A 121,896-nucleotide genomic window follows, 5' to 3' on the forward strand; every position below is an offset into this window, starting at 1 on the left:
TATGCATTCATATTTGTTTTGTTATACGGTTTTTAATAAGACTTTTATTTTATTTCGTGTGAACTGTGATAATGTGTTTGATGGATTGACCTTATATAGATAACTTAACGTTAGATAAGTATGTGTATCAATACAAAGTAAATGTGTGTTAGGTTAATATGATTTTTTTTGATTGTTTTGTTAGGTTAATATGACTACCTTGTAATCGCATTAATTGTGGGAGTATTTATTAGCAAGTTAGAATAATAAGACAAAATTCTCAATATGACACATGTGGAGGCCAATATATACTTGGTATTCCACTATGAAATGTGGCTTATTATAAGTGAATCGCAAGTTGACTAAGTACATATATAATGGCTGATTCTGAAAAAGTCTGACATAGTTGTCATATCCTTTTTAGCATGGTTGTACCTGCTTAACTGATTACAAATTCATTTTACTTTCAAACAAAAGTAAAATTGATAATTAACACACTATCTACAACATTTATACCCATCCTAAACTACGATCTGAGTTGATACTAAGTACACATGATCTTCTTAGGATCGATAATTGTCCCTATTAAGCAACGCATGTCTTTAAAAGATTTTATTTCCTCACTCATGCATATTATAGATAACTTTATAGGATGCTACCTATTAAAAGTCTACTATACTCTTAGCCAAGCACACGTCTATCTGAATAGTAACTTATCATATAAACTCCTAAAAAATTAAGTAAGGTGTTTTTGTTGATATAAGTAGTACATCAAATCCTTTTAAGCAATCACGAGTTTCTATTACAATGTTTTATCACCATATACCCCTGACAAATTTATGTTGCACCGTATACCATCGCAAGTTTCCAAATTCACCATATACGAACCCTCCACTTTTCAAAGAATACATCAAATTACCATTTTGACTAACGATGTTAGGCTTTCATTAGCCATTAACCCCTAATACTCTTAATCCTAATTAACTAACTTAAACCTAAGCCAAACCTTAATCCTAACCCCCTAATCTAAAACCCTAACCCTAACAACCCTCCCCCCACCCCTTACCCCACCACCCTAGCCCCTACTGCCCACCACCCCAGCCCCCCACTACCCTACCATCCCCTACCCCACCAGCTTCCAGCCTCCACTGCCCCCACCCGCAACCCCTTACTGGCCCCCACTACCCCACCAGCCTGCAAACCCCTCCCCCTTCATACCTGCAACCTTCCCCTGCTACCCCCAGCGGCCCCCAATGCTCCTCCTTCCTTCGCGCCTCCCTTCCCTACCTCGTCGTGCTTGCTGCTACTCCCACTACTATATTCATGCCGAAGCTCTAAGGACCGATGAACTAAAGCCACCAGTTGCCAAAGTACGTCGAACTTCGACCCTTGAAAATCGACACCCCGACCACCAAATTCGTTCCCAGAAAATCGCCCGGGGGGGCGGGGGAGAAATTCGACGGGGGAGGGGAAATCAAGTCGGGGGATGCGAGGGGGTGGGGGGGGTTGTAGGGGAGTGGGCTGGGTTAGGGTGGAGGGGTAGGGGTTGTAGGGGAGTGGGCTGGGTTAGGGTGGAGGGGTAGGGGTTGTAGGGGAGTGGGCTGGGTTAGGGTGGACTGTGGAGGGGTAGGGGTGGGGGCTGGGCTGGTAGGGGATTAGAGTTAGGGGTGGGTTATGGTTAGGATTAGGGTTAGTGTTACTGTTAGGATTAGAGTATTATAATTTAAGGATTAGGGGTTAATGGTGGTAAAATCGTAAATAAAGCTAAGACTGAGTTAACGGTAGGGATGGGAAAGGGTCGGGTCTGGGTCCCTCCAACATGGTCCATGTAGGGTCCTGGACTCATGCCTATCTCTAGTTAACGGCAAGTAGGAAAGGGTATATGGTGCACTGTTTTCGAAAGTCATGGGTATATGGTGCATTTATGAAACATTGAGGGTATATGATGAATTTGTCGGGGACATTTGGTGAAAAAATCATAAGAAAAATATAAGTTTAGATAATGACTAATAAGTCTATATAAGTTCGGTTCAAGAATAATAAGGTATGACACTCTCACAAAATGAGGTTTTTTTTACAGGAAAAAAACCAAACATATTATTAACTGCTCAAGCCTTACAAATCGGTCATAACAGCACCAGCAACATCAGGATGATACTCCTCCAACCAGACACGAAAATCAGCAAACTTGCTACTCAACTTTGCTAAACTATGATAAGGTCTGACACTCTCACAAAATGAGGTTTAACAAGTTCAAATAAGGTTTATTAAGCATTGATATGTTCGGAGAAGTTCAGATAATCAAAAACAAGCTGAATAGAATAGACCCATAATTAGAAACACAAGGATAACATGTTTATTACTATTACTCCCTCCGTCCTCTATTAGTTTACCCCTTTTGACTTTTGACACTATTCACATACATGACTTTGACTATCTCTTGTAATTTGTATTTAAGGAAAAATATAGTCATGTGAGATCTTGTTGGATTCGTCTCAATGTGTATTATCCAAATATCAGCTTTTTGTAATTTTTGCTTATCGAAATTAGAGATAATTAAGGTTCAAATTAGTATCTCGGCAAATGTGCCCCAAAGAAAGGGGTAAACTAATAGAGGACGGAGGGAGTATTTGATAAAGGAAGGCCTTAAAACACTATTTATTTCCAACAGGAGTAAGCATAGAATTAAGAAGAAAAAGTTGTCTCCCTTAATAATTTTCTTTTTTACAACTTTTGTTTTTGGCTAAGGCTATGTTTAGTTCACCTGAAATTTTCTGATCTGAACTTATCTGATCTGATCTGAACTTATTTTTTCTGATCTGATCTGAACTTATTTTTTCTGAACTGATCTGATTACAAGATCTTATCTTTTAGATTTCTCTCAATATATAAGAAAAAATATAGTCATGTGGGGTCTTGTTTGATTCGTCTCAATGAGTACTTTATTAATATTCAATTATTATAATTTTTACTAATATGTAATGAAAGATATTTAATAGTAAAAATGAGTTTTTAAAACTGACAGATCTGATCTGATCTGATCTGAACTTATTTTTTCTGATCTGATCTGATTAGATCTGATTAGATCTGAAATAAGCAAAAATAAGGTGAACTGAACATAGCCTAAGTAAGCTTGGATGACAAGCAAATGTTATATAATCTAGTATTTGCTAAGTATATTAAAAAGAAGTTTACAAGTGGATAATCCAAAAAGGAACATTACCAAAAAAGGAGCTTAACCTTTTTCTCCCCCAAAAAGTTGCCAGAAATCAGGTTTTAGAGGGAGAAAGAAGGCAATAAATTGTTCTATCTGAATGTCTTAAAGACTTCACTCAACTACTGATATTTATTACTACAACTGCTTCACTAATAACATCTTTGTTTTAAATCATTGTCTTTTTTTTTTTTTTACTCTTTTATTGTTTATCATAATATTCAATACTTTACCTACAAACAGTGTCAACTTTATTCAGAATGGTGCCATACAATTCTCTTTCTTCTCTTTTCAATTAATGTGCTTGCTACTATTGTCTTCTACTCCCATATTTTTTTTCTTTTCCTATTTTAATTTCATTGTTGTGATCAGCAATTTAGCACGATTTAGTTTTTTCATAAGAAGAATTGCAAAAGAAAAGAGAGACAAAGAGAAATTGCACCATTCCCCCTACATAATTGAAATTTGCATTTTAAAGGCCTTTGATGATTTTTGTGTCTTCCAATATGTTTATGGGTAAGTAGCTGCATGTTCTGTTTTGTAGAAACGGTAAAGAGTTGCATAACTTACGCAGAATCAGTAATATTAGACCTGGTCATGGGCCAGCCCCTGTTTACGGGCTCGGAGCATCGGCGAGCCTGTGACTTGAAGGCTGAGCCTGAAATTTCTAGTGCAGCCCGTCCGAGCCCATGGGCCTGTTGATCGGGCTCGTGCCTCCTGTGGGCTTAGCTCGTGTTTTTTTTTTTTTTGAATTTTTAGTAATTAGACGAAAAATAAAGAGAAGGGGTGTTCGGCCCACGTGCCATATAGGCGGGCTGGTGCCGAATTGGGCGTGAAATAATTTTTTTTGACTGTGGTAGGCCCATGACCCACACAATTGGTCGTGTCAGGCCTCAAGCGAACTCAAGCCGAGCCAGGCCCAAACCGTGCCACCCGCCCATACCCACCTCTACCGGCGATGCATCCTACACTCCCCCCAATAAACAAATTCTAAGTTTCACACTGTGCAAAACAAAGAGTGTTGAGTATGATGACAAAATTGTAAATAAATTAAGGAAGGTTTTCTAAATCAAAGTTAAGCATAGGCACAATGGATATAATACTTCTAAAATATGAATAAATGGATATAATAATAATATAAATTGATGAAAAAATATTAATTCGACATAAAAGTATACATACATTGACAAAAAATTAAGCTTAAACTGATGAAAAATATGTATAAATTGAAATTGAAATTATATATAAACAAATATGGATATAAACTGATTTTTTTAAAAAAAATGAAGATGAAATAGTTAAAAGTTGATAAAAAAAAATATATGTACAAACTGATGAAATATATGTAAATATAATTTTTTTTAAACGGATATGAATCATATTTAAACTGATATGAAATATGTATATACTCATATGAAATATGTATATATTGTCTATTGAAATGAAATAATAATGTATAATTGAGATGATTGTTTATAAACCAATGAACAATTATGTATAAATTGATGAAATATATGTAAAAGCTGATATAAATATGTGTATGTATATTTTACGAGTTGTACGTATAATCTAGCTTTTAAATAACAATACTACCCCATGCAGCCATGCTAAACAACTGTCATGTGCTAAAATTTATTTGTATAGTCCATGTCTTAAATTGGATGGAGCTATCCTCCCCCATCCAAAAATCAAATAAAAGAGTACTCCCTCTGTTTTTTTTAATCTTTCTCACTTTCCTGTGCACATCTCCCAATACACATCTTTGAACTTAAATATCTTTCATTATATATTAGTAAAAATTATAACAATTGAATATTAATAATGTACTAATTGAGACGAATCAAACAAGATCCCACATGACTATATTTTTTCTTATAAATTGAAAAAAATTGAGAAGATTCTCTCTAAATATGAATAGTGTCAAGATTGTAAGTGAGAACAAAAAAAAAAAAAAAACAGAGGAAGTATTATATTAGGATACTATGTTGTAGATTGTCCCTCACTTTACAATCAAGCCTTTTCTTCTCCTTTGATGCATTTCTAACGGGCGAACAAAATGAGTCTTTGTGGTATTCGGATTCTGATGTCTCTACTCACATGTCTTCCAACGAAGGTATTTTAGCTTCTAAATCCTCTTACTCTGGCCCTATTCATGTGAGCATGTTGCTCATGGTGATTTGATTGTTTGTTTTTGTGCCTACTCAGTTACAGTTAGCTAACACATTTACTAATAAGGGTCTCTCTAGTTAGCAGTTTGAGTTTTTGAGGTTCAATTTGCACGTGGTTTATCCAACACAAATTGAGGGGGTGTAATAGATTACTAAGTGTACTTATGTTGTATTAGGTGTAACCTTAATTTATTATGTGTATATATATTGTGCCACACATCCTAAAAGGGTAAGCCGTTATTATCTTTCATATAAATTAACAACATAAACAAGAGTGCGTCTTGGATGTAACATGTTACACCATTAACTTATTGTATAACAGAACCTCACACGTACATAATGACATAAACTCCAACACAAAAGCATGGACTATACAAATAATGAAATGAATATGATGTCATTTTGTCTTTTATTTCATGCCATTTAAGTATTTTATAAAAAAAAAACGGCGGTTTTTGTAAATTAAGATGTAACATACTAGTAGTTACACCCAAAAATACCCGTATAAACAAAATTTCTTGAGCATTATACCTATTGTATTTCCTCTTTGCCACAAAGTTTCCTTGTTTTCTTTCAAAAAAAAAAAAAGTTTCCTTGTTTTAGTAGGCTTAGCTTGAAAATTTTAAGGAAAACTCTATTATAAGTTGATATAATGAATAACTTATATTATATTAAAATCAAATAATTTTTCATTTAAAATTCTTTAGTACAAATACTTGACATTTAAAAACGAAGTCAAGTGTCAAAACCCTTGGAAATTTGTTTATTAATACTTTTTTTCTCTATAATGCTTAGTCAATCATGAATATCATTACCTTTGCTTTTCTTTCAAAATATGAATTTCATTTGGGTGCGATTGTGTATGTGATACTAAATTAATATTATCAATCCAATAATAATCAACCACACGTATGTACTAATTTTACAAACTACGTCTATGAAATTGTTAAGCCATACATCTAGCAAATTTTTTTTTTGAGCCAAAGTAAAATCTAATCATTATTATTATGTACACATAATGGGGTGTAAAATTAGAATGATACTAATTGATTTCACATTCACCTTGAACGTGAAGATTTTTCACATGAAAGTCTACTAGTACTAGAAGTTATAATTGCAATTTTCCAACAAGAAAATTAGTAATGGCACTAAAAAGACTTAAAATGGTAGGGCCATATTAGAAGTGGATTTTAGTAAAGATTGTGCACCATGGGCCGGGTCGGTGATTTTCTTGAGATAAATGATGGTGTTTATGTTTACTTTTTCTTAATGCCTCTAAAAGGAAAGATGGAAGACTATATGTGTATCTTACTGTAACAAAGTCCTTGGGACATTCTGACCCACTAAATTTTCTCACCTTAAAGGCTTAAAAACACAAATAAATGATTAATTACATAATAACATTTTATTTGTTTCTTAATGATTTAACACGTACTATATGAAAATTGAAATATGACCATTTTAAGATTAATTCATTTTCTAGCTTATTCAAATTTGTCTTATTGATTTATTTCTTCTACCACATGTGTCCACTTCTTTACACTTATTTTGTTAGTTAAGATTTTTATAAAATTAAAGGTCGGCATAGGCCGAGCCAGCACGCGGCCCGACCCGTTGTTTGCTACGTGGGCCTCACGGCCAAGAAATAATATTTCATGCCCTGCCCGGCACGAGCCTGCCTATGTGGCTCGTGGACCGCACACCTCTTCTTTTTTTTTTTAGTCTAACACAGCCAATCATCCAAATAAACAACATAAAACACGAGCCAGACCCGCAGGATGCACGAGCCCGACTCGTAAGCCTGGGCCGCGGACAAAATCTGAAAATTCTAGGCCCAGCTGCCATTGCAAGCTCGTTGTTCGAGCCCGTGAATAGGCCCTACCCATGCCCAATTTGATATGAAATAGAGGAAATAATAATGATTATAAAGATAATATCATACCTGATTCATTAAATTTTATCAGATCAGTTGAGGTTCAGGCAATGTATGTGCGTACCAAATTGGTTGTGTTCTTGTGGATAATGAAACCAGGTTCTTTTTTATTGATGGTTTTGTAAAAGCATATTCTCTAGTCTCTACTAGCTAGTCGTATAGTACCACCTTATAGTATGCGGTATGCCTTTAAACAGTAAACAGGATGGAAATCATGGAACAATATAGGAAGTCTACCTCTTACTATGGAAACAATGTTGAAGTGCTTTAACGCCTTTTTATAGTAATGGAACTTGTATAAAGATGAATGGCTTTAATGTTTTGGCCAGAAACTCTTTCCTACCCACATTCACCTAATTTTGCCTCAATATTAAGCCTCATTAGATGGTTCAACAAAAAATCCACCAGGGATTGTGCTGATCATGGACTTGGCTAGAGGGAAAAAAAACTAGCATTTTATTTCAAGCATCGAGCTTTTTTGTGCATTTTGGGTTAAGAATCCTCAGCAAACCCGAAATAATTGGGACTTTTACGAAGATCAAATGGTTTGAAAATTTACTTCGAGTAGATTAGGTACGAATTTAGGATTGAATTGTCATACTTAATCAACTCTTTAAAACTTATATGAGTCATATAGATTAGAAACTATCTTATAACCCCTAAAAAAAAAAAAACTATCTTATAAAGAAAATTTAAAAATTAGCCTAGCTTCCTATATTTGCGCGAACACAAAAAAAGATTGTGAATGTATAAGATTGCTTCAAACATTAGTAAGACTCAACTTAAAATCTTGAGTAATAAATAAAATAATTCATGGTTTTGTATCAACAATGAGGGGCATGATTGAGCAAATTAATGCATGCCAATGGTCATGTGCAAAACCAGCAAGCCTAATCTCGATTGTCCAACCAAGAAATCCCCCTTCAATACTTAAGTCAGCAAATGTGCTATTTTTAGAGAATAACTAGGGTTTTAAGATTGCATAACTCTTAATTAATAACGATTAAGGGGTAATTATAGGGATGGAACCCTAAAGAATTTCCTTGAGTAACACATAATTAAACCCCAGTGAGGTTTTAGTTGCGGTCAGCCATCGCACAGGGAGTGCAAGATTATGAGAGGGGGCAAGTATAACGAACATTCTAGGACTTAATTAGGTTGTGCACCAGCCCAACAAGCTTATAATTGTGGGGCTGCTTACCATGCGTCCATGCTTACGTGTCACATGTTCCCAATCAAGTCCAATCAAGTTTTAGAGATAAATAGAGATTAGGGAATAAGATCACTAATTTTCCCAAATTTAATGCTTATTAAAAGCTTAAATATCCTCCAAGAACTAGCGATGATTATATAATGATCTTAAAACCATCTATTTTTACTTTTGTTTTCGGTCTAAATTGAAATGGAAGAATTCCAAGGATATATAGAACTAGATAGGTCTTGGCAACATAACTTTTTCTATGCACATATTTTCAGGAATATATCTTATCCTACAAGAAGACACATCCGCAAGATCATGAGTCAAATATTATAAAATTCTTGGGACGAGTAATATGAGAGTAATTTAGAAGATTAACAACGTGAAAGCATATATGAGATATGACAGCTTGAGTTATAGGTGATTTATCTAACTATTTTTCTTAGGGTTTATGAAAAAACGCACATAGATCGTCATTTATGAGTATACGATCCTGAAATATCTAATCAATCTCGATCCTACATAGAATCTTAATTTTGCAAGATCTTTCGATCCTACCCAACTACAAATATTCACATAGTAGGATCTTAATATGATTTTATGATCCTATGATTCAATAATCCAATCCTATCATAAAAAAGTCATAATAAAGCAATTTCACATATTATCTTTCTCCAACTAGATTTTGGTTGCATGTTGCTTCAATCTTACAGTATTGAACTACTGGCACCATTTGCAAATGAAGAGGCCATTATTAATGTTTGTATATTTTAAACATGAGTATTACCATATTGTAGCATAATTATCAATATTTTACACAATTTTATAAAATCTTAATTATGATCGATCTTACGATCAGATCCTGTTTATTCTACCCTAGTAATTAGTAACTATTACGATCCAAAATAGGATTCAGATCCTGATATATAACATTAGGATGAAACGCTAACCGCATCAATCGTATGTATTTTGTCCTCCATCATCGACGAGCTATTAAATCTAGTGATTAGCAAGATGTCAAGATGTTAAGACATATATATGACTAGTCAGCCAAAAGATTTGAGAATATTATAGTTGTGTCAGTGACAAAATGGATGACGAATCGGGTAAATACTTCACTAGTTCACTCGAATCAAGTTTTATTGGGTAACAAATGTTCTTGCCAGTTTAGAAATGACTATGGAAACGTATCCATATTGCTTGGACAATTGGAAATAATGGTCATATATATGTTCTACTTTTGGTGTGTGTGCACCTATCAGCAACCATATTAAATTAATTTCTCTTCTCAACTCTTTCTAAAAAGTTGGAAGTTATTCTGACCATGATACTTCCATAACACTCGTATGCTTAGCTACACAATATGTGTAACTCTGTTAGGAAAAAGAAGAAGAAGAAACTGACATGTTTGCATGCATGCATGCATATGGTTGGCCATGGCATATATTAACAAAAACATCGCAATAATTAACTTTTTTTTTTTTGGTGAACACGATATCATAACTTAAATAACAACATTAAATAGTCTTTTACAATCATTCGCTAGTAAAGTTTGACAATAATCAGGAGGAGAGGGGTACATCCTAATTAAGTTCAAAGGGGTTGTCTCTCTCCTTTCACCATGAGTCATTGCGTCTACCGGCCGATTATCCGCTCGTTTGACAAATGAGAGGCTCGTCTCTTGGAAATACAGCAACAGCTCCCTGCATTGCAAGATTAAATCACTGTAAAAATCTTCTTCGAAACGTTCACTTTGGAGGATCATGTTTATTGCTTGAGAACAGTCCGAATGGAGCGCTACATGAGTGTAACCTTCTTCGCTGGCTATATGGAGCCCCTGCCGAATAGCTATTAATTCTGCATGAAGTGGGTTAGCAGTATATGACAAACAACAAAAACCAAGTTTCCACCGCCCATAGTTATTTCTTATGATACCCGCAATGCATGATTCAGTTTCGATGTCGACATAAGACGCATCCACATTAACATGGACCCAATTGACGGTGAAGTGGTTCCTATTTATGAACGATTCTACTGAATATTGGACAGGGATAGGAGAGAGATCCTGAGTTGACAAGGAGGCTGCTAGGAAATATTTCGCCTGCTGTACAGAACGAGCCAAAGTGGCGTGTGGTGTTGCGGGTTGGACACCCTCAAAAACGAACTTATTCCTACCCACCCAGATTTCATAGCACAGGAAGGGAATTAAAATGGACCAACTCACACCCTGAGTCTCCCTATCTATACTCACGCTTTCCTTAATCCACAATCCAACCTGCCCTTGATGCCAAAATGTAACAGGGGGGCTTAAGAGGTCCCAAACTTTCTCCGCTCTCACGCAATCACGGAGAACATGAAGCGTGTTTTCACTCTCATCTTTACAGCAAGGGCACTCATTATCCTGCACAATATTCCTAAGGTGAAGGAGATTTTTCGTCGGTAAGCGGTCCCACCAAACAAGCCATAAAAAGAGATGTAACTTAGGAGTAACCTTGAGCTTCCACAACCATTGCATTGCTGAATTAATGCAGAAGCGTCCAATGTCTTCCTTATATTCATGCGACTATATTGTCTAAGACTCCCTTTAATGTATAAAATAAAACTATATTGTCCATAATCCACATTAAAACCTAATTCTTTTCTCAGCGTTCATATATATAATAGGTTATCTAATTGAGAGAATTTTTATCATATATTCGGGGTGTATTATAAACATGGTACACCGAAAACTATTTTTTTTGCTCATTGCTCATTTGAAACCTCCAAATGATCATAATCATATACGTAATATCCGGGTGTATCATGAACATGGTCCACCCAAAACTATTTTTTTTGCTCATTGCTCATTTGAAACCTCCAAATGAGCATAATCACATAATAGATATAGCTCTAAATGAGCCAAGAATAACTTGGGTGCACCATGCATATGATACAGCCAGGTGTATGATGGATGCACTCATCTGATTGGAGATTATCTTTTAAGAAGTTGAGTAACAATATCGCAGAACATAACTATCTTCTACGGTGTATGCAAATTTTTACATCTTCACATACCAATATCTTCTTCCATCAAATTTGTCTATAATTGGTATCATCAAGATTATAGGGTACATAATATAGGAACAATCAACATGATTTAGCTCACTATATCTAAAAAATGACCTATATTGTGTGGAAATAGAATAGAAATGTGACCTATTATTTATAGGCAAATGAATTGCTAATTTCATTAAATAAAAACTAAGGACACATACTATAAATAATAATGTTATAATGCAAACTCGGTTCCTATATATTACTCCCTTCATTTCTTTTTAATCTGCTATACATTTTTCTTTTTAGTCCGTTTTTTTTAATCTGCACAATGTTGCTTTTTCTATATTTGATAACATATCACATCTACTTTCTCCTCTTTTTCCACCCATATCATTCACTTTTTAATATTTTAACCTATTATTTTGTTCCGATCCTCTCACTTTTCAGTTTCTCTCTCATACTTTTGAACTTCCTCTTTGATTCTCTCCCAAAGTGAACTGAGTAAATTAAAAAGAAACAGAGAAAGTAATAGATTAGACCTAATGATCTTATGATAAATTAAGCAAGGAGAAATTAGTAAAAAGTACATGTCAAAAATAATTATTGAAGGTCAGCATATTATGAATAGATGACCTACCACCAGTCTCTCATTTTTCATAAGTTGAATGACAACAACAATTCTGAATTTCTGATAATATAAGCTGCAACAGAAACAAAAAGAAATCAAATCTACACAGATGTGAATTGTCGCAATGAGTACATGCTACATCATTAGTCATGAAGAAATTATATAGTTTTGCCCTGCAAGCAATTACCTTTTTGGACCCCTCCCTCTTTTTTTTTATCTTTCAATAATTTTACAATCTTTTTTGAACCTTCTTTTTCTTGCAAAAATTCTACTTTTTTCACATTTTCTGGTCAAACTCATGGGGCTCAACATCATTAGAACATCAACTACTACTACTATAACATAAATTTCCTCATTCTAATGAAATCACTAGGCTATATATCTATGGCTGACCTCATGAAATGGTAATCATTTATACACATATCCCTATTTATGACTCTCAATAAACAGTAGTTTCTAAACCATTAAAGTGGTTTATTGTCACATATTTCAACCAGCATATATGTGCCAATTCTTTAGTCAATATTCTATATAGTGTATACCATGGAAATTGAATTGGAAGACAAGTAATGAGTTTAAGGATAAGATGAATAATTATGGTTTTTGAGACTATTTTCTTAGACCACCCAACTTGTAAACAATGGAAGTTGAAACTACACCAGCTTTTTCCTTCTCTAGAGAGATTGTGAGATGTTATTGGAATGAAGACTTTTTAACATTCCCTTTCAGAATAGAAGTATGTACGCCTGCAGCGTAGGTTCTATAAGGATCATGGCAATCTCAATTGCACAAATAGTAAACAATAGTAACGCAACAATCACAAGAAGGGAATAAAGAAATTATATGGAGACACAAGAAGGGTACTATTGGTAGAATATAAAATCAATCTTAGAGTTTCAACCATTAGCCTAAATTTTTGGTTAAGTTGAGCATTTGTCATGGTATATATCAAAGTCAACATGACAAGAAAGTTATGGATTCGAATCTGCCCCTCTTTTTCAAAGTGAAATATTTAGCGATGGGTACAGGGGGACCTTTCTGGGTGTAAGGGGACCTATCTTAGAAGTGATCGATTTCGCCCTAACACAGGCGTCAGGTGCAATTGGATGCTATCATCGCCCCAAGATGAAAAAATGATTGTAAAATTTTATGAAGAAAGAAGTAGAGTTCCTTAAGGTTTAATAACCCTGTTGAAAACAAAACAATAATAGCACTAGGGGCAAGAAATTCGGAGATTAGTTGTTACATACAAAACCTCAATTGTAGTTGAAAATATATTGAGCAAAATGTAACTGACGCATTTAATACTTTACTCTCAGGGGGTATTTAGTTCATGAAGGGGAAAGAGTTTAAGAAAGAGAAATAAGGAGAATGGAAAGTCAAACCCTTTGATTAAAAATGTTGTTTGATTAGATCAAATATCTCTTTCTCCTCTCAACATCACTCCACCATATATTCTCCTCCTCTCCCCCCAAAAACAACCACCATAACCTCGCCACCGCCACCTCCTCGTCAATTTGCTGCCTTCTTCCCTTGCTGCTCCCGCCATCCGTTCTCTCCTTAGCCGCTACTGCCGCCTCCCATCTTGCCACCTCCCTTCTTTCTTTTCCTTCTCCATCATAATAAAAGCACAAATTTGAGGTTTTAAAGTTCAAATTCGACCATCAAAATTCCAGATCTGAAGTTTTCAGTTGAGTTTAACTCAACTCCATTAAGTTTAATTTAGTTTAGTTCAACAGCTTTCAGCTCAAAATAATAAGGCCTTATTAATATACTTTGACATGGTAGCTAGCTTACCATTCACAAAATAGCCACTTTTTACAACATAATATCTCATTACTACTCCATTTGTTTATGTTCTTTTTGGTTTTTCTATTGAAGTGTTTCAAAAGTTCTTGCTAGAAAGAATATTTCGTAATGTGGCAACAAAAAGTGAGAGAGAAGTACCAACAAGAAAGACTGTATTTGAAAGTAAGAAAAAAGCTTTTCAAGTAAGAACAGAGCTCCATAAAGTAATATTTCGAAAAGTGAGTTTCTCTTTGTTTTTTTTTATATTCTCTATAGGAAGAACTTTAAAAAATGGAGGAAGTAACGATAAAATAACATCAAAAATAATATGGAAGGATTTGATATACTAGACTAGCATGTTGACTTTATCTTAGGTATTTTAGGATAGAGTTTTGTTAATCATATTTTGTGTCACGCACGCTAACTATTTCATGGCAAGTTGGAGATTTTTCGAAGATTATATAATTATTCTGATATCATATAAATCTTACTAGACTTTACACATTAATTTCATTACTAAGCTGAAACTGCAAGATTGGAGCGAGTTGTAGATACGTACTTCATCTCTTGTACCAAAGGTCCTCAAATATCTTACATTGCATAAATTAACGTTGGACTTCATTTGTTCCTGCACAACTGAATATAATGCAACTTTAATTTATGAAAATGGCTACTATACGATTCTATGATAAAATAAATGGGTCTTCTAATAGTATAGTTTCTTATAGTGAATCCATTGGTATAAACTTATATCTATATGAATTTTGTCGTAAAAGTGACTGATACTTGATTTTGTTTATACAATGCACAATTACTACTCAAACTCCAATTAATGTGGTCGTTCGATTTGGCTTAACCAAAATCTTAAGCTGATTGTTGAGGCCACAGAAATAGATTTATACTCTATCACGTCCCCTTATGCAAGACCCCTTGGGCTTGAAGTGTGGATACAACACAGGCTTCTCTCATACATGGTGCTAAATATTCCATTGAGAAAGAAGGGGTGAATGAGATTCGAACCCGTGACCTTTTTTGTCACGCTGGCTCTTGATATCATGTCGAAGGACCAACTCAACCAAAGTCTAAAACTGATGGTTGAGGCTCCAGGAATAGATTTATACTCTATCAAACATATAAGGTGATGCAAATTGGTTATCGAACATCTTAGGGGAGTATAATACTTGGTGTTTGATAAGACCACCAAATTTCATGACCTCATATACTGATTTATGATTTTTGTTTTTAAGTATATGATATAATCAGATGATTTTCCTTTTTTGGAAACCCGTTACTATTGGACTGATATCACATACTTCCTCCGTTTCAAATTAAATGCGACATTTTACTTCTTTCTATTCTTGGAAAAGATGTTGAGTGTGAAATTATGAATATACACTCACTGAAACTAATCAAGCCTTATTAAAAGTCACATGCTCTTAATTTTTTTATGTGGTCCCACTTCCTCTCTCTTTATTAACTTAGGACCTGTTTTCTTCGGCATAAAACATCTGAACTGAATCGAGCTGAACTGAACTGAGCTGAACTAAACTGAACTGAATTGAATTAAACTGAATTGAATTAGATTGAATGTAATAAATATATAATTAATATTTAAACAATAATGATATGAACATTAAATAACTATTATAATGATAAGTAATAATAATGAATAATTAATAATGAATAATAATAGTAGTATTTTTTGGATATTTTTAAATGATAGTTATAAATAAATAATATTAATAATCATAAATTATTAATAATAATAATCATAAATTATTAATAATAATAATCATAATTAATGATAATAATCATAATTAATAATAATTATTTTATATTATTTGTATTAATATATTAATATTTGATGATGATAATTAATACTTGATGATGATTATATAATAACAATAATATCTAAGAAGTAAATTAATATTACTATTTTAGTAATTAGATTTAATAATATAATAATATTTTGTAATAAAAATAATGAATGGGACGGACCGCGCAAAATTGCATCATAACCCGTTTTGACGCGATTTGATTGGTTTATGGGCTAAAAACGTGAGTTTATTTGTGCTTTTGACCTAAACCATATTCCTCCTAATAATAATAGTAATAATAATGAGTAAAGCTATAATAAACAAACTAATATATAGAAATAATAATACTTAATAATTATGATATAAAAATAAATAATAACAATAATAATAAGAAGAAGAAGAATTAGTAAAATAAATTAGACCAACATAATAATAATATTTAACAAAATGGTTATAAAAGAATGGAGCTAAGCTGAACTGAACTGAACTGAACTGAGCTGAAATGGACTGAACTTAAAATAAGCTAGGGAGAACAGGCCCTTAGTCATATGCCCTTACTTTTTCTTAATCTCACCCTAAGAAATTTTGCCTAGGGGAATATGTATTCGAAAATGTTGCATTTAATTTGGAACAGAGGAATTATACAAAGAGCTGCCCGTGCCCAATATGTAGAGGTGTTCACTAAAAATCGAAACCGAAAAACAGTATCGAAATACCAAAATATCGGTCTAAATGGGTGCTTACTGTAACGATAAAAAAAAGTTTCAACGACACGGTTACCGAACGATCAAATTAACGGTTACGATTATGATTTTTGAGTAAATGGTTAACCGGAATACCGATTTTTTTCTCTATTTAATTGTTGTGAAACATTTTCAAACAATTACATTAATTCTAATATTTGTTGCTAAGTTACAACAACTAGAGTAAGTATTTAATTACTTGAAAACTCCAGTACTAATATAAACACTATAATTAGAAAATGAGGTGAATTATTAGTGTTAGTTATATTTTCCAACGGAATTATTATCCACTTTATAATACAATTTATATTATAGTATATATAATATTAAAATATCTGCATAAAAATATTGAAAATATATAGTACATTAAATAAAACATAATAGTATAAATTAAATAACGGTTAATGGTTGACCGCTTAAGCGGTAACTGATCTAAACGGATACGGTTATGGTTCGCAAAAAGAGCAAACTGAAATTTCCGTTTACCGAACCAAAATGTTATTTCCGGACAATTAACCATTCATGAACATCCCTACCAATATGCCATTCAGAAAATTAAATTCTGGTTTCAGATGCACCCACACTTGGCTAAGAATGGCCAACATGATGTGCATATATGACAAAATGGAGCTTAAGTTGTTTGGTCCTTAGATAATCCCTCGAGTAATTTGCTCTGAGGCATTTGAGTTTTGATTTTTGAATAGCGACAGTTTTATTCAACATAGTATGCTTTTGTGCACAGTATGGTCCGTAACCATTGGACCTGCCCTATGAAACTGTAGTAGTTGGGTCCAAAGAATTGAGGCCCTACAATGTAATTGTTGTGCATCTAAATATCAAATAAGATATTTCATGCTTATGAGTGGCAAATCTTAATGGACTCATGTCTGATAAGTAACCAAAAAAAAAAAAAAAAAAGTAGGAATGATTTTTTTTTTTTTTTATCAAAACAAGTTACTTATTGAGAACGAGCAACTTATTTGTTTACATTAAACCCCCAATTTCTTTATATACATTTAACCTTTATTTAGTGCAACTTAAAAAAATAATACTACTATTTTCTATTAGATGTAACATTTGAATATTTTAATCTATTCATCAAAAAAGCAAATGTTACATTTAAAAAACAAACAGAGGTAATATTGAATAAAATCAATTTTGATAACCAAAAATCATTTTCAATCAATAAAATGTAAAAGAGAAACATATCAGAAATTAGTTTTAATTAGCAACAATCAATCTCAATTAGTCTAAGTCAATCTCAATTAGTAATATATTTTCAATTCAATGAACATTTTTTTGTACCCCATGGTAAGATGAAGGGCCGTGTTAAACCGAAAACTTTTGCAGGTTAACCCGACATGAGTTTGCGGGCAGACACTTTGAGAAATTGAGAGTGAGATGGATGGTAAGGGGAAAACCTCTCTCAAAGTGTCCCTAATGAAGATATTAAACTCCTAACTTTGAGATTTGAATATTCTTTCCTTATCACTAGGTGAAGTTTAGTTTGATCAATTCAATGAACATGGCTTGATATATAAACTTATAAAATACTTTGACCAATATGGATGGTGTGTCCAATCTCATTCCAAGAAATGTGCTACTAATTTAAGTCAAAATCCTGAACAATAGTAATAATGGGTTAGATCGACTTAGATTTTCTGAAGTCAAAGTCCACCTTTATTTGGATTGAAATTTCATTCTTAGGACTTAAATCGATTTTTCTTCTCCCCGAATTAAGATGGAATTAAGTCGAATTCAAACTATTTCTTCTTTTTTATTCTAAAGAGAAGAGGCCCAAAAACAAAATAAGTCGTATTCACACTATGTTATTACTCAATATCACTTTGATGGGATTAAGGGCCTGTTCTCTTCGGCATAAAATAGCTGAATTGAACTGATCTGAACTGAACTGACCTGAACTGATCTGAACTAAACCGATCTGAACTGAATTGAATTGAACTGAACTGAATTGAACTGAACTGAAATGAATAGTGATATGTGAGAGTAAAAGTATTGTCAAGAGCTGAACTGAACTGAAATGGTCTGAACTGAACTGATCTGAACTGAACTGAACTGGTCTGAACTGAACTGATCTGAACTGAACTGAATTGAATTGAATTGAGCTGAACTGAACTGAACTGAAAATAAGATGGGGAGAACATGCCCTAAATTCAAACTGACTTGACATCTTTGGACGACATCCCTCGTTACAACTCAATAGAACAACCGAAACAGTAATACATATAGAGTTAGAAAACTTTGTTCAATGTGCTAATTATTCATAATCCAACTTTATTGAAATAGAATGATGTTGCTTTATTTTTTTCTACTACAAGACCACAATCTTTTTGCATTAAAGATAACTTAATGATTAAGATGAGATTCCAAAAGTTGGAAAATACTGAATTCGTGTAATGCGGTTTGTTTGTAGTCAGATCAAGTGAACTGGCCCCTAAAATAGTTTGTAACACTATATAAGGTTATGTCTATAATTATCAGCAGGTGATGATTTTTATTCTCTGGGTGGGTTTGTGAATTGATGGCAACTGGCAACCCATGGGGTCATAATTTTTAGAACCAATAACTCAAACATATAATTAGAACATTGACAATTAAACGAGGATTTTCATGGAGGAAATGTAACCTAGAAGCTGATCGAGTTACGTTCATTTTCCCTTTTTATATCGTTCTATATATAGCCTTGATTGACTATCCCCTCGAATGTTTCTGGGTCAAAATTATAATGATATGTCATTGCTTGAAACAACATTGTTTTGTATGAAGAGTAATTACTAATCACTTATCACTAATCACTTGGTTGTATAACAAAGTTAATGGGAGTTTTTTTGACATGTAGAACCGTTACGTCACGTGGATATACAACCCTCTTTGCGATTCTGAAAAAATATGGGTAATTTGAAGATTAATGAAAAATAAAATTAACTTTTAAATATTCTGATTGCTTGAATTGAGAAGGATTTGGTTGTACCGCGTAAGATTTACAACGATATATGTAGGGGATATTTTCTGCAAAGATGATAACCCACATGTGATGTGACATGCATGTGTCATGAGTAGGTGTCATTACGTTCAAGTTCATGAGTATAATTTATATATCGTGTTGTGTAACTGTAAACACCCTTCTCTTATTTATCGTTTCTTCAATAAAAATTATATATTTTTCTATGGGGTGTTATTGTCTTTTTTAAATCTTACCAATGTGTACCTTCACCTATTTCAAAATCTTTTTTTTTTTTTGACATCGAAGAAATTTGCATTAATGAAAAAACGAAATTACAACCTAATGCTAAAAACAACCAAATAAACACAAAACCTAAAGTGAGCTGAACTTGCTCTTACACAACAACCGCCAAAACATAAATAACATAAACTAAAACAAAGTGGCTCGATCTGGTGGATGACGCTGCTTCTGGTGGATGACGATCGCCATAATTCGGCTAAACGTAATAGGAGGAGAGAGCTGATTTCACGAGCGGGGGAACTAAGTACCAGCGAGATTATGAACTCACGACTAGACCAATGCCAGGGACCTGCTGTCACCTGGAATCCGATGGTCGAGTTTGTTGAGAAAATCACATTCTTGTGTGACTTCATACCCTTTTGGAAGGGTATTGCAGGCTTCTCCTGTGAGGAGAAGCGCAAAGAAGTGGACGCGTTGTAACCCTAATTGATAAATTGGGGGGCCGCCTTTAGATTTCGTTTTGTCAAGGCAATGATAAATGAAATCATTACCGAGTGAGAATGAAATCTAACCAAGGTTAGATTTCGAAGAACCATCCGATTATTGAAATCGGGGAATCCAAACCCCAAACATGAATCGATTGCCACTCAAACCTTAACCAACGACATAGACAGATTGAAGTAACAATTACCACCATCATAATAAACAACACCATACTAAGCCAACCAAAAAAACCTCGACAACGAAAGCAGTTAAGTAGACTTAACGTGGGTAAGGGGACGGACTACTAAGAGCCAGAGAAACTCCAGGGGAAGGGGGATAACGACACCACCACCGTGAGAAACTACGACCAGAACACTAAGGGGGAAGGGGAAGCCAACCACTGACAACAACACTAAGGGGGGAAAGGGGAGGGGAAACCCTGTAATTTTGCTTTACCAGTGCGATAACACTAAGGGGGGAAAGGGGAGGGGAAGACCTGTAACTTTACGTTGGTTTTGAAACAACACTAAGGGGGAAAGGGGAGGGGGAGGCCCAAACAAACCGGACAAAGGGGAGGGGAGGGGAGGCCCAAAACTGATAACTAAGGAGAGGGGGAGACACCTAACCACGAAAACCAGGGGGAGGGGGAGGGAGAACCAAACCTAAACGAAGTCACGATGGTCGGGATACGGCGGAGATGGCGTGAGTGAGAAGATGCGACTGGAAAGTTGGCAACGAGCGACGGAAAAGCACGAGAGAACGTGCAGGTTGTGAATATGGAGCTTCATGGTTCTAAAAATGCTTCAGCATTATCCTTTATCCCCACTATTAACTTTCATGAAATAAACTTCCATAATCTCATTTTGCTAATATAAACAAATATTATAAATAGCTAAAAATCTGCTCAAAGCGGGAGAAATTAGATATATAATCCCCATTTAAACCTAGTCAATACACTTTATACCAAAAGGTTTAATCTAACTTAACGAGCTCCAAATCCAAAATGAGGTTTAAATTGTGCAAATCACCTCAATAATATAATACATTCACAATCTTAAAATAAGGATATGAGTTTGCTCAAGTGGGTAGGGCGCTCCCCCTTGGCCCCTGAAGTCAGGGGTTTGATCCTTACCCCCAGCATTATGTTGGGTATTTCCTTAGCATGCTATGCATGCCTTACCAGCCAATGTGTTGGTGTTTGGCAATAATATCAAGATACATTTTAAAATATAGAGTTTTTGCTGACATTATAAAAAAGATGATAGCTCAATATACATCTTTTTCAATCTAAAACACAAACTTTCTATAATTATTGACCCTATCTGACAATTAGCAGATAAACAATACTCCAAATTTCCATTTCCACTTTGAAACTTTGCCTCTCATACTTCTTTTACAAAACACCCCCATATCAAAAAGACAAAAACTAGTTCATGTACACAAATACACTACAAGAAGTAGCCCATAAAAAACACCAAACCAAACCCTAAAATGTGCTCAATCAAATAGCCCAATTCAATCTTCCTAACCTCACTAGAGAATACTAGAACCTTCCATCTATCTTTTCATAAGGGCATTTCTGCAATTATCACTCAAATCAACATAAACCCCTTTTTTCCCAAAATCACTTAAACCCTAGTTTGAACTCAATTAGGGTTTTTCACTCTTCTAATTTTCTCTCTCCTCATCCTTCCCGTTTTCGTGCTTAGATTTTTCTCGCAAAAATGGCGAAACGATTGATGCCATTATTGAACAGAGTTTTAGTCGAGAAAATTGTCCCACCTTCTAAAACTACTGCTGGAATTTTACTACCTGAAACCAGCTCTAAGGTATAATTTCTTCCATTTTTCTGATTTTGTTTGCTAAATTTTTTCGCTTGTTGTTTGCATCATTTCTTAAATATGTCTAATTTTTGTGGGTAATTCTTGTAAAATAGTTTTTTCCTCCAATTTTTGTTGGTTTATCTGTTGATTTTGTAATGAGTTTTATGCAAGTTGGTAGATTTGTTCCCGTTTTGATTAATGTTACAGGAAATGCGAAATATAATAATGGGTTTATCTTCTTTTAGTTGAAATGAATGTTACATTGTTGGATTTGATTAAATTTTGGTTTTGGCATTTTGTTGATGATAATGTTGGTATGATCTGTTAGTTATTTCATTTCTTGCGAAATTTGAGGAATACTATTTGAAGTAATTGTTTGCTTCTTCATAAAGAAGTTGAGTTATATTTTCAGCTTATACTGTACTATATACATTTTTCTAATATTTATGAAAGGGCTATGGCTGAGATTTATTGCTTGGCTTGGTTATGTAGCTCAATTCAGGAAAAGTTCTTGCTGTTGGACCTGGTCTTCGCGACAAGCAGGGAAATCATGTTCCTGTATCTGTGAAAGAAGGGGACACCGTGCTGCTGCCAGAATATGGAGGAACGACGGTGAAGCTCGGCGAGAAAGAGTAAGATTTTCGGTCTCCATGTGCTTATGATTGGGGTAGTTGATTTCTGTGTTAACCTACTATACTTTGAGTGCTTTAATGGTGGTTCGTTGAAATAACTCGCTGAATGATTCGAACGTTCGATTTTTCATGCTATATGTTAGCATGCTAGGGCTATATAAACTAGCAAGATGAGAATTAAATCTGGATAAAAGTTGTAGCTTTAATAGATTTTCATGGACAAGTCATAATGATATGGTTTCCTTTTGTCATTTTGATTTTTTGCTTGGTGTTTGGGGGGGGGGGAGAGGAGGTCACTGCAGGGAGTGTATGTGTTATCAGTTCTTTTTCACTGAATGTATGGGGGTTCCTCCTTGCCTCCTTGGTGCATTGTTGAGTATATGAACGTATGTGAAAAAAGCCAAATGGTAAAAGTAAAACAAGTACTGAAGGAAATGTATCTCCTGCTGAATTTGATCTTGATCTATGGATAATATAATGTAACCTCTAGATTTGCTGATAGAAAATTCCGATCATAAGTTCATAACTTTGACTAATTTGAGACACAGATCATGCTTTTCATTTTTGTTGATTTGTAGAATCCATTGGAATCCTAAAGCAAGAATCCCTTTGGAACTTTGGTGGAAAGGAGTTTACTAGTACTCTGTAGCATATACATAATTGACTAGCATTTTGATTGAGTAGGCCCATATGCTAATCTCGAGTATTTTTTTGTAGAAGTAAACTAACTAGCGTATCTCCCCAATGTGCTCATTTCATCTATTTACCATATATAAATGTGAAAAATTGAAAACCTTTCATGTGCAAAGGGAATTTTGACATGTAGATTTAAAGGATGGATCATTGTTTGGTGGGCTGAGATTTGTGGGTGGGGATTGGATTCAGCATAAGATGGATCCTCTGATTATGTAATGGGTTCTCTATATTTGTTTTTGTAGACTATTAATAAATTGTATGATTGAAACAACCTTGCTGCTTGGTTTCTGCGGAAGGCTTAGTTCCTGAGCATCTCTTTAAGTGCTTGCATAAATTATATGGCATGGGTAACAAGGAGGGGCGGCAAAGGTCCATATGAATAATATGATGTATAAGATTTCTTGTTGTATGTTATGTAACATTGTCTCCCCCATCAAAGCTCAACATGTGAAAGGAAGGAAGAGAATGTTTGGATTTCTTTCTGAGTTTTGGCTTAATGGATACTTTTACAGTAAATAAGGGGGCTTTCAAACCTAGTACTTCTATCAATTACTTCTTCCTTTCTTTGATTTAACAAGTTTTACTTTTGCACTAATCATATAATACTTTTTATTATTATTATTATTATTCATATAAGAACAAATCTTAGTATGTACCTATATATAAGACGATGTTGTTGGATATATATATATAAACATATATATAAAAATATCATTTTGTATACTAATAATAGTCAGTTAAAGATGTTACTTATTGGAGAGTATGATAGTCCAAAATGTTGCAATGAAAAAGAAATGAAGTATATAGAGAGAGAAACAATTGCTGGTTAGGTAACTCTTCTTTAAAATGCAGGTATTATCTAGTGCAATGTAGTACTCCAAAATGTAATGAAGTTAATCAATTATGCTTATTTACTTCTCAGAACTTGAAAATATGCTGTTGGATTGTATTGCGATCTAATGATCTGCTATGGAATGCAGGTATCACTTGTACCGGGATGACGATATAATGGGAACTCTCCATGACTGATATCATGGTGTCATTATCCTGCCTTGATCATCAAGTATATCTTATTCTAGGATTGTCTTACTTAGCACATTGTTCATGGTTTAGCTATCTTAAATTCAAGATTCGAGGTGGTAAATTTTGAAAGAACATGTTCTTATCGTGTCGCAGACACCTGAGTTTTTCTACTTGAATGAAGAAACACTCTCTTGGATCAAATATATCATATTTTAGTACGGTCTACAATCATGTTAAAAGTTTGTAGAATAACTAGCAAACTAAGAAATGACAGAAAACTCAACAAAAAAACTGTAGCTGTATTGTTCTTTATCAATGGCAATGAGTGGCTCTGTTCGATTGATTGTCATCGAAGAACCAGTAACAGGTGCTTTGGAGGGAGTAGGATTCCGAGTAGGTTCAGATTCATTAACAGTCCTCCTGAAAGTAGGTTCAGATTCATTAACCTTTCCTGGCAATTAGGATTTAGGAAGACATCCATCTGCAACTGCAAGTTCTTTTTGAGACGGCCTGCCTATTGAAATATTAGCCCAACCACTGGCATAAATTGAAGTCTATCTTGAAAGAAAACTGGTAAAAAAAATTACATTCTTCAAAGAAATAAAGAGTAGTATTACTGTGTAATTTTTGAATTAACAAAGATCATAAGTCTAGTTATTATTGAATAAGAAATAGAAGCTATTTTGACTGATGATATTTCATGGTAAACTGTGAACATTGTAATGCTAAGTGATCTATTTACTTCTGATGAAGTAATGAATGCAAAATATATCTAGTATCACACTTGGTTTCATAGTCTAATATCATTAGGTCTAAACTGAAAGTCTGGTTCTTATTGGTTCTGTCTGATTTATATGATTTGATTATACATGCAAGCGTAATGTATTATCTTGATCGGAGTTTTTTTTTGCATTGTAGCACTTGTAGAAACTAAATCTATACTAATAGACTCAGGCTTCTAATACATGTTTATGATTTCATTAAAAGATATTAACAATGTGAAGCTAGTTTTGAATACATTCCTTTCAAATAAAATGTAAGAGATTAACCAGCAATCCACTATGATTTCAATATTTAATATTTCAAAGTAAAACATAATAAAATCTTGTAATTATATGTAACTATTGAGACATAGGTGAAGCTTTTTGATCTCTAATACTTTTTATTAAGGTAATAAGTGGTGGGAATGAGCCAAGCCTGCTCGCGAACTATTCGAGTTCGACTCGGTTAAAGCTTGGCTCGAGTGGGCTTGACTCAAGTTCGGGAAAGCGAGCCAAGTCCGAATCGTCTATGGCTTGACTCAAAAGCTTGTGAGCATGCTCGAAACTTCCTACTTAGGTGATATTTATGTAAATTATTAAGTGTCTCACATCGAGCTCGAGCTGAGCTTTGTAATAACATTCTCTTATTCCAATTTCATTGACATTGTTATTTTTATCCCAATTTTTTGGAAATTTTTTAAAAATAATTTATCATGTCGTAATGCCATTATTTCAATTTCACACTAGAAATTATGAAAAACTAATAAAATCAATTATAAAACTTATGAGTAGTAATATATTTTGCTATTGTAACTATTCGGGGTATCACCTGCGCTAAAAATACTAGTTATATCTCTATTCTATAAGGCAACACATGGGGGACACCAAAAAATCTCTATTCTATCTCTATTATATAAAGCAACACATGGGGGACACCAAAAAATAGAAAAATGAAAAAAAAAAAGTAAAAAGAAAGAAAGATGATAACTAACTGTTTCATTTGAACGAAAAAAAAGGGGGAAAGTAGAACACTTAAACTCAACATCAGTTTTTTTAGAAAATTAAATGTAAAGATAGTTTTTCTATCCAATTAATTTTATTTTTTCTACTTTACGTGCATGTAAGACTAGTAATTAGATGAGGAAGCTGGCAGGAGAAAGTAAGAGAAACTAATTCACTGTATTACAGAATAACTTGCGCTTACTGATATCCACTAACAACACAACAACAACCCACCAACTTGGGGTTATTCCAAACATCCTAAGTTACTCTGATAATAACTTCCTAAACGTACAAAACCACTAGCTCCGAAGCATATTTTCCCAACAGTACTCCTATATCATCATGTAGATAGTAAGTAAAACAGTAGTTTAATTTCTGATGGAAATTCTGTCTTTGGAAGAATCTATGAAATCATCGAGCAATTGACATCACATCTGGATGTGTAACCGTTCAAGAAAGAGCGAAAAAGCACGAGAGAACGTGCAGGTTGTGAATATGGAGCTTCATGGGCTGCTCCTCTTATAGTTGCAAATGCAAGTATGTCACCATATACCTGTGTCCATCCACCAACCTGTCCATATTAAGATGTTAGGTTCTTACATGTCACCATATCGGCATATGTTTAGAGTTGACAAACGGGTCATTACGATTCAGATTAAGTCGAGATATGTTCGAGCGATGAGTCAATTAAATCCAATTTCGGATTTACAGCATACTATATGTTTTTGAATCTTGCTAGACTAGAATAATCTAACACCTCGAACTTCATTAGTGCATAATGATGTAATATTAAAACTTTCCATTGGTTAGGGAATGAATGAAGAATTAGGAAACTAAGCTGTTTATCAGACAACCAGGTTCTGTACGACATACAGGTCTTGAGTCCCAGTTCCTTGGCTAGACCATCTACCATCCTCCTACTTCCGGTTAGGGGTATTGCTGAATCTTGGTCACCGCTGTATAAAGATAAAATTTCTTAGTAATAAAAAAAGAAATGTTTTTTCAAGTCCGTTAAAGTGAATTATTCCCCGCATTCTATAATATAGTGCTCGCTTTTCATTTTCTATAGGAAATTAAGGAAGATGGCAAGAGTTGTAGGATTTCTCAATAACATATATTCAATTAAGTGTTTTTTTGGGTACTTTCTCTCGAAACTAGTTTTTATTTTATTTTTCCTTTGAAATAAAACAAAAAGGCAATAGTTGTTCCTTGAAATGGCGTAAAACAATATACAGGGGTGTTCATATATGTTTGATTTGGTCGATCCAACCCGAAAATCGGATATCCGATCCATTTCTTTAGTTTCCAGATCGAATATTCGAAAATTTTGGAATCAGTAATTTTCATTTTCAGATATCTAAAAATGACTGAAACATTGGAATCTTTGTTTATTTTCGGATATATGATCCGAAATATCTGTTTCCGAGACCGGATATATGAAATATTCGATTCGATCCAGAACTTATTTTAAGAACTTTTCCTTTGAAATATGTAATTTTTCGTTTTCGGATATCCGATCTTTTCATATCGAATTCGGATCACATTTTCCGGATCCAAAATGATCACCCCTAATCAAAGCTATGAACTAAATGGAAAATGTCCTCAGAAAAAAAGGGAAAATTCCTCAGGTGTACTTGAGGCTCCCCACATTTGGGGAATTCCTCAGATACCCCTAAGGTTTGTGTTTGGCTCAAAATACCCTTACTATCGACGGAATCCTAACGCCGTTAGGTTTTCCCTCTCTCTCCCCAATTTTCTCTCTCCTCCCATTCCCCCACCCACTGCCAACCCCCTCCCCCAGCCGGCGACCACCGCCCACTTCGACACTGGCGACCATACCCTCTTTCCTTCGCCTGCTAGAACACAGCACCCCCGGCGCTCCACCCTCTTCCCTTCGCCGGCCAGAACAGCAACACCCCTGGAGACCCCACCCTCTCCCTTTCCCCCACCCTCGACGCCCCACCTTAGCCTTCCCTTTCCCCATTCTCGATTCCCCCACCCCACCCACCCTGATACCACCCCCTCCCCATTTCCCCCAATCGGAAATGGCCCCCCTTCCAGTCTCCCAACGTGAGTCAACACCCTCCCCACCCAGATACGCCGCCCCCAAACCCTTAAACCCGCCCTCGAAACTACCATAGGCTGCTGTTCTGCTATTTTGGCCGGCGCCAACGTCGAGGGTAAGGGAATCGGGAATGGGGTAGGGTTGTCGGCTCCGGAGTGAGGGAGGAAGGGTTTGGTAGTACGTGGCGGAATGGAAGGAGAGAGAAAATTGGGGAGAGAGAAAAGGAAAACCAAACAGCGTTAGGGTTCCATCCATAGTAAGGGTATTTTGAGGCCAAACACAAACCTCAAGGGTATCTGAGGAATTCCCCAAATGTGGGGGATAATTTAGGAATTACGCCAAACTTCAGGGGTACCTGAAGAATTTTCCAAAAAAAAATACTCATTCTCGTAGCTGCCTTCTTTAGTGCATTTACCACATCCATGTTGTCGCTCTCCACCACAAGATTTTGTATCTCCCTTGACTTTGCGGTAATCATCCCCCGCCATGCCACAGCCAACGCGTCAGCTAACTTGACATCACTCTCCTGCTCCCAGTGCTTCGACCCACACCACACAAGCTCTCCCTGCTCATCTCTCCCAACAACTTCAATTCTGTACTCTAGCCCTCCTTGACACCCACGTCAACATTAAGCTTGACCTAGCTCTCCCCTCACAATTTTTCTCCTAGCACATGGGGTTCCGTTTTTTATCTTTATCTATTGCGCTCCTCAATTTTAACCCTTGTGCAAAAAAAAAAACTATGCAAGTAGTAAAAAAAATAAAGTAAGTAGTAACATTACCTAATACCTATAAACCAGAACTCGAACGCCACTTTTTACGAAGGTGCCAAGTAATGGAAGAGTAGGAATCTCCACATCGTCTTTGCGATAGTTCAACACGCTATACAAAAAAAAAGAAATAGTCACAAGAATATTCTATAGGCCCTCCCTTTGGAAATAGTTAAACCACTTTGATTATCACGTTTAATTACCGATTGATATCATCAATTATATGCCATATCTTAACTAGAGAAATTGTCAGTCTCGAATCTCGATCATAGAGTGTCATTTTAGATCCAACTAATTAGTTCTTATTGTCCCTACTTTATTCCATATAGTATTTGGTAATGTGTTATTTTATTAATCTTCTATCACATATGTCCCCCGTTTTGTATATTTATATCTCTTTACTCTACGTAACCTTTTTCATAAATGTGTAATCCTGATATGAAGCGGGAGAAGTATTATTTGGTCTATCTAACAAAAGAAAACAAAATTTGCAAAAATAACATTGTCAATTTCAAATGTGACAATTTGAAATGTGATCGTCACAGGTCAAAAACACATTTAGCAATTAGGGTGCGTTTTGTTCAACTTAAAAAATTAGGTTTCAGGTCCAATAAGTTCAGATAAGTTCAGATAAGTTGCAATAAGGTCTAATAAGTGCAATAAGTTCCAATAAGGTCTAATAAGGTCCAATAAGTTCCAATCAGGTGCAATAAGTTCCAATCAGGTGCAATAAGTTTCAATCAGATCTAATAAGGTCCAATAAGTTTCAATCAGGTCTAATAAGGTCCAATAAGGTTCAAATAGTCAATGTTCAATAAACATTTGTATCATTGTCCATTATTTTGTTATTCATAATTTCATATCACTACTATTAGCGGATTATGTTATTATTAGAATTTTAATTAAAGTACCACAATGATTATATAGTATTGTACTTGTATTAGTGTCTATTATTTTATTATTTATTTGTATATATTATGTCTATTATTTTATTATTTATTTGTATTATGTCTATTATTTTATTATTCATATTACTATTAGTTGATTATGTTATTATTAGAATTTTTTTATTAAAGTACCACAATGTATAGTATTATACTTGTTAGCAATAAATGTTAATGCTATCTACTTACCTTCACATTAATGAAAGTGAAGTGAGAATTTTTTATATGTGCCAATTTTAACTTGTTAGCAATAAATGTTAATCAATTTTTGATTTTCAACTAGTGTTTTATAAAAGTAAAACAAGACTATTAGATATGTTAGTGATGAAAGTTATATAAAGGCAAATATATTAATAGTAAATATTTTTGTTAAATTAATTAGGAAAATTTGTCAGAAACCACCTTTTATAATCACTTTTTTGTGAGAAACCACCTTTTATAATTACTTTTTTGTGAGAAATCACCTTTTAAAAAAATTTGGTTAATTAGCCACCTTTTTGGTTCCTTTTTTTTTTTTGTTGGAAGTCACCACTTGCCGGAATCCGGCGTTGACCTTGATTTTCCGGCGTTGACCATCAGATTTTCGACATTTTTTTTCCAGATTTTCGCCATTTCTTCCACCTGAGATGTCGGCAGATGCGAGGGAGGAGATGGGCTTAGGGATGGGAGGGTGGGGATGGTCGTGGGGGTGTTTGCCGGCGGGTTGCGAGGGAGGAGGGGGGTTGCCGGGGGATGCGAGAGAGAAGGGGGGGTTGCCGGGGATGCGAGGGGGAGGGTGGGTTGCCGGGGATGCGAGGGGGGAGAAAGATAAAGGGGAAGAATGGCGAAAAATTGATGGTCAATGCCGAAAAATCGAGATCAATACCAGATTCCGGCAAGTGGTGGCTTCCAACAAAAAAAAAGAACCAAAAAGGTGGTTAATTAACCAATTTTTTTTTAAAAGGTGGTTTCTCACAAAAAAAGTGATTATAAAAGGTGGTTTATGACAAATTTTCCAATTAATTATCATAATAATTAATAATCATTATTTTTTAAAGGATGAATTATAATATACTCCATAAAAAATTTTGAGGGGTAGTATTTACGTTAGTGGTAATATTTATGTTTTTCATGGTCAATGTTTTTGTCTAATAAGGTCAAATAAGTTTCAATCAGGTCCAATAAGGTCTAATAAGTTTCAATCAGGTCCAATAAGGTCTAATAAGTTTCAATAAGGTCAATAAGTTCCAATAAGGTTCAATAAGTTCCAATCAGGTTCAATCAGGTCCAATAAGTTGAATTAGGTCCAATCAAGTTTAATAATTTCCAATAAGTTCAGTTCATGTTCAATAAGTTCAGTTCAGATAAGGTCCAATAAGTTCAAGGCCAATAAGGGCCTGTTCTCCCCAGCTTATTTTCAGTTCAGTTCAGTTCAGTTCAGCTCTAATAAGTTCAGTTCAGTTCAGTTCAGCTCCAATAAGTTCAGTTCAGTTCAGTTCAGATCAATTCAGTTCAGATCAGTTCAGTTCAGTTCAGCTCCATTCTTTTATAATTATTTTGTTAAATATTATTATTATGTTGGTATAATTTATTTTACTAATTACTCTTATTATTATTATTATTATTATTATTATTATTATTTATTATTATTATGATTATTATTATGATTATTATTATTATTATTTAAATATATATCATTACTATTAAGTATTATAATTATTATTATTATTGTTGTTTCTATATATTATTTTGTTTATTATAGCTTTACTCATTATTATTAATATTATTATTAGGAGGAACATGATTTAGGTCAAAGCACAAATAAACCCACGTTTTTTAGCCCATAAACCAATCAAATCGCGCCAAGACGGTTTATGATATAATTTTTGCGGTCCAACCCAATCATTATTTTTATTACTAAATATTTTTATATTATTAAAATAGTAATATTAATTTACTTCTTAGATATTATTGTTATTATATATCATCATCAAGTATTAATATATTAATACAAATAATATAAAAATTATTATTAATTATCATTATTATCATTAATTATTATTATTATTAATATTATTTATTTATAACTATCATTTAAAAATATCCAAAATACTATTATTATTATTATTATTATTATTCATTATTATTATTTATTTTTATAATTATTATTTAATATTCATATTATTCTTGTTTAAAATATTATTTATATATTTATTACATTCAGTTTATTTCAATTCAATTCAATTCAGTTCAGTTCAGTTCAGTTCAGCTCTGATAAGTTCAGTTCAGTTCAGTTCAGCTCCAATAAGTTCAGTTCAGTTCAGTTCAGTTCAGCTGTTTTATGCCGAAGAGAACAGGCCCTAAGTTGAATAGAACGCACCCTTAATGATGACTCCTACGGGTGTAAATCAGACGAGACAACTCGTGAGCTATTCGAGATCGACTCGGTCAAAACTCGAATGGAGTGAGCTCGAAGTGAACTTGAGCTCGACTTAAGATGTTGGCGAGCCGAGTCAAACAACTTAGTACTCGACTAGAAAACTCGTGACAAACTCGATTAACCAATTATTAATAGCAAAATACCTAAATTCAACAATTTTCTAACTCATGGTTGCTTTTAATATGAGACAATCACAAGTTACTCGGAATATACTCCCTCTGTATTCTTTTATCTTTCCTACTTGGTATCTTTCACCAAAAATAAGGAAAGGAGAGATTCACCCCACATGGGAGGAATTCGATTTTACAAAATAAAGAGAAAAAGAAAAAAGGTAGAAGTAAGTACAATGTCCTGATTATTTTACCATTTTGTATATATATAAAGCATGAAAGTGACATTTGATTTTATTTTAATAAACAAGGATGCAAAGTACAATTGCATTTATACACCAGCCAACTAAAAATAAGGAGGGAAAGTAACATTTTCATTTCCCTCTTTAATTTCATACAGTACGTAGGTTTCTACTAAAATTTCCTCCTAATAAAAATTCAAACTAATTCATTTCCCTCTTTAATTTCATACTACTCCTAAAAAATTCAAACTAATTACAAATCTGACTTCAGTATATAAAAGCCTCCATACAGTAATCCACACCACTAAATGACTTAAAAGAGAAGAAAAAGAGTAAAATATTTGGGCATCATTGCCATCAGCCAGGCAGAAAACAAAGATGAAGCATCTGTTCGGTAGCATCTGTATCTCAGCACCATGGCCTAGGCTCAGCAATGAACACGACAAAAAGTAGCAGAGTGGCTTTTAAGTCACACAGTGGTGGGAATCTCCATGGGGAGCCAAGAAGCTATGTGCTGAAAAGTTCAACATCAGCACAAGGACAGTCTACACCATATGGAAGAAGGCGAAGAAGCAACACGATGACGGGCTACCCATAAACGTCAAAACCAACAAGCACAAGTGTGGAAGAAAGAGAGCCAAAATCACTCTTGAACAGGTTTCATTTGTACCTTTATGTCAAAGAACAAGTTTGAGGTCATTAGCAACATCACTTAACTTGCATTTCACAACACTAGGAAGGATAGTTAAAAGGGGGGGATTAAGGCCACATACAAACCCATTAAAGCCAGATTTGAATATGAAAAAACAGTTGAGAAGATGTATGTGGATACTAAGTTTAATACAAAGAAACACACTTTACACAAATTCAACATACATAGACATGAGAAATGTTGTCCATATAGATGAAAAATGGTTCTATATGACTCAGAAAAGGGTAAGAGCATATCTCCATCCAAGGGAAAAAACACCATGGAGGAAGATAAAAAACAAGAATTTCATACCTAAAGCCATGTTTATAGCTGCTGTTGCAAGACCAAGGTGGAACCAGAATGGTTCTTGTGCATTTAATGGCAAGATTGGCATATGGGCTTTCACCAAACAAGTTCCAGCACAAAGAAGATCAAACAACAGACCTAGGGTACTTTAGAAACCAAACCCATTGAAGCAATTACAAAGGATGTTATTAGGGACATGTTGGTTCATAAGATTATGCCTGCTATCAGGGAGAAATGGCCAGATGACCTAAGTAAGGTCATTTACATTCAGCAAGACAATGCACCATCACACATAACAAATGATGATCCAATTTTTCAACAACATAGACTACTAGATGGATTCGATTTTAGGTTGATACAACAGCCTCCTAACAGCCCAGACATGAATTGTTTGGATCTTGGTTACTTTGATCACTTCAAACATTGCAATATAAGAAATCTCCAAGGACAATTGACCAACTAGTAACTGCTGTGAATGAATCGTGGGGAAGAACTACACCCTAAAACTCTAAGTAATGTGTGGATGTCACTTCAATTTTACTTAAATGAAGTTCTCAAGGTATGTGGAAGTAATGAATATGATGAGCCTCATGCAAAGAAAAAACAGTTGGAAGACTTAGGATTACTCCCAGAAGAAGTTGGTCCAAGTATTGAAGATGTTCAAAAGGCTATTCAGTTTGTTGATGATCATTTGAATGGCAACTAAAACATCCAACAACAACAAGACAAGTTTCTGTGAAGATTTTATTTTGTTGAAGAAACACACATTTTGGGTACATAGAAAAAAAAAACACATTTTGTAAACATTGTGGATGTTAGGCTGTTTTTAGGCTATTTTTAGGGTTGTAACTTACCTAAATTTACAAGTCCATCATGCAAATCTATTTATTGAATTGAGTCTCATCATGTTGGGTACATATATCTTGCATATTAGAATATTTAACCTCTCAATTTATCATAGAGGTAATTAACTGAGGTGGCAATTACAAAGAATTTATTAAATGTTGTCATGCATTAAGCACATATGGTGGCTACTGTGAGCCTCATCACATAGCTAACATGATCATATCTATGTATCTATGTAAGCCTCACAAACAGTTAACTAACCAACTGGCCATATTCATCCATTCATCATCACAGGACTTATCAACAACAAAAATTCGACACACAATCAACATCAAATTTGATAAGTCCAATTCCGCAGCAAATTCGACACTCTTAACATAGTCCCTTAGCAAATTCGAATTACAGGAGCATAACCGAACAAGAATCAATGATTTTATTTTCAGTTTTTGTAAAGCATGGAAAATTTCAAGAAGGAACCTGTTATTTCTTGAAACAAAACAAACACATGCAACAAAACAAAAACACCAGATAAACATGTTCATGAATAATCCAACAATATAAAAACAAATCCCAACAATCTTATCTTTGACAAACTATAGAAAATTCCACAAATACAACTAATCTTCTCATTAACGATAGAAAATTCCACATTCATCCAAATTCCACACATACATCTTCTGCCCACACAAATTCCACACAAATTCCACAACAAATTCCACACAAATTCCACGCAAATTTAACAACACACAATAATTAAACAGAAATTGAAAGAGTTAGCGGAACTCCCTTGAAGGCTGACAATGCTCAAGTTTTATAGCTGGGAAATATATTCTCAAATTCTCGTAAATTTCCTCAGGAGATGGCAAAGGGAACTCATCAATTTCAGGCTCAGATCTGGGAACTTCCCTGTCTGGTGTGTCTGGAACAACAAGTTCCTCTTCTTCCTCGGTGTTGCATAGCTCATTCGTAACACTTTCAGAGTCTGGAACAACCTCACATTCTTTAGAAATCTCAGAAGTAACTTTTTCAGCCATTGTTGAAATTAAACAGAGTGAAAATATAGATCAAACAGAGTAATCGCAAGATAATTGATGTAGATCAGGAAAAACGAAGAATTAAAGGCAGTAAAAATTATTGATGTAGATCTAGGGTTTTCAAGATAACTGATGTTGTAGAAAAAACGAAGAGCCCAAAATAAAAAGACTCTATGAAGAGAGAAGATGAAGAGACTGAAAAACGCAGAAAAAATGAAGAGAAAGAGGGAGATGGTGTAGATCTAGGGTTTTTTTTAACATTGATGTTTCAGAGGGTTGATGTGAAGATTTATAGCCCAAGGTGAGAGAAAAAAAAGACGTTGGAACATTTAATGGAAGGGATTTAATGGGGAGTGGTTGAGAGTTTTCCATAAAGATGAAGAACAGAGAGATGAGAGAGTCAATGGAAAACTCTGGAGAATTTAAGAAGGAAGACAAAGAGGAAGGAGAGAGGAGAGAGAGACAGAGATAGAGATAGGGGAGAAATCTGGAGGAGATATAACGTCAGACTCAAGTACAATAAATATACTTTGTTTATTATTTTAGCTAGGTATTGGGTGTAAATATGCAAACAAATAAGGGGTATTGTTGTCCGAAAATAGAACTTAAAATGGATAGATTCAAAGTGAGAAGATTAAAAAAATACACCCTAAAACAGAAAGTGAGAAAGATAAAAGAATACAGAGGGAGTACTCGGTTAAGGCTTAACTCATTTGGTCAAAACTCGACTCGAGTGAGCTCGACTCAACTCGAGTTCGACTCAACTCGAGTTCGACTCAAAATGCTAATGAGTCGAGTCGAGCTAGCTCAAACTTGAACTCGATTTTCATCATTTACACCACTAATGACTCCATTCCTCCACTCTGCTCGCTAATAAAAGTTTTTGGTTTCATTCAAAAAAGTCTTGGTTTCACAATATAACTATTATTTGCGCCCGAATGTTGCCCCGGGTCGTATATTTTCCGAATTTGATATTTATTTTTTTCCATTCGCATTAGAATAATAAAGAAAACTAAACATTTAAAAGGTACAAATATAATAAGGTGGACATTTAAAGCATGATTAAAAGTTTGTTGAGATGATAACTACACTTTATTTAATAATAAGATGTCATGGGTTCAAATCTTGTTACAAGCTAATTTAGTTTTGTTAGTTGACATGACATATGTACATATTGAACAATTCTAGTTAAAGCAAAACAAACCTCCTAAATGAGTAGGAATAACCAAAACAATTTGAGTTGATTTGAATGAGGCATATTAATGAGTCATGCATGCATATGATATCGGCTATGTTCCAAATTTGTTTGTCAAAACAAAATCTTTGTTGCGAAAAAGGAACATTAGAACACTATACAACTAATTGTTGTTTGAATTGGTTGAGAAAGAATCTTACTCGTTACAAACAGCCCATTGAGTAACCCCAACAAGGTGTGCATTCATAGCCTTTTGTACATCTTTTCTGTTCAGGTATATGGTTGCTTCATCATCTATACAAACATCAATTTTCTGCACATCCTGTCATTTCAATTGACAAATGAATCAATCTTAACTAGAACAACTGATAAGAAATGCAAATTCTTATACGTTGACGCTACACGCCTACACACTATTAATTGATGGTTTAACGTGGGTTACATGTATTCGCGACAAGAATATGAGCATAAGTTAGCAATGTATTAAAATCAATTGCAAGTAATAATAAAACAAAACATGAACATGACATATAACATACAATTGCCAAACTCGCTTGGAAAATGCATTTAGAAGGAAGAATATGAAATTTTGAGTTGCTAAAAAGAGCAATGCCATTACAAGTATGTGTACCATTTGGTTAAGATTATTAAGAACATGAGCTTGCTTCACAACTGAATGATAACAAACGTCGAGTGTAACATCGTAGAAGTCGATAAACTTGCCAATCTCATTAGACATATGCGAATTCACTAGCGCACAAGGAGAGGAGAGCAATCCTTTTAGTGATTGTCTTTGAATTTGTGAAACATTGCAGATTTTTTGGGAGAGTTCATAAGTTGCATCTGATATTAGTCCATGAGACCAAAGATAATCTGTTCTTGAATTGAAGTCAGTGTTGAACTCCAGCAGTGGATTTCCTACCTGCATTATAAATTAAACTGTACAAGTTTAGGAAATAATTGTGTTAACCTGATGTAGGTTAACCCTGACATTCAATATATGTAGTGTTTACAATACAGACCTATGACTTAGTAAATTACCATTCTACCCTTTACATATAATATTATCCAATATAAACCAATGCACTTGAAAGAATAAAAACTTAATTAACTGGTTTTATGACTAATCACTTACAGCAACTCCCTTCAAATTTGTCTTGAGACTTGATTTTAGTATGAGATTAGCAAGTTGTGGTACATAATGCCCTGTTTTTAAACAAAGGAAAAGTGATTTAAGGTGCTAATTTTTTTGTCTAACGAACAAATCAATCTCATCATAATTAAAAAGTATATTGAATAAAACTGTAACCTCCATAACTCTCTCCAGTAACGAAAAGATCCCTATTCTTGTATTCTGGAAATTTTGCAAGCCAATTCTGAAGAAATACCAGATTTTCTCTTGCTGAAAAGAGCAAAACAAATTGATCCATTAATATATTCCAGCATTTACTTTATGCTCCCTCCGTTTTCTTTTAATTGTTTCACTTAGAGACAAATCTAACAAGATCTCACGTGACATTTGTGAATAGTGGAAAATATCAAATTGTAACAATTAAAATAAAATGGGGATACAAAAACGGCTAAAGTCATATGAAGTATAGGATCAATTCTATTAGTTGTCCGCCCACAGTAAAAAAAAATTAAGTAAATTTAATTAAAAATTATTCCTTTTTAATTTATCGAGTGTAATATTGAATGCAGACTCATTAACGTCTCTCTCTATTCACCAAAAACTTTCTATCCTTCTAATTAATTTAGCATAGGGTCCCAAATTAACTAAAGAATAAACAAAGTGAGATTTTGTTACTTTTTATTGAATAAAATAGCTTAAATTTCCAAAAACGGACTGAAATACCATTAATTACTCATAATTAATACAAGAAAAAACCTGTAATCTCATCATTGACACCATCATAAAATGATGTATTAACAGAATAAGAAAACCCAACTCCTGCTGGTGATTCAAGATATAACATGTTTGCTTCTGCAAAACCATTAACAACAAAATTTACCCATTAATCAAACAGTAATTTTACATTATTAGCTAAAATTTTCAAAAGTAAAAATAAAAAAAATGACCTTTATTCCAGCTATAATCATTTTTCACAAGTACATTTCCATTTTCACTTGGTCGAAAAGGTCCATGTTCACTGAAGGCTCCTGCTCCAAGAGATGAACAACCAGGCCCTGAAAATCACATCATATAAATAATAAAAAATAGGTCAAAAAAATGAAATAAAAATACCCATTTCAAAAATAAAAGTATAAAACAAATGAAGAACCTCCATTGAGCCAAAGAACAAGGGGTTTAGAAGAAGGGTTAATTTCAGCTTCAACAAAATAGTAAAAAAGATATCTTTTTTGAATTTCATCAATAGTAATATAACCAGCAAATTGCTGGAAATTAACATGAGGTTGGCCAGGTAAACGTGTGATTTTATGAGTTCCAGATGAAGGTGATGTTAATTCTGCTAAATTGTTGCATAAAAGAGTTGCAGAGAATATAACAATAAGCCACGTCAAAGGCACCATTTTGCTACACATGATAAAAGAAGTGGGGAGCTCAGACTCAGAGCTAACTACGTCTAGTAGTGTTTCTGACACTTAACTGATGAACATATACAAGTATATAGTATACTCCCACCGTCACTCAGACCAAATTACAAGAGGGAGTGGCACACGGAACAAGGAGGGAGTGGGGCCAGTGTGCTAATCACCGTAATTACAATTGCAGTTCACCAAAATCTGGAAAATATTCTTCACCTAATAGATTTTTTATGGTTTCTCCATGGGTTTTTTTGGTGAATTTTTTTTTTTTTTAACAATCAAGGTATCCACCGCCGATAGCAGTGACTAATCCTCTCGCCTCTAATGCTCCATTTAAGGATAAAAGGCTGGCCAAGAATCTCTTTTCATTCTCCATGGGTTTTCATGGAAGCAAAATATGTCTCAAGAGTTTCATCTTGGCTATTCCGCACTATAATATGAGCAGGGAGCAACTCGTCTTGTGTGTGGCTGGCCATATTTATAAATGTAGGTATGGCCACATGCATGCATATGTCAGTCAATTAACTTGTTTTTAGAAAAGGTTGTGGGGGTGTTTGGCAATTAGAGTTTTGGAGCAAAACGAGAAGTTTGGACCATTTTTAGAGTTTTGACTAGTCAAAAACTCTAAAAGGGGTGTTTGGTAAAAAAGAGAGTTTTGGAATAAAAACTCTCAAAATGAAAAAGCTCCTATTATGAGCATTTTCTTTAGAGGATTAGGTAGAAATGTTTAATGACTTTTTTGCCTTTAATAATAATACAACATATATGTATTAAAATGTCTATAAATGTCATTTTACACAAACAAATGGAAATAAACTTTTAGTAATCAGTTAATTTTTACCAAATATATTTATAAAAAAAGATGTCAAATTTGCTGAACAAAAAGTTAAAACTCTAACATCAAACTCTAAACTCTAACCACTAAACTCTAAACTCTGTTTGCCAAACAGGACTTGTATTTGACTCACTTTTCATTGGAATCGAGTGTTTAATCGGGCATTGGAGAGATATCGAGCTAAATTTTGATCTCCAACTTCAATTTTTCAAAAATATTGAGTGTGATGTGAGATATGGACTTTTGAAGTTTACCCTTGTGCACAAACGTTTATGAACAAATGGAGTTACTCTTATGAGCAAATGAAGTTACATACTCTTAACAATAAAATGGTGTCAAACCTAAAAATAAATACGGTTAATTTTATAATAAAAGGGAATACTAATCAGTTGACTCTCATGAACAAATGAGGTTACTCGTATGATTAAAAAGGATTGTCATGTGATTAAACAAAGTTACTCATCATGTGAATGAATGAGGTTACATCATGTGAATGAATGAGGTTAGTCATATGAATAAAGAAGGTTACTTTTGTCAATGTTTAGGGTTGCCTATATGATAAAATAGGATTATCATATGATTAAGTGAGAATACTTATATGAAGAAATAGGATTACTCTTATGAACGAATGAGGTTACTCATATAAATAAATGAGGTTAATTAAATTGTGTGAACAAACGGGGTTACTTGTATGATTAAATAGGACTGTCGTTTCATTAATTGAGGTTGGTCGAATGATTTAAACAGGTTACTTTTGTAAAGGTTGGGGTTACTCTTTTGATTAAATAATGTTATTGTATGATTAAATGAGGTTACTCTTATGAAGAATTAAAGTAACCTCATTCGCTTAAATAAATGAGGTTACTGATAAGAAGAAATGGGGTTACTTTTGTAAACGATTGGGGTTACTCGTGTGGTTAAATGAGGTTAGTCCTGTAAGTAAATGAGGTTACTAGTACAAAAAAATTGGGTTAGTTACTTGTAAGATTAAACGAGATTACTCATAGATTAAACGACATTACTTGTATGACTACACGAGATAATAAGAAACTAATCAATTTACTCTTATAAATGAAACGGATTACTCGTTTGGTATAATAGGGGTTACTCAAATAATAAAATGAGGTTACTTGTACAAATAAGTAAAGTTATACTAGTATGAATAAATGGAGTTACTCATAAGACTAAACGAGGTTACTTGTAGCTTAAACGACATTACTCGTATGACGAAATGATAAAATGAGAAACTACTCAATATATCTCTATTACATAAGGGAAGGGGGGAACAACGGTGTCCTCTTTTGAACTGACTATTTTGCCCCCCTTCTCTTTCTAAATTACAAAAGGAATCTCAATACCAAAATGGGGGTCAAACAAAGCCACCGAAAATTAATTTCTACAATTCTGTGGAAACTTTACAAATCACTCATAGAATTGAGAAAATCACGTTGTAAAAATCACGCAAATCACTGAAATGATCAGGAAACTTTACAAAAACTAAAAATTAACTTGCAAACTAAAACCAAAGTGTGAACATTTAGAAAAAGGAGAAAAATTAAAATGATGAAAATTTTTAAATATCAATTTGTGAAATCAGAATTAGAAGTTAGACAAGGAAAAAAAAACTGAAATTCTCTTATACTTTTCGGTTACAATTTTGGGATCATAGAGAAATTACTGAAATCCATATCAAAAACTATTATAAATTACAAAAATGAATAAAACCAAAAAAAAGAACATGACGATATTTAGTAAAGATCATTATATTGATTATAAAAGAACATGCGCGTATAAGACTTGAGAAACAAAAAACTATTCAAAATCACAAAAATGAATAACAACATAAAAAAAACATGAAAGAATCTTATTCACAAAATGGAGGTGGACTTAAATACTAACTTGCATTTTCAGTTTGTTTACTACTTAGTATTAGGCCTAAAATATCATCGCACGCATCGCGTGCACAAAAGGCTAGTCTCTATTATATAAGCCAGGGGGGAGCAACTGTATCCCCCTTTGAATTTATATATTCACGACCTCCATACTTAACAAAAAAAATTCAACCAAATCTCTATTAACCCAACCAACTCATATAATTGTCAATCACATAAACTTGCCAATAAAAAAGATTTAATCAAATTAAATTTAGATCCAATCAACTAAAAAAATTCGTAATCGAGAATTCACCAAAAATTAATACCACAGACAATAAAAAAAATATTGCATTCTCATTACAAAGACAACTCATATACAAAATTAATCACAAATACAAACTCCAAAAAAATTTGAGTTTTTTCATTACTTAAATATGCAATTTTATCACTTAGGGCCTGTTCTCCCCAGCTTATTTTCAGTTCAGTTCAATTCAATTCAGTTCAGTTCAGCTCCAATCAGTTCAGTTCAGTTCAGCTCCATTCTTTTATAACCATTTTGTTAAATATTATTATTATGTTGGTATAATTTATTTTACTAATTACTCTTATTATTATTATTATTATTATTATTATTATTATTATATTATTATTATTATTATTTATTTTTATATTATTACTATTAAGTATTATTATGTGTATATCTACTAAGTCTACTCACTGCATAAGCTATGTCAGGTCGAGTACAGTTCATGATGTACATCAAACTACCTATGATTTTCGCATATTCACTTTGAGAGACACTTTCACCTAAGTTCTTGGTCAAATGAATACTAGAATCATAGGGAGAACTCACTGGAACAACATCAAAGGAATTAAACTTTTTAAGCACCTTTTCCACATAATGAGACTGGCTAAGGAAAATGCGACTGAAGACTCTCTTAAGTCTGACTCCTAAAATCACATCAGCTTCCCCTAAATCTTTCATCTCAAATTTTAAAGACAGAAAAAGTTTAGTATCATTAACCACCTTTAAGTTGTTACCAAAAATCAGCATGTCATCCACATAAAGACATATAATCACACAATCTGATCCTATCAATTTTGAATAAACACAAGAATCAGAGTTGTTTACAATGAAACCATTTGACACAACAGTACTATCAAATTTTTTACCATTGTTTTGGTGCTTGTTTGAGACCATATAAGGACTTCCTCAACTTGCACACTTTATCTTCTTGACCTAGCACCAGAAACCCTCAGGTTGAGACATGTAAATCTCCTCCTCTAAGTCACCATTCAGGAAAGCAGTCTTAACATCCATCTGATGTATAACTAAGTCATGAATAGCAGCAAGAGCAACAGGGTCCTAATGGTGGCTATCTTAGTCAAGGAGAATAAGTGTCAAAGTAATCTAGTCCTTTCCTCTGAGTGAAGCCCCTGATGACAAGCCTAGCTTTAAACCTCTCAATAGTTCCATCAGGTCTCAACTTCTTTTTAAAGATCCATTTACTATCTATGGTCTTTGATCCCTTAGGTAAGTCAGTTAACTCCCAAGTAGAGTTAGACACTATGGAATCTAACTCGCTCTTAATGGCCTCTTTTCAAAAAACTGGCATCCACAGATTCATTGCCTCATCAAAGGTCTTTGGTCCTCTTCTATCATGAAAGCATAAACTAGTTCATCACTCAACAAGTCAACACAAGAACTTTCAGATAGAAAAGCAGTACCAAATCCGAATCGAAGTCTTTTGCTACTCTAGGTCTCTTACTTCTCCTAGGCTCATCTACGACAGAAGAACTACTAGCATGCATGTCAACTGAACTACTACTCAAAGTCAAATCAACAGGAGTATCACTAGTAGGTAGAACAACATCATGCGTAGAACAAGTAGATAAATCAACAGCAGGAGAAGAACAAGAAGGCACAGATGCAACATCACCTTTTTTCAAAGGAAAAACATGTTCAAAAAACTCAGCATCTCTGTACTCACAGTAGACCTATCACTCAAAGACATGAATCTATATGCAGCATGAGCATAACCAATGAATCAAAAGTCTTAGGTCCTATGTTTGACTTTTTATAGTCAGGAAGCCCAACTTTGGCTAGACACCCCACACTCTCAGAAAATCAAGTTTGGAGGATAACCCTTCCATAGCTCATAAGGGGTCTTATCTAATTTTTTGAGGAACTCGGTTAAGAACATGACAAGCTGAAAGAACAGCTTCCCCCACATTTCATCAGGCAACCCAGAACTTACAAGCATAGCATTCATCATATTTTTCAAGGACCTATTTTTCCTTTCAGCTATACCATTTTGTTGGGGTACATAAGGAGCACTAAGTTCATGAATGATTCCCAATTTCTCACAATGGTCATTCCAAGAGAAGTTCTCATATTCTCTACCCCTATCAGACCTAACCCTCTTGATTTTCCTATCAAGTTGGTTTTCTACCTCGGCCTTATACTTCATAAAAGCTTCCCCTGCCTCACTTTTGGTCTTAAGAAGGTATAACTTAGTGAACCTCGAGTAATCATCAACAAAGGAAATATACCAGAATTTTCCTCCTCTACTTCTAGTGTTCTGAAAAGTAGCTAAGTCTGTATGAACCAATTCTAGAAGTTGGGTGGTCCTTTGAGTCACGGTTTTGCAAGGTTTCTTGGTAAATTTTGCTTCAACACAAACAGGACACTTAGAAAACTCGTTGAGGACAGATTAGGAATCAATCTAAGGTCCTTAGTCTCTTAATAGAAGCAACATTCACATGTCCTAATCTACCATGCCATAAATTTAAAGACTCGGCAATATAAGCAGAACCACAAACAGTTTTATTAATAGCAGGTACAGAAGAAGCAACATTTAAAATAAACAAACCCCCACTCAGATACCCTTTCCCCACAAATTCCCCACCACGAGTCATTACAACCTTGTCAGCCTCAAAAACAATTTTCAAACCAGCTTTGTTTAACAAGGCACCAGACACTAGGTTACGACGCATAGTAGGAACATACAAGACATTTGAAAGGGAGAGGGTTTTTCCAGAGGTAAGTTTTAGAGTGACCTTTCCATGTCCAAGCACTCCAGCAGTTGCTGCATTCCCCATGTAGACGCACTCACCTTCTGTTGCATCCTGGAAGTCATGGAGCAGCTCCTTGTTCGAACAGAAATGCCTTGAAGCCCCGGTGTCCAGAATCCAGTCAGAACATTTTCGACCAGATTTGCTTCAACAACCACAGCAGCAATAACATCATCCGAAACAGCAAGGTTAGCTAGGAGTTTCTTTTTGGACAGAACCTTGGCGTTGAGGACATTGGTAAGCCTTATGATCAGGCTTGCCACATACACAGCACACAAAGGTCTTCTTTTGAATCTTACCACTTGGTTTGTTCACTTTTCCTTGCTTCTTACCCTTGTTGAATACCTTCTCGCCCTTACCCTTGAACTTATCAGAACCTGGCGCAGCAACAGATTCCACCAGATTAGCTTTGGAAACATTGACAAGAGCCGAGTCCTGATTATCTTTGATTCGGTTGGCCTCTTCAATCCTCATATGGCTGATCAGTTCCTGAAGAGACATGAACTCTTTCCTATGCTTCAGATTGTTACGGAACTCCCTCCAGGAAGGAGGAAACTTTTCCAGCAGAACATTAGCCTGGAAAACCTCACAGATTTTCATGTCCTCATTTAGAACATCAGCACATAAATTCTCATAGACATGAACTTGGTCCATGACAGGCTTGTCATCAACCATTTGGAAAGACAGCCACTTTCCTACAACATATTTCTGTTTCCCAGCATCATCAGCCCCATATTTTTTTCTCAAGGGCCTCCCAAATCAGTTTAGATGACTTATGAACCATAAATAAATCAAACAAATTATTAGTCATCAGATTAAGGAGATGGAAACGAACTGTTTTATTATCTTTTTCATATTTTAAAATCTGATCCTCATTCTGCTTAATAACAGCAGCAGAAGGAGAAGATGAATCAGCAGAAGCTGTAATGGCAGTGGGACAGTCATTGAACAAGACATAGTCAATATCCAATTGCTCGAAAAACATAAGAAGTTTCTGAGCCCAGCATCCATCAAGGGACTCAAGTTTGGACAGATGAGCCATTGATTTGGTTGAACTTTCTGCCATTGCAAATAATAGTAATTGCTTTCAAATTGTTGGAACCAGAGATTCACAAAGGCAGAAATAGAGCTTTCAAAACTGTGCGTGGTAGGAGACCACTGACTTGAAAGCAATTATAGGGAAAAATCAAGCCAAAAACGGACAACAATCAAGACAGAAATCAATGGGCGGATAATTAGGGATTGCCATGAATACTGTAACGGTCAAACAAAACTTTAGTTAAGTTTATTCCCCAAAGCCCAAAGCCCAAGGCCCTAGCCCGGGCCCAGGCGGGCGGCGTGCGTGATAGCAAGCCAAAACCAAACATATCATCCAACTACAAAAACATCTCTAGAACCAACTCAATAGATGGAAGGAGGGAGAGAGGGAATATAAAAACATGAAGAGATTCCCTCCCACAAGCAATGTGGGACGAACAACAAAATGAGCCAAGGCTTTTCCAAGCCTTAACTCCAACAACGCACTTGGTTTCGTAGTGTTATATCATTTGGTCTAAACTCAAATTCTGCTTCAAATGAATTTTGTTTGATTCATATGATTTGCTTGTATATGACAACATGCAAGTGTTATGTATAATTTTGATTCGAGTTTCTTGCATTGTAGCATTCCTACATCATGATATAGATTGTAAGTAAATCAATAGTTTAATTTATGAAATTTGTCTATGGAAGAATCCATGAAATTAAATCATCGAGCAAGCGACGTCACATCTGGAAGTGGGCTGCCGTTCAAGAAAGAGCGAAAAAGCACGAGAGAACGAGCAGGTTGCGAAAATGGAGCTTCATGGGCTGCCCCTCTTATAGTTGCATATGCAAGTATGTCACCATATACTTGTGTCCATCCACCAACCTGTCCATATTAAGATGTTAGTTCTTTACTTCTTTATATGTCACCGTATAGGCATATATTGAAAGTTGGCAAACGAGCCATTAAAATTCAGATTAATTTGAGATATGTTCGGGCAATGAGTCAATTAGATCCAATTTCAGATTTAGTTGATCACATTCGAAATTCCGAATCTATATGTATCAATTTAGTCAATTATTACTTTCCATTTGGCTTAGTAAGAAATTTAAGGAGTGAGTTTGGTAAAACTATTAAATTGCCATAGCATCAGAAACCACTAATTAGATAGTTTAAGATACTACAATGGGAGATGGGTGAAGTAATTGTGATACTAATACTATGGGTCGAGTCGATTTTTCGATTAGGACTAAATTTTGGGTAGGCCTTAATTTTTCGTGTACGAATAAGTTACAACGTACTATATGTTTTTAAATATGTGCTAGACTAGAATAATCTAACACCTCGAACTTCAATAGTAAAGAATGATGTACTTTTATAACTTTTCATAGTTGATTAGGAAACAGATAAAGAAGGAAAAATTAACATAGAGGTTTGAACTTTGAGCGATAATTTTTAAAAGGTTTGAATTATTGATTAACCTGTGTAGGTCTCAACTTTATGGCGGTCTTAACTTTTAGCGGGCCTTATGACTTAAAACTGACGATTATTTTAAAAATCTCACCTAGTTCCTACTTCCCTCCCTCAATTAACCCTTCTGGTGTGACCCAAGTTTTACAAGTTATGATCTATTAAGCCAGTTTTAAGTCACTAAGGCCCGTTAAAAGTTAATATCCTCTAAAGTTGGGACCTACACAGGTTAATCAATAGTTTAGACCTTTTAAAAATTATCACCTAAAGTTGGACCTCTATCGTCGATTTTTCTAATAAAGAATTAGGAAACTCACCTGTTTATCAGATAACCAAGTCCTGTAAGACACAGTGGTCTTGAGTCCCAGCTCCTTTGCTAGGCTATCTACCAACATCCTACTTCCGGTTAGGGGTAGTACTGAATCTTGGTCACCACTGTATGAAAGAAAATTTCTTAGTAATAGATAAGAATAAGTTTACAATGACTACAATAAAATAATAATCATGATAACTTATGTAATTTAGGCACATCTATTTTTAATCTAATAGTTACACCCATTTATCTAATTGACTTTTATAGTTAAACTAGAATTAAAATTAACAGTTTTACATTAATAAATTTACAATTAACAATTCACCTAATTTACAACATTTTTAAAATATTCTGAAGGTCACAAAATAAATGGACATAAAGAGTCAATAAAAACAAATGGCTAGGATTGAGGTTATGTTTAGTTCACCTAAAATTTTCTGATCTGAACTTATTTTTTCTGATCTGATCTGATCTACAAGATCTTATCTTTTATAAAATATATTATGCTATTATATTATTACTTTGTAATTCATTATTATGCAATACATTATAAGAACTTATTTATAGTATTACTATTATTATCATTATATTTCTATCACAATTTTTACACAACTTTTATTAATAATAATAATTATTATTATTATCATTATTATAATAACAACAATAATAATTATAATCATAATAATAATTATTATTACTAAAAATAATTATATAACCCAAGTCATTAATTTATAAGAGCACTTATAAAATATTTCATACCCTTTCCCTTGAAAAAAAAAATGTTTCACACTTGAGAAGTCGGCAGACTCAATTCTTTTTTTACATATAAAATAAAATAAGATATACAAATAACTATGACTTGCGCAAGAAAGAAATGGATAGCGTGCAACTTCAAATAGCTAAAGAGATTTGGAATTCGATAGGAAGAGGTATACCGGATCTAAATTTATAATTTGTATCTCGCACTTATCTTATTTTGAAATATAATATGAATTTAGTAGTTTTGTTGTCATGAATTTGAGCTATCATATTTTATATAATTCTTATTTTTGCGCCAATCTTATGTTCTTAACATGTGGCTTTCAATTTTCTATTACTAATAACAACAAAATAACTTAAAATAATGATAACAATGACATTTATAATGATAATAACAAGATTAATAATAATTACCAATATTAATAATTAATAAGTACAACAACAATAATAATAATCCTTTTGAACAAATGTACAAGTAAATAATAGTATTAATAGTAATAATGAGTTTTAAATATAAGCATGATCTGCTTATTTTTTTTATCTGATCTGATCTAATTAAATCTTAAATAAGCAAAAATAAGGTGAACTAAACATAGGCTATGTTCAGTTCACCTTATTTTTGCTTATTTCAGATCTAATCAGATCAGATCAGATCAGAAAAATAAGTTCAGATCAGATCAGTTCAGATCATGCTTATATTTAAAAATCATTATATCTTTCATTACATATTAGTAAAAATTACAATAAATTGAATATTAATAAAGTACTCATTGAGACGAATCAAACAAGACCCCACATGACTATATTTTTTCTAATATATTGAGAAATATCTAAAAGATAAGATCTTGTAATCAGAAAAAATAAGTTCAGATCAGATCAGATCAGAAAAAATAAGTTCAGATCAGATCAGATAAGTTCAGATCAGAAAATTTCAGGTGAACTAAACATAGCCATAGTCTCAGGAGTATATACCATTTTATTATAACCACTCAAAAACCTTCCAATAAAATAAAGGGAATGATATTTTAAGTCTGCTAAATTAGTGGCCACATGCGAAAAAGCATACTGATTCTGGTATATTTTGTCAAAATCAATGTAATTTGATTGTGGAATGACTAAATGAATGGTAGTGGAGTAGTAATTAGTACTATAGTACTCGTGAATTGTAATATATTCCTTCCTTTCTTAAAGGTTGCCACTAATTTTATGTGCACTTTTTAAAAGTGTCCATTTTTATACTTTATGTAAAGCCTTTTTTTTGGCATTACCACATTATTTATTGCTCTACAATTTACATTGTGGGGGGGAGTGTTAAGAATATCTCAATTGATTAAAGTTTTTCTCCTAATTTTAGGAGATTCTAGCATCAATCTCTTGTTCTTATAGCCTCTCTAAACATTAAAAAAAAAAAAAAACAATGTACACCGTGGAGTTTGTTTATTTCCAAAACATTCAAGTAATGTCTTTACTTCTTTATTATTATTTTTTTTGACATAAAGGGATTCACAAATGTTAGAAGGTTTGGACCATATATTCATATGTTCTAAACTGCATTTCATTTGGTGTTCCTTTTTTTAAGTAAACTAAAAAAAATTGTTCACTAGTAATAGTAGTTTTTTTTTTTGACGAGAACTAGTAATAGTAGTTAATTGTACTCCAAAAGTAATTGATTAGATGTTACATAATCAAATGATGGTAAGACATTATGAGTAAATCATATATATATTATCAGTAACGAGTGTCGATTAACTATAAGTACTAATTGAAGTTTTGTGTTCATTGGTGACTTCATATATTATATATCTTCTTCACACCATAATTCATACGACATTTGTAATTTCATTGTCTTTATAAAAGCGAGAAATTATGCATTAATAACAACTCCATATAACCTTATAGGCTTATAATAATACTTGTTAGTAACTCCATAATCCATATAACCTTATAATACTTGTTAGTAACTCCATATATGCATTGTAAATGTGAATAGTGATACACATACTTTGTCCCTTTTTTAATGCTTGCATCATTTTTCATTTTTGATAATTTTTTATTGCATCATTTATATTTTTGGTAATATATTATCTATTTTTCTCTACTAGCACACAGGTTTCCTTTTTTATCACCCTCTATCTCCCTCTTCACCTTGATCCTTGTACAAAAGAAAACGATACAAATAATAAAAAACGGAGGAAGTAAATAGTAACAATACCTATAAACCAATACTCGAACGCCACTTTTTGCGAAGGTGCCAAGTAATGGAAGAGTAGGAACCTCCAAATCGTCCATGTGATAGTTCACCACGCTATACAAAAAAGAAGGAAATAATCACAAGAAGGTTAGAAATTTAGAATGCTAGTATTATCCTTACTCTATTTTACATGCTCCCTCCGTTTGAAATAGCTACACTTTAACTATCATGTTTTAATTACCAACTAGTTATTAGGTCCGGGCTATACCTCGAGTAAGAAAAAATTTCATTTATTAATATTGTACTTTGATATAATAACACTAAATACAATTTGGTCTAGTGGTTAAAACTTTAGTACATGAACTTGAGGTCACGGGATCAAAATAAACCTATATTATGCAATTTCTAATTTTTTTTTATTGTACATGGATTACATGGACTAAAACTCCTTAGGGAGAGCGCCACGTGACACCATTGGTTTATGCACGCCTTTTAATATATTAGTATAGCTTCATGCCATCAAATTTTATTTTATTTTTGATAACATATTCATGCCATCAATTATCTCTATTATATAAGGGAAGGGTGGAGCAATGGTGTCCTCTTTTAAAACGCATATTTTATCCCCCTTCTCTTTCTAAATTACAAAAGGAATGTCAAAATTAAAATACCGAAAATAAATTTACAACACTCACTCACAAATCACTTAAAAGAAGAAACCTTACAAATCACCCATACAATTGAGAAAATCACGTTATAAAAATCACGCAAATCACTCAAATAATCAGGAAATTTTATTAAAACTTAAAATTAATATACAAACTAAAACTAATAACCTAGAACGTCAATACATACAAAAACATTTAAAAAATTTACTTAAAAATCACTATTCTCAACAACCATTCACAATTTATGGTGGGTCATGATAAAATATAGAGGTTATTTGTAGTGAAATCAGAATTTAGAAATCAGACAAGGAAAAAAATTATTTACTTTTTTATAGTGTTCCTATATATAATGAAACTTTTACATATATTTGGACGTATTTTTTTCTATTATATAATAGCGAAAAATTATCAAGGTAAAAAGGTTTATATAAAATATCATTCAAGAATTAAAGTACAACATATCTCTATTATATAAGGGAAGGGGGGAGCTATGGTGTCCCTGAATGAAGAGACTATATTACCCCCTTCCCATTCTAAATTACAAATTCAATAAAAAATCAAAGGGGACTTCAAACAAAAATATCAAAAATATAATTATTATAATCACTCACAAGTCAACTAAAATCATAAAATTGCATAATTTACGTTATGCAAACCACTAAAATGAGAAAACTTTACAAAAACTTAAAAATTCACTTACAAACTACAAATGAAAAAATTTACTTGAAATCGAAGTGTCTACTTTTTTTACAATTTATGAAGTACTGTACTTAATTCAAAAATCAACTAAAAAATTATAATATTAGCAATCATAAATAAATTCAAAAAATTTTCTATTTTATTCATAGAATTTAACTTTGAAAAGTAAAAAAAAAACAAAAATAATGGTGAGAGACTTAAGTGACGGAAACTAAACCAATCAAATTTTGCAACTAAAAATAATTATACTTCGTATGTCTAATGTTCAAATTTTGACTTTTATGCCGAAGAAAATTGAGTTTCTATTCGGAAATAATTCAAGCACGCATCGCGTGCAAAAAATTCTAGTATGTCATATCTTAACTAGAGAAATTGTCAGCCCGATCATACGATGTCATGGCTGATCCAACTAATTTGTTCTTATTATCCTTACTCTTATGAATAGCAACCCAATTTGGATCCGATTCTAGTCCGTTTCAATTCAAAGGAAAAAAAATCCGAGTCGACTCCGACAAAAAAGTAATCTGACTCCGATTCCATTTAAAAAGTACGACTCTGAGTTGGAGGAGGGTCCGAGTACGTAGGATCTCATAAAATAATCCGACTCCGACTTTAAGTCAATCAATCCTTTTTTTCTTATTTATGTTAATGTATTATTTATGTATAACCTAACTTCGCCTTTCAGCCACTTGCATTATATATGATTTTCCCATTGAAGAAATGATTGTAAAGAAGTAGTAATATTTAGAATATATATACTATATAAGATTTTCATATGATTATTAGAATAAATTGTAATGATTAGATTATTGTATTATAAAAGACTATTCTATTATAAAAAATGGCCTACGAAAAATAAGTCGGATCGGGGTCGGATTCGGATGTTCGGATTTTAAATCGATACTCGAATTTTAAGTCGGGTCGGATTCGGAGTTGGATGTCTGGATTCTAAGTCAGGTCGGATTCTGATTTTCAGAGTCGGTGTCGGATTTAAAATCCGACTTTTGGTAGGGTCGGAGTCGAATTATGCATAATCCGATCCAAGTCCGATCCGTTGTCATTCCTACTTGCTCTTTTCCATATAGTATTCAGTAATTTGCTATGTATTAATCCTTTTTTTTTAGGGGAGGCTATGTATTAATCCTCTATCACATATGTCCATCGTTTTATATATCTATCCCTCTCTTTATTTGTTAAATTTTTTTTTTATAAATGCATAATTTTAATATGAAATAGAGGAAGTAAAAAGTAGAAAACAGAGTTTGCAAAAATTGGTGTCAATTTCAAATGTGATGGTCACGGGTCAAAAAACGCATCCACCAACTGATGATGACTCCATTCCCACGCTGCTCGTTGATAAAAGTTTTTGGTTTCATTCCAAAAAGCCCTAGTTTCACAATATAATAGTCCATATTGGTTGGTCCAGAAGATTAATCAAAGGTATAAATATTTGTTGGATGTTTTCTGTGCATGGAAACAAAAAACACCAATGTATGCAAACCCCATAACAAATTAACAATAACAATATCTCCGAAGAGATAAACTGATAAAGAGACATATTTTGGATGATATACTAAAGTTTTCTGGCATTCCTTTTTTTAGAACTCAACTTATTCCTATAAATTAAAATGACTTTATTCACTAGTATATTTTGTAATATATGCAATAGCTAATTTTTGCCCATATAAATTGATTTTTGTTGAAATCAGTTAAACTGTACTTATTTTGTTGCTAAAAAAATTCATACGTAATTTATTAAAAACAAAGTTTCAGAGTAAGTTTAAATAAATTTGGACACGAAATTTTTTTCTCTAAGGTAAGATAAAGTCCTTTGTAAGGAGAAAGAGATTGGAAATTCCTCCTTGTAAGGGGTGAGACTCGATCCCAAAATCTCTGGAATCGAAGGTGATGCAAACACCACTAGGCTATCACTTGCTATTCACAAATTTTTATGAAGTGCAACTTTGTTTTTTAGTATAAGATTAGATATTTGAATACTCCTATCTCCTACGTTAATTAAACTTATTGTCTCTTTGCCAGAAAATATCATCACTTGAAAATTCCACTCCACTATCAAGACAAATCTCCTAATTGAGTACTAATAACCAAAACAACTTGAGTTGATTTGAATGAGGGAAGTTAATGAGTTATGCATATGATATCGGCTAATATGTTTTCTAAATTTGTTTGTACAAGATATTTGTTTGCGAAAAAGGAATATTAGAGGTACACTAAAGTCTAAACCACTAATTGATTTAATATTGTTGAGCAAGAATCTTACCCGCTACACATAGACCATTGAGTGACCCCAACCAGTTGTGCATTCATAACCTTTTGTACATCTTTCCTGTTTATGTATTGGGTTGTTTCATCATCTAAACAAACATCAATTTGCTGCTCATCCTGTCATTTCAATTGACAAATGAATCAAGCTTAACTAGAACAACTGATAAGAAATGCAAAGTTTTATACGTTGACGCTACACACTATTAATTGATGGTGTAACGTGGGTTACATGTATTCGCGACAAAAATATGAGCATAAATTAGCAATGTATTATAATCAATTGTAAGTAATAATAAAACAAAACATGAGCATGACATATGAAAATTTGAGTTGCTAAGAAGAGCAATGGCATTACAAATATGCTTACCATTTGGTTAAGATCAAGAACATGAGCTTGCTTAGCAATTGAATGATAACAGACGTCGAGGGTAACATCGTACGAGTCGATAAACTTGCCAATCTCACTTGACATATGAGAATTCACTAGGGCACAAGAAGGGGAGAGGAATCCTTTTTGTGCTTGTCTTCTAATTTGTGAAAAATTGCACACTTTTTGCGAGAGTTCATAAGTTGCATCTGATATTAGTCCATGAGACCAGAGATATTCTGGTCTTGAATTGAAGTCAGTGTTGAACTCTAACAGTGGATTACCTAACTGCATTATTAAACCAATGCCCATCACATAAAATCTTAAAAAATAAAACTTAGGCCCCGTTCGTTATCGTTTTTGGTTTTCAGTTTTCAGTTTTTTTTAAAACCAAAAACAGAAAACCAGAAAAAGTGATTTTCACTTTTTAGTTGTCAGTTTTCAAAATCATCATATTCCCAATAAATTTGACTAATCTTTTATTCATTATAACCTTATATGATATGTATCATATGACTTTAAAAATCGAAAAACGAAAAACCACAGTAATAACGAACGGACCCTAACTAATTAATTAACTGGTTTAATGACTAATTACTTACAGCAATTCCCTTCAAATTTGACTTGAGGCTTGATTTTAGTATGAGATTAGCAAGTTGTGGTACATAATGCCCTGTTTTCAAACAAGGGAAAAGTGATTAAAGGTGCTAATTTTTTTATAACAAATCAATCTTCATCATAAATTAAAACTATAATGAAATTTATTGAATAAAAATGTAACCTCCATAACTCTCTCCAGTAATGAAAAAATCCCTATTCTTGTATTCTGGAAATATTTCGAGCCAATTCTGAAGAAACACCAGATTGTCTTTTGCTGAACAGAACAAAACAGATTCATCCATTAATACATTCCAGCATTTATTACATACTATAACAAAAGAATAAACAAACTGAGATTTTGTTACTCTTTATAGAAAAAAATAGCTCAACTTTCCACAAACAGAATGAAATATAAATAATTTACTCATAATTAATACAAGAAAAAACCTGTAATCTCATCATTAACACCATCATAAAATGATGTATTAACAGAATAAGAAAACCCAACTCCTGCTGGTGATTCAAGATATAACATGTTTGCTTCTGCAAAACCATTAACAACAAAATTTACCCATTAATCAAACAGTCATTTTAATTTTTACATTATAGCTAAAATTTGAAAACTAAATAAAAAAAATGACCTTTATTCCAGCTATAATCATTTTTCACTAGTACATTTCCACTTGGATGAAAAGGTCCATGTTCACTGAAGGCTCCTGCTCCAATAGATGAACAACCAGGTCCTAAAAATCACATCATATAATAAAAAAAAATAGGTCAAAAAAATGGAAAAAAAATACCCATTTCAAAAATAAATAAAGTGGAGAAAATAAAAGGATAAAAAAAGAAGAACCTCCATTGAGCCAAAGAACAAGAGGTTTGGAAGAAGGGTTAGTTTCAGCTTCAACAAAATAGTAAAAAAGGTATCTTTTTTGAGTTTCATCAACAGTAATATAACCAGCAAATTGCTGGAAGTTAACATGAGGTTGGCCAGGTAAACTTGTGATTTTATGAGCTTCAGATGAAGGAAATTCTTCTGCTAAGTTGTTGCACAAAAGGGTTGCAGAGAATAATATAATAAGCCATGTAAAAGGCAGCATTTTGCTACACATGTGAGAGAAAGGACTAAGGAGGGAGAGCTACTAATGATTTTATAATAAGCCATGTAAAAGGCAGTGTTTTTGGCACTTGTAATTGATAAACATACTTCCTCAATTTTTTTTAAATGACGGGTTCGACTTTTGATACTATTTATATACTTCCTCTGTTTCAAAATAAGTGCAACACTTCTTGTTTTCACGTTTGCCAATGCATTATTTTAATCATTAATATCTTCAATTATCAATAAGTAAAAATTATAAAAAGTTGATATTAAAAAAATTCACATTCAGACGAATCTAACAAGATCACACATGACTATGTTTTTCCTAAAATGTAAATCACCAAAGCTAATTAAAGTTTAAACTATGAATAGTAAACACTATGCAAATGTTGCACTTATTTAGAAACGGAGGAAGTATATAATTTTGATTATCTTTTGTAATTTATACTTTAAAAAATATATAATCATGTAAGATTCTATTAGATTCGTCTCAATGTATATTTTCATAATATTAATTTTTTGTAATTTTTGCTTATTGATAATTAGAGATATAAAAGTTTAATATAGTGCATTAGCATGTGTGTCCAAGAGAAACGATCAACTAAAAAAATAGTAGTATATTATAATTGACTAATATAATAGGTCGTTTGGTTCACCTCAAATTCTACTGGAATTTGGATTTCCTAGGAAGTATAAAATAGAATAGTTGTTTGATAGGTAGGAAATAGTGAATTCATGTGAAAAAGAATTTTCAAGGAAATGGAAATTCCTATGAAGTGTAGAAAATTAATCATCAACCCCTCTTGGTGATTAGAAATTCTTGTGTGAATTACAAATTCCTAGGGGTGGCAATGAGATGAGACAACTCGTGAGCTACTCGAGATCGACTCAGTCAAAACTTGGTCAAAGCTCGAATCGAACTCAAGCTCGAATCGAGATGTTGGTGAGTCGAGTTGAGCAACTCGATACACGACTTGAAAACTCGTGAGAAGCTTAAATACCTAATTATCAATAAAGCAAAATATTTTCTACCTTATTGTTGCTTGTAACAAGAGACACTTGCAAGCTACTCGAAACCTACTCGGTCAAAGCTCGACTTGGTCAATGCTTGGTCAAAACTCGGTCAAAATTTAAGTCGAGTGAGCTCGACTCAACTCAAACTCGACTCCAAATGCTAACGAGTTGAGTCGAGCTAGCTCAAACTCGAACTCGACTCGCATCATTGCCACTTATAGAATTTGTGGCCCACACGAAAGTTTAGACGGGCCCGAATAGTATCATGAAATTGTATTTTCATTGATAATTTATTGTACAAGTGTGTTTGTGAGAGCTTGATAGCTCATGTCTTTCATTCACCTTGGTGGAACCCTTTGTTTATACCTTTCCTAATATCTTGTGTGGAGCTCACTTGTTTTGCTCCCCCTCATTTGAGCTCATCTTTCATCTCATACAAATATTACATATTTATACTAGTTACATATACTTAACTCTAGAATTTTCTATAATAATCTAATGCTAGATACTTCTACCTACAAATATCTCTAGATATAACTACAATTTGATATCTCTAGACTTTTCCACATCATTCTTCTAACTTAGAATTTTAACAAGATATATCTAGATACATCACTTAATTTTTCCACTTAATACAAAATTTCTCTAGAATACATTAGATATTTTCTTAGAATTTACATCACTCACCTAGAATTTTCTAGATTAATCTTCAACAGCCACCCCTACAAATTCCTATACTCAACCAAACACCCAAAACTACGTCTTATGAAATAGACACGAGAATTTACTTCCCATAAAATAAGACTTCCCATAAAAATTAAGTTACAACGGTTACGTAAGTATTGTAGCAGTGTTATTAAGGTATAAACATGACTTCTTGGAAAGAAAGAATTCTCTACTTTGATATGTATCATAATGTATGATTAGGAAATGGGGTTTTGGTTAATTTTATATTTTATAATGGTCTCCTAGAAGGCTGTCTAGTTTATGAGTTCAATAGGCAAATAATCAAGTATTTGTCCATTTTGGGTGTGCGAATACTTCCAATAAAGACTTAAGTTCACTACTTGGAAAAATGATAATTTGTATCTCTTTATTTGCGTCGAATATAAAAAAATTTGAAGCAGATGTTCAGGAATAGACAATTTGCATCCGATCTTAATTTGATCTAAACAAAATTTGAATTTTGAATTTTTAATCCAAATCTAAACCAATTAGAGTTTGAGTCCAAACCAATCCAAATCTAATCCGAACATAGTTTAAGTCCAATTCGAACTATTAATTCGATTTGAATTGAATTTGATTTAAATTCTTATCCAAATAACTTTCGGTCTTTCACCCCTGCAGGTTCCTAACATAGTGCACTACAAGTCTACAAGACAAAATAACACATTTTTGGTGATACTATTATTAGTATACGAGTGTGGGTGGAAGTCGCTTTTATTTTTATTTTATTTTTTTTTGAGGGGAAAGAGAAGTGCATTAATCAAAGGGACAAAGTGTCCATAAATACATAAGGTGTGACAACACTAGGGCAATGACGCTCCCAACACTGCTCAACACCAAACGGCACTACTCTAGCAAGGTTATGGGCAACAGAATTCCCATCCCTTCTAACATGAGAAAAAGAAACAGAAGAAAAGGCATTACACATAGAAAGAATGTCCCCAAGTATTGCATCCAAGTCTGATAAGAAAATTGCTGCTTTTGTCAATCTTTTCGTAGCTACTAGAGAGTCGGACTCGAAAATCACATCCCTATACCCATGAGCTTTGGCCAAGCGGGTTGCCATATAAATGGCCTTACATTCAGCTACCTCGGGAGGCCAGAAGGCGCGCACACGTCTAGCTGCAGCAAAGCACACCTTACCTTCCGAATCGCGGGCTACCACGCCAAGTCCCACCCAACCTTCATCGGCCAAGCTGGCATCTGTGTTCAATTTGATAGCTCCAGCAGGAGGGGCATACCATCGGGATGGGCTCGGAGTCGTGATGGATCGCATTCCACCGTAAATCTTCACAGCATAGCAATTAAATTCATCTACTTGTCTCATGATTCTCTGGCACACAACAGTAGCGGGGTGGCTAGTATTCTCAAACACTTTCTTGTTTCTTTCACCCAAACATTCCAAAGGATATAACAGCCCTTTTGAACCACATTTGCATCCATCTCACTCCATCTGACGAGCGTATCACACATGGCTTCATCTTCCACCCCTTGCAATAACATATAACAACCCAGCTCTTCCCACAACTTCAGCGACATCGAGCAGCTATAAAATAGATGTGATTGCGTCTCATCCTCTCTAGCACAACAGGGGCAAATAGCTTCTTCGACGAGGTGACGTCGCTTAAGCACTTCCCTTACCGGGAGTGAGCTTGTGCAAGCGCGCCACATGAAATGACGAACCTTAGGCGACACATTTAAGTTCCACAAAATGTTCCACACTCTGTGAAAATCATCCAGGTTCCCACCTTTACCCAACATGTAAGCGGTTTTCACCGAATAAGTACCATCCTTAGAGTACGCCCAAGTTAATTCGTCTTGTAACCATCTAGCGCTTAGAGGGATCGCCATAATACAATGTTGGTCACGTTCATTGAAATATCTGTCAATAAGTTCCGTATTCCACTCCCTTCTTTCGACATCCAGTAAATCTCCTACCACTTCTAGTCCCTCCACTCGAGCACTCTTTATAAATCTACCTTCTTCGTCGCCCACCCATGGTGCACTCCATATGTCAATTTTCATACCATCTCCCACCCTCCAAATCAGACCCTCCATTACCAAGCTCTTCGCACCCCAAATACTCCGCCACGAATAGCTAGAAGAATATCCTAACCTTGCTTGACAAACATCACCATGAGGATAATACTTGGCACTCATCACCCTGCTCAAAAGGGACTTCTTGTAATGTAATAAACGCCAAACTTGTTTACCCAACAAAGCATCATTGAAAACCGCAAGGTCCTTGAATCCCAAACCTCCCATACATTTAGGTTTACACATTTTCTCCCAACTTAGCCAATGCATTTTCCGTTCATCCCCTCGCCCTCCCCACCAAAATCGAGCCATAGCAGAATGGATTTCTTGTATAACAGCAACAGGAAGCTTGTAGACTCCCATCAGATATGTAGGCAAGGCTTGGATAACAGCCTTGATAAGAACCTCTTTCCCAGCTCGGGACAACAACTTTTCTTTCCAACCCCTCAATTTCTTCCACATTCTATCTAAAAGTTCCCGAAAAAGCACTTTCTTAGATCTCCCACAGAGAGACGGAATACCAAGATACTTCTGGTGTCTGTCAACATGCCTCATATGGAGAAGATTAATCAATTCTTCTTTTTTTCCGCAGCTTACGCCTTTACTGAAGGATACTTCCGACTTTTCATAATTAATTTTCTGCCCGGATGCCGCTTCATATTTGTTGAGAATATCAACTATTGTCAAGCATTCCTGTCGGGTAGCCCTTGTAAAGAGAAGACTGTCATCTGCAAAAAGAAGGTGAGAGATTTCTGGACCATTCCGGCTTGCTCTCGCACCATGAATTTCTTTCGTAGCCACCTTTTGTTGAATCATCTGAGAAAAAGCATCAGCAACCAAGATAAACAGGAACGGCGATAAAGGATCACCCTGGCGCAATCCTCTGGAGGGAGTCACCGAACCACATACTCGTCCGTTAATAACAAAGGAATACGATACAGTTGAGACACAACTCATCACCAAATTAACCCATCTTCCATCAAAACCCATTGTCAGCAGAAGCTTCCTGAGAAAACCCCACTCCACTCTGTCGTAAGCTTTACTCATGTCAAGTTTCATCGCAATCAAGCCTTTCCTGCTGTTATTCCTCCTTTTCATAGTATGAAAAATCTCCAGAGCAATGAGAGAGTTGTCCGAAATCATTCGTCCAGGGACAAAAGCACTTTGATTCTCAGTTACAATTACAGGGAGGAATTGTTTGAGCCTCAGAACAAGAGCTTTAGAAGCTATTTTGTACAATACATTACATAAACTGATAGGCCGAAATTCAGAGACAAGAGTAGGAGATTTAACTTTAGGAATAAGAGCAATATTAGTACAATTAACATCTCCTGGGCAAGAAAAGTTATGTAAAATAGTGCTAATATAAGTAAATACCTCGTCACCAATAATATGCCAGAACCTCTGATAAAAAATAGCATGCATCCCATCAGGCCCAGGAGCCTTACAAGGGTGCATATCACTCAATGCAGCATAAATCTCCTCTTTTGTGTATGGGCGAATCAAAATGTCATTGTATTCCTGGGTCACAGAAGGCCTCACATACTTTAAAACTTCTTGCAGATTATCTCTAGAAGGATCAGACGAGGTAAAAATCGTGTCAAAATATCGATCCACCTCCCTCTCAATATTCTCTTGCTCCGTTTGCCACACACCATCTTTATCCTTGACGCCATGAATATAGTTCCTCTTTTTCCGCTGAGACGCCTTATGATGGAAATAGGCAGTATTCCTATTCTTTCACTAAAAGACGAAAAGCTTACAATTTTAGAATGACAATTATTAATGAAATAATTTCACGTTGAAATGCATGGAATCCTGTCCTACAGAGTAGAACATTCACCATTTCTTCATTGTGAAAATAGATATGCTTCTTCCAATAATTGGCTTATACAGAAATATAGCATGATTTGATATTGTATTAATTATCTGTACTCAGAATACTTAACTAGGGATAAATGCATATTTATTGGGAAAATTTACCAATAAAAATCTTTTAAAAATTCAATTTTGTGAAAAAAAAACCTTTAAAAGCATTCTTTACTAAAAAAATCAAACTTAATTTTTTTTTTTGCAAGATGAAACCTATTCCATTTTTCGGTGTGATGTTTGAGAAGCATAAGGGTGGTGCAACATTTAATAGAGATAGGGGGTTAAATGAAGATAGAAAGGTCACTCTTATGCATCTCAAAATCACACTGGAAAATGAGATTATTAGGTTTCATCTTGCAAAGAAAATTAAGGGGTCGTTCGTTATTTTTTTGTATTCAGTTTTTAGTTTTTTTGAAAACTAGAAACCAGAAATAGTGGTTTTCACTTTTTAGTTGTCAGTTTTCAAAATCATCATGTTCCCAATAAATTTGACTAATTTTTTTATTCATTATAGGACATATATCATATGACTTTGAAAATCAAAAATCCAAAAAAAGAAAACCACGGTAATATCGAACGAGTCCTAAGTTTGTGGTTTTTGTTTGCAAAGAATGCTTTAAAAAGTTTTTTTTTGCAAAAATTGAACTCTTAAAAGGCTTTTTTTAGCAAATATTTCTATTTATCTACACTTCTTAAACTAATGTGAAGTTTTTTATTACTCACGAACTATTGCAAATCATTGTTTATGCGAAGCTAATCGTGCAACGGACCTTATGACTAGGAAGACGCACGACTATCCTTCCTTGTTGTATTGGTTCTCTCACTATTGTATTGATTGCTCTTTTATTAGCCGTAAGAATGTTTTAGGTTGGCTCCAGTTTAAGGGTCAAGTTTAAGTTTTTTTTTGTATAAAAAAAAACAACTATTGTGAATTTAAATATACCTTCACAAAATAATAAGATATTCTTAATACTACATTGCTGTAGTAGTGTGTAGTATGCTATTGAGTTGGATGTTGTAAGTTGTAACTGAACAAGTGTCAACGTCATTAGTGGGTTTTTTCCACCGAGTTGTACAGTTCTAAGAATGACTGGCACCAATTCGCCAAAGTAGTTTATGTTTATCTAGATGTAGAAATGCGCGTGCAATTGTGTATCAACTGATGATCATAGGAGAAACATTTTATTTGACTATTAATCATGCACTTTCATAGATAAAAATGGAGCAGCAAACCAATAAAGTGAAGTAGGTAAAGCTCATATACCAAAAACCTGCTATTTTTGTGTTTCCAGCACTTGGTGATGGTGAGAGGAGAGAGTGTAGGGTGGTGGACTGGTGGTGGGAAGTGTCAAGCCTCAAGAGGTGTTGGGAATAACATAGGATTCTTTGTTAAAAATCGATTTTAGTTAAGATTTATTCTCTATGTTTAGTTAGATTTCCTTTTCCTCATCTTATTACTTCAACTCTTGTATACTCCCTTTGTCCCAAATTAGTTGCTACATATTGACTTTGAGCATTATTCATTTTGCCACTTTGACTGTCTTTAAATTTATATACGTAATGGTAAACATATTCATGCGAGATTTTTTCTCAAATATATAATTTTTGTAATTTTTTCATATACCAAATTTGAGAAATTAGTTTGTAAAATTCTATCTTGAAAAGTGTGAAAAAGTAAATGTAGCAAATAAATTGGGACGATGGTAGTATATACTAGTGAGTGTCCCAGGCGATGTCCCGAATTATTTCTTTTCGTAAATTATTGTCTTGTGAGAAAAAAATTGATGTCATAATTTGAAAAATACAAGAAATTGGGATAAGAGTTTATCTCTAGAATAGTCTATTATCATTACCATTAATGTGTTAGGTATCTAATTACTTATGTAAGTCTTTTAATGAGACATAATTACAAGATTTTCTTATATTTTATTTTGAAATACTAAATAATGATGTTATGTTGGATCAATGGTTAATATCTCATTTTTCATTTCAAAAGTCACGTGTTTGATACATTGTAATTATTTTTTTAGTTGTCACATGACACATAGACATTTTTAAGAACGCCTTTTAATATATTGGTATAGATGTTATCATGGCTCAATGAGAAATTCAACCTTTGTCATTAATAATATTTTACATGGTATCAAGAGCGTAGGTTAATTATCCTTCCTATAATTTTTTTTTCGGCTTTGTTGGACCTCACGTCCACTTATCCTGGCACATAATATTTGTCCTCTTATTGCTTTTGTAGCCCTCACTCCAAATTTGCAATAAGTTATTTCTTATTGTTTGCCGGCGAGTATTCTACTCTAGTACAACAATTCTTTAAAAGGATTACTAAATGCAGCCTCACTTTACTAACGCATCCTAAAAAAAACCTTTATAATCGTATTCTTTCTAAAAAAATCTCTCTCTCTAAAAATATTCTCTCCCCCCTTCTAACTGTTAGAGGAAAAAACTTCATAGAAGACTTAATTTGCAAATTTTAATATGATATTCACTGGACGATAATTTTGATTCAAGCGAATTTCAATCTGATGTATGTTGTTCATTTTTTCGTCATTATGCATTGTCTGGCGATTATTATGCATTGGTTCAATCTGCACAAAACTGTTTATTATGTTTCATGCAGATTGCACGAAACAGTAAACTCCAACTTTCAATAATTTTCGCAGTTTCCTTTTAAATTGTAACTCGCAATTTGTTGTTTGCTATTTTGAAACCACAAAAATGGAGGAAGGAAGAAGAGAAATCACTAAATTGTTGTGTCGTTATGGAGAAATCACTCGAAAATGGAGTAATTCTTAGAAATTAAATTGGTACAACCCTAGAAAAAAGTCAAAGAAATGCTAGAAGGAGAAAGTAGGCAGAAATTGATAGATGATGAATGGAGTTATGAGGATATTTTAGGTATTTACTGGGTTGTGTTAGTAAAGTGAGGTTGCATTTAGCAACCATGTTCTTTAATACTCCCACCTGCAGCTCTTTGTTAGGAGAGTTTTTTTTTTTTTTTACACAGTCATCATTTTTTTTTTCCTTCTGACCTCTTGTCCAAACCTCTTGTCCAACTGGAAATCAGAAGTCCCAAATTTTGTTTTCCCTCCAAAAATTCGAACATGTCCCGCAAAATTTCAATTTTTTTCCTCTCTTCGGCCTATAAGGGTGCGTTCTGTTCAACTTAAAAAATTAAGTTTCAGGTCCAATAAGTTCAGATAAGTTCAGATAAGTTGCAATAAGGTCTAATAAGTGCAATAAGTTCCAATAAGGTCTAATAAGGTCCAATAAATTCCAATCAGGTGCAATAAGTTCCAATCAGGTGCAATAAGTTCCAATCAGGTGCAATAAGTTCCAATCAGGTCTAATAAGGTCCAATAAGTTCCAATCAGGTCTAATAAGGTCCAATAAGGTCCAAATAGTCAATGTTTAATAAACATTTGTATTATTGTCCACTATTTTGTTATTCATAATTTCATATCACTATTAGCGGATTATGTTATTATTAAAATTTCAATTAAAGTACCACAATGATCATATATTTTATTATTTATTTGTATTATGTCTATTATTTTATTATTTATTTGTATTATGTCTATTATTTTATTATTTATTTGTATTATGTCTATTATTTTATTATTCATATTACTATTAGCTGATTATGTTATTATTAGAATTTTTTATTAAAGTACCACAATGTATAGTATTATACTTGTATTATTGTCTATTATTTGATTATTCATATTGCTATTGAATAATATTATAATCATGGTCAAATAATTAAGGTTAACAATAATAATAATAATAATAATAATAATAATAATAATAATTAATTTTTTGATTTTCTACTAGTGTTTTATAAAATTAAAACAACACTATTAGATATATTAGTGATGAAAGTTATGTATAGGCAAATATATAAATAGTAATTTTTTTGTTAAATTAATTATCATAAGAAATAATTAATAATCATTATTTTTTAAAGGACGAATTATAATAATAATTATTCCATAAAAAATTTTGAGGGGTAGTATTTACATTAGTGGTAATATTTATGTTATTCATGGTCAATGTTTTTGTCTAATAAGGTCAAATAAATTTCAATCAGGTCCAATAAGGTCTAATAAGTTTCAATCAGGTCCAATAAGGTCTAATAAGTTTCAATCAGGTCCAATAAGGTCTAATAAGTTTCAATCAGGGTCAATAAGTTTCAATAAGGTCTAATAAGGTCAATCAGGTTCAATCAGGTCTAATAAGTTCCAATCAGGTTCAATCAGGTCCAATAAGTTGAATCAGGTCCAATCAGGTTTAATAAGTTCCAATAAGTTCAGTTCAGGTTCAATAAGTTCAGTTCAGATAAGTTCCAATAAGTTCAGGTCCAATAAGTTGAATAGAACGCACCCTAACTGGTCTTTGTCTCTTTAACACATGTGTTTCACGCTTCATAATTTCAAATTGTGCCTCTGATTTGCAGCCTAAACCTCCACACCACAAAAAAAAAAAAAAAAAACCGACACCTCTAACTATGGCAGGCGAGGATGACCCTACCCCCACCCGCTTCTCCTCACCTCTTTTCGGCTGAACAGTGGAAGGCCTTAACTAGTCCAATTGGTTCTGCAAAGATTTCTAATGATCGAATGCATGGTATATTATTTCCCATTGATTGGATTATTGATACAGGGGCTACTCATCATATTACTGGTGAGAAGCCATGGTTATTTGATGTTGAGGATGTTATCGATTGTCTTGTTGCCTTTTCTAATGGATCTTTAGTTACTGCTACTCATAAGGATTTCGTTCGTCTCTCGACACATTTTACTCTTACTAATGTTCTTTTTGTGCCTAAGTTTAGTTTGTAACTTATTATCTGTCTTTCAGTTATCTACTGATCTGCAATGTATTGTGCAATTCAATTCATCTATGTGTACTACACAGGCCCGCATGAAGGAGCTGATTGGAACGGGGCTTAGACGAGATGAACTTTATTACTTCTACAAGGATGCACCTAGGGGTGTAAGTTCGATTTTTGGATTGGTTTTGGGACAAAACCAAACCAAACCGAAATTAATTCGGTTTTCATATCTCAAGTCCAAATCCAAACCAAAATTCTATCCAAACCAAACCAAACCGAACCAAACCAAAATTACAAGACAAAAACCAAACCAAACCGAAAAACCGAAATTTAATATAAGGCGAACAATTATTTTCCATATATTACACGCACTACGAGAGAATTAAGTGCAAATGCTGAAAAATCCCTAAAATCACAAGCAAGGTGTAAATTTGGAGTATTAGAACTGAACACAATTAATAAAAGCAACGAAAAGAATGAAAAAAGATAAAGAAAACACTTGATATTCATCATTTCTTCTTTCCATTGAAAATTGTCATAGCTTAGATCGAGAGATTATGATGGGCATTCTCCTTCCTCCTGGATCTATTTAGTGACAGTTAACTTGGAAATTGCTTATGAAGTTATTCATTGTGTTTAGAAAATGAAAGTAAAACCTACGCTCATGCTTTGCTTTTATTTCTTTTACCTCATCTATTCTGGGAATTTGCTCAGGAGAGAAAGAGGGGAATGGGAGCTGAAAGGACACAAACAAACGGCTAGGAAGAGAGAGAGAAAAGTTGGGGTTTTCTCTAGTTGTGAAGAGGAAGAAGTGCTCACTAGTTGGGCTGAGCTGGCTGACAGAAAATGGGCTTTTATAATTAAAACATTAAAGACCCATGGTACATGCACAATTCGGTTTGGTTTTTCCGGTTTTTCAAAATAAAAACCAAACCAAACCGAAAACCAAAAAAATAAATTTTTTCCAGTCCAAACCAAACCGATTTTCAAAAAAACCAAACCGAATTATTAATTCGGTTTGATTTGGTTCGGTTTTCGGTTTTTAACCAATTGACTTACACCCCTAGATGCACCTATGACACCTGTTTTTCTTCATGTTGTTACCTTATATTTTGACCTTTGGCATAGGTGTATGGGGCACCCTTCGGAACGTGTGGTTGAGTTACTTCCTCCTCTTTGTGGTTATAAGAGTAATTTATATAAAGGGTGTGAAATTTGTTTTCATGCTCAACATCCTAGAGACAAGTTTCCTTTAAGTGATTATAGAGCTAGTATAATTTTTGAGAAAATACATTGTGATTTATGGGCTGCTTATAGACATGTTTCATCTTATGGTGCATGTCATTATAGAGCTAGTAGAATTTTTGAGAAAATACACTGAAGGATTCATTTTGCCCTGTTGTGTGTATACTAAGGCACAGTTAGCTAATATATTTACTAAAGCTCTTGGCAAGTCTCAGTTTGATTATTTGTTGCCCAAGTTGGGCATTGTGGAACCCACCCATGCTCCAACTTGAGGGAGGGTGTTTGGGATAACATAAAACTCTTTGTTAAAGATCGATTTTAGTTAGGATTATTCTCCATGTTTAGTTAAGTTTCCTTTTCCTCATCGAATTCCTTCAACTCTTGTATATATATGTTGAGATGGCTCAATGAGAAATTCAAGTTTTGTCATTAACAATATTTTACAAGAGGCGAGAGGCCGGGGGGAAATTGTAGTTAATTATATTAGGGAAATAGAATAGGGGATGTATAATTAAAGGTTATTTGGTTGATTAGGGTTGAACGACTAAGGGAGTTAATGGTCGTTAGTTATTAAAGACATGTTGTGTATTTTCTGAAAAGTGGAGGGTGTACGGTAAATTCTGAAACTTGTATGGTGCTAAAAAAATTTGTCAGTGGTATATAGTGAAAAATTTGCCAGCTTAAGTATATTATTACATTTATGTAATGAGTTTGAACAATTTAGAGTTCAATTAAATATAGTTATATGTTTTTTTAGGCTCTCACAGCACCGGAAGACCTCGTGGTAAGAAGAAAGACTCTACTGGACCAACACCTCTCCGGCTCTCGCAGGTCAGTCAGCGAGCTACGCAAGTCAATACTTGAGAACAGAGGTGATATAAGGGAATCCTTACTTCCAAACACAAGTTGTAGCTAGTGGGATTCGAACTTGCCACCTCAAAGTTATAAGGTGAGTTCCCCACCGCCTTCACTAAGCAAGTTTGATTAATATAGTTACACCCCTTCGTCATATAATACCGTGCTTGTTTCTTTTTTTGCAAGGTCTTCATTTCTTTATTAATAAAAAATATATAAAATTGATATTATGAAATCACACATTGAGTCAAATTTAAGAGTATCCCACATAAGTATGATTCGTTTATATATATACTAATGTTAACGTGAACTGAATCCACACAAGTATGATTCTTTTATATATATACTAATGTTAACGTGAACTGAATCCACACAAGTCGGATTGTAAAGATTTTAGGGGGCATTTGGTTTAGGGTTTTTAGGAAAGGGTAAGGGAAACAAATAGGTTGATTCCCTTACCTGTTGTTTGTTAGCACATTTTAATCATTTCCTTTACCCTTCCCTTTTCCCCAAACTCCTCTACTTCCATTACCCACACCCCCCAATATTTCACTTACCATTTCCCTCCTCTACTCCATGGCCACTTTGACTAATGATTGACCACCACCCCAACCACTAGAACAACCACTAGAACAACTACCCCAACCACTAAACCACCACACCAACCACCGCCCCACTACCCCCAGCCACCGACACCACCTCTCATCGCCACCCTCACCACCAAAACCACGCCCACTGCCGACACCAGCCCCACGCCAACCACCTGCCGGAGATTCTCCTACCCCCACACCCAAACACCCACCCCAAACCCGAAAACCTACCCCAATTCCCGAAAACACCACCACCGCACCCAAAAATCCACCCATATTCTCGAAAACCCACTACCATTACCAAACCCGAAAAGCCACCCATTACCCTAAACCAAAATCAAACGCGAAACAAGGGAAAGGGTGGGGCAACGACACCGAAAGAAGGAGAAGGGGGTAGGGGCAACAACGCCAAAAGAAGAAGGTGGTCGGGCGAGGCGGCGCCGAAAGAAGGGGTGGGGATGGCAACAAAGTGATTTTATTTTGAAGTAAAAATGTGATGGTAGTGGTGGAGGGGGAGAGGTGGTGATATATTAAAGTTTTTCTTAGATATTTATAACAAATAACATAGTAAATCGAAGGATTTGCCTTTCCATTCTTCTTGTTTCCGTTTCTTAAACCCTCACCCTTTCTCCTTTGTCAACCAAACGCCCCTTAGTAAAATAGAAGGAAAAGAAAATAAGACCAACCCCCAATCTGACCTCCTCTCTCCCGTGATTTTCATTTCCCCAAAACCCTCAATTTTCCCTATCTCTCTCTCCATCACCGTGAAATCCTCTCTGTGGGCTGCTCTGGGTAGGGGTGTTGTTGTTGTTGTTGTTGTTGTTGTCAGTCTTCTTCTGCTGCACCGTTGTCGTTGTGAGGTTCCACACTTCACCTCTTCATCTCCTTTCTTTCTCTCTACTTATGTTGTTTCATTGAATTCTTTTAACTCGAATTACTTTCAATGATTGGATTTTATTAGCTAGCTAATCCATTCGAGCTGCGCATGCAATTGGCCTAAATATTAAGTTTATTATTCAGATTTAATTCATTCATTCATGAGTTCTTTTGTCAAATTTTGAGTTATTTGAATTAGTTAATCAAGTATTCAGCAGAGTTCAGCTACATTAACAGGGGCGGATTTTGCGCATGCACTTTTCACGCCGGCTGCGCATACTCGCACGGACTGTCGGAGCCAGAGCCACCGGCCGCGGAGCCAGAGTCTCCTCTTCTGTCTTTGATTCTTCTCTACTTTCGAATTTAGGTAATTGACTAATTTCTTTGCTTAAACTTTCATTTACCGATTCATTTAGTAATTAGTAATCAAGTAATGTTTGAATAGATGGTTATTTACGAATTAAATTAATGAAATGCTTGAATGAATTGAAATTATTGCTTGCCATGAGATTAATTGAGACTTTTTCAAGTTTCAACTTTGTTGGGTGGATTTGCTATTGTTATTGAAGTTTAATTTGGATTTTGGGTAATGTTATTGGTTATTGAAGTTTACTTTGTTGAATTGAATTATTCATTATTAGAAATTAGAGATTTAGAGTATAATTTAGTGATGTTGAATTGACTTTGTGAATGAAGGATGAAAAGTTTGTGAATTTGCTTAAACTCGTCGAATGATTTTTTTAGTTTTTCTTCTTGAAATTTAAGAAATTATTCTCGTATTTATCGGTTGTAATTCCGAACTTATTAGAGGATTTAATCCTCTAATTTGAGTATTTGGTAAAAAGAGATTTCAATTAGCTTATTGAGTCTAAAAGCTCTTTTTAATTTAAGATAATTGTTAATGGGTGTTACCGTGTTAGTAAGTTTCTAATTTTCCTAAATCATATGGTGTTAGTATCCTTCTAATTAATAATGATGGCTTCTATGCGAACTGGGTAATTGAAATAGCTTGAATTTTAATTTAAGGTAATTGTTAATGGGTGTTACCGTGTTAGTGTTATTGGATGCATTAGAGGGGTCATTAATAAACGTATGGTGGAGGGGTAGATTAGAAAGACTATATAAGATATTTTCTGAATAGTATAGATGTTCTTATTTATCCAACTACCTATAAGGTATAACTGAATATGCATCTCTTCCGACACAACTCATGACATGACATAAGGTATGATAATCATTGGATACCTTGATGTACTTGAAATAGATATGAAAAGTGTAAAATTAAGTTGTATATGTTCTTTCGCTCCTCTGTCTTCAAAGACGTGTTTGAAGAGTCCATGTGTGAGATGCGACATGATTAACAAGAAAGGAGAAAAGGAGGGGAAGGGGTTGGGGTTGTTTGAACTTAGAAAAGAAGAACTAATTGGTGATACCTGGGATAATTGATGTGGTGTTATCAGCTTTCATGAAGGGTTGAATAATTGGTGATTATGTTCGTATGGCTCATTGGTTGGTAAAGAAATACAATAGGAAAGGTATATTTTCTCCTGGTGGTTATGAAGGTTGGCTTAAGAAAAGCTTATGACTCCACTTATATGTCCTTCACTTGAGATAGATTTATGTAGTATCGTGGGCTACATTCTCACTGACAAATTTTTTATGTTACTTCGTTTGCTAGCACCAAGCAACTGAGTCTTCATTTTCCTTGCTACGCTTTTATTTCTCTTTCTCATCTATTTATCCCTGTAATGGTGCTAAGGATCTTTGGAATTTAAATCCTCCCTCTACCTTACTCTTCGTTTTCTCTGCTGACAGAAAGAGAAGATGTATATACTGGATGTTTCTTTGACTCGTTGTAATTGTACTAGAAAGTTCCCTTTTTTTGCGGTTTGCCAATTATTTTGACATGTAGCACACCTTTTCAGTTTTTCAATATCTATGCTCCACTTTTGTGCTGAATTATCTCTTACTGTGAAATGAAATTGGTTCTCCTTGTTGATTTTGACTCCTGGAAATTTATATCTGGTAATTTTTCTTGAGTGAAGGATCTTCTTTCACAAGATGAAGCCGAACACAGAAGCAAAGTTACACGATGAGACCATGACATCTCATCAATCATCATTCTTATCATCTCAGCAGCCACCACAACCAGTTCATCAGGATGATGCTGATGAGGAGGACGAGAATGTGAAGCAACTCGGAGATTGCTCTTCCCTTTACTTATCCTTACAGGTACATTTGGCAGTATGCTACTATATTACTGCCTCAGTGTTCTAGGAATAATAGTTATAGAACTTTTTTCCTTTTTAAGTTCAAGAAAATATATTAACTGAACATACCTGCAGGATTGTCTAATAAAAACTGATAGAAACTGGAAATCATGCCAAAAGGGTATGCTTTCTATTTTTCCTCTCATTGTTTCCTTTATTGGTTTGGATTACCCTTGTCATCTTTTGAATTAAACTGGCTTACCCTTTCATTCCTTTACGAAGTTATGTCAGTTTATGGGTGTTCAAGTTCCTGTTGTTTTGACAAATGTGTAGAGGTTCAAGCTCTGAAGGCATGCAACGAAAAGAAGCGTGGGAAGTAACAATCGTGTTGCGGCGGAGTAGATTGTTGATAGAAGCAGCAATGCACATTGGCTTGCTGTTTGAGGACCTCAAGCTTGTCAAAAAAAAAAAAACTATGATGCTGAGCAAGACTTTCGGGCATGATGGTTCTATTGGAATGAACGGCAGTAATCTGCTCTTGTAATTTGGGAAAGGTGGCATACTTAGCTCGCAGTTGGACAGTGTTACATCTACCCGGTGGGTAGTTAACCCACTAGAAATAGAGAATCAAAAAATTGTTAAAATTGATGAGTTGGATTTTACTATTTATTTAATCCTATCTCTAGTAGGTTGTTGACCCATTGGGTAGATAGAGTTTTTTTCCTCGCGGTTTAGGTAGAGTAATATCTTACAATATATGAAAAGTTATTGTGGTAGTACACATTAAAGGAAATCAATTGTAATTATTTTTGTGGCTATATATTTCCAAGGTGTTGGTAAAAACTAGACAACACTGATAGGTTTTATTTATTTCCCTCACCAACCACCTTCTTAAGACCTCTTCGAAGTAGACCCTTTGCTGACAATATGGGTCTCCAAGTAAAGCTTGCCATTGAACTCACCTTCACGTCCATGTGGAAAATACTTGTTTTCAACCTTGCCATCAAAAAATTTGAGTATTTGATAATTCTCCAAGCTTAGAAGTGGGGAGATTTCTCATACTCAAGTCATCATTCTTTTTTGACTCATACAACTTATACCACGCTATCCACGCCATCTTCTTTTCATTCTTCTATTCCCTCCCCCCCCCCCCCAAAAAAAATAATAAAAAAAATTCTATACATACTCTATACATCATTCAATATGCTCAACGGAATAGTAAAACATTGCATTGCATATGTAGGGATAGCTTGTGCAATTGCTTTAATCAAGACCTCTCTTCCTGCATGTGATAAGAAGCTTTCTTTCCAACCTTTGAGCTTTTTCAAAACTCGCTCTTGAATATGCTTGAAAATTGTTTTCCTTGATTCACTCACATGGTAGACCAATATATTTCTCATGTTTTCCTTAACTACCTTAAATGTTAACTTCATCTAAAGTAAATCTTGCTTTTTTTGCTCAATATTTCGGCTAAAGGACACCTCAAATTTTTTTTCATAATCAGTTTTTGGTCCGAAGCAGCTTCATAGATTGAAAGGATCTCCATTACCTTCTCTTCTTCCTTTTCATTTGCTCTTGTGAATAGTAAACTATCTGCAAAGAATAAATGTGAAATCGCATCTACTTTTTTTGCCAATTTTCAAGCCATGAATTTCTTTCTTTGCCTCGACATCTCTCAACAAAGTAGATTAGCCTTTTGTACAAATAATAAAGAAAAAGGGAAAAAGCAGGTCTCCGGCATTGCCGGAGACAATGCCGGAGACCTCTAGTGGGAGTAAAAGATTTTGTTGGTTGTCCAATTAATAAAATCGAAAAAGAATTGGATTTTACACACTTCATAATCAGATCAACAAAATATGCAAGGAACTCCAACTTTAACATTATTTTCTCCAAAAACACCCACTTCACTCTATCATACACTTTATTCATATCCAGTTTTCAGTCTCATGTCTTGGCCTAATGGTTAAAATTGAAGTGTTGTGAATGATAGGTCACAGGTTCAAATCCCCTCTCCCCTTCTTTATACTTTGTATTGCCTTTGTGGCTTATATAGATCAAATAATAAAAATATTAATAGGCAATCGATATATTATCAGTGATAAGTCTTCTCGACAAAAAACCACTCGGAGATTCGTGAATGACATCCGATAAAACTTTTTTCTTCCTATTTGAAAGCACCTTGGAAATGAGAGAACCTCATATTTACCCTAGTTATCACTTATCCCAAAGAAACAAGGGGTTAAATTCAACATTTTGCCTAATAGAGTTGCGCATACTTGAGAAAGTTCCCCAAAATTTATTTATGAACATTATAGGCGGGAAAATCAAATTTGATTTCCAATTCTCCTTCTTCCTCCATCGCCTGCTATTACTCTTTCCTTTCCTAATTCAAAGGAAGTTTCTCCTAAGGTATGTGTATGTTATACAAATCCAAACCTACCCATTTTTATTTCAACTTTTATTCATCTGCTTTTCAATTTAATTTTTGTAAATTGTACATTAAAGCTTCAATTTTTCCAGAAATCTTGGTAGCTACAATTTCGTAACTTTTTTTTTTGTGTACCCTTTGATCTGATGCTGCTGTGAATTTGTATAATTCGTTCTTATGAAGAGAATTAAGAAGAAAAAAAACCTAATTGAAAACCGTACCTACGACTATAATTCTTCCGTCTCAATTAAACTGATTAATTATGCATATATGATGCGTTGAATTTGATGAAATGTTGGTTGATTATGAGTGGAAAACATTGGATAATTGAGATTTTGTTTTAATTATATTAAGCATAAAATTTTATAATATCGTCCCCTTTCCTTTTCCTCATACAATTAAAATTCCTCGTACATCATGCTCTCGAGTGTAGGATCTAATTTGCGGGTTTGTAAAGGTTGAATTTTTTTTGACAAGGGTGGACATAAGATGAAAAATATTTTCTTTTGTAGTGGGAGGTATGCCGTATATTCCTCCTTATTCCTTACCTTCACGTTTCTCTTCTTTTATCTTCAATAAAAACCATTGAAAATATTTTCCGTCCAACCAAACAAAGCCTTATATCTAACATCATGTTTCTTTCGAAGTTCGAGAGATGTCTGAGTCAATAAGGGCTCAGATTTGATCGTTGAGAGCTCGTATACACTATACTATACGACACCTGGTCTTAAACTGATCATAATGCAGATTGAATTCTCTGCAAATAATGGTCCACATTTCTTGAATCAAGGTCTATTCATGAGTTTTCGAGCAATGTAGGTGTCAAATACCCATAATCACATTGCACATCTACTCCATTTTGTAGACATACCTGTTTATTTTCCAAAAACTAATTATTTTGGCTCTAAATTCACTGTTGTGCTTGTCTATGTTATCTAATTATTTTTTGGATTCGAGTCTAGCAATTGATGTTATGCTTTGTGAAAATGTATCATTTTCATCATTAGTTTTTAATTTTTGAGGGGATTTTTCATCATTACTTGATGAAGCAGTGTTGGAACAGAATGTGACTGCAAATTTTGTGTTGATATTTCAGACACCACACATTTCTGGGTTTAGCTTCAGTTGTAGATGTAGTAACTTTCTTTTTCTACATTGGATTAGAAGTCTTTACTGAACTAAAGGACTTCAATCTTCTTCTTAATTTTCTGTCCCAGTGTTTGGTGAAGCAATAAGTCTGATTTGTACACCTAGATAATTGAACATATGGATTCAGAGGCTGCACGCACTGCGCGAGACTCTCTGGAATTGGCATTTCAGATGTCAAACATACTTGACACGGGATTAGATCGTCACACACTCTCTGTTCTAATCGCACTATGTGACCTTGGCTTGAATCCTGAAGCGCTTGCTGCTGTTGTCAAGGAGCTCAGAAGAGAACCCTCACCTTCTTCAACTATTCCAGCTGATGCAAAACCCGCTCATTCATGACTCATGAGTATCTCTGTTTGCTATTATTTTCTACATCCTCCTTTTCTTTCTTGTTTCTTATGTAGAGTTCATAAATTCTTCTTTCCATCTAAGAGATTCGCGGATGTATCAGCTTTAAATTGCATTAGCTGGTAGACTAGTCTTTTGATGTATAAAATTGGTATCTCACTATTTCCTTATGTATGATGTTTAAGATAAATTTTCATGCTCGTGGCCAGTGTTTCCATCTTTTTTTTGGCGAACAAGGGTGCATAAATAGATAAGATAACCATAGTTCTTACAAACTTAAAAAGATATACATTCACAATTACAAGTAGTCATTCACAATTTAGTTACATTCAGATTTAGATCAAAGGTTTGACACTATTTCGTGCTAGTTTGTTCTGCGCTCACCTAAGGAATAACAGCATTGTCTTTGCCTGGCATGCCTACAAACCTTTTCATTTATCTTCGGTAAATATCATGTCTGCTAGTTACACACTCTGTCGTAATTATCATGGCTTATCTTTTGCGCTGATATGCATCAGGACAGAAAAATACAGGTTTGAGCATGTCAGATAGTTATCCAGCAATTTCATCTACCTTCTTACTCAGGAGTCAGGACTTCCTTTAGTCTTCCCAACAGTCTTCTCCGATCTTGATCGCGCCCTAAGCCTCCTACACCCAATTGGAACAAGGCTTGGAATAACCATTTGAATACCATGAATCTTAAGGTCACCTTGAATCTTAACTTCCTCTGTATACCCATCTACCTCATTATACCAAAATAAATCATAATCGTTCTCTCCACTGACACACAATGATAACAAGTATCTTTTTAGCCTTTTAGAATAAAACAGAACATTTAAACTTACTAAACTTGTCCATGATAATGGAAAAATCAATAATCTTGTCCATGATTCTGTAACACCGTATTCTTTCATAACCCATAACTGTTGATAAAAACAATGTTGTTGACGAATAACAATCAACGCGCTTAGACATCCCTCCAAAACAAACACATCGTTCACCTCATATGTTTCATCTAAATCAGGGAAATATATCTGACTCCATTCTTCATCATGTAGATTAAAGCTAATAATCACATTTACATCGTTACCGTTTGTGTAAAAATGTAAGCAATTGTTTAAGAAGGCGAAAACAATATACGTCCATTGTCCTCCTACGTATGCAGGAGGATCTAAGAGTTTCCATGATCCTAATTTTAAGCTATAAATCATTCCTTCAACTCCTAAATAATCATAGCTATCTCTCCAGTACCAAATATACACGATCTTGTAATCGTCGTTCTTTTCATCATAACCAAAAGCCGAACCAACAGATATATAGCACCTACTCGAGTAACCATACCTGCTTATATCATTGTCTGCAACAGGAAGGATCTTTACAGCTGTCGGGTTTGTTGGGTTGAACAGAAAATAATTGTTCTGAAACACACCACTGCTAATGCATACTAAGCCGTTGCACGAACCTACTAATGTTGGGGGTGAGACGTGCTGGAATGCAGGAGGTAGAGGGAGTTTGATGGGACAAGGTGATAAGCTTCTAAGATCATCCACAAGGTAGAGGGAATGTCCAGAAGTAAAGATGAGTAGAGTATTAAATTCAGTAGGGTGTTGTAGGGAGTTATTTAGATGTTGTTTGATGAAATTTGAGTTGTTAATATAATTTTGCCATTCCTTGTTCATGGTTTTGAATCGAACAAGTGATTTCACATCTAATTTTTCGACAATGTTGGAGAGGATATGATATGGAATACGTGACATATTTTTATTGGTTGTAATTTGTTTAGTTTTAGGGAGAGTTTTGGGGAGAATACAATAAGGGATAGATTGATTTTACCTTCAGAATTTATAAAGCAAAAGTCACCTATGTTGGATTTGTGTCACAAATCCCACATTAATTAATTCAAGCTTGCTTTGTATTCACACATAGCATATACTTGGCATCCAAGTATTATAAAGACCCTTGTCCTCCAAGATTATTATCCATGTTCTTGGGCTCCAAGAAGAGTGCTAATATGCTTGGCCTCCAAGCATGCTTAAACTATAAATTCCCACTTAGCATAGACTTACGTTTTTGGTTGTTTAAGCATGTCAATAGTAATTTTGCAATATGAAAACGAAGTACCTAAGAGTATTATTTTATCTGTTTCCCACCTTTAATCTCCTTCTTAAACTGCATGCCCAATTTAACATTACAAACTTACAAGTATTAAAAAGGGAGTACACAAGAGTTAAGTTTTATCATGGTCCTTCTCCTCGTCAAAGTGTTGTAAGATTCGTGAAATTACACCCTCATCCTCAGTGAATCGGCCCGAACCAAGGCTAATAAGTTCTCCTTTAACCCGCGCCCAGCTCCAAGCCTCCAGCATTTCAAATTATAATCAGAAATCAAACATTTAAAGTTGCTCAAAAGGGCTTCTATCTCTTCAGAAAACAGATTAAAATTAAGAATTTAGAATTTCTCACTGTTTCTCATTCTAAAAAACCCAGTAAACATAATGGCGTCCTCTTATAATTAATCTTCCTCCTAAAGTTGAAATCTAATTCATTATACAAACGATTCACTTTGAGATTCTTTTTTTCTTGGATATAATAAAAAAATAATTTAATATACTATAATAGAGTGATAAAAGTATAAGATAAAAAAAATTCACATACTAAAATTATGAAACCAGTTGAGACTTGCCTCATTTGGTAGGACTCTTCACCTTAGATCTTTAAGTTTTGGGTTCAAATCTTTTCTAAGTAGGAACGTAACTAAGTGGGATCGATTACCTCTACAACTCTATCCCCACCCCAAATTAGATATCTTACCTATGAATAACTCAACCAAACAACTCTTAAGAATTGAAATCTAATCAGAGATTCAGAGTCATTCTCCATACTATTTAAAAAAAAAAAAGATAGACTCGTGAAATTACACCCTCCAGCCCCATCTTCGGTTAATCGGCCCGAACCCGAGATTAATCTTTATCAACCCTCTAATGCACACCCAACTTCAACCTTCCAAAGTTTTTTTTTTGGTAAACATGGAACCTTCCAAAGTTTAAACTATCTAAAAACTAAACGGTTGAACTTTTAAAGTTTTTCCAACCGACATATATACTCTCCAAATTGAACAAGAATTCTCCACAAAAACCCAGAAAAATTAAAAACCCAGAATTCTCATTGTTCCTCATTCTAAAAAAAAACCCAGTAAAAAATGGCGTCTTCTCAAAATCTTGAAGACGAAGAAAACGATTATGAAGACACTCAAACAGACCCCCAACTTTCTCTCTCCTCGTCTTCAGAAACCTACATGGTTGGTTTCGTCATCGTCAACATTGTAGGGCTACAGTATTATTCCGGCAGAATTAGCGGCCGAGAAATGGTGGGTTTAGTCCGTGAACCCTTGAATGTTTACGACGAAAACGCCATTAAAGTGCTCAACACTCGAGGATATCAAGTGGGTCATATTGAAAGAGCTGGTGCAAAAGTTTTAGCGCCATTAATGGATGTTCAGATGATATTTGTTGAAGGTATTGTTCCTAATTCTCCTAATAAGAACCCTAAGTTTAGAATTCCAGTTCAAATTCATATCTTTGCTAGAATTGAGGCTTTTCAAGATGTTCAATCTGCAATTTTAGGAGGTGGGTTGCAGTTAATTTCTGGGGATAGTGCTAGTTTCGCGTTATCAGATGCCGAGGTTGTGAAGGAGAAGAAGAATAGTAAGGATGTTAAGAGTGTAGATGAGATTTTTAAGTTAGTAGATGAAAATGTGGGTGAAAATGAGGGTTTGTTTGTGAAATTAGAACCTCCTAAAGATGTAATTATACCGGAGTTGTTCGATCACCAGAAAGAAGCACTTGGGTGGTTGGTTAGGAGGGAGAATTCTGAAGAATTGCCCCCTTTTTGGGAGGAAAAAGATGGGATGTATGTCAATGTGTTAACTAATTTTCAGACGAATACGAGGCCTGAACCGATTAAAGGTGGGATTTTCGCCGATGATATGGGGTTAGGGAAGACCTTGACTCTACTTTCTTTGATTGCTTATGATAAAAATTGTTGTGGGGGTGTGGGTGTAGATAAAAGAAGTGAGAATGAGGTTTATGGGGGTAATGTTGATGATTGTGGTGGTAAGAAGTCCAAGGGAGGTAGAAAGGGGAAAAAGGTTACTACTAATACTGCAAGGAAGAAGAGGAAAGTTGGTTTTAGTGATGTGAGCAGTGGTATTAATGGAAACTCGGAATCAAATACGACATTAGTTGTGTGTACACCTTCTGTATTTTCGGTTTGGATATCGCAGCTGTGTGACCACACTTGTCCTAATTCTTTGAAGTTCTATATGTATCATGGTGGACAGAGGACACGTGATGTAGAGGAGCTTAAGAAACATGATATAGTGCTAACTTCATATAATACTTTGTCTGTTGAGGAGAGCCAATCTGAATCGCCAATCAACAAGATGGAGTGGAGGCGAATTATCTTAGATGAGGGGCATTTGATTAAGAATGCCGATGCAAAGCAGAGTCGTGCAGTCAGAGCTTTAAATGGTAAGAGAAGGTGGGTTGTGACAGGAACACCTGTACAGAACAGCTCCTATGATCTGTTTTCTCTTATGGGCTTCTTGAAATTTGATCCCTTCTCTACTAAAGGCTACTGGAATAGACTTGTGCAACGTCCGTTAGCTCAGGGCGATAGTAAAGGTCTTGAGCGTCTTCAGGTGCATTTTTTCTCTTGTTTCTTTGTCTTTTGGATGATTAGTTTTGCACTAGAAAATGGAGCAATTTTGCTATTATTAAGTAATTGTTATAGGAGAACCCTGTTGTTTTGTATCTGCCACTCGTTTGTATCATTTGTTAATGATCCTTTGCTCCATCCCCATTTATCCGCACCATAGTATTTAGGGAACTTAGAAGTATATTTTTTACATTCAATGAGTAGGATTTGATATAGTGTGCTTTATTCTTTTTTTCTGTGTTTTAACATATTATAGGTCTTAATGGCAACTGTCTCATTGAGAAGAACAAAAGAGCAACTTTTGATTGGCTTGCCATCAAAATCAATACAAACTTGTCATGTGGAACTTTCGCATGAAGAACGTGAACTATATGATCATATGGAAGAAGAAGCCAAACAGGTTGTGAGGAAGTACATCAATGATGGGAATGCGACACGTAACTTTTCGACTGTCCTCAGCATTATATTGAGGCTTCGCCAAATCTGTACTGATGTCGCATTATGCCCACATGATATTAAATCTTTGCTCCCTCCTGACGATGTTCAAGGTTGGTACTCTGTTGATCATTCTATTTCTTTGCCCTCTTAGGATCATTATGTTATTATTCTTGTTCTTTTGTATCGTAGTCACTCTCCTCATGCATGGCATGGTGTTAATATTTTATACTCGCAAGACAAGCTTTTCTTTGCCCTATATCCTTCTCCATGTGAACCTACATAGGCCTTCCGTTAATTTTTTTTCCGTGTTTCTACATAAGTGCAACACTTGCCTTTTCACATTCTTCAATGTACACCTCTGACCATTAATATCTTTAATTGTCATATCAGTAAAAAGTACGAAAAGTTGATATCACACAATGAAACAAAACTCACATGATACTATATGACAATGTTTTCTCTTATACTTCTTATTGGTAAAAATTACTGAAAATATACACTATATAGTCAATGTTTGTGAAGTTTGATCTTAAGAAATAAAGTGTTGTAGTTGTTTGGAAATAGAGGAAGTATATTTTGAAAAACATTGTCAAGAAATACTGTCAAGTTTGTTTTTGATAGCCAAAACATAGTTTCAGCTTAGATATAAAAAGTTTTCCAACTTCCATTGGTGCTACTCAAAATCCAAAAACGCAATCAATTACCTCTGGAGCCCCTTAAATGCCTTCACTTTTTCATTTACTTCCCCATCATAGATGTTGATAAGAATTCATTGTTCTGTATGCTGTATGAGCCTTTTTCTGCAGTTTTACTGTTTTATAAACATATCATGAACTTTCATCAGTTAAGTATAAATGGGAGAAGTTTACGTTCTGCACACACTAGCATTAATTTGTTGGAGTTTTGAGGTTTAATCTTTTTTTTTATGTACTGAATTTGTGTTTTATGATGACAAATGCCTCTTAACTACCATTTTCCGCTCATTTTTTCATGTTGGGGTGAGTTGTTTTGAGTGTGCCTTCACTTTATGTTGTTGCACTGTTATGGCTCCATCAATGCTTTCTATTTTTTTTTTTTTTCCTGAAAGGGTCTTCAATGCTTTCTTTAGATAACAATAATAGAGGGAAAGGTAGGGGAAGGAAGGAGAGTGTAGGGGAAAGAAAGCAAGGGGAGGGAGATGAGCTTGTATCAGAGGGGGACTTGGTTTGGTTGTTGAAGAGGGGTAAAGAAAAAGAATCCGTCCAACTTCCTTCCCTTCCCTTCCCTTCCCTTCCCTTACTTTCCGTTCTCCCATGCTATACCCAAATAGGGGAAAAGGGGTTCCTCTTCTTTCCCAAAGAAGGTGTAAATAAATCTTTGCTTTTCGCTCTAAATTCCTTTATCTTTATAGCTAAGGTATGTTCTATTCTAGTTTTGACTTATACAAACTTACTTGAATTTATTGGATTTATCTTTATAGCTTACCGAAGCTTATCTGAACATGTTTTTATTTGAAATAAGTCAACTTAAGTTTACCTAAAAGTCAGAGGGAATATAGAACATCAGACCTTTTTTTTAACTCTGGAACTCAAATATGTTTGCACAAGAAAGGATATATAGAGAGCTAGTTTTGAAATTAAGGCACAACTGATGTCTGTCCTTTTACTGAACAGTTTAGTTACTACCCTGCAGATGTGTCTAATAATCCTGAACTCCTGGAGAAGTTGGTGTCACTGCTGCAAGATACTGAAGACTTTGACTGTCCAATTTGCATTTCTCCACCAACAAATGTTGTAATTACATCTTGTGCTCACATATTCTGCCGTGCCTGCATCCTTAAAACCCTGAAGCACACAAAAGCCAGCTGTCCTATGTGCCGACATCCCTTGTCAGAGTCCAAGCTTTACTCCACACCACCAGGTTCATCAGATAACAGCAATACATCCTCATCCTCGCCGAAATCATCTTCGAAAGTGACAGTTTTACTGAAACTCCTTTCAGAAAACAGAGGTGTTAAATCTGTCGTGTTCTCACAGTTCCGGAAGATGCTTTTGTTACTTGAAGAACCCCTAAAAGCGGCTGGGTTTAAGACAGTGCGATTGGATGGCACAATGAGTCCAAAAAAGAGAGCTCAAGTGATCCAAGATTTTGGTGTTTCTTCTGGACCTGATTCACCAACTGTTCTGCTTGCCAGTCTTAAAGCTTCTGGTACAGGTATAAATCTTACAGCTGCTTCTGTGGTGTACTTATTCGAGCCATGGTGGAACCCAGCAACTGAGGAACAGGCTATGGATCGTGTTCATAGGATTGGTCAGAAAAAAGATGTGAAGATCATAAGGATTATTGCTCGAGACACGATTGAAGAAAGGGTGCTGGATTTACAGGAGAAGAAGAAGGAGCTAGCTAAGGGAGCGTTTGGAAGAAAAGGAGCAAAACATAAGAAGGAAACTAATATAGGAGATCTTTGCGGGCTTATCTCACTATCAGCTTGATCTGGTTTCATGAATTTGTGGTTACACTTGTATAATATGAAGCCCCTAAAATGGTTATAAGCGCTCTATGATGCATATTTTGGGGGCCATTTTGTGCAGATTTGAGGTGTAAATATCCTCAGTTTTTGGCTCTTTTAGCATCCAAGAAGTATTGTCTGGTACTCTTGTTGTTTTGCCAATGATTGTAAATACTAAATAGAGTCGTCGAATCTTCATAAAGGAAAGCACCAGCTGTGGCAAGGGGCATGCGAGACAGCGAGAGCGCGTTATGTGTTCATAGTTTAACCAAATGAATCCATGTAGTAGGGGAGTAGGGTAATTTAAGTTTGGAACTTGGTTGATTGGCCAAATGGGATGAAACCTATAAGATGCAAGTGAGTTTTCAAGCTAAAAACTATCAAGGATGCAAATGGAACTGCTTTAAAGGTTGGTGATGAATCACTCTAATACCTTATTTCCCATATATTAGTGTTTTTTTTTCCTCCCTGTTTTGCATTTCTAGCTTATTTTGCTAAATTTTTAGTTATAAATATTACTTCCTCTATTTTTTAAGATATAACATATTGACTTTGGGCACTATTTATTCAATATACTTTGACTATTAAGGGTATGTTCTCTTCGGCATAAATCAGCTGAACTGGACTGAAATGAATTGTGATATGTGAGAGTAAAAGTATTGTCCAGAGCTAAAATGAACTGAACTGAAAATAAGCTGGCGAGAACAGGCCTCTAAGTGTTATTTATACATAAGAGAAAATATAGTCATGTGGGATTATGCTTGATTCGTCACGATATACACTTTTCAATATATATTTTTTTATAATTTTTACTTTTTATACAATTAGAGATATTATCGTCAAAGTTGTGCCTCGATAATGTTTGGTAATGTTTTCTTTGTGTTTGATGATGTAGACTCGACCTTAAATGTTCCCATCTCGTACATCGAGCATAGAATGAAGCGATTTTATCAAAATAAGACCTTATGAAAGGGTTTGTACACAAGGGTCAACTTTTAATGGACATATCTTTCAGCATACTTATTATTTTGAGTGGTTTAAGTTGGAGATATAAATTTGGCTCAGATCCATATCTTTCCAACGACTTATCATAAGCCTAATTCCGACGAAAAATGAGGGAGATATGTATGGTCATTCGAAGTCAGACATGTGTGCCAGAACGGACTGCTAGCTCCGTATTAGAAGACATGAAAATTATTCTCTCTAAATTGTATGGAGCGATGGCTTCATATTATTTAGTAGTGTCCTCTCCACTTAATTCTTGACAGAATCTCTGTTTTCAACCCGTTTAATAATGTTATGTATAAACCTTTGAAAGGACAATCCGTAACTTTTCAAAGGGAGGAAATAAGGGTTATCTCCTAGAGAAACAAGTGATATATGTTTGTTGAAAGTTTGGAGTTTGAAAAATTCAATAAGAGAACTTTAAAATTTGGAGACTACTTGCAAATTCAATGAGAATTTTCTACTCTCTCATATTTTGTTGCTCTATTTACTTATTGTCGTTTCATTTTTACTTTAATTACTTGCTATCTTAGATAAGTGCATATAGTATTATAGTTGATGGATTGAGTTTACCTAAAGAGCTCAGGTGGGTCATCTTTGGAAATCAGTGGATCAATGTCTAAAAAGGCTAAGATTGTACCTCACAAAGTTTTTTTATTTATTAAGGTCTTAGAATACAAGAAAAATTACAAGTCTTTTTTCCTCATAAAAAGTGCTACATATCTGTTTTAATAAAATTTGCATATTGTAATCCTATATTTTATCACAAAAAGGAAAAAATGACCATCAGTGCGTAATGAATGATGAGGATGTTCCGGTGAAAAGTACTCCCTCTGGTCTTTATTAGTTTACCCGTATTCCTTTTTGGAAAGTCCCCTATTAATTTACCCATTTCTTTTATTTCTATTTTTGGAATGAGACCACTAAGAGTATGTTCTCTTTGGCATAAAACAGCTGAACTGAACTGAATTGAACTTAACTGAATTGAATTAAATTGAATGTAATAAATATATAAATAATATTTAAACAATAATAACATGAATATTAAATAATAATTATAATGATAAGTAATAATAATGAATATTAGTAGTATTTTGGATATTTTTAAATGATTTTTTTTTTTTGTTTTGATTGGGAAATTAAGTCAGCCCAAAAGCATGCAAATCATGCTAAGAAAATACCCAAACATAATGCTGGGGGTTAGGATTGAACCCCTGACCTCAGAGATGAAAGGGGAGTGCTCTACCACATGAGCTCTACCACATGAGCTAGCTCCTCATCCTTGGATATTTTTAAATGATAGTTATGAATAAATAATATTAATAATCATAAATTATTATTAATAATAATAATTAATGATAATTAATAATTATTATTTTATATTATTTGTATTAATATATTAATACTTGATGATGATTATATAATAACAATAATATATAAGAATTAAATTAATATTACTATTTTAATAATTAGATTTAATAATATAATAATATATTTAGTAATAAAATTAATGATTGGGTCGGACCGCGCAAAATTACATCATAAACCGTTTTGATGCGATTTGATTGGTTTATGGGCTAAAAAAGTGGGTTTATTTGTGCTTTTGACCTGAACCATGTTCTTTCTAATAATAATAGTATTAATAATGAATAAAGCTATAATAAACAAAATGATATATAGAAATAATAATAACAATAATAATAATAATGATAATAATAATACTTAATAATGAAATAAAATAAATAATAATAATAAGAATAATTAGTAAAATAAATTAGACCAACATAATAATAATATTTAACAAAATGATTATAAAAGAATGGAGCTAAACTGAACTGAACAGAGCTAAACTGAACTGAAAATAAGTTGGGGAGAACATGCCCTAAATTTTCATTACACATACATTTAACTTTAGTATAAAATAATAGTTTCTCTTTCTTTCCATGTCCTACAACATTATTTAATATTAGTTTCTCTTTATTTCCATGTCCCACAACATTATTTCTCCTAAAATTCTGGAAAAGAAACGTGTAAACTAATAAAGATCGAAAGGAGTAATCGCTAACTAAAATGTGAACAAGTTGAAAAAACTGAGGCTTAAGGCGTTGATTTGACTCCTCTTACGGAAAAAAGGCAACACTCCTAAATCCTAAGTCAGGTCTAGTAAGTAATGCTAGAGTCGCCCATTGTAGAATTTTCAAGTCAATACTCATCCCTCCTAATTTGGAATAACCATTTAGGCATCTAGTAGACGTAGTAGTACTAGAGTTGTGACACGTATATACGAGTCAAAATTTTGTACGTTTATTTTTAATAGATATATTTCACCTTTTTGACACTTGTTAATGTACATGTTTAAATATTAATATCTCTAAATTTGCATTTGTAAAAATTATAAGATTTTGATACTCTAAATGTAATTATCGAGATGAATAAAAAATAATTATATGTTTCCTAACTCATTAATCACAAATCATAGTCAAAATTAAATTTGTGAATAATATCAAAACTCAAAGTGTAATCATTAATAAGAAACGGATGTAGTATAATAAATACTTCCTTCGTTCTATTTAACTAAACATAGGAAATTGACACGGGGATTTAGAAGAGAATAGAGATAGAGAGAAAGAAAATGAGTGACCTATGTGATGAGGAGAAAGATAGAGAGAAATAAATACTAAATACTAAATAAAGTAATATTTTATTTATTTTAAATAAGAAATCCTGAAATAGTGTGTCATTTATTTTAGGAGGAAATATATCTTTCATTGTTTTCAAAATTATAATTTTAACCTTTGTAAAAAAAAGAAAAGTAGTAATTAAATAATATAACTAATATTTGATGGTTTGTTAATTGAAAACAAATATTACTAGTAGTATTATGTATGGAAAGGTTACCTATAACAAGTTATGTCAGCTATTTTTTATAAGCAAAATTGGCCTCAACACCCTAACTACAACGCGTGTGCACCAAACAGTCCCAACTAATACTTGTAGTTAGAATACCTCAAAGTACGGGCCTGAGTGCAATTCGTATCATAAATGAGGTAGTTGACCGTAATTCTCACTGGCGACATGACAATCTTAGTTTTTTATTATAATTTTCCATCCCGCATATCTTATTTTCTTCTTTTCTAACCCTAATTTTTTATTTAAACTAAAAAAAATGCATGTGCCTTTCATTTTCTCCTTCCTCAACCGAAGACAAATACTTCCTTCCCCAAATTCCATCTTTCTTCCCCAAATCCTTCTTTCTTCCCAAATGAACCCTACATTCTGAAAATTACCCGCCGCATAACAACAATGAGCTCAGCTTTATCTTCAGGTTTCAATAAGAATTCATATACCAGTTTTAGGTAATATTAGTTGGAGTCAAAACAAGAAGTGAGATATGTCTTATACAATGCGTAGATGGTGCACCAAGGTGTAGGATGAGCATCCTGCACCTTGTCCAAAACGCAAGGCAAGAAGAATAAAACGCACAATTCAACATGCAAAAAGTAATTGATTTGACAGCCAATGTACATTCCCCTTACATCCAATGTACAAAATCGAAAATTCAAAAAGTAAATGATTTGACATTTACTGTTCACCATTTAATAATGATTTGATGTCCCCCCATATACTGTTCACCACTTCTCTCTTTTCCACACTCAACCTCCTTGTACATTCTTGGCTTCGTGGTTGTTCATTAACAAAATCAAAATGTACAATGACAGCCCCCAGCTGAAAGTAACCCAATTCCTGAAGCTGATGTCAAGTGAGTAATTTGCAATCTTTGTACACTAGGTGTGTTGATGTTTGTTCACTAATGAAATTCAATATGTACAATTACAGTCTCATACCGAAATTCACCACTTCTCTCTTTTCCACACTCAACCTCCTTGTACATCCTTGGCTTCATGGTTGTTCATTAATAAAATCAAAATGTACAATGACAATCCCCCAGCTGAAAGTAACCCAATTCATGAAGTTGATGTCAAGTGAGTAATTTGCAATCTTTGTACACTGGGTGTGTTGATGTTTGTTCAGTAATGAAATTCAATATGTACAATTACAGTCCCATACCGAAATATGTCAAGTGAGTAATTTCCATTCTTTGTACACTGTGTTTGATGTTTGTTCACTAATGAAATTCAATATGTACAATTACATTCTCATACCGAAATTCAATAAAATCACAATGTACATTGATGGTCATTGCTTTGATCACTGAAAATCCCTAAATGTACACTCGTAGATTATTGTACACCAAACCATATGCATTTGTACATTAAAAAAATTGTTTCACGTGATGAGAGAGAAAGAGCTGACCCACTTTCAAAAATATTGCCAAAAGTCAGTCACATGGGCAAGGTGTAGGATGCTCATCCTACACCTCGGTGCAGGATCTAATTTGCGTGTCTTATATGAAGAGAGATGACATAATGACATCAAAATCAATTATGTTGCAATTATCTTAGAATTGTAAACTCACAACCTTTTTAAACGTTTGATTATTCAGCAAGGACTAAATCGAGTGTTGAGTCCTACTCCTACCTCCTTATTTACGTTGTAATATTATGTGGTTAATATTGCTTTCTGTCGAAGTAATTCACGTCATCACTTCAAGCCTAAAGCTTATAAGAAGGCATCTATCTCGTGTAAGTTGTAAATTATAAGCATACTCAAAAGAAAAGAAGCTAACTAGAAACTGGCAATAGCATAGATACACAAAGAAAGTCACAATGTCCTTATTTCCTTTGTCATTGTTTGTATGTTCCATCCTTCTAAAACTGCTAGTATTTTCCTCATTAACTTCTCATCATCCCTTAATCCTTCTTGTTGAGTCGACTCGTTCGAGCATCGATTCAGACAAGGATGCCTTAATATCAATCCGATCCCAACTAAGCCTAGATAATCCTTCAAATCCTTTATCATCTTGGGACAAAAACTCATCCCCATGCAATTGGACAAGAGTTGTTTGTAACAAGTTTGGTCATAGAGTCATTGGTCTTAACTTGTCTAGCTTACACCTTATTGGACCTATTAGTCCTCATATAGGTAATCTCTCCTTTCTCCGTTCCTTACAACTTCAAAACAACCAATTTACCAACACAATTCCAAAGGAAGTATGTAATCTACTTCATTTGAAAGTTCTCAACTTGAGTTCCAACCACTTAGAAGGTTCGATTCCATCGAATATAAGCAAGTTACGCGAGCTCAAGGTTTTGGACTTGACAATGAACAAGATTATGGGGAGGATTCCTGATGAAGTTAGCTTCCTCCCAAAACTCGAAATCTTGAGCTTGGCAAGCAACTCATTTTCAGGCCCTATACCGCCATCTCTTGGAAATCTGACCTCATTGATTAACTTGGATTTGGGTACTAATACACTTAGAGGCACTATTCCGAAAGAACTGAGCCATCTTCGGAGCCTCAAACATTTTGACCTCAGCATCAACAACCTCACTGGAATAGTCCCTGCACCTATCTATAACATGTCATCTCTAGTCTTTCTCGCCTTGGCATCAAACCAATTGCAGGGTGAGCTTCCTTATGATGTTGGAGAAAGGTTACCAAATCTTCTAACTTTTTATTTTTGCATCAACAACTTCACAGGAAGAATTCCTGGCTCATTGCAAAATCTTACCAACATCCAAGTGATTCGTATGGCTCACAATCGTCTCACTGGAACCATACCACCGGGTCTAGGGAACCTTCCATTCCTCAAGATGTACAACATTGGCTACAACTACATAGAAAGTTCAGGTGATAATGGTCTTGATTTTCTAACTTTATTAGCTAATAGTACTCAACTTAACTTCCTTGCCTTTGATGGAAACCTATTAGAGGGGTTCATACCGGATTCTATAGGAAACCTTTCAAAGGTTCTCTCGAAGTTATACATGGGGGGAAATCGCATTCATGGTAGTATACCAAGCTCAATAGGTCAACTTACTGGCTTGTCATTGCTAAACATAAGCTACAATGAGATCACGGGTTCAATACCTAGCGAAATTAGCCACTTACAAGATTTGCAAGTCTTGGATTTGTCTAAGAATCATATCTCTAGTATCATTCCACAATCCTTAGGTAATCTCATAAAGCTAAATAAACTTGATTTATCTAGCAATAATTTGATAGGTCAAATTCCTAGCTCCTTTGGAGGTTTTAGCAATCTCATTTATATGGACTTATCATCCAATATGCTTAATGGAACCATACATAGAGAAATCCTTAGCCTCTCAACTTTGAGCAATACCCTAAATTTGTCTCACAACCATTTTGATGGGCAATTATTAGAGGAAATTGGGCTACTAACCTTAGTGATTACCATTGATCTTTCGCGTAATCAGTTGTCAGGGTACATCCCTACCTCCATTTCAAATTGCAAGAGTTTGGAGACATTGAACATGGCTCAAAATCTTTTCTTTGGTCCTATCCCAAGCTCTTTAGGAAACTTAAAAGCACTTCAAACGTTGGATCTTTCTCATAACCAACTATCCAGTGTCATTCCTACCAACCTTAATCTCTCGAATGCTATCGAATCCTTAAACCTTTCCTTCAACAATCTTGAAGGAGGACTTCCTTGTGATAAGCTCTTTAGAAATCATTCTAAAATCCACTTACAAGGCAATCCGCGACTTTCATTGCATTTAGAGTGTGAGAATAAAGCTCAAGTTGCTCATCATACACGACTATTTAACAAAAATGTCATCATAGTTGTTGTAGTTGTGGCTATTTTCGTTTTATTCTTTGTCATTTCTACATTCTTTTTTGCAATAAAGAGAAGGAAAGCCAAGCTGAATAGAACTTCGGAATCCAAGCAGATGGAGGGACATTACATGGTTAAATATGATGAGCTTCGTCAAGCCACTGGAGGTTTTAGTGAAGGAAACTTAATTGGAAGTGGAAGCTTTGGATCAGTTTACAAAGGGTATCTAAGAGATAACATGGCTGTTGCGATTAAGGTCCTTGACATGAAACTAGCCGCGTCTTGGAAGAGCTTTTTCGCGGAGTGTGAAGCTTTAAGGAATGTTAGACATCGGAACCTTGTTAAGCTTATAACATCTTGCTCAAGTTTAGATAACAAAAACATGGAATTCCTTGCTCTAATTTATGAGTTCCTTAGTAATGAGAGCTTAAAGGATTGGATTAAGGGCAAAAGAAATAAAGAAAATGGAGATGGTTTGAGCATTTTAGAAAGGTTGAATGTGATTATTGATGTTGGTAGTGCACTAGATTATCTGCATCATGATAGTGAAGTTCCCGTGGTGCATTGTGATATAAAGCCTAGCAACATTCTCCTTGATGAAGATATGACTGCGAAAATCGGAGATTTCGGGTTGGCAAGGTTGTTAATGGAGAATATGGGTGAACATTCCATTAGTTCGAGCCATGTTTTGAAGGGTTCTATTGGGTATATGCCCCCAGGTTAGTACATTGTTTATACTTCTACAATTAAAGTATACATATATATATGGCATTGAAAAGATTTTGTTATTGTGGATGTTCGATAATATAGTTAGTAAGTATGTTGATGTTAGTTTATATGTTGACAAGATCATATTATTGAATGATAAATTGTGCAGAGTATGGTTTAGGAGTAAAACCATCAACAGCTGGAGATACATACAGTTTTGGAGTAACATTGTTGGAGCTGTTTACTGGTAAAAGCCCAAGCCATGACACTTTTACAGGTGAACAAGGATTAGTTGCGTGGGTTCAAGCATGCTTACCTACTCAGATGAAGCAACTCTTGCTTGATCCCGAGCTGCGGCGACAGCTCCTGGATCATCCTGATGATGGTGATGGCTACAATCAAATGAAAGTCCAAGAAGAAGATTTGGATTATTGCTTGGTGAACGTTTTCGAGGTCGGATTATCATGTACTGCTTATCATCCTGATAAACGCATTACTATGAGGGAGGCTCTTCACAAGCTTAAAGCTGTTCAAAAGAAGCTCCTCAAATCTTAGATAACTATGGATCACTGCTAATAAGACTGTATTATTAGTTGGAAGGAACAAAGCATTTGAATTTTGATGCAATCATATGTGACATCAAAATTCAAAACAGCACAAGTTCTTTTTGATAATCTATTAGTTCCACAATAACATTAGTAATAGTAGTTAAGCAAGGTACTTAAGAAGTTCCAAGAAACTGAGAAAAAGAGTAAATTTCTTCCCGATTTTGCTTAATTTTATATATTGCACTCGCTCTCTCGATTGAGAAGTATACTGATATTGATATGATACTTATTACGTTTCTTAATACTTGCAACATTTGTAAATAGCACATGAGCCGGGGAGGACAGAGAGTAAACCATGGCTCACGTATTTAAATAATAGAATAAAGTTTTCTTGGTGTAAAAAGCAACCAAAAAGAGAAATGTAACATGTGCAAAACATCCCAAAAAGAAATATGTTACAAGTATTACGAAACGGAGAGAATACTCCCTTTGTTCCTTGCTTCCCTAAATGTTAGTGAAAAGTTCATCCAAAATATAAATTATGTTAATGGATCAAGTGTACTCATTTAGGGGAGTAAACCGCCAGAGAGGGAGAAAGATAGATGAAGTCACCAAGACAGTGTTGCATGAAACGAAAATAGGCAAGAATAGGAGCAAGATTAAAAAAGTGCCTCTTAATCCTTAATAGACTGTCCTCACAAATGTTGGTAGCGCACAGTACAATGCGCCAATTCACTTCCTCCTACAAATCTCATGGATAACAAGGCACATTTGATCAATTTAGAAATTTATTGACATTTTATACAAAGATCCTTCAAACAGAAGGGATTTTATAGGGAGCCTTTCCAAAATTTGGACCGCTAAGCAATCTAGCTCGCTTAAGCTTATCCAAAGGTTGCTCGCTCCTTCACGAGCTGTGGCTTGTAGCTTTACCCAAGGATGTAAAGCTGAGCCTGCCAAGTGCACAAAACATTAAAACCATTTGAACTCTGGTAAGTGAGCATAACATCTTCAACACCACAACAAAAAAAGTTAAAAGGAGATAGGATACCTAATAAGCGGCTTATTTTGTACAGGAGCCGGAATTATTTGAACAGGTGCTGGCATTGTTAGTTCAGCAGGCTGCATAGAAGGAACATGCAGTGTTGATCACTAAGCTCTAGTCAAAATAATAGCCATATTTATCAAATACACAACCACAAAACTAACCAGAACAGGGCATAATCAGCCAGAAATTACCATTTCAGAGGAAATATGCAGGAAGAGAAGGTAATACATTCTCTGAATTGGCCCTTATTTAGCAACCCCATATATGCATTGCGAATATTATCAGTAAATCGCGTCACACCATCAATACATGCTGTGCCACATTGCATACAAAATTTTACAAGGGAAAATGACCTCCCCCCCCCCCCCCCTTCTTCCTCTTCCCTTTAGATTCTCCAATTTTCCTCCCTATCCTCTTCCCTTTAGATTCTCAGTAAATCACGTCACACCATCAATACATGCTGTGCCACATTTCATACAAAATTTTACAAGGGAAAATGACCTCGCACCCCCCCCCCCTTCTTCCTCTTCCCTTTAGATTCTCCAATTTTCCTCCCTATCCTCTCCTAACTCCACTTATCATATGGAAATGAACTCTCATTCCCCTTCCTCTTCCCTCCAAATCCCCTCATATCCACACACTAGGTTCTACTGAAACAAGTTGCCACAGGGCACGTTTAATAACTGATGTGGCATTGAAGAAAACAAATCACTCCCCCTACAACAAACAAAATTTAAGAAGCTTCCTAAAGATACACTATCCGTAGCAACACTTGGCTCTTTTCTAAGTTCTTTTCAGTCAAAGATCATTTTTAACATTGACAAAGATAAGCATAGAGATAGTATAAATAGAAGTTCACATTATTAGATATGAAAGGAGGCACTCATGAACAGTAACAAACATAAGGATAGACATCACAAAAAGAATGTTTTTTTTTTGTGCCATTCATTAGACCATCTAGAGACCCTACAGCATGTCAATGTGCATTATTTACTGAACAATTAAGTGAGCTTTTAAAGGAAAGATCAAGGAATAGAAAGAGACCTCAAGCTCCTCCAAACTCCCATTAGAAAATGAACTGAAGTGGGCTGCAGTTGTACCAAGATTTCCAATTTCTGGTGATGCCTTCATAGGAGAAGGCTCCTCCAACAGCTTGACAGCTCCTCCGGAATGTTCAACTTGATTTCCATTTTCCGGGTCATTCTCTAGCTCATCAAGCTCAGGTAAAACTTGGTGCGAACCATATGGACCTAACATCATTTTCTCAATTGCCAACTTCTCTGTCTCCTTGGAATCAGATAAAACAGCAGGAGCTGATGAATTCCTGAGAGGAATACTTTGGTGCTCAGTTCCATTGAGTTCACCATTATTTCTAGTACATAACATTTCTGTATCAACAATCTCAGCCTTTCGCTCACTATACCCATCCAATTCTAGATGTTCTACCTTTACTGAAGAAGTTGCCGTGCTGATAGGACTACCTGTGTGGCCTCCCCCACTTGAAGAAGGCAAGGAAGCTGAGTTCCTGGGAATTGCCGCACTAGTCATCATATCGTTTTCCTTTTTCCTCTTCCGCCCATCATCTAGCTTATCTACATCAGACTTTATCTCAGAAGATCGCTTACTTCCACCAGATGATTTAGTAGGACGGGAAGGTCTAATACCCCCAGGAAATACAAAAGACGGTATACTTTTCCGTTTAACATGGCTTACGCGGATCTCCATTCCAGGTTTCCATAAAGTATACATATTAACAGTTTGCTTAAATTCATCAACAGTCATCCTTATATCAAACTGTTCGCCTTCACCAGCTGGGACTTCCTTTTTACGTTGCAAACCCATGAAATAACAGCTGTGAAATGGTTTGCAGTTATCTGTGAATTCTCCTGGGTGAGGATGGCACTGAAGCATATTATATGTGTGCCTCTCAATCTGGATTTGAATCAACAGCCAATTTTCAGGAAAAGTTTCACCAAGAAAAGAGTAGAAATTTCTAACAATGTCCAAAATTAGCTTTGCCGCTTCATTACCTTTAATGTAAGTGTACGGAGACGGGACTCCACCCAACCCTTCCATTTACGATAGTCATCAGCATTTTCAGCGTTGATGTCTATCTGCAGATAGTTTCTATATGCTTCGAAGAAAGGATAGGGCTCAAAAAGAGTATCCCATTCAGCCTTGTTAGATTCCATAGCCTGAAAGTGCATGCAGTCACCCAGCAGAAAGAAGTAGACATGGCAAGAAATAATATACTAAAAAGCCCAGAATTAATCAAAGTCCAGTGCAGCCACAAATCAAATGCTATAATAAGCGCAGTCCAGGACAGCTGAGACACCCACAAGCTTCAGGAATCAAAGAGCAGCTACTAGTACAGACAAACGCTAAATGCTAATGAATAAAGATACAACATTCCATTAACATAAAAGCAGTTTCAGAGCATTACATACATTATACATACCAATAAATATCACAACATGAGCCAAATTAGTTGACAGAAAAATGAAAGTTAACCAAATTGGTGAGCCTCCTAAGCAACATAATACACAACCCTTCACAATGGACTAGGAAAAAGACTATATGGTGAAAGCAAAAAAGAAGTGCATACCTAAATCAGGGGATACTACACTAGAGATATATCATAATAGAAAGCCTCACAAGATTTCAAATTTCTTCTAGAACTCTTTCTCATAATTCTGATTAAAGGAGGCATGATAATCTGAAATCAAGCATGAAAATAATCCATGACTGTCCTTCAGGGCATCTTAGATCTGGTTTCATTTATGGTCTCCCACCGATATGCAGCCCAGAACATCCTCCAGATATGCTCGGAAGCTGGAGTGGCGATCTCCTTAATGGGCTGAAATAGGGGTGCTAATGAGATGAAACAACTCATGAGCCACTCCAGATCAAGACTTGGCTCGAGTAAGCTCGAGTAGAGAAACTCCATGGACATCAACTCCATGAGATGAAACAACTTATATATATAGATTATAATTACGTTGTAAACTTCATTATAATATAACATCTGGCAGCTGCAAGGGCACTCGATCTTGGGAAGATAATGACCTATATAAGGCCAATCTTGCATTGGAAAAATAAGGACATTAAATTTTCATTGACCCCCACCAATAAATTGTCTGCAAAAGTAAATTGATATAATACGGACTTCTAAATTTGCTTTGACAAGATCCAATCTCAATTATCATCTTCGTCGCTCATATGGATCCTAGACGACCATCGGAGACTCATTGGACATCAAAAGTTACCTATTTCCTTAATTTTCCATCACCGTCCAAAAACAAACTCCAGGTATGCCAATCGGCCCAATCCTAATCAAGAGTGGCCTAAAAAGGCCCTTCACCTTTTTGTTGAGATTTCCAACCCCATGATATGTATCAAGGGTGTCCGCTGCACGCCTGCAACGTGCTCTAAAAAGTTTTCTGGCTCCGATTTTGGATTATATGTGACCTCAACTCCCTGTCTCCCCATGGCTATATAATCTTTGGAGATCCTAGGTAACTACTCAGGATCCAAAGAGACTTCCTTACATGACCAGTTCCATCCATGATGTCAGTGAACAAGACATCTCAAAGATCAAACACATCCTCTTCATTGCTTGCAGGACTTCCAAAAAATACTCAAAACACAAAAAGGGTCTCCTAATGAGACATTTCACGAGCAACTCAAGATTATTCGGCCAGAAATCAGCTTAAGTCAAGCTCAACTTATGCCAAGTTTGATTTTAGCTCAAATCATAACATGCCTAGGTGAACTGACATAAACTCAATCCAAAAAGCTCGAAACAATTTCTATACTTAAAACTTTAACAATAACTATAACGACATCAATGTTTAACACAAAGCATATCCTAACACAGAATATGATTGCTCATCTTTCTTAAAGAGAAACATATTTCCCAAAAAAGATGCGACAAGAATTGGAGTTGACCAAATGTCAATGTACTGGGGTAACGGAAGATAAAGTGCCAATGTATTCATATCAAACTTTGGATAGATCATTGGCACAAAGACAGTTGCAGGTCAAATTTTACCGATGGTTCCCGTAACAATTTCAAGTAACCTTGGGAGACTACTTACAATTTGGAAGGCTCTGTGAACTGCTAATGATGGATCTCTCAAAAATAACTTACAATTTCCACTGAAGACAAATTTGGGTCTTGTGTAATATATTATCCAGAATCTAACATCAATTATGCAAATTAAAGAGACCGATGAATTTCTACTAGTAACTTCTTGTTTGATTTTCTGCAAGTGCAACAGATAATTCTAAGAAAGACTTGCAACTTTTGACTATAAATCTTATGTGCAAAGTTAGCTATGGTCTTCGTTACGCATTGTGTGACCTACCATAATACCATGACTTTCATTTAGAATCCCAAGAGATTGTACAGTTTCCCCCCACTAGGATCTCAAGGTCGTGATAGATGACCAGAGATTAAATGCAACGACAAGTTCTGTGCGCCCATGTTTTCAGATTGTTGATCTTCACCTATAGACTAAAAATTATTAATACTGGGCCTTGCAACAAAATACATCGACCAACCAAATGCAAAATTCTATAAACAGATATTTTCTCACTATATGCTTCATGTACTAATTAGCATCAAAAGGTAGACCAGATTATACTTTGCTAGACATACAACACTAACAGGAACCTCCCAAAAAGTGCTTGTACACAATCCTCCCCGTTGCTATCCAAAATCTAATTGATTGTATAAGAGCAAAAGGACAAAATAAGAAAGAAACAAAGAAAGAAAAGTGCGTAAGAATAGGAGACATCATACTAGAGAGGTGAAGTCATACACGAGGAGCAAAGATGGCATGAACATAAAGCAAGAAACATTACCTCACAGAGGTCATGTCCCCTCTGGAACTCTTCTGTCATAATCCGCAGAGTACTGGATGAGACATTATAACTAGAGTTCATACTTGGATATGCAGGAGTTATTATAGGCATCAGGTGATATCTATCCTTCGGATTCTTCCTCGGATCCCAAACTTGCAGACCAAAAGATCCCTCTTCAATTTCACAGAGCATGACAGGATTGGGCCACCTCCATTGAGTATAAACCCTAAAGAAGCGAGATACTAACATATTGGGCAGTGAGTTTGGATACAACTGACAAATGCGAGCAACTAGTATTGCCCAATTAATACCACCAAGAAACCCAGCAACCTGACCATAAAAAGAAAGGGAGGATTAATCCCCAAAAATCAGATACAAAAAAAGGTGAAAAAATTTAAAATAGTAATGAAAAGCTATAACCTACTTCAGTAGGTTAATAGTGTGCTCATTTTACTCAGGAAAAGGAAAAAAAATCTGTACTTACATTTGAATACACACCACGGCGTTTTGCCCAAAATTTCATGCATCTAAGAGTTGTCCGGAAATGCTGCAGCATGAGGTACAAGTCTATTAGATGTAATTATTTCTAAGACCAAAAATAGCACAGGTTTCCCAGCTCCAGACAGTAATGGAAAAAAAAATGGCACTTTCTGTACAGCCACAGGCAACTTAAACATAGAATTCCAGAATGAAAAAATCAAAGCAGACCTGTATATTTGGCACCAAGCGCAAAATTTGATCTGTAACTCTACAACCATTAAGACTGCGAACAGTCTGTTCATCTGCATTTTGCAAAATTGAATCTTGGGAGATATCCAAATCCTACAAAAATACGTATATTGAAAACACCACATGTAAGCATCAAATAAGAAGAGCATATACTGAAGTATGACACTTAGCAACATTAAAAACTTGTGCACTTATGCAAATGGCCTGGATCTCAGTATCTGGATGTTATGCATCTCCTATATGATATCAACACAAACTTGCGTGCCTGTGTAACATAATTCTCTAATCTCCCCGCGAATTGCGATCCAAAAAAAGCAAATTCCGGTCGGTTTTGGCTTATTTTCGGCCCATTTTAGGCGAACCGTGAACCGAAAAAGAGAATTAGTAGAGAATTATGTTACACTGGCCTAAACAAACATCAAGACAGCTTAGCATGCAATTTATGAAATATAAATGACAATAATACATATCAACTTTGACTTCTTTAGTAGGCCCCAAGTCCATAGAAAATAATTATCATGATATAACCGACACTGTTACACCCCCACAAATACGAAATCCGGAGATTAACTAAAGTTCATGAGTACATAATGCATATGAGAGAACAGCAAATACACAAGTCATACGCACTTCAGGAATCACCCAAAGTGATGATTTTGCATAAAGAAGATCTATGGACACCCCACTAAACTTGAATTTCATCACAGGGACATAAGCATCAGGCACAGGATGCAACTCTGTAACTTCTGGCATCTCAGACAGCATCCTGTGAAGTTCTCCAAAGAAATCTTCCTACATCCAATAAATATTATGATTAAAGGGGGAACCTTAAGCAGAAGACGGTATATAGAAGCTGACAAAGGCCATGTCTAACCTCTCGTGTAGCATGTCTAGGCCCAACGCATAGCGTATCTATATCAGCTCCAGGACCATGCACCTAATAATAAAGACAAATAAATTCAAGTTTCAGCATAGTAGATAGTAAGACTATGCTTGAAACAGAGTATGCTCACAGAATGATACATATCTACCAAGGAACAAAGAACCAACCTACTAAGTAATACCCAAAGGATCATAGGTTTAGTTTCTATAGCAGGACAGGAAAAGAGATGCAAGTACTTGTGGTCATCCAAAGACAGTATCATTTATGTTAGACCAACATCGAGCATAAACAACATACTGGCTGAGTTTCGTAGGAAAACAAGCAGTCAACCTTAATGCTCAGAAACAAAGACTACAAGGTCAGTTCAGGGAAAACATAACGTATCATCTTTTTCTCCACACAAACTTGAATTTTCCCTACAGTTTAATTGATTCACGAAATAACAATCACCATATTCTGGAATTGGCACGTGGATGCATATGCTGGAATCTGGAAGAGCCCAAACAATCTACTTATCTCAAAATGTTCAAAAGTGTGCAAAGTTAAAAGGACATATAATCAGAAACCAAACTGAATTCACCCATTGACAGAACTAGCACAAAAGATACAAGTACTATTGAAATTATATCCCCACCATTGATCTACCCATTTCCATCCGTTTCAAGCTTACATAGCTGTGTACTTAAGATCATTAATTAACATCACGTCATCATGTATACCTATTCCCACCAGAAGTCATAATAAAAGACCACACATCGGACATGCTTAAGAGCTAGTTATGATGCCCTTAAGCAACTTCCAATTGCATGGACGAATCGACTTTCCAGCAATGAAGTTATCCTTTTATCATCTTCCAAATCAACTGACTGTCAACTCTGCTACAACAAAAGCAAGACAAATTTCATACTCTCAGGAGTCGGTCTTATTTACGCAAGACCAAAAAAGGAGGTCCAGCTGAGTAACATAATTCAATTCTTCAATGCCAGCACTTAGCCAATATGAAAATTTAATCCATAATAGAAACTAGAGACTATTCATAAGAAGATTTGCAATATGATAGAGCTGATCAAAGTAACTAATCGGTCCATACCCCAAGGCGGTACGATCCAAAAGTGAAGATTTTTGCATTTGCATCTTGCACTAATTGCTCATTCAACCCCTTGGCTCGGCTAATTGTTTTCACCCAGAGCTTCACAATCTACACAAAGTCCACAATTAACGAAACACAAAGACGACATTAAATCCAGGCTGAAAACATATTAACCAGCAAATCGGAACAAATAAAAAGCACCAATGACAGCTTAACCAACCTGGTCTAGTCTCCCTAGCACTTCCTCCCTACTGACAGCTTCCCCCTGACTCTCATACAAACCAACATCTTCCAAATACTGTAAAACCGCGATTCTAAATTCAATACAACCTCAAACAATTCACAAAAACAATGATCAATACAGCAACAAATTCTGCAATAAAATCATAAATTAACCTTTTCAAGTTCATGGCTTTTAGTTACATCATACTCCGTGGGTCCACCGCATGAGATCGGCTCAGTTATGCCTAATCGTTGCCCATGATATCGAAAGTTGGCTCCAGAACCAGCCATTTTGATAGCTCAAACTACAGTATAATTTTACTATTGTTCTCTCAACAAAATTCTCTTTCTTTTCTCCTCAGCTATAATTTTATTACTAATCGAAAATAAATGTTCACTCTTTTCTATTCATTTCATAATCCACTTTGTTTTTTCGTTTCTTCCTTTTTTTTCCTTTATTTTTCAGAATATAATCCTTTGAATATAAATTTAATCAACAACTCAAATAATTGAATAAAAGTAGTTAAAGGGGAAAAAAACTACGAAATAAAGAAGAAGAAAGAGCGAAAATCTGTTAATGTGTAGTATAGGGATACAAGATACAATCAATCGAATAACCAAACAAACTACTACTACTACAACAAAATCGAAGCATGAATTGAGCTAAAAATCAGCGAAAATCTAATACAAAAGCAAAACCCTAAATCCATGAAATTGAAAATTTGAAACAACAAACAATTAAGAATTTTAGGCGAATTGGAAACCCTAACACACAGATCGACGAGCGAATTACAGATAGAAATCTTGAGCTTCGTTCTGCTTTAATTAATCTCGAATTGAATTTGTGTAAACAGCCATGCGAAGTCGGAAATTCTCTCTCCTCAAATTTTCTGATAGGAGGGAGGATGGCGAAGAACGATAAGAAAAAAAAGGGTGGAAATAACTATAAAGGTGCCTACTTGCCTACTTCACATAGTGTTTTCGGTGTACGAGACATCTTTCGAACGATAGGTCACAAGTTCAAATTACATTCTACTTTTTTATATAGAATATTTTACTTTTATGATTTATATGGATAAAAAAAATATAGTATCCCCATGATTCTTTTTTATAAAAAGAATATTTCATCTTAATTTGATGAAAGTGTGTTAATTTTGTTACTTTCATGAAAGTGTTTGTTGTTGTTAGATATATTTTTAATTTTATATTAGAGTTTGATAGTCATTAATAAATTGCGATAATATGAATGAATTTTAAGTGTACTTTTATTGGGGAACTACCCTTAAAATCTCCATGATGATACATTTTTTCTCTATGGGTAGCAATCTCACCTCTAAACTTGTGTTTTTGTCTCTAAGGCGGAAAAAAAGACAGATCGGTTAAGTATCGAAACTGGCTGTTGGGATTTTTAAGTTAGATTGGACTCGAATTTTCGAAGTTAGAGTTGGATTTTAAATCCGGCTTCTTCTAAAGTCAGAGTTGGATATGCATAATTCAATCCAAACTCGACACATTATCACCCATAGTCTATAGATGTCATTACTCCACCACCTCAATCTTATATTCTTATGTGTCATACCGCAATCAATTGGACCAAAATTACAAATATATTTTTATATTGATCATGCATTTGTACACTAATCTGGTAAACCGGTCCATAAGTGAAAAGTCACTAATTGCTTCCAAAAGTATTTGTCTTCCTCCCAAGCCAACGTTACTTTCAGATTTCAGTCCATTTTTCTATGGATCTTGCTGGGCTTTGGCCCATTGCTATATGCAATAACGTAATTCCATATCACGATCCACAAAGTTTGATCAACTTGATTTATTTTTATTTTTTTTGAGGGGATCAACTTGATTTTTTTTTGAGGCTATTCCCTATTAATTTCAACCCCAATAAGTACAACAAAAATTATTAAAAAGACGGTCTAATTTTAATATAAAAGTAAACCTAGTCACTAAATGAATTAAACTAGTCATCGAAAGAAATTAACCTAGTCATTATTGGGCTAATTATCTTTTTAATATTGGGCTTATCATTGCCTAATCTTAATTTAAAAGTAGGCGGACTCTTACAAGACAAACTCTAAGTACAACACTTTTTTCATGGATTTTTTGGTTTTAGATACACTTATAAATTATGAAGCACTTATTTATTATTTTCTCAAAAAGGGATGATATCAAAAGGAAAATTCCCAAAGATGTTCTTCATTATCATTACATAGGTAAAAAAGGACTTGACTATAGAATTTAAGGAGGTCTTCAGAAAATCTATCCTAAATTCTTTTCAAAAAAAAAAATAGTAACTAATTTCTTATATTGTGTACGCTCTTTCTTCCATATTTTCTCATAACTTAACTTTTTTTTTATTCTCATGTCATTTAAAATGTTTTCAATGCCTTATTATATGTTTGTCTAAAGCATCATAGCGTTATAATTATGAAACCAACGAAAATACCCAACATTTGAGTAAGTAAAATAAAGTGTCAAATTATATTAAAAAATGTAGTTATAATTACTTTTGCTATGTTTTTAAAATTAAAATTTTCCACTCTCCAATGTAAGATACTCATATATTTGATAAAATAAAATAATATGGTTTTTTCACCATATACCCCCGACAAATCACGAAATTCACATACCCTTAATGTTTCAGATATTCACCATATACCCTGCTTTTTCGAAAACATTCACCAAATGCCCTTTTTCCAACGGGCGTTAACTTGCCGTTTGCGTTATTTACAATTTTGACATAATTAACCCCTAACTCTAACCCCTAACCCTAAACCTAAACTCTTAAACTCTAATCCTAGCCCTAACCCACCACCCCCCCGGCCAGCCCCCTCCCCTCCACCCTCGCAGCTCCCACCCCTCCTCTTGCCATCCCTCTAGCCCGTAGCCATCCTTCCCGCAGCTCCACAACCCCATCCCCCGCAACTTCGCAGTAATATACCCAAAAATCTCGAAAATCCACTCAAAAATTATTGTAATTCCAGAAATTGGGTTCATGTTTGGTTTTCCCAAAATTTGAAAACAGAGGAGAACAACAATGGGGGAGGGGGAGAGGGGGGTTGCGGGGTTTAGGGGGAGGGGGAGAGGGAGGGGGTTGCAAGGGTGGAGGGGAGGGGTGGGGCTGGGATGGGGGCTGGTAGGGGTTATGATTTTAAGGGTTAGGGGTTACAGTTAGTGGTTAATAGTAACAAAATTGTAAATAATGCAAACAGTAAATTATGATAAATATCTGAAACATTAAGGATATATGGTGAATTTCGTACGGTGAAACTTGGTGAAAAATCATAAAATTTAAGCACCTAAATTAAATTACCAATTGTTCATGTCCTCTTTCCAATATGTCTATGACGTTATTCTAGTTGACATTAATTTAGTTGCCAACAACCTGTCATAAAAAAAAGAATCCGATAGTATTAGCACTTTAGCATTATATGGTCTTTTCCTAAAATTCTAATTAAGTTCGTTAGTTGACTATAATTCTCATATAACTCCATATGCAGCCCCTAGGTTTTGACTTAGCCCTCGATCTACCTTTCCTGCCTCAATTAATTAGACCTTAAAGAGGTCTAGAGTGTACTGTTTTTACAAGCAACTCGTTTTTGCTTACTACATGGATGTTTTGGTCAACTCTCTTAGTAGCCAAACCCCTCTTCTATTTTTCTCAATCAAATTATTACATAATCTTTTACCATCTCAGCAAAGAAAGAATAAAATACACTTTGACAATGACAACTTCATTGAATTAGTCATACATTACTTAATGGCTTTAAAATATGAAAAGTACGATTTCTATCTAGTTTATAGGTCAAATTACTAGATGGGTAATTTAAAATACACCTTTTTCACATGTGATGTGAATGTGTAAGAAAATTCAACTACTTCCTTCGTTTTTTTATTTGCAATATCTTTTTTTCATCAATTCTAATGTAAAATTTGGATAGGAGAGAAGTAGAGACGAAAAAAAGAGAGGATCCTATGTGATTGGAGAGAGATAGAGAGACAGGAAAAGCAGAAGTAGAAAGTGTTGCAAGTAATTAATTATTTCTCTTTTAGGAAAATGTTGAAAGTAAAAAAAAACGGAGGGAATATAAGAGTTTTAAAAGTTTGTACCAAATTGACTATTTTGATACCAACTTTACTGTATTTCGGTACTAATTTATACAATCTACATAGTATGCGGCCTAAAAGGTATCGATATTGGTACCAAGTGACTAATTACTTTACTACTTCCAATGACCTCTAAATGACTTTGATACCCTTGTTGAAATGGACTCCAGCAATAAGTTACCGAACCTTTCTCTATTTCTATTTGGCTTAAAAGGAAAATGTTAATATTGTAAAATGTTATGCCTATATCACTTATGAGTAAAATTTGGAGTGCAATGGTTTGTGGTAGAATATAAAAATATCATGTACCATATATTTATATTTGGGTATATTTTGTATAATTGGGATCCTAGTCTAATTAGTTTTCCTAATATGTTTAGGTTATGTCTAAAGTTGTAACCTATATATTGTGATCAATGCTATTAACTCCAATTAAGGGAGTTTACAAATCTAACATGGAACCTAAAGTATACTTCTCTTCTTTTTCTTTTTCTTTTTCATTCACTTTTCCTTTGAGCTAAAATACCAAAATTATGCATATATATTTGTTAGAGTTTTAGCTCAATTGTTGCTAATTTTGTGCGTAATTGAGATAAAGTAGGAAAAAATCATATTTTAATGCAATTCTTTCGAAACATTTGAAGCTTTCAACTAACATCCTTTTTCACGTCGATCTTCTTCAATCTTGATTATGAGAATTTGATGATACTTAGTTTAGTTTCACCCGCTTAACCAATAAAATTGTTGCATCAAAATCAAGTAAGTATATTCTTAATTCTCAAAGTTCATTGTTTTCCTCTATCAATGGACCTAAATTCTAATGTATCTCTTATTATGACTTATGATTTTTAGGTATACGATCTCTTGAGAGACTTACTAAAAAATAACGGATGATAGGTCATATAATCCTAATTAACTACTCATGTATATATAGTCCCCTGAAATTTAGAAATTTTTTTTCAAGTTTTTGGGGAAAATTTCAATTCCCCTTTAATTTTGAATTTTGGTTTTTTCTATTTTTGGGGAAAAATTTTAGCCTCATGTTCTGTAAAATTTTGGAGGGAAAATTAAATTTTCCTTTGGTTGTATATTTGTAACTGAAATTCTGTTTCAATATATGTTCTGAAATTTTGGAGGAAAATGAATTCCCACTCTAACCAAAAACTGGCGCCTACTTGCTACATGTGGGCCAAGTCTCTTTTTTTGCCTTTTAATCACCCTTCTCAACAACTAATTAATCCCCTAACATTTCAATTAAAAGACCCTCTGCACAGTGGGCCCCACCTGTTTTCTTGATCTGTGTGAAAAAGTAAATGTAGCAAATAAATTGGGACAGAGGGAATATATAATGTACAAATATACATAATGGATGATTTGATATTAATTAGCATCATGATGGACGATTGGCAACCTTCGTCTCCTCCCTTTTATCAAAGGGTTGGGAATTGCACTGGTTCATGTCAAAGATCTCACCACAATGATTATGTCCAACCTTTCAATTCATTAAATCAATTTTAATTAGAAAACATTGACAAGAACAGTCTCGATTATGGTCGTTCCACCATTTTCAGTCCCAACTAAAGATTATTTCTGAGCAGTCTCCACTATGTATAATTTTTGCCAAATTTGATCCCATTAGTTTAATGACCTGCTACAATAGGTAAAACGAATTTTATTTTATTTTTTCCCTCCAAATTTTATTTTCTCTCTCCTCTAGTTCGCATTCACCCCTCCCATCCCCCATCCTCAGCTCAAAACTCCCCCCACCACCCTCCCACCCCCATCCAAATCTGTCACCCCTATAACACCCCTTCCCCAACCCCGATCTTGGATTGCTCCTCCCATCCCGCCACCATTCTCCCACCCCCACCCAAACCCACCACCCCTATGCCATGTAAATTCAAGTTACTTTATTTAAGGATCACTAAAAAGACTAGAGCAAACAATTGCTCTAAGTTATAAGCAAAAGGCGATAAATTGATCAAAAAATTAAAATTAAAATTGAACAAACATTCAAAATCGAAAGAGTAGCGAGAGAGATAGAGTAACAGCGCAGCCAGGTCAAGGTGAGATAGAGTAGCGAGAGAGAGTGTATGTGAGAGTGGGGTTGTGGCTGGGACGCGGGAAAGTGGCACACAATGGTGCGTCGATAGTTGTGGATTTATAGCGGCAGGTGAAGGGTGGTGCTTGCGGTAGTTCGAAGGGGGAACGCTTGGTTTGCACGGTGGTGTTGGTGTTTTGGTATCGACATAAAACAGAGGAGAAAGAGTGGTAATGGAACTTTGGGGCTTCCTTTGCTTGCGCTTTCCGACGAGATTTTGACGGGGTAGCCGGGGAGGAATGCGGGAGGAAATAGGGAGGAGGGGTAGCAGGGACAAAGGAGGGAGTTGCAATTGGGAGAAGGTATTAAGGAGGGAAAAGATAGTAAACCAAGAAAAAAAGAGTAAAAACAAAGATTAACCGATAAAATGGATCACTAGTCAACTGGGACCATTTTTGTAAAACATACCCCAAAGTTGAGACTACTCATAAATAATCTTTAGTTGGGAGTGAAAATGGTGGAACGATCATAATTGGGATTGCTCCTGTCAATTTTTCCTAATTAAAATTGATGTAATGAATTGAAAGGTTGAACATAATCATTGTGATGAGATCTTTGACATGACCCAATGCAATTCTCAACCCTTTGATAAAAGCTGGAGGAGACGAAGGTTGCCACCCGTCCATCATGATGCTAATATCAAATCATCCATTATGTATATTTGTACATTATATAGTTAATTAGGATTATATGGCATGGCCTATCATCCATTATGTTTTAGTAAGTCTCTCAAGAGATCGTATACCTAAAAACCATAAGTCATAATAAGAGATATATTAGAATTTAGATCCATTGATAGAGGAAAACAATGAACTTTGAGAATTAAGAATATACTTACTTGATTTTGATGCAACAATTTCATTGTTTAAGCGGGTGAAACTAAACTAAGTATCATCAAATTATCATAATCAAGATTGAAGAAGATCAACGTAAAAAAGGATGTTAGTTGAAAGCTTCAAATGTTTCGAAAGAATTGCATTCAAATATGATTTTGTCCTACTTTATCTCAATTACGCACAAAATTATCAACAATTGAGCTAAAACTCTGACAAATATATATGCATAATTTTGGTGTTTTAGCTCAAAGGAAAAGCGAATGAAAAAGAAACACAAGAGAAGTATACTTTAGGTCCCAGATCTAACTATATACAACAACATACAAGAAAGAGAAATGGAAGTTGGGTCGAAGAAAGGGAACTGGCAGTGCGAAGGAGAGAGAAACCGGAAGGGTAGCGGAGAGAGAAATATGAGTTGGTAGATGAGAGGGCTAGGACAGAGAAAATATAAATTGAGAGGAAAATGTGATGATCTTACTAGTATAACTAATAGGTCCATGTGCTTAATTAACTAATTTATGCTACTATTCCCAACCAAGATATGTGGTTTGATGCACACATGCATGTGATGTTAGCATGACACCAGACGATCTCACGTTAACACTAACGTGAGAATGTCTTTTCCAATAATTTGTCTTTTTTAAAAAATAAATAAGAAGAAATATTCTGGGCTATCACTAGGGGAGATGGAATAGCTCATTACTTGAGTCAACTCCAATTCCTGACCAATAATCCATTATGTATATGTGTATTTGCAGCCACCAACACTTTTGCAAGGAAATTTATATTAGTACTTTCATGGTAAGATTGGGAATTATTGAATTAGAGTTGTTCCATTGATTTATGAACTTTGAATACTTGATTGTATCTAAACACTTATACATATGGAGAACTCACTCAACCTTGAAATTGAGACATGTTATCATTGAGGCTATGTTTAGTTCACCTGAAATTTTTTTATCTGAACTTATCTGATCTGAGCTTATTTTTTCTGATCCGATCTGATCTGATTTACAAGATATTATCTTTTATAAAATATATTATTACTTTGTAATTCATTATTATGCAATACTATCATTATAAGATCTTATTTATAGTATTACTATTATTATCATTTTATTTCTATCACAACTTTTACACAACTTTTATTAATAATAATAATTATTATTATTATCATTATTATAATAATAACAACAATAATCATAATCATAATAATAATAATTACTATTAAAAATAATTATATAACCTAAGTCATTAATTTATAAGAACACTTATAAAATGCATCACACTTTCCCTTTAAAAAAAACGTTTCACACTTGAAGTCGGCATACTCAACTCTCGTTTTTCATATAAAATAAAATAAGATATACAAAAAAACTATGACTTGTGCAAGAAAGAAATGGCGTGCAACTTCAAATAGCTAGAGAGATTTGGGATTCGGTAGGAAGAGGTATACCGGATCTAAATTTATAATTTGTATCTCGCACTTAGCTTATTTTGAAATGTAATCCGAACTTAGTAGTTTCGTTGTCATGAATTTGAGCTATCATATATATTTTATATATTTCTTATTTTTGCGCCATTCTTGTGTTCTTAACACGTGGCTTTTATTTTCTATTATTTAATAACTGGATAACAACGAGATTAATAATAACTACTAATATTATTGATTAATAAGTACAACAGCAACAATAATAATCCTTTTGAACAAATGTACCAGTAAATAATAGTATTAATAGTAATAATGAGTTTTTAAATATAAGCAATCTGATCTGAATTTATCTGATCTGATCTGAACTTATTATTTCTGATCTGATCTGATCTGATTAGATCTGAAATAAGCAAAAATAAGGTGAATTGAACATAGCCTTAGTGGTAGGTAACCAAAGTATTGTGTGAGAGTGATATCGTCTAAAAGTCTAAGACATGACTGAAATATCTATGATTTTAAACTAGACATCTATCAATTTAATCCAAATTATATCAGCTTGATCACGCAAACATGTATCAATTTAACTCGTACGCTAATAATTTTATACTCTTAAACTAATAGTGCTTTGTTTTTAAAATTTGAACATTTGATCATTTTTATTTACATGGTAGTTTGATCACTATCTCTCTCTTACGTTTACTTTTCTTCTCTTTATCTTTTTCACCTTTTAAATTATTTGACTCTCGTTCTTTGTACCTTTTACGCTTTTTTCTTAGTACATATGTTAATTCAAATGTTAGCTAGTTTGAGATAATTTTCTAAAAGCTTTATAAATATTTTTTATATACTCATAAAATTAAAGTAATAATGACAAACAAAAGAATGTTTAACAATAAAGAAAAATCCCATTTAAAGTTTCCCTTTTCTCCCACAATTTTGTGTTAGATTTGAAGAAAATAATTGCAAACAATAACACGTGACACTCGTAGCATTGTTTTTGATGCCATGGTGTAAACACTAGTGCAAAATGGCAAAATTTGTATGTATATGAATATAGGATAATATGTACTCTCACTGATTGCAAGTTTGCAACATACACTCAACAAAAGAAAAGAAACACGTGCTTTGATTAATCTTTATAGCGTAAAGCACATCCCCCAATTCTAATGGACTCATTTCTAGGAGGAAGACATAAAGATAAGAACAATGTATATATATTAACTAAAACGAGCAATGATAATAAGGACAATTTATCGAAATAATTAATTCACGGATCATTGACACTAATCTTTGTTAATAAGTATGGTGAAAGGACCCACCTAACAAATGCTAAATAAGGCTCTATTAGTTGGAGGAAATCAATTGAAAGGAAAATAATATTTCATGGAAACTAATGTTTAAGGAATAATACACCAAAAAGGACAAAGAATAAGAAGGACAATGTGACATTCTTCATTTTGAAAGAAAATTATTTTCATTCTTGAATTACAGTTGGTTTTGCAGGAGACTGTTTACTTTTATTGTAAAATTAGGTACGACCCAAATTTAATATTAAGAATAGAACATGCCACCTTTTTTTAATATAGTGACTAGTTTAATCTATTCATGGATCAATTTAATTTATTTTGTGACCAGTTTAATGTATTCAGTAATAACATTATTTAACTCATTCATTGACTAGTTTAATACGAGAATCAAAAAAAAAACAAAGGAAGGAGAAACAAAGGGATGACTACGATAATGTTGGGTGAGAGTGAAATGGAATGGGCTTGTTGGAAAATTTCAATCTTGAGTTTGTCTAATTTTATGTTAAAATTAGACCGTCTATTTTAATAATTTGTGCTTGAAGTAACTGTATTAGCTTACATATTAAAATAAGAAAAATAGAAAAAATAATTTTTCTCCTGTCCATAGCAAACACTGTCTAAAAGCAATACCATTAGTTCACAAAAAAATGATTTTTTTGTTGTTGCGTTGAAACTTTGAGATTCTCTTTTTTTTTTTACCTTGGAGATTCTGTTTTTTTCTCAATTGTTTTCAAAGAGAAATTTCATTAATTTAAAGTCAAACGACATATATGATAAGTATTAAAGAAAAACAAGATACAATTAGACAAGTTAAGATCAAGTCAAATTAGTCCTCGAAAAAGCGAAAATGAACCAGATCGAGCAATACAACGCGACCTCCTTATATTTGTCAAATCAAGCAGCTTATGGGGAGAACTATCATTTTGAAAGAGTTTGGGGAATAACATTATTAATCTAACCATGTTGACCGCATTCGAGTTTCCAGTACCTTTATGTTGATAGTCTTGAACTTCAACCAATAACAACAATTTTCAACACCATTTTTTAAACTTTCACATGCATGGGAACTGGGAAGAAAATAAAATCAAACACTAAACTCCGTGGAAAGAGAGAAAGGATCGAAAATTGGGTACAAAACACTCAAAAAGAGAGAGAACGAGAGATCATTAATAACAAAAGCAGTAAAAATTGGAAGAAAAAAAAAGATCGGGAGCTTATCAGTTATCACTATCTAAAGGATGATGGAAACTCCAATCTATAAATAAAATGATTAGGGTTTTTTAAGATGAAGAGGATAGAGGCATGAGGATTTTTTACCGTGTAATCTTGATTAGCTAGAATACAATCCGACTTGCGTGGACCCGGTTCACACTAAAAATAGTGTGGATCAGGTCCAGGCACGTGACCCGTTATATCACTTTAACATACACTATATCCTTTTAACATACACTATATCATTATAACATACACTATATCACTTTAACACACCCTATATCACTAACATACACTATATCACTTTTAACATACACTATATTACTTTGACATACACGATATCATTTTAACACACACTATATCACTTTAACACACACTATATCACTTTAACATACACTATATCATTGTAACATACACTATATCATTGTAACACACACTATATAACTTTAACATACACTATATCACTTTAACATACACTATATCATTTTAACATACACTATATCATTATAACATACACTATATCACTTTAACATATACTATATCACTTTAACATACACTATATCACTGTAACATACACTATATCATTTTAACATATACTATATCACTTTAACATACACTATATCATTTTAATATACACTATATCATTTTAACATACACTATATCATATCAATATACACTATCATAAACTCACGTGATATGGATCGGGTGCACACTAATTAGTGTGCACCGGGTTCATATTAGTTTTTTTTTAGCTAGAATAATATGTGCTAGATTCTTATCCATAATCTTGACTTTATAGACCTGATTAATAAAGTTTGTCTTATCATCAAATTGAGATGCGGATATTTGTGTCGTAGCGTATGTAGCCTACTTAATGGAAGCTAGGTTTTTTTTCTGAAAGGGAAATGGAAGTTAGGTATAGCACACACTGTAGTTCTCAATTTCTCATGCATTAAGTGATTAAAATATCTGAGTTAAGTAGTCATGTGAAATAATCAACCTATCATGTGAAATAATCAACCTAACAAACACTTAACTTGACCATGGGAGATTTTTGTATAAAAAAAATAAAAAAAGATAATTGGAGATTTTATGTATGGTTTATTTTTAATACTTCTATAGTTTACTTATTTTTTTGCTTTTTATTAAATTAATTATGACTTTTAAAATTCTACGTATTTTTGGGATCTTTTCAAACTTCTACTTATATTACAATTAATAAATTCATTATTTCTCAATATTTCCACTAACCTTATAGAAGTAAATGCCTTAACATATTGTTGGGATAAAAATTCGAACTATGGACAATGTCATGCAATTCAGAGGTAGTACTTCGTCGAAATACCACCCCTTCCTTGAATACAACTTAATTCTTACATACTATAATATGGGATATTGATATTATGCCTTCTCTTTTTTATCAAAGTTGGAAAAAAAAAAATAGAAGTACAATATTCTTATTAATATTTTGATACTTAATTATGTGGAGTAAATTTATCCTCCAAAAAATAATGAAAATAGAAGTTATGTGGGGTAGATGTTTGGAACGAAAGCCTAAGAAGACCCTCAATGGCCAAAACGGGGGCTTTCAGGTTTGCATTGCACCTGAATTTGGTGCTGACATGTGTAGTTTATTCAATGGTTCATTGGTTCTCCATATGAAACGAACCAAATTGACAAGCTTTGTCACCGTCCACTTTTGCCAATCGTGCTATAATATTGTCATATGGTGATATGGTCATATGGTGGATGAGGGTAAAGAACTAAAGATTATTGGGACTCTTAGCTTTAGACTTTGGCGTTGTTTGGCAAATAGAGTTTAGAGTTTAACTGTTAGAGTTTAGAGTTTGTTGTTAGAGTTTTAACTTTTTGTTCAGCTGATTTGACAACTTTTTTTATAAATGTGTTTGGTAAAAAATTAACTGATTACTAAAAGCTTATTGCCATTTGTTTGTGTAAAATGACATTTGTAGACATTTTAATACATATGTATAGTATTATTATTAGGGGCAAAAAGGTCATTAAACATATTTCTACCTAATCCTCTAAAGAAAAGGCTCCTATTCTAAAGAAAAGGCGAGTTTTCGTTCCAAAACTCTCTCTAAAACTTTCTTTTACCAAACACCCCTTTTAGAGTTTTTGACTAGTCAAAACTCTAAAAGTGGTCCGAACCTCTCTTTTTGCTCCAAAACTCTAACTGTCAAACACCCCCTTTGTTTAGATTTTGAGAGTCTTAACTGCTCTTATGCCATAATGTGTTTATGATTATTTTTATTTTTTTATAATTTGTTGCGGATTTCATTAATAGAAGGAACTTAGCAACATGTCACGTGCGGACACCCATTTGGAGATCATTTGACCCATCAGATGCCTCAAGGCATTAAGGCCACTGTTGGGCCACCGGGTAGCACCCAGCCCATGGTTGCGGTCCAACGATGCTTGTGAGGGGGATTTTTGCGACCAACCATGACAAACAGCTATACTTCCAAGAGGAGTACAACCCAAGATATCAAAAGAAAACAATTCCAAAAGTTTACAGCCAAGCTAAGAATTCAGCCTCCCTTACAAGAACTTGCTTAGCTAAAGTATCCGCAACGATATTTAATTCTCTATATTTGTGGATGATGGATAAATTTAGCCATCTTCTCCTGGAGTTTCTAATGAAATTCAACTGAATCTAACCGTGTTAGTGGAGTCGGATTCTACCACCAATGAAAACATTTGAAACTTCTCAAAGCTCATTGAAATTTGAATTGCTCTAAACATCGCTAGGATCTCCGGCGAATTGATTTCAATCGGGGGAACTGGACTTGAGAATACATACATAAAGGATCCATAATCATTTCAGAGAACTCCACCTATGGCTGACTGACACAGGTTAAAAGGATATTTATGATTTTAATTACTTTAATTCTCTTTTCAAGACTCTATACATTACATAGGTTAGTTATATACTTATATTGCACCACCAACAATTGCTTTTTTTGTCACCCGTAATATATTTTAGATCTTAAAATGAAAACTTTACAAACACCAAGCTCGGCTTGATATAGTGGCTAGCAAGACTTGCTTCCCGTGACCTTAATCAAGTCTCATATTAAAAGCACGTTATTGGGAATGGGATCCCTTAACCTTTCCTACCTTCCCGACATAAATTTGGATTGTCGTGATAGATAATTTATCTTCCGAAATAAAAGCCCAACCCGAGTCCATACTCGTATCTTATAAAAACAAAAAAGGAAAAAGAAAAAGGAAAGACCCTTTACAAAGAAACAAAAAAGATTTCTCCTTGTTAATATTACTTGGACACCTATCGCAAGAGAGTCACACTCATGCAAGAAGAAAAAGCGCAATAAAACAGCTAGCAGAGTATGTAGCTTCATTCCCAAACTTAAAAAGAGAGAGAAAAGGAAAGAAGGTGGAGCAAAAAGCAATACTACAAATTTACAATAATAATACTCCGATTGGTGGTCGAGGAGAATACAAGTGGTTAAAGATTAGTATGATTATTATGGATGGATTTGACTATTCAAGTTGCTGGAATCGCACCAAACTTATTTTATCATCAACCTTATTATTACTTCAAAATTCTCAATTAATTACTATGTGTATTGTATAGCTTCATTAATTCAATTCATGCAACAAAATTGTATCAAGAACATCATATATGTACCATATATCATGATATATAAGGTTAATTTTATATTTCCTTCGTTCCAAAATAGTTGCACCATTTAATATTTGGTCACTATTCATGAAACAACTTTGACAAGCTTTTTATAACCATTATATAAGAATAATCATAATCAGTTGGGATCTTGTTAAAATCGTCTGAATACAAGGATTTCAAATATCAACTTTTTATAATTTTTACTTATACGTCATTAGAGATATTAACGTTCAAGAAAACGTCTTAACAAACGTAAAAAAGCACATTGTGCAACTGTTTTGAAACGGAAGAACTAAGAAGTATGTACCAAATGTCGTTTCAGACTTTTAAAGTGGATGAAGGAAGTTGCTTAACCATGTGAGCGTGTGATTCAGTGATTGCAATATCTTTGCCAAAACAAATTACCTTGATTACTTCCCTTTTAAGAAATACAGTATTACTTAAAGTTGGAGTACTAGCGTTTGAGGGCCTGTTCTCTTCGGCATAAAACAGCTGAACTGAACTGAATTGAACTGAACTGAACTGAACTGAATAGTGATATATGAGAGTAAAAGTATTGTCAAGAGCTGAACTGAACTGGTCTGAACTGAACTGAACTGAACTGAACTGAATTGAACTGAATTGAACTGAACTGAACTGAACTGAAAATAAGCTGGGGAGAACAGGCCTGAATTTTGACTTTGTTTTGTAGACTCAGCTTGTAGCTCATCATTGCAGAATATTGTAGATAGAAATTAAAGTGGTTTAATTTAATACTTTGGAAACGTTGAGATATTCTTAATACTTCTATATGTCAAATTAAGATTGTCTTAACAGTTGGAGTCTTGGAGATGCCCGAATAACCATAAACTATAGTGGCATGTGCATTGGCCATTGAGATGATAAATAACACGCTAATCAACGATGTGCTTATCTTTAACTAGTAACGTGATGAAATATATTTTGAAGATAAGTAATTTAGTAACGTGATGAAATATATTTGGGTTTTTCTACGTTATACTCTTGTGTTTTTTTTTTCAGTTTCTACGTTGTATCCAACTTTTTAAAAACTACATACGGTACCCTCAAGCTTACCTTTATTAATGCATGATGCCCAAACTGCTGATTATATGTCATTAATTTGATTTATTCTTTTTACCTTATTGGAACTGATTTGACTTATAATTTTTTTTTTGAAGGGATTTGACTTATAAATATTTTAACCCTTAGATAGATAATTACTAATTAGATTCGTTCCACCAAATTATAAAAAGTAGATGAAATTAATGACGTATAATTAGCGGTAGGGGTATTGTGTATTAAAAAAAGGTAAGTTTGAGGGTATCGTGTGGAATTTTTAAAAGCTTGAGATACAACGCATAAATTGAAAAAACAAAAGGGTATAATGTAGAAAAACCCAATATATTTTGAAGCTAAGTAATTTAGTGACGTGATGATGAAATATGCTTTGAAACTAAGTGATTTTTTTTAACTCGTATGGCCGGTACACAGGCTTCAGATCGAACCACCTACCTTAAATATGAGCATGGTGTAAGTTAATATCTGGAATCCTTGCATTGAGACAAATTTAACAAGATCTGACTATATATGAATAATGCTTATTATATGTCAAATGGTGCAATTAAAAAAACAGATGAAATATACATGGTTATTACATTTCGACAAAACTCGTGAAAAATATGTTGAACTAAAGGGTTCTAATGTTTATAAGTATGTTAAGAGTAAAGATCTTTTTGGACTAACAACTTTTTTTTTATTATGGAATTAAAACACTAGGTTAGCAATTAATATAGGTGTTGTTTGGTTGGAAGCTATTTCCCTTGGAAATACAAATTCCTAGGAAATACATTATGGGTGTTGTGTTTGGTTGGAGGGAAATGGAGAAGCATAGGAAATACAAATTCCAAGGGAAATAGAATTTCCCATGAAACATGGGAAATAAGTCACCAAGCCCCCCCTTGGTGAGTAATTTCCTAGGAAATGCAATTTCCTATGGTGTCAACCAAACAATTTTGTCTAATTCCTAGGAAATTAACAAGGGAAATAATTTCCCATGAAATGTAAATTCCCATGGGAAATTACTTCCCATGTGAACCAAACGAGGCTAATCTTACTCATCCTTTTTTAGATGAATAGCAACAAATCAATGTCGAAAGTTTTAAATCTATAAGTAATGGATAAACTGTTCTATTTAAATTATAAGAGGGGAGTGAAGCGGATAAGAGATTCTACCCCACCATATATAAAAAGCCAAAATTTGAAGATCTGACCTCAAAATCATCTAGCGGGGTATTTGTTTAGAGGGATAAAATGAGAGGAACACGGATAATGAAGAATGGATAGAAGAAATGTTATGTTTTTAAAGCTAAGGATGGGGGTTAGAAACTAGAAAGGGTATAGAGAGAAGGATAAAAACACCCCGTTATCACACATTCACACGATGTGGTAATTACAAAATTACTAGGGTCTGAATGAAGGGAGGGATAATAAAATTACTAATTTATCCTTGCTAAAAAGGAAAAATAGAAGAGTTAGTAAGGATATTTTTGTTAATTTGCCACTTACCCAATCTTATTTTCAATCCATCATCGCAAACAAGGAAAGAAACTTATCTTCACCCTATCTCATACATCAATAATCAATTTCCTGTCCTTAGTCAACCTGCTTCTAATCCTCGTTATATCTAGAGGTGTTCATGGGTGATTAACTGTTTCGAAATAACATGTTGGTTCAGTAACCGAAAGTTTCGGTTCGCTCTTTTTGCAATCGAAACTATTTAGACCTGTTACCACTTAAGCGATTAACCGTTTTACCATTATTCAAATTATACGATTATATTCCACTTAATGTTAATATATATTTCCTATTTTTTGCATATACTTTGATATTATACATACATACTCTAATATAAAATGCATTATAAAGTGGATACTAAATCAAATAATCAATTCAAAAACATAACAATGCTAAGAATTTACTCCATTATCTAATTATAGTGTTTATATTAGTACTAAAGTTCCACATAATCACATACTTCCTCTAATTGTTGTTACTTAGTAACAAATATTAGAACTAATGCAATTGTTGGAAAATGTTTCACAATAATTAAATAGAGATTTTTTTTTTTTGTGGGTTTTTCGATTAACCGTCTACTCAGGAATTCATAGTCGTACGTAACTGTACAGTTTAACCGTTAGTCTTATCGGTTCGGTAAACATACCATTTAACCGTTACTTTTTCCGTTCGATAAGGTTATCATTAAATTTTTTGTTTATCGTCACAGTTACTACCCATTTGAACCAATTTTTTGGTTTTTCGATACAGTGTTTTTTATTTTGGTTTTTTATGAACACCCCTAGTTATACATATCTCTCATACCACACTCTGTAGGAGTTAAGTATTATGAAGTAACCATGCTGAATTGATATTTCCCCCCGTTTTATAATAAGTGAAACATAGGGATTGAGCACAAGATTTAATAAACATCACTTTCAAATTAAAAGTCAAAAAGTCATAAAATACCATTTTCATTATTAAAAGGAGGAGAGAGAAAAACAAACCACACAAGTTTATGATGGGTACCCTTGTCATTTTGTCACTTTTTTATTTCCATTTAAGGTATGTTTCACTTATTTTGAAACATTCTAAAATAGTAAGTGTTTCATTTATTATGGAACAGAGGAAGTATAATTTATCAATGTTTCCATTGCAAGTACGGAGGAAAGTTGGGGATCCTCTTGCATGGTATGAAACTCGATCCTAGTATCTCTCGAATTACATGATGATTCGAGAGGTGATGTCAATACTTCTAGCCTTCTAGGTTGTCAACTAGTGCTTGCGATCTACATTTTTAATTTTTTGGCCCCCTACCAGGGAACCCTATGATATAAAGAATCTTAATAAATCAACACCTCTCGTAATTCAGTGAGTCTAACTACACAGGTTAACGCTTAAGATCGAGTAGATGAATATAAGGAAAACCCTACTTTCAATTATGACCTAAAAGTCACAATGTGAGTTCTCCAACACATCCACCTAGCAAACATGGTGGTCTACGTTTCTATGTAGGTTAGGTGAAATTTTTAGTAATTGAGTGAAGCAATACCTTTGCAAAAATACGAAAAAAGTTATCCATTTGTCAACCAATAAAGTGCTTGTTTTTTACCCCTAGAATAAGAAAAGAGCAAAATCCATAATCATATAATTAAAGAATCTATTAAAAAAAACATGTCGGAATTTATTTTTTTCCCTAGTTTCGACATCCATGACATATCACATGCGTCAGAGTCACAGCGGACATATTTTTCAGGTTTTTTTACCATCAGTGTACACGTCATTCATATAATCCCAACACGTGGCAGCATTCCCTGTGGTCCCTTATCTAAGACAATGATCCAAGCCATTCATTGTCTTAGCTCGATTTGTACGACTGACTTTGGCGATTTTGTCAGGAAGCCGCCGAGCCCACTTAGCGGCTAAGCCCATACCAGGAATCATCTTCCTCCGTTTTTTTTAGATGTAACATTGAACTTTTTACATATGTCGAGACACAATTTTAATAAATACTATCTCTAATTATATAAAAGTAAAAATTGTAAAAAATATACTCCCTCCGTCCCAAATTATTTGCTACATTTGCTTTATCACAAAGACCAAAGAGGGAGTGGGGACCATTGCCATAACAAGAATTAACAAAAAAAAAATAGGTAAATTGTGGGACCTATGTACTATATATGGAAATATTTACAAAAACCAAGGAGGGAGTGATGACAAATTTGTAAATAAAGTGTGGGACCTATGTACTATATATGGAAATAGTTGCAAATGTAGCAAATAAATTGGGACACACCTAAATGGCAAAATGTAGCAAATAAATTGGGACGGAGGGAGTATATTTGAAAAGTGTATACCGTGATGAACCAAACAAGATTTTACATGAATATAATTTTTCTTATCTATAAATAATACTTAATGGTCAAAGTATATTGAATGAATAGTGCTCAAAATCAATAGGTTACATCTA

At 34.2% G+C, this 121,896-nt stretch overlaps 11 protein-coding genes across 13 annotated transcripts; 5 read left to right on the forward strand and 6 right to left on the reverse strand.

The window, feature by feature from the left end:
- Positions 1 to 21,775: 21,775 nt before the first annotated feature.
- LOC104889512 (10 kDa chaperonin, mitochondrial) lies at positions 21,776 to 24,567 on the forward strand. The gene is made up of 3 exons (XM_010674751.4): positions 21,776 to 22,021; positions 22,508 to 22,647; positions 24,324 to 24,567. The coding sequence occupies exons 1-3, from the start codon at positions 21,917 to 21,919 to the stop codon at positions 24,370 to 24,372; spliced, it is 294 nt and encodes a 97-aa protein (XP_010673053.1). The 5' UTR covers positions 21,776 to 21,916; the 3' UTR covers positions 24,373 to 24,567.
- Positions 24,568 to 26,331: 1,764 nt separating this feature from the next.
- Positions 26,332 to 39,353, reverse strand: LOC104889513 (serine carboxypeptidase-like 45). The gene is made up of 10 exons (XM_048639964.2): positions 39,033 to 39,353; positions 38,830 to 38,937; positions 38,639 to 38,734; positions 38,060 to 38,152; positions 37,886 to 37,956; positions 37,382 to 37,672; positions 36,951 to 37,072; positions 28,983 to 29,075; positions 26,968 to 27,085; positions 26,332 to 26,700 (listed from the first exon to the last, which is right to left on the reverse strand). The coding sequence occupies exons 1-10, from the start codon at positions 39,292 to 39,294 to the stop codon at positions 26,533 to 26,535; spliced, it is 1,422 nt and encodes a 473-aa protein (XP_048495921.1). The 5' UTR covers positions 39,295 to 39,353; the 3' UTR covers positions 26,332 to 26,532.
- Positions 39,354 to 46,605: 7,252 nt separating this feature from the next.
- Positions 46,606 to 56,657, reverse strand: LOC104889514 (serine carboxypeptidase-like 45). Its single transcript, XM_010674752.4, has 10 exons — positions 56,312 to 56,657; positions 56,100 to 56,201; positions 55,906 to 56,001; positions 55,640 to 55,732; positions 55,461 to 55,531; positions 54,859 to 55,146; positions 54,487 to 54,608; positions 50,860 to 50,952; positions 47,893 to 48,010; positions 46,606 to 46,990 (listed from the first exon to the last, which is right to left on the reverse strand). Exons 1-10 carry the CDS (start codon positions 56,568 to 56,570, stop codon positions 46,829 to 46,831), a joined length of 1,404 nt encoding a protein of 467 aa, XP_010673054.1. The 5' UTR covers positions 56,571 to 56,657; the 3' UTR covers positions 46,606 to 46,828.
- A 2,403-nt stretch (positions 56,658 to 59,060) lies between these two features.
- LOC130590850 (uncharacterized) lies at positions 59,061 to 59,627 on the reverse strand. Its single transcript, XM_057393433.1, has one exon. The coding sequence runs from the start codon at positions 59,625 to 59,627 to the stop codon at positions 59,061 to 59,063; it is 567 nt and encodes a 188-aa protein (XP_057249416.1).
- Positions 59,624 to 62,191, reverse strand: LOC130590851 (uncharacterized). Its single transcript, XM_057393434.1, has 3 exons — positions 62,181 to 62,191; positions 61,060 to 62,069; positions 59,624 to 60,804 (listed from the first exon to the last, which is right to left on the reverse strand). The coding sequence occupies exons 1-3, from the start codon at positions 62,189 to 62,191 to the stop codon at positions 59,624 to 59,626; spliced, it is 2,202 nt and encodes a 733-aa protein (XP_057249417.1).
- Positions 62,192 to 70,410: 8,219 nt separating this feature from the next.
- LOC104889515 (hypothetical protein) lies at positions 70,411 to 73,701 on the forward strand. 3 transcript variants are annotated; one of them, XM_019248256.3, is made up of 5 exons: positions 70,411 to 70,605; positions 70,847 to 70,988; positions 72,667 to 72,853; positions 72,967 to 73,012; positions 73,165 to 73,701. In XM_019248256.3, exons 3-5 carry the CDS (start codon positions 72,683 to 72,685, stop codon positions 73,209 to 73,211), a joined length of 264 nt encoding a protein of 87 aa, XP_019103801.1. In that variant the 5' UTR covers positions 70,411 to 70,605; positions 70,847 to 70,988; positions 72,667 to 72,682; the 3' UTR covers positions 73,212 to 73,701. The 3 variants fall into 3 exon arrangements, with proteins under 3 accessions (XP_019103801.1, XP_010673055.1, XP_010673056.1); XM_010674753.4 differs by having other exon boundaries at positions 70,859 to 70,988; XM_010674754.4 differs by having other exon boundaries at positions 70,411 to 70,600; positions 70,859 to 70,988.
- Positions 73,702 to 74,818: 1,117 nt separating this feature from the next.
- Positions 74,819 to 76,959, forward strand: LOC104889516 (mitotic-spindle organizing protein 1B). The gene is made up of 2 exons (XM_010674755.4): positions 74,819 to 75,240; positions 76,477 to 76,959. Exon 2 carries the CDS (start codon positions 76,526 to 76,528, stop codon positions 76,748 to 76,750), a length of 225 nt encoding a protein of 74 aa, XP_010673057.1. The 5' UTR covers positions 74,819 to 75,240; positions 76,477 to 76,525; the 3' UTR covers positions 76,751 to 76,959.
- Positions 76,960 to 77,340: 381 nt separating this feature from the next.
- Positions 77,341 to 78,516, reverse strand: LOC104889606 (F-box protein CPR1). Its single transcript, XM_048640601.1, has one exon. The coding sequence runs from the start codon at positions 78,514 to 78,516 to the stop codon at positions 77,341 to 77,343; it is 1,176 nt and encodes a 391-aa protein (XP_048496558.1).
- Positions 78,517 to 79,280: 764 nt separating this feature from the next.
- LOC104889518 (putative SWI/SNF-related matrix-associated actin-dependent regulator of chromatin subfamily A member 3-like 1) lies at positions 79,281 to 84,993 on the forward strand. The gene is made up of 3 exons (XM_010674756.4): positions 79,281 to 81,457; positions 81,731 to 82,022; positions 83,584 to 84,993. The coding sequence occupies exons 1-3, from the start codon at positions 79,958 to 79,960 to the stop codon at positions 84,381 to 84,383; spliced, it is 2,592 nt and encodes an 863-aa protein (XP_010673058.1). The 5' UTR covers positions 79,281 to 79,957; the 3' UTR covers positions 84,384 to 84,993.
- Positions 84,994 to 90,077: 5,084 nt separating this feature from the next.
- LOC104889519 (putative receptor-like protein kinase At3g47110) lies at positions 90,078 to 93,662 on the forward strand. Its single transcript, XM_010674757.4, has 2 exons — positions 90,078 to 92,821; positions 92,980 to 93,662. Exons 1-2 carry the CDS (start codon positions 90,133 to 90,135, stop codon positions 93,363 to 93,365), a joined length of 3,075 nt encoding a protein of 1,024 aa, XP_010673059.1. The 5' UTR covers positions 90,078 to 90,132; the 3' UTR covers positions 93,366 to 93,662.
- A 355-nt stretch (positions 93,663 to 94,017) lies between these two features.
- LOC104889520 (nuclear poly(A) polymerase 1) lies at positions 94,018 to 103,141 on the reverse strand. Its single transcript, XM_010674758.4, has 12 exons — positions 102,371 to 103,141; positions 102,195 to 102,272; positions 101,975 to 102,082; positions 100,876 to 100,938; positions 100,632 to 100,793; positions 99,981 to 100,094; positions 99,757 to 99,819; positions 99,273 to 99,602; positions 96,437 to 96,601; positions 95,451 to 96,338; positions 94,410 to 94,480; positions 94,018 to 94,311 (listed from the first exon to the last, which is right to left on the reverse strand). Exons 1-12 carry the CDS (start codon positions 102,485 to 102,487, stop codon positions 94,266 to 94,268), a joined length of 2,205 nt encoding a protein of 734 aa, XP_010673060.1. The 5' UTR covers positions 102,488 to 103,141; the 3' UTR covers positions 94,018 to 94,265.
- Positions 103,142 to 121,896: the final 18,755 nt, after the last annotated feature.

The sequence above is a fragment of the Beta vulgaris genome, chromosome 3, assembly GCF_026745355.1.
Source record: "Beta vulgaris subsp. vulgaris cultivar EL10 chromosome 3, EL10.2, whole genome shotgun sequence".
Taxonomy (NCBI): Eukaryota; Viridiplantae; Streptophyta; class Magnoliopsida; order Caryophyllales; family Amaranthaceae; genus Beta; species Beta vulgaris.

Coding starts and splice junctions, on each gene's coding strand:
- LOC104889512 (XM_010674751.4), top strand. CDS start 21,917: ATGGCGAAACGATTGATGCCATTATTGAACAGAGTTTTAGTCGAGAAA. Junction 22,022..22,507: donor TACCTGAAACCAGCTCTAAG/GTATAATTTCTT, acceptor TTGGTTATGTAG/CTCAATTCAGGAAAAGTTCT. Junction 22,648..24,323: donor GTGAAGCTCGGCGAGAAAGA/GTAAGATTTTCG, acceptor TATGGAATGCAG/GTATCACTTGTACCGGGATG.
- LOC104889513 (XM_048639964.2), bottom strand. CDS start 39,294: ATGTGTAGCAAAATGGTGCCTTTGACGTGGCTTATTGTTATATTCTCT. Junction 37,957..38,059: donor TACTGGAGAGAGTTATGGAG/GTTACAGTTTTA, acceptor GTTTAAAAACAG/GGCATTATGTACCACAACTT. Junction 37,673..37,885: donor CAAATTTGAAGGGAGTTGCT/GTAAGTGATTAG, acceptor TTTATAATGCAG/GTAGGAAATCCACTGCTGGA.
- LOC104889514 (XM_010674752.4), bottom strand. CDS start 56,570: ATGTGTAGCAAAATGCTGCCTTTTACATGGCTTATTATATTATTCTCT. Junction 56,202..56,311: donor TGTTCTTTGGCTCAATGGAG/GTTCTTCTTTTT, acceptor TGTGATTTTTAG/GACCTGGTTGTTCATCTATT. Junction 55,532..55,639: donor TACTGGAGAGAGTTATGGAG/GTTACATTTTTA, acceptor GTTTGAAAACAG/GGCATTATGTACCACAACTT.
- LOC130590850 (XM_057393433.1), bottom strand. CDS start 59,627: ATGAGACAAGTAGATGAATTTAATTGCTATGCTGTGAAGATTTACGGT.
- LOC130590851 (XM_057393434.1), bottom strand. Junction 60,805..61,059: donor CCTTCTTTTTGCAGATGACA/GTCTTCTCTTTA, acceptor GGGAACTTTTAG/ATAGAATGTGGAAGAAATTG.
- LOC104889515 (XM_019248256.3), top strand. CDS start 72,683: ATGAAGCCGAACACAGAAGCAAAGTTACACGATGAGACCATGACATCT. Junction 72,854..72,966: donor CCCTTTACTTATCCTTACAG/GTACATTTGGCA, acceptor ACATACCTGCAG/GATTGTCTAATAAAAACTGA. Junction 73,013..73,164: donor CTGGAAATCATGCCAAAAGG/GTATGCTTTCTA, acceptor ACAAATGTGTAG/AGGTTCAAGCTCTGAAGGCA.
- LOC104889516 (XM_010674755.4), top strand. CDS start 76,526: ATGGATTCAGAGGCTGCACGCACTGCGCGAGACTCTCTGGAATTGGCA.
- LOC104889606 (XM_048640601.1), bottom strand. CDS start 78,516: ATGTCACGTATTCCATATCATATCCTCTCCAACATTGTCGAAAAATTA.
- LOC104889518 (XM_010674756.4), top strand. CDS start 79,958: ATGGCGTCTTCTCAAAATCTTGAAGACGAAGAAAACGATTATGAAGAC. Junction 81,458..81,730: donor AAGGTCTTGAGCGTCTTCAG/GTGCATTTTTTC, acceptor AACATATTATAG/GTCTTAATGGCAACTGTCTC. Junction 82,023..83,583: donor CCCTCCTGACGATGTTCAAG/GTTGGTACTCTG, acceptor ACTACCCTGCAG/ATGTGTCTAATAATCCTGAA.
- LOC104889519 (XM_010674757.4), top strand. CDS start 90,133: ATGTCCTTATTTCCTTTGTCATTGTTTGTATGTTCCATCCTTCTAAAA. Junction 92,822..92,979: donor TATTGGGTATATGCCCCCAG/GTTAGTACATTG, acceptor TAAATTGTGCAG/AGTATGGTTTAGGAGTAAAA.
- LOC104889520 (XM_010674758.4), bottom strand. CDS start 102,487: ATGGCTGGTTCTGGAGCCAACTTTCGATATCATGGGCAACGATTAGGC. Junction 102,273..102,370: donor AAAGCCATGAACTTGAAAAG/GTTAATTTATGA, acceptor GCGGTTTTACAG/TATTTGGAAGATGTTGGTTT. Junction 100,939..101,974: donor TTGGATCGTACCGCCTTGGG/GTATGGACCGAT, acceptor CTTTATTATTAG/GTGCATGGTCCTGGAGCTGA.